This window comes from Gymnoscopelus braueri, assembly GCF_963280865.1.
Source record: "Gymnoscopelus braueri genome assembly, chromosome: 8".
Lineage (NCBI taxonomy): Eukaryota > Metazoa > Chordata > Actinopteri > Myctophiformes > Myctophidae > Gymnoscopelus > Gymnoscopelus braueri.
The window spans coordinates 32734371-32878549 of NC_137609.1; the positions used below are offsets into that span (position 1 = coordinate 32734371).

At 40.6% G+C, this 144179-nt stretch overlaps 4 protein-coding genes across 7 annotated transcripts in view; 2 read left to right on the forward strand and 2 right to left on the reverse strand.

The window, feature by feature from the left end:
- Window positions 1-1935: 1935 nt before the first annotated feature.
- Window positions 1936-17811, forward strand: gabrr3a (gamma-aminobutyric acid type A receptor subunit rho3a; the record flags this gene model as incomplete). The annotated part of the gene is made up of 9 exons (XM_080436043.1): window positions 1936-2078; window positions 3525-3637; window positions 8243-8310; window positions 8608-8831; window positions 9387-9469; window positions 11451-11588; window positions 12559-12711; window positions 14246-14439; window positions 17503-17811. 9 exons carry the CDS (start codon window positions 1936-1938, stop codon window positions 17809-17811), a joined length of 1425 nt encoding a protein of 474 aa, XP_080292169.1.
- Window positions 17812-20646: 2835 nt separating this feature from the next.
- Window positions 20647-48546, forward strand: LOC308089686 (uncharacterized protein). Of its 4 annotated transcripts, none has more exons than XM_080434544.1 (32): window positions 20647-20972; window positions 23328-23404; window positions 24587-26422; window positions 26967-27014; window positions 27671-27744; window positions 27859-28547; window positions 28867-28894; window positions 29074-29111; window positions 29216-29346; window positions 29649-29739; window positions 29833-29900; window positions 30225-30275; window positions 30386-30453; window positions 31415-31467; window positions 31905-31944; window positions 32241-32275; window positions 32430-32554; window positions 33098-33227; window positions 33407-34779; window positions 34993-35227; window positions 36270-36426; window positions 38229-38390; window positions 39290-39415; window positions 40166-40211; window positions 40303-40406; window positions 40721-40845; window positions 41029-41400; window positions 41696-41979; window positions 42684-42785; window positions 43074-43138; window positions 43228-43306; window positions 46562-48546. In XM_080434544.1, the coding sequence occupies exons 1-32, from the start codon at window positions 20743-20745 to the stop codon at window positions 46663-46665; spliced, it is 7146 nt and encodes a 2381-aa protein (XP_080290670.1). In that variant the 5' UTR covers window positions 20647-20742; the 3' UTR covers window positions 46666-48546. The 4 variants fall into 4 exon arrangements, with proteins under 4 accessions (XP_080290670.1, XP_080290673.1, XP_080290671.1 ...); XM_080434547.1 differs by having other exon boundaries at window positions 24592-26422; XM_080434545.1 differs by having other exon boundaries at window positions 26297-26422.
- On the reverse strand, window positions 47188-61889 carry sms (spermine synthase). Its single transcript, XM_080434548.1, has 11 exons — window positions 61619-61889; window positions 58227-58347; window positions 57234-57321; window positions 56144-56208; window positions 55853-56028; window positions 54213-54369; window positions 52819-52906; window positions 52313-52427; window positions 51740-51819; window positions 51108-51223; window positions 47188-49020 (listed from the first exon to the last, which is right to left on the reverse strand). The coding sequence occupies exons 1-11, from the start codon at window positions 61662-61664 to the stop codon at window positions 48990-48992; spliced, it is 1083 nt and encodes a 360-aa protein (XP_080290674.1). The 5' UTR covers window positions 61665-61889; the 3' UTR covers window positions 47188-48989.
- An 8434-nt stretch (window positions 61890-70323) lies between these two features.
- The window catches only part of LOC308090779 (ryanodine receptor 1-like), a 124911-nt gene continuing 51055 nt past the window's right edge, over window positions 70324-144179 (reverse strand). The window contains exons 39-108 of the mRNA XM_080436044.1: window positions 143791-143991; window positions 143453-143564; window positions 142872-143015; window positions 136238-136511; window positions 134528-134642; window positions 133630-133762; window positions 133403-133497; window positions 133087-133222; window positions 132572-132758; window positions 132007-132118; window positions 131502-131622; window positions 130710-130879; window positions 129948-130168; window positions 129365-129455; window positions 128867-129007; window positions 128406-128569; window positions 127837-127915; window positions 127281-127370; window positions 127042-127188; window positions 126573-126650; window positions 126359-126434; window positions 125086-125209; window positions 123233-123348; window positions 122735-122802; window positions 122403-122524; window positions 122204-122253; window positions 121997-122057; window positions 121757-121883; window positions 120350-120461; window positions 119890-119971; window positions 119291-119421; window positions 118775-119095; window positions 118033-118273; window positions 116952-117039; window positions 116297-116389; window positions 115145-115201; window positions 110767-110934; window positions 110180-110239; window positions 109545-109679; window positions 108964-109076; window positions 107905-108001; window positions 106014-106126; window positions 105573-105624; window positions 104175-104267; window positions 100235-100334; window positions 99179-99258; window positions 98932-99008; window positions 98692-98765; window positions 94255-94335; window positions 92778-92866; window positions 92481-92609; window positions 91665-91769; window positions 88505-88564; window positions 84945-85026; window positions 83370-84691; window positions 83028-83110; window positions 82720-82879; window positions 82536-82622; window positions 81318-81596; window positions 78808-78938; window positions 78511-78553; window positions 78082-78218; window positions 77554-77614; window positions 76801-76947; window positions 76270-76404; window positions 75515-75671; window positions 73980-74044; window positions 73284-73384; window positions 71880-71931; window positions 70324-71503 (exon numbers count right to left, since the gene is read on the reverse strand). Coding sequence (XP_080292170.1) covers window positions 71408-71503; window positions 71880-71931; window positions 73284-73384; window positions 73980-74044; window positions 75515-75671; window positions 76270-76404; window positions 76801-76947; window positions 77554-77614; window positions 78082-78218; window positions 78511-78553; window positions 78808-78938; window positions 81318-81596; window positions 82536-82622; window positions 82720-82879; window positions 83028-83110; window positions 83370-84691; window positions 84945-85026; window positions 88505-88564; window positions 91665-91769; window positions 92481-92609; window positions 92778-92866; window positions 94255-94335; window positions 98692-98765; window positions 98932-99008; window positions 99179-99258; window positions 100235-100334; window positions 104175-104267; window positions 105573-105624; window positions 106014-106126; window positions 107905-108001; window positions 108964-109076; window positions 109545-109679; window positions 110180-110239; window positions 110767-110934; window positions 115145-115201; window positions 116297-116389; window positions 116952-117039; window positions 118033-118273; window positions 118775-119095; window positions 119291-119421; window positions 119890-119971; window positions 120350-120461; window positions 121757-121883; window positions 121997-122057; window positions 122204-122253; window positions 122403-122524; window positions 122735-122802; window positions 123233-123348; window positions 125086-125209; window positions 126359-126434; window positions 126573-126650; window positions 127042-127188; window positions 127281-127370; window positions 127837-127915; window positions 128406-128569; window positions 128867-129007; window positions 129365-129455; window positions 129948-130168; window positions 130710-130879; window positions 131502-131622; window positions 132007-132118; window positions 132572-132758; window positions 133087-133222; window positions 133403-133497; window positions 133630-133762; window positions 134528-134642; window positions 136238-136511; window positions 142872-143015; window positions 143453-143564; window positions 143791-143991 — 9444 coding nt within the window. The 3' untranslated portion in view covers window positions 70324-71407. The remainder of the gene's footprint in view (window positions 71504-71879; window positions 71932-73283; window positions 73385-73979; window positions 74045-75514; window positions 75672-76269; window positions 76405-76800; window positions 76948-77553; window positions 77615-78081; window positions 78219-78510; window positions 78554-78807; window positions 78939-81317; window positions 81597-82535; window positions 82623-82719; window positions 82880-83027; window positions 83111-83369; window positions 84692-84944; window positions 85027-88504; window positions 88565-91664; window positions 91770-92480; window positions 92610-92777; window positions 92867-94254; window positions 94336-98691; window positions 98766-98931; window positions 99009-99178; window positions 99259-100234; window positions 100335-104174; window positions 104268-105572; window positions 105625-106013; window positions 106127-107904; window positions 108002-108963; window positions 109077-109544; window positions 109680-110179; window positions 110240-110766; window positions 110935-115144; window positions 115202-116296; window positions 116390-116951; window positions 117040-118032; window positions 118274-118774; window positions 119096-119290; window positions 119422-119889; window positions 119972-120349; window positions 120462-121756; window positions 121884-121996; window positions 122058-122203; window positions 122254-122402; window positions 122525-122734; window positions 122803-123232; window positions 123349-125085; window positions 125210-126358; window positions 126435-126572; window positions 126651-127041; window positions 127189-127280; window positions 127371-127836; window positions 127916-128405; window positions 128570-128866; window positions 129008-129364; window positions 129456-129947; window positions 130169-130709; window positions 130880-131501; window positions 131623-132006; window positions 132119-132571; window positions 132759-133086; window positions 133223-133402; window positions 133498-133629; window positions 133763-134527; window positions 134643-136237; window positions 136512-142871; window positions 143016-143452; window positions 143565-143790; window positions 143992-144179) is intronic.

The window sequence follows — 144179 nt, forward strand, 5'->3', positions numbered from 1 at the left end:
TATCAGCATCTGTTTACAATGACTGGTAATAGTATTATTGCCATTTTGTACATGTGCAATAACAAGTTAGGCTATGGTGATTCTGTTTCAGAAGCATACCTACCAGAGCTTTTTCCTAATTATCTTTGCCAGGCCGAAGGCAGTGACCGAAATTGTTTCTATATGCCTTTGTGTTCGTGGCTAATCTGTAATTCTTCCTGCAGCATGTCACAGCATGTTATGTCTTGGCCTATAAATCTTGAACCGTCAGTCGTAGACTACAATTATTTTCTAGGGCACACCCATTTCCGCCTACCTAGGTATTCCACCATTTTTTAATTTTCTTCAAAACATGCCTCTTGTCCAAAACTGAAGAATTGTTACACATGATCTCTTGAAACATGTTATAAAAACATATTATACCTTTATCAAAGCTTGACCTTTTTATAAAAAAAAATACTGAGACTGCTTTTTGTAATTTTATACATTGTCAAAATGTGCTTCACCGTGCAATCTTGGTAGCACAGCCACCAAGGTGTGCTTCACCGTGCAATCTTGGTAGCACAGCCACCAAGGTATGGAATAGTCTAACCCCATCCCTCAAAAAATGCAGTTAGCTGGGTTCATTTAAAACAGCCCTAAAAACTCATCTTTCTGGAGGCCAAAAGAGGAGGGTGTTCCAGTTTCCCGGTAGACAGTCGATATTGATATTTGAACTGTTTGGTTGCTACTATATATGTCTATGAAATGAATACCAAGGACCCCAACGGAAACAAGTCCGCAAGGACTTTTTTGGACAGACCTTTTAGACAAAAGTATTATTAATGTAATTGTGATGTTTTACATTATTTTTGCCTAATAACATTTTCAATCAATCAATCAATCAATCAATCAATCTGATAAATAACAAATGAGTCTATGCCCTTTACTCAAGCATAACATAATAGTAGAGAAGTGCTAAGTTATTTAAATAGGCCAAAATTACAAGCCTGCCTAAAAAACACTTTACACTTTATTAAATACAGTATAACAAATTTTGGAAGGGGAACATTTCTTTATGACCCAGGGGGTGTGCCCCCCGACACCACTGAGAGTGAATAATGAAAGAAATATTGAAACAGCCTGTGTGACGTTGTTTAGGGCTACTACTTTATCGTGAATCCAAGAGCCCCTGTGAATCCTATTTAAACCATCATAAGCCACATCTCTGACCCCGGCAACATTCTCATTGAGAGCAACCAAAGCCTGTAATTCACAGCTACATCTCACTGTGACATAAACACCCCATCACTGTCTCTTCCAACCGGATCACGCTGACCTTTCACTGTCACAGTGCAATTTGAGGGATAAATGCTACCACATATACTTCCAAAAAGTAGGCTATGGGCCATTTTATTTTTTTATGCACGGAAATGCTAGTGATGAAACAAACCGTGGGCTGTGAGTTATCCTCCCATTCAGCCTCACCCTCTGCAGCCTCCAGTTTGTAGGTTACTGAAAGATTTCACCAACCGCAGATAAGAAGATTAGGGAGGAATTAACGGCATTCCTTTGTCATTATAGGAATAAAATTGATATTTGGCTCTAAAGCAAACAGAGGGAGGGGACAGCAGGGAGTAGATATGTTGTGTCACGGCGCAGAAAGAATAAAGCAGACATGACAGGCAGCGAGGATGGCACGATGACAAGCAAACATATCTGAGGGGTTGGGCATGTCCGTGGTGTTGGATCATTATCCACCATGTTATAGCACACGACACTGGTGGGATAACACAGGAATAATGGCTACGTGTCACGACTGAGTGCTGCTGCGACATGGACATGCCGGTAGACGGCTGGGACAGCTGTGGACATTCCCTGGACATCCTGGAGGTTTCCCCCCTGGGTGAGACCCGCTGAGCCAGCGGGAGGCCCTTCTTGGTAGCTCTCTTGGCTCCTTCGGAAGCAGGTTTGACCATGAATGTGGCCCTCCTGGCCCTGAGACTGATGTGCTGGGCCTGGCTGTGGCCGGTGACCCAGCTCAACAGCAGCTCCTTCCCAAACAAGAGGAAATACAAAGACATGTACGTCGGAGACAACGACAAGCAAAAACACGAAGGGTGAGTACAGCGTCCAATGTATTATAGCTGGATTCACACGCACACGATTTGAGAGAGAAATCTTTGGAAAAAACATCTGGTCAATTTTCACTCATTAAAATGTGAAGAGAATGACCCATCTGTAATTGCAGATTTAAACATTGCACATCGGCCCATTTGCTTGCAACGCTGCATAATATATTTATTTAAAATGTGCAATCTCTTTCTTTCTTTCTTTCTTTCTTTCTTTCTTTCTTTCTTTTTTACATTTCACAAATTGAAATAACACAGTTACTGTTAGATTTGCATTTTTTCTTCTCTGTTTAATAATAATGGATGCTGCTTTAGGCTGTCATTATGAGCCATGGTGGATGAAGGTGATGTCAGGTGACAGGATCATGTGGGATGAGTGAGACGTCATCAGGGGAACAGCTTTTGGAACAGCTTATAGATGTGTACGGTGACACGTACGGCTCAGTGCTGGGCTGGCCTATAGATTTAGCCCCTGTATACTGCACTGTACGTCCCACTGGAAAATAATTTGTTAATCGTTGCTCTCATACCTGTTTGATCTGCTTGTAACAGTTGTGTCCCAAACTGACTCACAAGGGAATTGTCAGCAATACCTTTGTATAGGATAGATGTCATGTCAGTGCATGAATGAGTCCTTTAGGAACTTCTTTTGTTGCCTAAAATTAGATAGAGGATTTAAATGAAATACTAGTATGAAACATTGATCTACATTAGACAGAAATTGAGCTGTGAGTGTAAAACCTTCAGAACTGAGTTAACACATTTTACTGGGTAATGTAATGATGGTATGATAGCATTGACGGCCTATCAATCATGCTTCCATTTGTGAGTCTGCTAAACACAGATAGGTTGTACAGTAAGTCAACGACTCACATTTGCTCGCCACTGACTTTATATTTTAATCAGAGGAAACATCACCCAACACTGTGGAACAGATGTCCACACACTACTTTGATTTCCCTTGCGTGTGTCTTAGTGAGTGGGTGTGTCTACGCCTGTGTCAATAATGTGTGTGCATGCATGTGTGTAATAATATGCATGTTGTATGTATGTACGTATGTATTCCTGACAGGCCGTACAGTATATAGTACTAACAAATAGCGACAATATCCGATCTACAAAATCACAATGTAGCCTATGTTGTGAGCTTGTAAACAGCTATTTCTTTGCTAAAATGAAAAATACTGAAATTGTTTTAAAATGTTCAATTGTGATATAATCTAAAAAAAAATCAAATATATGGCATAAAAAAAAGGAATTGCATGTATTTAAGAAGCAAGGATAAAACATATGGCCACTGGCGATAACAAATTATGAACAGGGGGGATATCAAAAGCAAATGTGTGGCTCCCCCCACCACCCCCTCACCCCCAGCAAATCGTACCCTGCGTACAACATCATCTCTGTGTCTATTTACTGTCATGTGCCTCTCAGTCAAGTGGACCTCCGGGTGAAGAAGCAGGACAGCACCAAATCCCTGCTAATCAAATCGGAGCAGCTGTTGCGCATTGATGACCATGACTTTGCTATGCGACCGGGTTTCGGAGGTAAGACTGCTCTAACCACTTGAACCCTATAGCCTATAGTTCGTTGACCAGGGTCACCCAGGGGTGTATTACTTTTTTCCGTCTGGAGAAAATCTCTTCGGCGAAATTAGCCGATCTACAGGCTTACAACACGTCACAACGTTTGGCTACTATGACATGCCCAGCATAAGTAGGCCCTACGATAGGGTTCATGTCACATGATGTGGCTAACCAAGCTCTGCATGGACGATGCAAAAGCATGTTGTGAACATTTTATTGCTTTGCACATACACACATGGAGTGTGAAAGGTCAAAAGCTTTATTATTATTAGGGGGGCAAGCACGTCAGTGCGAACGAAACCTTTTGTTTTTGTTAATTTTATTCTTCTTCCGCAGTTTTTTTGCTGCTCTGGCTTAACCGTGCAGTTGTTTTTTACGAAACTTGCCAATGTGGTAGAGGGCTATGCCAAACGGCGAAGACACGAACCTCACAACCATTGGCCAAAGGGTGGCGCTATAGCAATCAATTTAAAAATGCAAACTTTGAAGCTGGAAACCATATCTCTTGGTGGAATGTATAGCATCATTTCTGTTCATAATCCAGTCATGACTTATTTGTACACCCTCACTCTCAGTTAAATTAACACTCAGGATTTTGTTGTGTAGGGCTTAACCACATGAACCGTAGTGTCCCTATTCTGGGGTGAACATTGAGTGATAATATCAGATCTACAAGCTCACTACGCATCACAAAGATACTTAGTGTAGAGCAAAAACAGGAGACTCCAAAATCTTTAAATGACTTTTTAAATGACTGTCCATATTTGGTCATTTTATTTTGTTTGCACAAAACTACACAACCCTGATGACGACAGCAGAAAAGTATTACAGCAGTTATTTATTTATTTAATATCTGTTTCCCTTTTTCAGACAACGTGGATGGCAATCCAGATTACTGTATTAAAATCTGCTGCAGTCACTGTCTAACGTTATAGACAATCTGGGTCAGTGAGTTTTTTTGGATGGGATGAGACAAAATATGACACTGTAACCTACATTAAGCTTTTTGAGTTACCAAGCAACCACATTCAAAACATTTCAACTTCTTTCAACAAAAATATAATACTAGATGTAATAATAATAATAATTATTATTATTATTATTAATAAAATGCAATATGCAATATGCGCAAGCCATAGAAACATAATGAACTGAACTTGAGAGAAAGAAGACCATGCAATTAACACATTTGCATTAGAAACACATGAGCAGAGTTCTGAGGGATTTTTGATATTAAAATGCATGTCTTTATTATGTTGCTTATAATGGCAGATTTCAAACTCTTAAAATTCAGTTATCACGACAAAAGTTTGCCAATTTCTCTGCTTCATCGACACAACATAAACAAACTGTATTATTCTACTTAGGGTATAGCTTTTCATAACTATTCCTTGTCAGTCGATTTAGCCATGGCCTGGAGTCAAACCTGTGACCTTCTGTTTTGCAAGTGTCCTCTCTACCCATCCACCTACAAGAGCCCATTTAAATTAGCTGAAAAGCATAAAGTTTTGCGCCATGCCCCTGTTTCACTAGGTCTAGGACATACGTCACACAATTTAAATTAAATGCTGTCAAAAAGCTATTTCATGTCTTTAAAAAGAAGACATGCATTAATTAAGGAAGTCATGATTTCTGTGCAGCAATTAAAATTAAGCCTGGATAAGTCAGGGTTCAAACATGGGACCTTCTATTCTATTAATAGCACCCTCCTTTGGCCAATTGGAGTAAGATATGTTTCAGCACTTATTGGCATGACCCTCTACCATGCTGCAAAGTTTCGAAGAAAAAATATATGACACTGCGTTTATGTAATAGTTAGGGGCAGAAGAATAATTTTCATAAAACTGCAATATTCATTGGCTCATGGAGGATTAATTCTTTCTCATACAAACTTCTCTTCAAGAGCGATTTTAGATATTGGTCCAAAGTTTGTGCGTAAAAAGTTTCGTGCAAATTGCAAAAAACAGGAGGAGTTCAAATTGAACTGTTTGTCATATAATTCAAAATGGCAGAATATCTAAGGGTCAGAGGTCAAATTTGTTCCTCATGAGGAGACGCATAGGTGATTCACCACAGACATTATCCGATAATTGTTTCCCATAAATGTTATGTTTTGATATTGAAACAGATTATGTCACGTATCTCCCACCAGTGTTTAACTTACTGTAATTGGTTCAGAAACTGCTGATTAGAGATTTCAAACCAACATGGATTATTTGACATGGACTTTCCCTTCTGCTCTGATTAACAACACTTGAACACTGGAACATTGGGATTATCTCTTAGACGCTACCTTTACAGTTCCTTTGAGTTTGAAAACCCCCCCATCTGACAAAAGCTGAACGCCGCATTTTTAACATTTTTGAAAGTTTTCCTCATGACAAGTTGTACTGATATAAAATTGAGACCACATCAAATATAATAGAATAGGGCAGAAGAAGAATTTTCATAAAACTGCAATATTCATTGGCTCATGGAGGCTTAATTCTTTCTCATACAAACTTCTCTTCAAGAGCGATTTTAGATATTGGTCCAAAGTTTGTGTGTAAAAAGTTTCGTGCAGATTGCAAAAAACAGGAGGAGTTCAAATTGAACTGTTTGTCATATAATTCAAAATGGCAGAATATCTAAGGGTCAGCGGTCAAATTGGTTCCTCATGAGGACACGCATATGTCTAATGAAGTTTCATGGCTGCAGGTCAAATGGTTCATCATGAGCTATGCCTGACACTGCTGTCCAAACAATACTAAGACAGATACACGTATAAAAGGCACTGTATTAATAAGTGCCCACTAAATGGGTATAAACACCAACAACTAAGTTATTTGTCCGTTCCATTCATCCTGCAGTTGCTCAAGGTGCATTACCTCCATAATATCATGATTCATGTCCCATTTCTGTAGAAGGAGTAAACCAACTAACTGCCCATCTGGCTTTATCTGTCTGTCTAAAACGTTTCTTTTTACGGCGCGGCTCTGCAGGAGTCTAGCCGTCTAGAAGAGGGTCTGTCTGTCTGTTTGTATGTCTGTGTCCCCGAAGCTATAGTCTTGCAAACCACTGAGAGTGCCAAATGTATTGCGCACATTTCCAGTAGGCCACAAACAGAAGTACCTCCACACATTTTGTCCCGTTTTAACTTTTTTATTTTTATAATGTTACTATAATGGAACTCAATGAGGCTTGAAACTTTGCCCAAATTTGCAATCATACATACAGAGTGATGTCATAAAGATGGTTGACATCACTGGCTGGCCACATGAAATCCGAGATTCACATTGGAGCCATGCCCTCCCATTTGGATCCCGAGATCCCCATGATTCGATTTTTACACCAACAGTACTTTAATAATAATAATAATAATTTGGTCCACTTTGCTTTGTTTAGTTCAAGCTGAAGCTAATTGTTTTCCAGAGGAAAGGTGATTCACCACAGACATTATCCGATAATTGTTTCCCATAAATGTTATGTTTTGATATTGAAACAGATTATGTCACGTATCTCCCACCAGTGTTTAACTTACTGTAATTGGTTCAGAAACTGCTGATTAGAGATTTCAAACCAACATGGATTATTTGACATGGACTTTCCCTTCTGCTCTGATTAACAACACTTGAACACTGGAACATTGGGATTATCTCTTAGACGCTACCTTTACAGTTCCTTTGAGTTTGAAAACCCCCCCATCTGACAAAAGCTGAACGCCGCATTTTTAACATTTTTGAAAGTTTTCCGCATGACAAGTTGTACTGATATAAAATTGAGACCATATCAAATATAATAGAATAAGTTTTAAATGTTGGTCCACCTACAAACAGACAAGGCATCACTCCCCCCCTCCCTGTGATCTTTGGCGTCCCCCCCCCCCAAGGCGGGACTCCCAGATTATAGAGCCACTGAGTTCGACCCATCACACAGCGCCTGATGGCAGGTGGCAGCTCCAGTAAAAACGGAAAATGACACTGTAAAGTAAAGATATACTGAATCTGGTTGTCCTGGAGTGAGAGTAGACATATGGAGATGAGAGGAGAGGAGAGGAGGGATTACTGCCCTGGCTGATAAAGTGATGTCATGATCCCATGTCAATGGAAAACACAACCATCACAACGGAACAGTAAGCGGATGCCAGCTTCCGAGCAGCGACGACCACAGGGTCACGGCTTCCACTGACACAAAGCCCTTTTTGCAATCCGGCCCAGAGATATTTGCCTCGTCTTTGCTGTCCTTGGGTTTGGCGAATATGATCATCGGGAAACACTGACTGAGACAGATGATTGTGCCTTGGCCTGTCAGTTTATTATAGCTGTCACGTTGTATTATGGCAGTACATCATATGCTCATCCAGTGGTGGAAAAAGTACTCAAATGTTTTACTTAAGTAAAAGTATCAATACTGCAATGTAGAAGTACTCTGTTACAAGTAAAAATCCGGTATTCAAAATTTACTTGAGTAAAAGTACAAAAGTATTGGTATCAAAATGTACTTAAAGTACCGAAAGTAAAAGTACTAGAATGTTTGAAAATAGCCTAAATTGTCACAGTTTGACATGTGACAATTTACCTTCTGTAGGGCAAGCAATTCCTGTGGGCATAGATGTCCAGGTGGAGAGTATCGACAGCATATCTGAAGTAAACATGGTAAGTGCCCCTTGGGTCTTCTTGCAGTATGCCCACACACTCTCTTTTTGTCAACACTTTAGTTTACAAAGGGTCTTATCCCAGTGTATGAATACATTTTCTAATGTTGTTGCATAATGTACTTGCAATACTTTACCAGAAGTTAAAGCACATAAAAACATGATGCTTGATGTCTTACGAATCAAGTATAAATTCGCCTTTTGACTCCAAAGAAACACAAAATTTGACTTTACAATGAGCCATATACTGTATAATTCCATTGGAAGGAAGCCTTTGTTGTTTTTCTCTTACCATTAGGATTTCACCATGACTCTGTACCTGAGACATTACTGGCAGGATGACCGCCTGGCCTTCCCCTCCAGCAGTAACAAGAGTCGCACATTCGATGCTCGGCTTGTAAAGAAGATTTGGGTTCCCGATGTGTTCTTCGTCCACTCCAAGCGTTCCTTCATTCATGATACCACCGTAGAGAACATCATGCTGAGGGTCTTTCCAGATGGCAATATCCTCTACAGCGTCAGGTACCACCCATTATGTCTTCTGTGAAAACAGTGGCCATTGTTTAAGGCAGATTCTTTTTTATGCTTGTCGTAGGACAGTGTTGCACGGAAATAGCGGAAATAGCCAATCTGCTATTTACTTTTGCTATTTTGGAAAAACTTTCAGACCATTTTTGCCTATAATGACATACCCAAAATATCGATGCAGGTTGAAAGTGATACTTTGGAACATTTCCTCTATAATTTCATTCCCTTTCCCACCATTAGAGTCTACATTAAAGTGTCATGATAGCTGGTTGGCTGAAAGATTATTACGATAATATTTATTACCTTTTCTGTACCGTGTGTAACTGTACTGTGTATATGTAACTGACAGTATTTTCAATATACAGTATACTGTAGCTACCGGCTATCATTTTCATATATTTTGAGCATTACCAAGTTTTGTAAATCATTGTGTAGCAGTAATAATAATAGGGATATATGTATTGGTAAGGACAGCTACCATTTACCAGTGCTGGATAATTGATAAATACAAGTTTCTGTGGATTTATTTAATTTTGAGCTGTGTTGTAGGATCACTGTGACTGCGCTTTGCTCAATGGACTTCAGCAGTTTCCCTCTAGATACGCAGAACTGCTCTTTGGAGCTGGAGAGTTGTAAGTATATCATGGTTTAGCTGCATCCCTATTCTGGGCATGTCATTAATAGGTCAACATTTGGTGAAAACATGATTCATGTCAGTACCATGTCAGTATCATGTCAGTGTCATGGTCAATATCATGTCAGTATCATGGTCATTGCAGTATCATGTCTGTATCGTGGTCAGTATCGTGATCAGTATCATGGTCAGTATCATGGTCATTATCATGTCAGTATCATGTCAGTATCATGGTCAGTATCATGTCAGTATCATGTCAGTATCATGTCAGTATCATGGTCAGTATCATGGTCAGTATCATGTCAGTATCATGTCTGTATCATGTCTATATTATGTCAGCATCATGTCAGTATCATGTTAGTATCATGGTCAGTATCATGTCAGTATCAGTGAAAATAGCTGCTCACACCTGGTCACAACGGTGTAGAGGGGAAAAAGGAGGGAACCAAGTAGACCCCTGGGGGACCCCGGAGTCTACTTATATATAGGTATAGGATTTAAGTGGTAAAAGGGGTAAAAGATTTACCACTCTTATTTGTGTAGTGTTTTAATTATCTATCTATTTTTGACTATCGATAATTGATTGCATATTCACCGTTACAATACTCTCGAGCATATTGCATTTTATTCCATGTGAAATCATCAGACGGACACTTATTTCATGTTATGAATACATCTGTAAAATGATGCCACAATTTTCTTATCAACAGATAGTTTACAACTGTATGCAGTTGCCATGTTTGTACTGTAGTCTACCTGTTCCTGTAGCACTTACTTTTATCAGCACTCTATCACCCATTTACCCTGTTGTTTAATTTCCTCTTGAATAACCTGAATGCCTGTAGTATGCCCTCACCCACAGGGCTCTTGCTAACGCTAGTAGTCCCCAGGGTGCTATAGCCTGCCCGGATTTAACAGGTTTAGGAGGCATTTTTGTCAAAAAATCCTGCTGAGAACTAAAATCCTTTATTGACCCTTGAAGTATCAAAAGAAAAAGGTCACTCAGACCAAATATAAGTGCTTATTATGCAGATAATTTCACAATCATATTATTGGATCATAATGTGTCCATCACTTCAATATTGCAGTTGGTAAAGGTGGGACTGATTTTAATTACTTTAAGGGGATGATGATAATACACCATCATTTATCAGTTAATGTATATTAACTTTCTTATACAACTACAATAATTGCAATATTTTCCCCTGAGATTTAGTAGAATAGTACTGTAGTAGTAGTCTATAAAGTATCAAGTAAATTGAAACTAAGACAATAGAATTGCGTTCCCTTTTTTGAAGCTGGTAATACAAATGCTGTAGCAGTAAATAACATGGAAGCTGTTTCAGTAGCCTTAGTAAATAAATAAATATGACTACTCAGACTACGCTCTAAAGCCCACTTAGATATAGAGCGCAGTGATGAGTTAAAGATTTGTAGGTTTTAACAAAATGTCAGTGCTCCATACAGACAGTGCTCCAGCAGATGCAATGATTTAACAACATGGTAAAGATTTAGCTGAGACAAGCTTCTTTCTCACACCAAGAGAGAAACAGGCCTTCTTTCTAAACTAGTAAGCTTCTTTAGAAGTAAATCTATGGGTCCGTGCAGACATTTAGCGGACCCAAAACAGATCCTGAGTAGAGAAAGAACCTAGGAGGTCCATGTAATTTAGGAAAAAACAAGTTCAGCCTCGTTGATTAGAATGTACAAGCTGCAGTCTGGCTGGGAACAAGTTAGCTGTATAATAATGTAGAATATGTACTAATTTCGGTCTACTGTGGCCCACTGAATAAAGAATTGTCAGCAGATTCAATGCAGGCTGTGGGACAAATTTGAAGTGGGACCTATGCAATGTGTATTACTGTCTTGGAGAAGGCAGTAATTGTTTTCTGTGTATTACTGTGTAGGAGAATCACTGATAGAGAAACTCATTCCTGTTCCCTGTCCTTCCCACTGCCCTCTTCTCTCCTCTCCTGAAGATGCGTACAATGAGAACGACCTCATGCTCTACTGGAAGAACGGCAATGATTCATTAAGGACAGACGAGATCGTGCTGTCTCAGTTTTTTGTTGAAGAATTCCATCCTTCTTTTGGGCTTGCCTTCTACAGCAGCACTGGTATGTATGGCTCTCTGTGATAAAACAAGGGTCCTGTGACCTGTCCCCTAATGGCTGGGAAAGGTCTCAGAGCTCTCATTATTGATGCAAGAGCTGCTATAACTACAGTTATAATCATTTTCATTCTGTGACAATTGTACATCATCTAAGTCTTAAATTGGCAGTGTAGCAGAACAATATATATCATATAAATGGTTCCCCCTAAAATGACTACTAAAAGGCCATGAGGTTTAGAGGAAATAATAAAGACAAAGGCCATTCATATTGTATTACCTTATGCTCCTACATTGGTATTTAATGTAAATCATGATAAAAAAAGAAGAAGAATTGTCATCTAATATTTCACAGAACACAAAGGTAAAGTTTTACAGGAAAGTGTCAATATGCTTTGCTCCTTCCTTGTTTGCACATTATTCTGTATTAAAATAAAGAATCATTAGTGGTATGCCTCATACCAATGCCCTTTCACTGGAACTCTTGACATATCCAGTACCATACCATTATGTACTCTCTACAAGGCAAAAATAATTAACTTACGCAGTGTAGTTTCTGAAAATTCAAACAGAATTCAGCACAGAATTTGAAATTGATCACCACCGCGCCTCAGCCAATACAAGGCGGGTCCGGTGCGTCACATGGAACGGGACTGTGGAGCAGCTCGGACATTTAAGCCTTTTTTAGTAGTGAAGGTGACTCTGAGGAAGATGTAGTTCACATCGAAACGTCAGTCACCCTTGTTTCTAGCACCTTTATTAAGCCATTAAGATCTGAGGCCGATTCCGAGCCCGGTTTTAATGGGTTAATAAAAAGGCTTAAATGTCTGAGCTGCTCCAGCGTCTCAGCACTGATTTAGTTTTCTCCACTCACTTTGTCAATATATCCCTCCATCCATAACCGTGCGTGCAAGTGTGTTCATATGTCTGTGTGTGTATGTGCATGCATACATGCTGTATTTTCATCTCTCTTTCAGGATGGTATAATCGCCTCTACATAAACTTCATTCTCAGGCGGCATATCTTCTTCTTCATGCTGCAGACCTATTTTCCTACCATGCTGATGGTGATGCTGTCGTGGGTGTCCTTCTGGATTGACAGGAGGGCCGTGCCTGCCCGCGTCTCTTTGGGTACAGTGATCCATGTTAGTTTATGTGACATTTGAAAATAGCAAAAGAAAATGGCTGATCTACAAGCTCACAATGCCATGTGAGCTTGTAGATCAGTTATTTTCTGTGAAGAGATTTTTTGTGTAGAGGGAAAAAAGGTGCAGGCCAAATATAGATCCCTGGGGGCGACTACGGTGGTTACGGTTCACGTTTAAGCCCAGTACATGCTCGTTCTGACATACAAACTTTTCTTCTGAAAGAGAGGTGATATAACTACAAATTAACGTCATTCCTACTTCTGATGGGCGGTCTCAGAATTTTTTGTCAGAACTCGTGCACTTCCAGATGTCCGGACTCTCCGGACTATAGTTTGGAAAGCCTGTCCGAACGGAATATTTTCCAACGTTGGAAGTAGCATGTATTGGCCTTTACTTCACCAGGCACTTCCTGCTTCTGTGCTTCTGTGTCAGTCTGTTATGTCATGCATGCAGCGAGCTGAGCTGTGATTGGTCTACATTTGAGGGGACAGACACACAGTACGTACATACAGACAAATCCTGTAAAAAGAAACTCAACAGAATATTTGACAAAAAGGTGAAAAGAAATGAATGACCCGCAGCTAAATACACACAGGACTGAAGTGAGGGGGACAGTGATTGTGTGACAGGATACATTATTACAGTGGTTCTCAACCTGTGGTTGACTGGTGGGCCGTGAGGATATTGCAAGTGGGACCTCAAATAATTGGCAAAACACTAAGATTTGAACGACAATATATTTTTTTAAATTTGAGTTTTTTCTTTAAAAACCTGAGTAAAGTGACTTTTCATTGTGTTAGGAATAGGAACTTATGTATCCTTCGTTAGTTCCATTGATCCAAGCTGGAACACCATCGATTGATTGATCTGTGTAATTTTAGATTTTAGCTATATATCGTCTTTGTCGAGTGGAAACCTCATATGTCCAAAACTGTTACTTTTCAGGATTCAAATTCAAAAGTAGCAAAAGTAGCAGATCTACAAGCTCAATCTTCGCGCCGCGTTTCGAGCTTGTATATCTACTACTTTTGACTTAAGAGGTTTCTGACCGACAGCAATGATATATAGCAATATAGGTTTTTCAGAAAACTGTCAGGCTTAGAAGATATTTTTAGAATCGGCCTCAGGTCTTAACTCATTCAGTGCCATTGACGTCACCGACGTCACGTTTTTATAAGCCCAGGGTGCCAATGATGTCGCCGACGTCATGAAAAAAAAGAATAATAATAATGTATATATATTTTTTTTATTCTTTTTTTTTTTTTTTTCAGAACCCAAGATATCATGATTTGAAGATTTGCTGCTCCATTCACTTCTTGTTTAACATCTTACTGAAAAAGGCTGTATCTCGCTTCCTAAGCACTTTTTTTTTACAATGTATTTTTGGCCTTGGCACAGCGGTGATATAATATAAAAAATTTTTGGCACTGAATGTTTTTGAGATTTTCAAGGGGTGATCCAGGAAAGGTTGAGAACCACTACATTCATATTTTTGCACCATTCCTGTGTGTCTGCAGGCATTACCACGGTTCTGACCATGTCCACCATCATCACTGGCGTCTCAGCCTCTATGCCGCAGGTGTCTTACATCAAGGCCGTTGACATCTACCTGTGGGCCAGCTTCCTCTTCGTCTTCCTGTCTGTCATCGAATACGCTGCTGTCAACTACTTCACCACTGTGGAGGAGATGAGAAGGCTCAGGGCTGCAAAGGTCATTGTATTGCATGTATTTATGCGATTACTAATGTTATTATTATTTTAATTAGTGGTAGTATAAAAAAATGTATTTTTTTAAGGTATGTTTGCTTTTTTAATTAGACATAGGACAGTGTAGAGAGAGGTATGGCATGCAGTACAGGACACGAGGCAGAGGTTCAGAGCCTCACTCAAGAGTATTTTGGGGGTGTGCTGACCATTTATTGACCACATAATCACATCCATCCTCTTCTCTGCCCTCAAGTTCCTGTCCTCAATAAATAAATAAATAAAAAATATTAAAACATAATAAACATAATTTTAAATAAAATAATTCTAAGCACCACTGATGTGATAGGTGCTGTGATCCAGTTGTTGGCTAATACCAGGAATGCACCCTTGTCTTAGTGCAGAGGAGTCAGTCTGCAAGATACATTAGCATGCCAACCTACATGACAGGACAATTTATTTGCACAGCAGAGTGCAGAAGCACAGCCATTATTATTAAATGTGCATGAATTCACACACACACACACACACACACACACACACACACACACACACACACACACACACACACACACACACACACACACACACACACACACACACACACGTTGACAATTTCAACATAATCTGTATTATGGGTCCTCACTAATGCTCACTAATATGGGACAGTGCCATTTCTGTCTACACACTTTGTATCTCAGAGGTGGACTGTGGATCGTTCAAAAGTGTGCCTAATACCAATGACATCGTCACTTCAAACAACTCTTTTTTTGTTATTGATGCAAGAGCAATGGCTTCTACATCTACGCTTACTTTCCAGGAATAGATAGCCTGTAGTTTCCAGTAGTGGCTTAGAATTACCACTCACGTCATGGGTAGGCAGGTTCCTGAACTGTCCACAGCCTTCCTCTATAAGACACTTTTGCCATTTGGTGGACTTTCTGCGAACAGGACGGTCGCATAAGTTGTAAGCTCCCTTAGCCAACTTATTTCAACTCCGCTAAAAACTCGAAAGCAGTAAAAGAAGAACCACAAAACTATGGGAATTGAGCAGAAGAAAGATTAATAGACACCAGGACAGACGAAATAGAGAAACAAACCAGAAAAACGACGAAGAGGAAGGCACGCTAGCATTCGAAGCTAACGAGCACAACATGGCCTCGCTTCAATCTAGTTTGGATGGAATCAGCAGTCAACTCATACGAAAGGACACGAAGAAGGACCTGAAAACGTTCAATGAAGAAATTACAACTCAAATGGAAAACAAGACAGAATTCAGACATCAATCATAATTTATTATCCTTAAAAATCATTAATTCACCAAGATTAACAGAGATAAAAGAACAAAATACCAAAACGGATGACTCACTGACACGCACAGGAGAAGTGGAACTGTGGAGTACAGAGGTAAACCAAACGCTACAGGAATGTCACGATCCGTGACATGCTCTGTCTCCCTGTGGTGTTTTCATGTATTTGTTGTTCCCCAGTTTATAGTTAGTGTTTTACTTTTCAGTGGTGCTCCTGTTATTTTGAAGTATTGTTGCATTCCCTGTTTCCTTGTTAGGTTTTGCTTTACACTCCTGTACCTTATTTTGTAGTATTGTTCCATTGTTTCCTGTTCTCATTGTAGCTGTTGCCTGTCTTGTCTCACCTACCCTTTGATTAGTCATGTTTTCCTCCTGTGTCCTCTTAGTCCCCCAGCCTATCCCAGTGTTGATTGTCTTTTGAGTTCACCTGTGTCCTGTTATTTCCCTGTCTATTTAAGCCCTATTAAATCTATTTACCTTACACCAATACCAGTTCATGGTCTACTGTTACAGTAGGTGGCCGGTGGCTTTGACCAGTTTCACTTTCAAAACCTTTGCAGCATCCATGTCACACAAATAGAATGTGTCTCACAACACCAATGGTTTTGATAATGTGGATTGTGGAAGTTTAATGGTGGATTTGTGGATAGGACTCTATATGAAAAAACTTGTTATATCAACAAAACACATCATATTATGTTTCTGTACCTTTGCAAAGGTACAGGTTTTGAAAGTGAAACTGGTCAAAGTCACTGGCCACCTACTGTACGCGTGTCAGTCTTGAGTTCCGTTCTTATAGCTCGTATCCCTCCCTTTTTAGTTAATAAACACTTTGAACTGATCTGTTCAGCCTCTGTCTCTCCTGCATTTGGGTCCTCCATTCTGCCCTGACTCAAACCGTGACGAGGAATTGCTGGAAGAACGAAAAATGATGATGGACAAAATAGACGACCTAGAATCAAGATCCAGACGCAACAACATGCGAATATATGGAATGCCAGAAGATTCAAAGTCGGAGAGTGACTCAATGGCACAGTTTATTGATGAATGGCTACGACAGGAGTTGGCAGTTGACACAGAATGATCAATCCAGCGTGCCCACAGATCCTTGGCATCGGAGCGAAAACCAGACCAGCCACTGAGATCAATAGTTATCAACTTCCAGCAGTTCGACGTGAAGGACACGGTTTTGAAAACAGCGCGGGGAAAGAAAACTAGAAAATAGAATATATTTCGACCATGACTATTCTGACAAGGTGCTGAAACAAAGAAAATCTTACGCAAATATGGACGGCTGCAAGAATACCAACATTAAGTGCTTGTCAGATGCGTAATCCAAAGACGTGAGTTTAACTAACAAGAGAAAGGACTGAACTGCATTGTGTTCCTTATTGTGTGTGTGTGTGTGTGTGTGTGTGTGTGTGTGTGTGTGTGTGTGTGTGTGTGTGTATGTGTGTGTGTGTGTGTGTGTGTGTGTGTGTGTGTGTGTGTGTGTGTGTGTGTGTGTGTGTGTGTGTGTGTGTGTGTGTGTGTGTGTGTGTGTGTGTGTGTTTGTACTGTGATTTGGTGTAATCATGTCATTGTAAACCTTCAATAAACACAAAGTATAACATAAAAAAAAAAGAAATGTTGTCATTTTATAATCAGCATAATTGAGGACCAATTACAAAGGATAAAGGGTGATGTGTTCCTTTAATACAACATCAAATGTTTGACTTCTCTATACAATTTTAACATCCTCTCCTCTCTCGTCATTCCAGATCCCACCTTCCATTGCCACCCAGGCTATGGCATACGATGGCTGTTTCCATGACAATGACATTGACCTATCATCCTATCCGGAAGTTGCCAGCATCCCCAATACAGAAAGGACCGCTCAATCTCAGAACTCTGGCATTGTCTCCCCGGAATCTGAGGGCACCAGGTTACGTCGCAAACGCCCCTTGAAACGAAACCTCCAGTTCATAATGAGCAACAGCTATATGATAGACTCTTATTCCCGGATCATATTTCCCATGGCTTACCTCCTCTTCAACATCATATACTGGACTTTGTACATGCATGCATAGATAGCATAGCACGCACATGCTGTAGCAGTTTCTTGTTCACTTACAGCATTACTTTTTACTAATACTATTCTCTAAACATGGTACAGCTACAATCTGGGACTTATTACCACATTAACCCTATTTTGGGCAAATTATTCAAATTCAAAAGACGTCGCGATGCAACACATTGTGAACTTGTAGATAGGCTGTACTCCTTATTCGTCTTATGACAAAGTATATAGTGCTTAAGTGGTTAATGAATAAAATGCTATTGTAATCAATCTGTATAGTAGAGTATTTTAATACAATATAACTAGTACATCTACAGTGGTTCGAGATGGTCTCTCTACTCTTCCATTGAGAAATGTAGACCCTGGTGTTGGGTTGGACACCTACTACTGTTTGATAAATGTAAATAAAGGTATTTGAAGCAGACATCGCACCGGATTGGACACTGCCATCTTTATTGTAGGTTAATGCCATCTTTGCAATTACATCTCCATCGGTAAAGAGAGAATGAAAAAGCATGGATTGTAGCTTTAGGGCCCTATCTTGTGCACCGCCTTACCCCTTACGCCTAAACTTTTTGGGCATTTTTTACTATTTTAAGAAAAAGAAAAAAATAGTGAATTTAGCCGATCTACATCGATACCTTGTGAGCTTATAGATCGGCTATTTTAACCATTTTAAAATGTTTTTCTTGGTTCACACACCAAAATGCATCCATGCATGCACCGGTCAAAAAAGGTATTTTTCATGGCAGCCATATTGAATCAAGAATCAAGAGGGTTTATTTGTCTGTAGGTACAATGGAGTGAAATGGAAGTGTAGTGCAAATGTACACCAATGAAAGTCGCAGTCTACAGGGCAGTGTGTGTCCACACTGCTCTATGGGTCAGAACCCTGGACTGTCTATCGCCGATCGCAGATATCGAATACTGATCCTGCACCATCTCAGCCTCAGGCCTCAGCTGTGACAGGATATGTGGTTCCAGAATCGGGCTTAATTCTACAGTCGCATCGTCACCAGCAAAGATAACCACTGACAAATTCATTACATTTTTTATGTGGGTGCCACAAAGGTGACATCCCGACAATTTGTCTGGCCGATTTGGGTCACAATTTGATCACAAACGTGACATCCGGATGTGACATTACTTGATGCCAAGCTTCACGTGACATAGCGCTCTGGTCAGTGCTACTGGATTGGGTTTTCTTTGCGGCCTGAACATCTAGTAAGACAAAGACATAACAAATATAAACCCCATGAGGACTTTATATAAGGGGGGGGGGGTGCTTAGTGTCTGGAGTTATCGAATGTGCAGTAAGGCACAGTACAGGTATGCAGAATTACAGATATATTTGTATACATTGGTTTGAGCAATCTGTACAGGAATAATTACAGCCAACACTTCCCCCCTCCCCTCTCTTGTCTATATCCTTGTTTAAGGCTCTAACAGCTGCTGGGTAAAAGCTCTTCTTGACAGTGTTGCCTTGTCCGCTTATTATAAGCGACTTGTTTTTCTGTAACGTTGCTTGTAAATATTGTTTAATTGCGGGTTGCGTTTTTTTGGCCTTGTTTCTAAAGTGTTGCTTATTTGGGCTTCCTTCATAATGTTGTTAAACCTGTGGTTCTCAAACATTTTCATGTCAAGGACCCCCAAATTAATATGTAATGTCCGCGGACCCCCATCTGAAAATATGTTGGGTCAGGGTCCCCCATACAGGATTTGTGTATTTAAAATGTTTAAAAAATGTTACACTTTTTTTTCAAGATTCTTTTGAAAATAGCAGATCTAAAAGCTCACAGCGCATCGCATCGCGACGCGTTGTGAGCTTCTTTAGCTTCTCCTAGTCGCTTCTTTTGGGCTTGTTTTCATTGACCTGGTTGCTTCTTTCTCTTGCAAGATCTGGCAACAATGCTTCTTGAGCCTTGAGCCCCTGGCATAGAGACACCTCAAACATTTGCCCTGTTCACATCGTCACATACTGTCTGTACAGTCTTTTTCCGGGGTGTTGCCTGTCTTTCGTAATACTTTTTGCTATCCTCAAGCATCTGCTGTCATCAGACAAGGAAGTAACATTACACAACTATTTATGGCAATATGGCATGCCGTGCAAAAAGGTCTATTGCCATGGTGGGTGTCTAGTAGAGGCACATAATATGCAAGACACTTTCAAATCCTTTTAAAGTTAATTAGTCAGATATTCTGGTTTACCATCACAATAACATCCTTTGTGCTTTAATGGAAACACCGGTTTTGAATTACACCTGTCACTGAAAGCTCCCAGGTACACCTTAGGGCCCGCGCTAAACACCAGACCAAACATCCCCTCAACTCTAGGAGACATAACCCTCAGGGAACCTATTTGGGATATATATACACATACATATACACACGCTCGCGCACACACACACACACACACACACACACACACACACACACACACACACACACACGTGTATATATATATATATATATATATATATATATATATATATATATATATATATATATACACACACACACACGCACACGCACACGCACACGCACACGCACACACACACACACACAGTATATTCTGTTCTATTAGAGTATGAATTATCTGATATATCACAGATGGAATGGATTCATAATCCTTTGTAGAGCATTTGTAAAACAGAAGAGAACAAAATGTTTGAGCAAGATTCGTTTGAAGTTAACAGGAGAGGTATGAAGCTATTGTCTCTCTGGCCCTACCTGGCTGAGAATGAGCCTGTCATGACGTTTGAAGGGCGTGCCGTGTGTGTGTCAGAGAGAGATTGATGCTGGGAAAGTGCTCACACACAGTCAAGTAAGTGATCATACAGTAGGTTTCTGTCCTGCTGCGCAAGAAAGAAGAAGAAGAAAGACAGTCAGCCTTTTTGAGTAAGACTTGAGTGCGAGTTCAAAACTGATCATCACTAAGGGAATGTTCATTAACTCTCATTCAAGCAACAACCGTTTCTGGGATTCGGCTCTGGGATTAAAACTGGATTTTTGCTTTGCTGGTCTGGAATTAAAACAGGACTGTTGCCAAACTTGCCATGCTGATGGTAAGAAATGTGTCTTTCATGGAAACAACGACCAAGTCACTATGAAGGCTTCAGACATGCGTGGTGGTATCAGAGCTTCATTACCACGCAACTCCTGTGTCATCAGGTAATATAGCAGTATTATAGCCTATTATGCAACACCACACATGTGGTGCTGCAATATTTTCTTTTTGTGTTTTACAGTATGTTTGATACATTGAGCTTCTGTGTCATGTAATTGGCAGCACGTTTGACTGTGTTTTATAACGTACTTAAAAAACACCTAATGTAGTGCAAGTTTTTATTTATTTAACTTTTTTTTTTAATGTAGCAATGACAACCATCTGAATATTGAGCTTTAACTTTTTAACAGGGGTCTCCACAGAAAATGCATCTTCAGGTGGGTTGACAATTTCATCCAATCATGAGAGAGTACCCATTTATCAGCTTCAACTTTATAAAAGCCTATTTGTGAATGCCAAAAGCTGTGATAAAGATAACAGCATTGTTCCACAGCATGTATTGACACTTGATTTGTGACTAAAAGGTGTGTCTTTATCAGCACACATTAAGATGTTTACTTTAGGATTATGTATTTCCAACAGTCATTTACATGATTGATTTATTCCCATGACCAACTTGAGTGGAGACACAGATATACAGTATACAGATTTATGGTCCATAGCTGATGATGTTAGCTATAACTGTGGTCCAACAGAGACATCATTCGAACAAACAATTGACATTACCTGAAATACTGTACATTCCAACACATTCTTTAACACACGGTTAAAGAAAACAAATCAGCAAGGAAGTTGAGTCATCTACAATTCACTCATAAAGTTAGCTGCATTAAAGGTGCTAATACGTGAGGAGACCGTGTTTTTTCAATTACTTTTTTCATTTATTTTTAATATTGAATATATAAAAAATTAAATACAATTGATAAAATAAATGAAAAAATTAATCGAAAAAACACGCCCCTCTCACGTATTAGGAGGGCAGGATGAGTCACCAGAACCAAGGACGGGTGTTTTTGATTAATCTAACATGTTAAAAATTGAGTTTGAAGTTATAATGAGTTTGTATAGGAAGGGGGCGTGTCTGATAAAATGAATATCAAATATCTAAATACTGAATGAAGCAACTTAAAAACTGTCTGGGGTCCTCACAAAAGCCTGAGTTGATGATAAAATGACCCAAAAATGTTTTGAAAGTGAAATATCCCTATAAGTAAACAGAAAATACCGTACATACTCAGGTGAGTTTAACACTTAATCCAATCAAGAGAGAGAACATCACAAAGATTATTTATCAGCTTGTGTTCCAGTTTCTCTGCTCATTTATTTGTTTCATCACCTCCAGTTTCACTTCTTTATTCTGTATCTTATACAGTATGAGTTTTCTCTCCTGACCATATGAAATTGGTACCTCGACTGGAAAATGTGTTTTCTATTTAATTAAGAGCTGGATAAGACCGCTGTTAGTGAATAGCACTCTATAGCAGTGGTTCTCAACCTGTGGGTTGGGACCCCCAGGGGGGTCCCCACATGATTTTTGGGGGTTCCCCAGATGACGGTAAAGTGACAATTTAAAAACCTTTGAGGAAAAAAAAGCAGATCATTACTGCACCAAAAGTAATGAACAAACTATAAAAACTGGTCAAACATTGGCCAAATTGTCAAATAATATAGGAAAGAGGCAAATATTGTTCCCAGGGGTTCCCAGTTCAAATATGATTATTTTGGGGGGTTGTGGCCTGAAAAGGTTGAGAACCACTGCTCTATAGAAATGCTACATAGAGCTATTTCTGTATGGTTTCTGTAAGAGTTACAGTGTAATGGCTCTGGAAGTTACTGTAGATTCTTAGGTAATAGGTGGTGAGAGATGTCCTAAACTGGCCTGTCTGGTCAGATTGCTCTAATGTGCACTAATTGGACAGAACAATACTGTAGTTTCTTGTCATTTAACCCATTAAGACCTGAGGCTGATTCTAAAAATGTCTTCTAAATCCTTATCAGTTTTCTGAAAAACATATGTTGCAATATCAGTGGTGCTCAAACTTTTTAATGTCTAGGAATGATATGTATTTGGCCGCGGACCCCCATCTCAAAATATTTTTGTTCCAGTTGATCCCCAGAAGCAAAGATTTGAGTGAAAAATGATTTTCATGATTTTCCAAAAATAGCAGATCTACAAGCTCACATCTTGCTCGTATATCTGCTATTTTTATCGATATTTTTACTTTTTATGATTTTGTTTTCCGTAAATGGATGCCCTACTACTTCGTCATACTACAGTGTCACACAAAAGCAAAAATAATCGATGTACATTACAAGCTCAAAACGCGTCGCATCGAGACGCACTCTGAACAATAATTTTATATCTTTTTTATTTGAATCCTGAAAAGTAACCGTTTTGGACATCTGAAGTTTCCACCCGACAGAGACGATATATAAATACTTTGTTCATTTATTTACAGGGCCAGGAATGGTAAACCAAAACCATGTGCCAGAACTTCTTATTGGTTCCAGATCCTCCTACTTCTTTTAGTCACAGGTGAGCTCTGACATAATGACAATACGCCTTTCAAGGGAATTTCTAGGGTTTTCAAGGGAAGGAAACAATACATGGCATGCAGACGATGGTAGAGCATCACTCATCTCATCATCATTAGCCTGTCAGCTGACTGAGGCACTGTCTGACCTGTTCCACGTCAGTCAGTGTCATAATGATAATGATCACCATACAGTACACACACGCACACATGCTCACACACAGACATACTGTACCTGTGCATTCACACTGGCTCCTAAATTTAGATAACCTGCTTGTCTAGTTTTTGTATTGAAGCCTAGAAAGAAATGGAAAAGATGTGTGAAGAAGAAAGGATGCGGAAGTTGTATCGAGGATTATCTTAATATAGCTTACATTCACTCAACACTAAAGATAAGGATAAAATAACATGGGGTCAAAGAGAATGGAAAGTAGAAGTGCATTAGCCTAAGTATACAGTATGTGATGTTTGGTCTGGTGTTCAGCACGGGTCCTAAACAGTATATATCACACATACTTATTAAGTATGTGTGATATATACTGTTTATAAGATTGCATCTAAGGTTTGCAGGAGAGGCTCGTTTTGAACAAAATGCCTCAAATCATGAACGCAGTATCCGATTGCTCACACACGCCTGTTTTAGCGCCTCCAGGAGGCCGAAGCATTCCGAACATTGCTGGCCTGACCTGGCGGAGACCTGTGCTCCGGGGAGCACTTTTTCTAGTTTTTGATTGTGAAAGTGAGACAGGAAAGGTGGAGAGAGAGGGGGTCACATGCAGAAAAGAGCCTCTGGTCAGATTTTAACTTATGCGGTATGCCTGTGACACATTGTGAGATTATCAGCTATCTTCGTGACACTGACTGTGGTGTGCAACCAGGTATAAATCTGGCTTAAGAACCCTGCAGCTTCCAACGTGTGGGCACCAGAATCTTTCTACATTGCAGTCTGACAGTTTGCATGGAGAATGTGCTTATGCAAAGCATTCATTCATTCATTCAACTGTGCTGTCATGAAACTTCCATGTGAAGTCGTCAATGCACAATGATGTGTTTCAAGACACAGTTGGTACTTTATGATGAGTAATAGGAAGCTTCAAAGTTGGAATATTGTGTAGAGTTGTTGATAAGGGCAAATTGAGCATTTACCCCAGTGGTGGTGAAGAGTCTGTGTTCTCTTTCACCAGGGCAGGCATCCTGTCGCCATGAAAACAATCGACCACCTCGACCCCCACCTATCCCATTTACCCTAGCCCCATCTAAATCAACTACCCTTGCCCCATCTACCCTACCTCTCCTACCCCCAACTACCCCCTCTACCCAAGCCCCATCTAAATCAACTACCCTTGCCCCATCTACCCTACCTCTCCTACCCCCAACTACCACATCTACCCCACCTCTCCTACCCCCAACTACCCCTTCTACCCCACCTCTCCTACCCCCAACTACCCCCTCTAGCCAAGCCACATCTAAATCATCTACCCTTGCCCCATCTACCCCACCTCTCCTACCCCCAACTACCCCATCTACCCCACCTCTCCTACCCCCAACTACCCCCTCTACCCAAGCCCCATCTACCCCATCTACCTTAGCCCCATCTAATACATCTACCCTAATCCCATCTACCCCTTCTACCCTAACCAAATTAACTCCTTCCACCCAAGCCCCATCTAAATCATCTACCCTTGCCCCATCGAACCCACCTCTCCTACCCCCAACTACCCCCTCCACCCCACCTCTCCTACCCCTATCTACCCAAGCCCCATCTACTCTATCCCCATCTACCCCACCTCTCCTACTCCCAACTACCCCATCTACCCAATCTACCCAAGCCCCATCTACCCCATCTACCCAAGCCCCATCTACCCCATCTACCCAAGCCACATCTACCCAAGCCCCATCTAATACATCTACCCTAGCCCCACCCACCCCACCTCTCCTAACCCAATCTACCACTTCTACCCTAACCCCATCTAAACCATCTACTCTAGCCCCATCAAATGCTTCTACTCTAGCCCCATCAAATACTTCTACCCAAGCCCCATCAAATACTTCTACTCTAGCCCCATCAAATACTTCTACCCAAGCCCCATCAAATACTTCTACTCTAGCCCCATCTAATACTTCTACCCTAACCCCATCTAAACCATCTACCCTAGCCCTATCTAATACTTCTACCCTAGCCCCATCAAATACTTCTACTCTAGACCCTAATACTTCTACCCTAAACCCATCTAAACCATCTACCCTAGCCCCATCTACTTCTACCCAAGTCCCATCTAATACATCTACTCTAGTCCCATCTAGTACATCTACCCCGACTACCCTAGTCCCATCTAATACATCTACTCTTGCCCCATCTACCCTAGTCTCATCTAATACATCTACCCTAGCCCAATCTAATACATCTACCGTAGCCCCAACAAATACATCTACCCTAGCCCCAACTAATACATCTACCCTAGCCCTATCTAATACATCTACCGTAGCCCCAACTAATACATCTACCCTAGCCCCAACAAATACATCTACCCTAGCCCTATCTAATACATCTACCCTAGCCCCAACTAATACATCTACCCTAGCCCTATCTAATACATCTACCCTAGCCCCAACTAATACTTCTACCCTAGCCCCAACAAATACATCTACCCTAGCCCTATCTAATACATCTACCCTAGCCCCAACTAATACATCTACCCTAGTCCCAACTAATACATCTACCCTAGCCCCAACTAATACATCTACCCTAGCCCCGACTAATACATCTACCCTAGCCCTATCTAATACATCTACCCTAGCCCTATCTAATACATCTACCCTAGCCCTATCTAATACATCTACCCTAGCCCCAACTAATACATCTACCCTAGCCCTATCTACCCCAACTACCCTAGCCTCATCTACCCCAGCTCCTACAACAACAACAACCGCTAATAATTCAACAACCCCAGAGAGCACATCTAAAACAACTTCATCCCCAACTTATACCACTGTAACATCCATCACACCGCACATTACAGGTAAGATACTCACATGTGCTATGGCAAGCTTGGTCCATACCTGGGTTTCTACTTCACCCACTCTGTGTCATGACCATCAACTGCTTGTTAAATTTGCATTTCCGTATTCTTGCTTGTGAATGCTTAATCAACTGTAACAGCAGTTTGTCATATAGATACAGTGTTTTTATAAAGTACTTCTGAACTATATAAAAGATTCTGACTAACTAATCAACATTAAATATGTCATTTTGACTATGCTTGCACCTCATGGTTCACTAACACCTCAATGTCACTAAAAACTAAACTGCAGACCTCTCAAAACAAACTAATAAGACTACTTCTAAGCCCGAGCTCCCCCAGGATTCACCTTCTCCCAGCCCACTTTGTATTCTCAGAGTGCATCTCTCTATGGGCCTGGTCTTTAAAATACTCAGGGGACCAGTGCCCAGATACCTGTCAAACTACTCCATTTTAACATTGCGTCTGTGGCCAGAAATGTTACTTTGGTATTGTCTCAAGTATAATAAACACCTAACCTAACTCCTGTCTTTTGTGTCCTCAGAGACAACACATGGACACTGCAACTTTCCACAGCCCTGCACCAATGAATGTAAGTACAAACCAAACTAGCAGATATACAAGCTCACGGACGCAATCAATCAATCAATCAATCAATCAATCAATCAATCAATCTATCTATCTATCTTTATTCATAGAGCACATTTAAAAACAACCTTAGTCGACCAAAGTGCTGCATCACTTAAATGTGAAATCTTAGTCCCATTATCCAATTTGTAGATAGCTTCTGCTTTCTCTGCCAGGAGTACATCATGGTCAGTATCATGTTCAATATCATGGTCAGTATCATGTCAGTATCATGGTCAGTAACATGTCAGTATCATGGTCAGTAACATGTCAGTATCATGGTCAGTATCATGTCAGTATAATTGTCAGTATAATTGTCAGTATCATTGTCAATGTCATGGTCAGTATCATGTCAGTATCATGGTCACTATCATGTCAGTATCATGGTCAGTATCATTGTCAGTACCATGCGAGTATTATTTTAAGATAATGGTCAGTATCATGGTCAGTATCATTGTCAGTATCATGCTGTATTATGTCAGTATCATGCTGTATTATGTCAATAGCATGGTCAGTATGTCAGTATCATGTCAGTATCATGTCATGGATAAACTCGAGCAAAGATCAATACCCAGGTGATAATCTACTGTATATGTATTTATTGCGTATTCTTCCTTACAGCTGTGTACTACTGGATGGAAGTCACAGTGGACCTGTTTGGAGATGAAAAGAATGAGTCAGACATCAATGACTGGGTGGGTACAGTATGTAGGGCAGAAATCGAACTGAACATGGACTACATCTATGAATAAAATAAAGTGTAATTATGGCTTAACATAGTCAGCATAATGTTTCTGTTTGTTTTTCAGCTCTATCGCTTATTTGAGAATGACTTGGACAGCTGCTTGCCACGCAAATATAAAGAACCAAATACCACAGATTCACCTCTCCCAAGCACAACCTATGTCAGTCCTTCAGCAGAGCCAACATTGACGTCATTAGAAACCAACAGAACAACGTCCACAGCCCCATACAACTTCACAACGACTACTACTTACAACTCTGCAACTACAAGCCACACAAACAATGTTGCAACAACCAAGTTAGATTCTACAGCAACAACTACCAAGTTAAAAACTACAGCAACACCAACTATGACAACTACTTCCAACTACATGACAACCCCATACAACCTTACAACAACAAAGGCCACTACGTACAACTTGACAACTACAAAGGCCACTACGTTTCAAACTACAAAAAAAACGATCAATTTAAGACAAAGAGCAGCTATAGAGTTTCTAACTACAGCAACAACTACCAAGTTTACAACTACACCAACACCAACTATGACAACTATTTCCAACTACACGACAACCCCATACAACTTGACAACTACAAAGGCCACTAACTTTACAACTACAAAGGCCACTAGGTACAACTCTACAACTACAAAGGCCTCAATGGACAACTTGTCAACTACAATGACAACTACACTCAATGAAACTCTTGATGTTAACTACACAACAACACTGAGAGGGCCCTCCAGCACAACCAGGTATCTGATCTCACTCTGGTGATTCCACGCACACACACACACACACACACACACACACACACACACACACACACACACGCACACATGCACACACGCACACACACGCACACACGCGCGCGCACACACACACACACACACACACACACACACACACACACACACACACACACACACACACACACACACACACACACACACACACACACACACACACACACACACACACACACACACACAGTGTATTTTTCAATTCAGTCACAAATGAAGATGTGTGAGACATTTATGAACAAAGTAGACTTACTGTCACATTCTTTTGCAGTGAGATGACTGGTGCCCACCTATTTCAAGTAAGAAACATTTTTGTGCGTTAAAAACAAATTAATGAGAGACAGAGAGAGAGAGAGAGAGAGAGAGAGAGAGAGAGAGAGAGAGAGAAATAGAGAAAGAGAAAGAGGGAGAGGGAGAGGGAGAGGGAGAGAGAGAGAGAGAGTATGTTAATCAATGTGGATCTATTTTGTTCTAACAGGGCATTGATGTTGTATGTGTCAATAAAACCGGGTTCAGGTCAGTAAAAAACTAATTATATTTCAGCATTTTTAAATGATGTAGGCCTATAGGCGTCCTAGTCTACATACAAATAGTCTAACACTCTCTGTCTCTTCATGTAGAAAGACCAACTGCACAGTCCTACTGAAACTGAGGCAGCCCACACATCCCTGTTGTATCCTCCGCACACTGTGCCAGGGTGGGAACAGCTCTCTGCAGGCACATGTGGTGGGGACAAGAGTGAACAGAGTGGGTGAGTCTCACATTATGCTGAAATAGGGCTGGAAAATATATCAATATTATATTGATATTGTGACACTAGATATCATCTGGCATTTTGGATATCGTAAAATCGTGATATGGCATGAAGTTGTCTCTTACTGGTTTTAATCACTTTATTTCATAATACTTTAAAAAATTGTAAAAAATGTTCAGATATAGCATATATCTATAAGCTCACAACGTGTCGTGTTGTTGTGAGCTTGTAGATAGGCTATTTTTGCTATTTTTTAAACTTTCTGGGAAAAGGGTCTAAGGATCTGTGTCATTGCACAGGAAGAACTTCAAGAAATGACAAAATGAAGTGTAATGATTCCGTCCAGTATCCAGCAGCATGCATCTATTCAGGTTTGACCAATAGTTCATGGTAAGCAGCTCTGCATTCTGGAAAATAACATTTAATAAGGCAAGAAAGAGTTTGGTGTGTTCATTTTTATCATTATATATGGTTATCTTACAGCAGTCAAGAAGATGTGCAGCCTTATGTGCCTCCATGGACAAACTCAACTGGCTGTGGGGAACGAACAGGTAAAACTAGCTATGAAATAATTATAAATCACAGAATTAACTAGATTTAAACTAGAATATGTTGAAAATGTTTTTGAAGAATGACATGTATACATGGCTCTTTGAAAGACTTATATTACAAAGCAGGTTACATTACCGTATATCTTTTACAAAGTTAACGTATGCTATCAATCTCTTGTAAGCTTATATCACTCACGGAAATGGTGTATATAAAATTTTGGAATTTCGTAAACTATTCATGTAGAAATATTCTTATATTGTTTTCTTTGTTGCTGTTCTATTGGAAATTACTTTTAAATGATGCATGTTGTGGCTATATTTCAGGTGGTGGTCAGAAGATGTCTTGCAACTGCTCTGCTTATTGCAATGGAACTGGTTGGTGCATTGTCAGCTAATAAAACTAAGTCATATCTGATAGTCTTTTGAGCTATAGCAATTATAATATGACTCACAACCCCATTCCTATTTTGTTGTTACTGTTTCAGATGCATACTATTATTTGCAAATTTCAATTCAAGACCCCAGCATTACATTTTCAAACATCTCATCTCAGGTAAGTTCCAAATGTGTGTGCATGTGTATTACAATTTAGATTTTAAAATCACACTTTGTAGAAGTAATCATCCATGTATACTGTACAGTATATTGAGCAGATCCCTTGAATTCATGTTCCAGACAATTGATTATTGTGCATTATTCACTATAAACAAACCAGACTATTCAAAAGCGAGTTTTGCCTCTGTCAGGAGGGGGGGGATTTTGTCCTGGAACAAAGTGCACAATATGGTATGGTTAACTTGGTACACTAAGGAAACAATACCAGTCAGAGAATCCTTTATGCCAGAGAGTTGCATATTAAAGGAACTGAGTCGAGCACAGGCTACAGGTAATGTGGCAATTATATATGTAAATAGCAGGTGAGCTGGGCTCACAGATAAACAAATTGTCAACAGACAACACAGCTTGCTTATGTGTTATATCCTTCACGCACATGTCAGGGTGACAGATAGACAGTTCTTATTATTGTAGTTTGATGATTTTCAGAGGAAACAAATATGCTCCTTACCTCCTGCAGGGAAGAGCAGAGATCAAAGAGAGAGAGCTCCATCCATGACTTCACCTTATTAATACTTTGTAGGCTACCAACCTGACAGGCTTTCATTTCATACACGATCTATTTACAGTAATGCCACTTAATGCAAATGACAAATCCATATGAGAACTCAATAAATAGCTAGATTAATCAATACCAAAAATATATATATTTTTAAATTAATCAATAGATCAGAACTGCCCCCCCCCCCCCTATAATTTTTTTTTTTAACTTTTTTAACGTCAAAAAGGAAGCCTTTTCTAAACATCATCCTGTTTGCAAAGGTAACAAAATTGAGCAGTAGTTCTGACCTGATAAGTGTAATCAGTGGTAGACCTACTTTGACCATAGTTATACCTGGTTTGCAGGCAGCAATTGATGGGTTGCCTACCAATTAATTGATCTCTTGATGTCCCTACAGATTTCTAAGTTGAAGAACCCAGTCAACCCACCACCTTGTATCCTAGAGACTGGGTAGGTTATGTTATAATTGCACACACTTTCTCTTTCAGTTGCCTTGTAATTAATTGTATGAAACAGTTTCCTTCAGTAACATTGATCAGAACGGTAATATCAGCTGCAACATGGTTTTATATATCATGAGAGACTATTATTTAGACCATGCCATGCCATGTTATTTATTTATTTTCAGCCAACTGGGTTCTTTGAATGGTGGTTTATTTTTGTACATTAAGTCGTAATTAGTGTATCATACACTCTTACGTACGTATTCACTCATACGTATTATCTGTTAGGGAGCTTTGTGCTTAGTTCATTGTTGAGCACCTAGTAGCGTATAATCGCATGTTAGAAAGAAAACATAATGCCATCATCACAATTATATTATTGAAAATATGTGTTTATTGGCTTTTGATAACAAATGATAGAATCCTGATATTGTTTCTTTTCAGTATTGTGTGTCCATCGCCTGCTATTGCATCTGCATATCAGGTAAAGACCTCCCCAAATTACTTTCATATGCCTCCTGTTTAACATGCTGTTTTGAAATCAATAATTTAACAAAATATTAGCACTGTCAAAATTGATTGAAGGAAAAAGTCAGAAACTTCCAGAATAAGTCCAAATTTAAATACGAAAAATCCTAATCCAAATGCAGAACATGCTTGAACATACAGGATAAGTGAAAATTAAGATATTGTTATGCCATCGTCACAATTATATTCAATGCAAGGTTTATCTCAGTAGCTTGACTAAAAAGCATAATCATTTTTTCTTTCATTATGCAGGATGCACATCTAGACTGTAGCGGTAGAACAACAAAGTGAGTCTGTCATTAATTTAAAGTTATATATTTCCTTTGGTTATGTGTCAGTAGTTCAGCAAACATGTTGTAAAAAAGTAAGACTTCTAAAGTACTGCTGTCTGCTTTAATGCTGATTGAAATATACTTCATATAATTGCATTTCTGTTTGTAGTCTCCAGTTGTGTCATGTGATTCTGAGCTTTGCCCGAGAGGTCCCTGTGTGTGACGTTTCAGCTGCCGCAACGGCCGTGCTCTCTGCCAAAGACATTGATTATAATGGACAAGTAACCAGAGCCGGTGAGTGCTGCAGACTATATACACACAGGTAGTATCGCATAGGGCTGGGCAGTTAACTGAAAGTATATCGAAACCGATATTTAGAACAAATAACGACTTGATCTTGCTCAGGTAGGTTAATCGAATAAGCGAGAAGCAGGTATTTTGTTTTTAATATTTTCTTAAATTTCCTATAAAAACTAATTGACACAAAAAGATCAACTAAATCAATTAGTCTGATTAATCACTTAACCCTGTATTGTACTTTGTTGTACAAGGTGGTGTAGAAAAATATTTTCACCATTTAAAAAATATATATTGTAATTAATCATAATCGAGGCAAAATTTTGAAATAATCGGGATATCGATTTGAAGTCATATGGCCCAGCCCTAGTCTCGCATATCCATACGATTGGAAATCTCTGCCCAGATCTCTGATCGTCTGGCTATGCAAGACTCACACACCGGTAACATATTCAACAGTAGCTCATAAAATCAACAAAATAAATGTTTTGTGTGCCCAGTAGAGCTTGTCATTCATGTCTGAACTTATCAACCACACAGCAATTTGTTCGCATTCAAGAGCTGCTGGAAATCCACTCCAGTCAAACTTCACTTTTGTTTCCTTGGATTCACTACCGCCTTCTGATTTTTGTTTACCTGAAGTGGCTGAACTCACAGCCACTTACTCATGGTTTGTATAATCTCCCTTCATTAAATTGAATAATAACTTGACCAAACCTATTAGAAACTTGTCATGTAGGCCAGAGCTAAGTACTGTACTGTATCCTTTTACATAATGTATATGCAACATTATGTCACATTTCTATCTGAACAGCATATTCACTTTTGTATGTCTCGTTCTCTTTCTAGTCCAAAAGGACAAAGTGTGTGCATGCTCCTGGATGAACAGTGTAATTGGATCATTCCATCGGCTCCCACAACACCCAGCTCAAACACAACAACACCAGTACCTATAAACACCACTGTACTGCAAAACACCACGTCCATATCTGTGAACGCAACCTCATCCCCACTGAATACAACTAGCCCCGCCCCTGTGAACGCAACCTCATCCCCACTGAATACAACTAGCCCCGCCCCTGTGAACGCAACCTCATCCCCACTGAATACAACTAGCCCCGCCGCCGTGAACACAACCTCATCCCCACTGAATACAACTAGCCCCGCCCCTGTGAATTCAACCTCATCCCCACTTAATACAACTAGCTCCGCCCCTGTGAACGCAACCTCATCCCCACTGAATACAACTAGCCCCGCCCCTGTGAATTCAACCTCATCCCCACTTAATACAACTAGCTCCGCCCCTGTGAACACAACCTCATTCCCATTGAATGCAACTAGCCCCGCCCCTGTGCATTCAACCTCATCCCCACTGAATACAACTAGCTCCGCCCCTGTGAACGCAACCTCATTCCCATTGAATACAACTAGCCCCGCCCCTGTGAATTCAACCTCATCCCCACTTAATACAACTAGCTCCGCCCCTGTGAACACAACCTCATCCCCACTTAATACAACTAGCCCCGCCCCTGTGAATTCAACCTCATCCCCACTGAATACAACTAGCCCCGCCCCTGTGAATTCAACCTCATCCCCACTTAATACAACTAGCTCCGCCCCTGTGAACACAACCTCATCCCCACTTAATACAACTAGCCCCGCCCCTGTGAATTCAACCTCATCCCCACTTAATACAACTAGCTCCGCCCCTGTGAACACAACCTCATTCCCATTGAATGCAACTAGCCCCGCCCCTGTGCATTCAACCTCATCCCCACTGAATACAACTAGCTCCGCCCCTGTGAACACAACCTCATACCCATTGAATACAACTAGCTCCGCCCCTGTGAACGCAACCTCATTCCCTTTGAATATAACTAGCTCTGCCCCTGCTAACACAACCTCATACCCATTGAATACAACTAGCTCCACCCCTGCTAACTCAAGTGCAACCCCATTGAATAATACTAGCTCCGCCCCTGTGATAGCAACCCCATCCCCATTGAATACAACAACTAGCTCCGCCCCTGTGAACACAACAGCAACCGCATTGAATACAACGAGCACAACATCCTCCCCACACAATATTATAACTACAGCTGGCAAGACCACAGTGACCACAGTACAACCCAACAAACCTACAACTACAACCACAACTACCACTACCGGAGATCCTTTGAAGCCTTCTGGAAACTCGACAAATGCCCCCACCACCATCACAGGTATGATGTCCTCTTGGATGTGTGCAAGAATGTGTTGCCTTCAAAATCGGAAACAAACTAAACTTTTCATGGGTTTGCTCATCTAAAGTTAAACGAGCAAAGGTTCTTACTTTCTTCATACTTTCTGTTCTTAAACGGCTGTTCTTGGACTCTGCTGCATAGCCTCATAAAAGCTTGGAACATAAAATAATTGATATAGTGTATCGCCCTCAGAATCACCAACCACCAACCAAACAGGGGACAGCAATGAGCAAGCTGCTGACAGGTTGCTGGAGTTAACCAACGACGTTTCCAAACTCAACTCCAGTCAGGTGGAGCAGCTGGTGTCCGAGTTGGAGGCTCTCCTGAGTGGGCCCAACGTCAGCCTGGCCCTGGGGAACACCTCGATCAATATCGTCAGCAACCTACTGGATGCCCCTTCAGAGACGGTGGCCTCCTCTTCCAAAAGGTCAGCTGTGATGACGAGAACATTCAGGTTGACTGAATTATAACATCAGTTGTCACCGATTTGCACTGATGTTGAGCATGTCCAGTCCATCCCATATTAAAATAGGCTTAAAGGAGTCAAAATATTACTTATTTTCAATCAATTACACACCCCATGAAGCCTTGAATTAATGGAGATTTTTTAGTTTTTGTCGCATCCCTAAGCCAATAATTTGATGAGCGGCAGAGTCTCCTACTGAGTCTCCTACTGAGTCTCCTACTGACAGATGACCCAGTCATCAATGATTGGCTCAGGAATGCAACAAAAACTAAAGAAATCTCCATGAATTCAAGGCTTCATGGGGTGTGTAATTGATAGAAAATAAGATTTTTGTTTGGGTGAACTACTCTTTTAAGACAATTTTAATATAGGATGGGTTGAACTACTCCTTTAAGGGAGGACTGACCGGTGGGCGGGCAAGCGGACCACATCGTCACGCTCATGTCTCTATAACCAAAATAAGGAGTTCCCATGCAGGTACGCCCAAATATGGACTATGTTGTCTAACATCAATGTGTCGTCATGGCATCAGGCGCAAACAAATCAGTCAGCTCCATATATGGGCACAAAAGGGGGCATGATCATATATGGGCATATACTGATGACATCAGGGATCTGGGCATAAAAGGGACAAGGACTGACAGATTTAGACATCGGCATACCCAGTCCATATATGGGCATGCTCGATTTGCGCTGACATTGGAGCATCCCATCCTTATGGGCCGCCTGCCCCCCACAGACGCAGCCAAAACTTTTACTTTATAGTAGATACATTTTATTTTTTCACTTTCCTGATATTTCCCATTTTATATGTTGGCATTAAACTGGCATGTCTGTTTGATATATACCAGCAAGTCAAACGATACATTTTTACGTTAAATTAACAACCAGTGAAATTAACAATACAGATTTTACTGAGTGCTTGTAAAGACAACAATGCAGTATATTACTGTATTATTACTACTACTGCTGTTAATAATAAAGCTGTAATTGTTTGTATCAGGCTCATAGGAATTGTTGATACAGTGGGACTGAAGCTGGTCTTTCCAGGAGATACAGAGACCATTCTGTCCAAAGCTCTGGCACTCTCTGTGAAAACAGTGGACGGCGGCAACTTTCAGGAGACCACTTTTTCTATATCAGACCCCAAAACTGTACAGGTATGACACAGACATTAATAAGTTAGTAGGTTTTCTCAATGGGGGCGGTACAGCCCCCCAGGGGGTGTACAGAGAAGGTCAGGGGGAGCTGGAAGCAATATTTTAAAGGGAGGCGCTGAGGTGCTCTTGGGAGTGGGCAGCAGTTTAATATATTGAAGTGCACATTTTCTTCATTTCATCCTAGACTTTTTTCATTAACTCTGCAGTCAATTGAGGAGGTGGTTTCTGAATTGTGTGTAGTTGCACGTTTTTTATTGGGATGATGATGGAAGATTGGCTAGATTTTAATGAGGTTTGTACAGGTGGAAGCATGTCTGGAAAGGCTACTAAAGCCTAATTTATACTCTGTTGTACGACGCTGTTGCTTGCTGAAAAGAACACATCTACAAGCCAACAACTCGTCACAATGCGGCGTTGTTGGCATGTTGATGTGACCTACTGTTACCATGTTACAGTAAGTATGTAGGACTAGTAGCCTGCCAAAGTTTGTACTTTTCCCCCTTTAAATGTCCATTGACATTGACAATGCATTGGGCGCTTAAAGTTGAATATTTCAAAAACTACAAATCATTTCAAAGTAAAACATCTCAAGGATGCATGTCCACAGTAAGGTGGAATTTTTGAACTGTGAATGGAGTTTCTAGGTGAAAGTGTTTTTTTTAGGTCCCAAAATCTTCCATTGGTCTCCATTATACATTTCTGAGTATATTTCTAAAACTATGAAACATTTCAAAGATTCCTTTTCAGGCAAACATGTCCACAGTAAGATGAACATTTTGAAGTTTGAATGGGGTTTCTAGGTGTAATGTCAAATCTGATATTTGGAAATCGATTAGATGTTTTCTAAACTATATACATTACTGTATTATTATATAACTTCACCCATTCACTGAAGCTTCTACTGTGGCTTCGTCATTATCTGCAAAAATGAGGGTGTCTAGTCGCTTTTCAATGTACTACTCCCCTGGGAGATGGATTGCTGAGGTGGAGCGCAACACCTACCATAAGCTCCCAGTACTTACTTACCCATGCCGTGCTACTCATACGCTGAGCTGGCAGATCCCGGGATCAAAACCAGAACCTTGTGGTCCAAAGTCAAACTTTTCTGTACCGACTGAGCTACCCGGGCCCCAAACCATTAATCCTCCCATATTAGCACATGAGAATAACTAAATCTGTTTAACTACATGAAACCTAGCATCACTGGTGGTATATAAATGCACCATTTACCAAATAAAAAGTAACCCCTTGGAAATTGAAGCCAGATATCTCTATCTTTCAGAGTTTTCAGGGTGTCTTTCATTTTAAGCACTTAGCTGATGCCATTCTTATCCACTCACTGTGTACAACAACTGCAACCATGGCATAAGATTCAGCTCCAAGATCATCAATAGAAAGCAGGACAAGGCACTCAGACATGGTGCCAAAAACAATAGTCCTGTGGTGCTAGAAGAATGAATAGAAGAGCCAAGGCTAGAAATATGGAATGGCAGTAGCAGTGCCAGTGATGCATACTGTCCAGTGGTTGGAATCACTTTATTAACCCTTTAAGACCTGAGGTTTTTTGAAAGTTTTGAAATTTTGAAACATTTTGAAAAAAAAAATCTAAAACATTTTCTTTCAATATTTTTTTTCCAAGATTTTTTTCAAAAATAGCAGATCTACAAGCTCATAGCGCGGCACTCGGTGCCGCGCTATGAGCTTGTATATCTGCTATTTTTGAATAGCCAAAGACATCTAAAGTGACACAGATGCGTTCCAGGTATCAATGGGTTAACTGTCCTATTTGTCCTGTCCTGTAGGTCCGTGGCGATCGCAGAGCCAGGAGTGCGAGAGAAACGTCAACTGTGCCTCAAGCCTCAGTCAGGTTGCCGCCGTCTCTCACACAGCACCTCAGCTCTCAGGAGCAGCAGCAGGCCTCCAGAGTCCAGTTCAACTTCTACCAGAAGAACACACTGTTCCAGGTATGCTCTCACTAGTCAAGCCAAAGCAGGACCACATGATTCCATCAAAACCGAGTGAAACATGAGTGTTCATTTAAAGAGGTGGTGCCATGTTTTTGCACTTTTTCTGTTTTTCATGTGTTTTATGGTGTTTTATGTCTTCTCTGACTATTTGGAGTTTCTTCCTGGAGGCTGAAACCTTGAGGGTCAAACGTGCCAATAGAGAAACAGCGCTTTAGTGACATCACAAAGCCCACACCCTCCCCCTCATTATCATAACACAACAGGTGTGGGCATGAGGAGGAGGAGGGACTAGGACAGGTGGGTGGTGCTAAGGTGGTGGAGGAGGTGCTAAGGTGAGAACCAGGTATACTTAATGCACTGGTGGGTGTGTCTACATAAAAACAACATTTTAACACTTACTGTACACTTTTTTTTTGTTGAAAAAAATCCTTACATAATAATAATACCTTATGATCAGGTTTTAGGGTTGAAAAATATCATGGCACTCCATCTTTAACTTTTGCTGTTCGGGTGGCATACAAAACGTAGGTAGTGCCAGGTATGTGGGTTTTTTTCCAAATGATGTCAACACTGGTATCATTTAACCAGTTTAAAGCTGCAATCCGGAACTAATATGAATTAATAAAACGTTATTTTAACCATTCTGTATGGTAGCACATCTGCAGTGGTTGGACGTGGTCTCCCTACTATTCCACTGAGAAATTTAGACCCAGGTGTCAGGCGGTGGACCACTAGCACTGCCTGAAGCTCATAGTGCAATATCTCCACTGATCAAGTGGAGAGACCTTATTGGCAGAGTGGTAGGAATGTGGTCTCTCATGTGGAAGACAATGATTCAAATCAAGATTGCAGCTTCAAGATTAGAAATTTCAGTGGTTTCCAAATGTTATCTTTAGGACAAATCTTTGGGAACTCAGCGCAGGCTGATCAGTGGGATCGTGGGAGCCAGTGTGGCCAACCTGACCATCACAGGACTGAAGGAAGATGTCTATATTCACCTGAAGATCTCGGAACCTATTCCGGTGAGTTGTGCAACTGAATATATATATACATATAGGTATACAGTATATAAATACAAGTAAGACGCGCGAACGCGGGAAGCGAACGCAAAAATATATATATATATATGAAAAAAATAAGTTAAAAAAGAAGTAACCAATGAAAAAATAAAAATAAAATACAAAAAAAATCTGCGTTAAAAGGAGCATCTTATAAAAATACAAATTCACAAAAAAAAAACTTTGAATGTTTTTGAACAATTCAACAAAGTGTTTGAAGTGCCTGTTTCACCCACTTCCGGGGGGCGGAGCCAAAATCCGAGCCCGAAGTATTTGTTCGTAGACCCCCACTTAGGGGGGGTAGAAAAAGTTTCGGAGCGATTCGGGCACTTTTCATTTAACATGGGGTTTCAATGGGGAGTTTTTAGGAGCCTTCTCCGGGGCGTGGCTTCCGGGGGAAGGGGCGGGCTTAAACACAACCTTGACAGGTGTGTTCAGTTTTCAAAGACCTTTCATTTGATGTATGGTACGTCTAAATTGGACATTTACTTATGTCAGAGGAGCTGCACACAGGCAGTGCACACAGAGACACAGAGAGGCAGTGCACACAGAGACACAGAGAGAGACACAACCCGAGCACGGTTTCATAGTAAGCTCCACTTGCGCGGAGGCGCGCCTTCGGCGCGCCTCCTTCCGCTGCGTTCGCAATAAACATTATTGAATTGAATTATCTATCATAATCTGATATATTTTCTTTTATATTCTTTACCACAGGCTAACTTTGTGGCCACATGTGTGTTCTGGGACTTTTCCAGAAATGGTAAGTTGTCCACTGTCTGAATGAAATAGAGATATACTAAATATGAATTCCGATCACAGAAATGTTGATTTGCTATGATGTGGTGCTGCAGATGGAGCAGGCGGATGGAATCCATCTGGCTGCCATGTCCGCAACAGCACGGATAACGTGACCACCTGTGGTTGTGACCACCTAACCAGTTTTGCTATACTACTGGTATGTACATGGTAAAACTGTTACCTTCAGATTCATGTCATTCATCCAAATATAATAACTGGTGCATAAGGCTGTCGATTATTTTATTGATTACTGAGAAGTGTGCTTTTCATACATGTATTTTTATTTTTAAATACCTGTGATACACGTTGAAACCCACATTTAGCAGACAGTGTTTATTATTACATGAAAGGATACAATGTTACATTGTGCTGCATAGATGGCAGCTCAAGGAATGTGTTCAAAGTGCATTTGTTAATTTCCTCACTTCAGTCTTTACTATTTAGAAATTGTTGTTCAAATTATTCTCACAGGACATTGCCAGAGAGACCCTAGTCAGCCGCATAAACGCAACAATCCTTACCTACATCACATACATTGGCTGCGGGATCTCCGCTATCTTCCTGTGCATTACCCTGCTCACGTACATGTCCTTTGGGTGAGTCAGAAAGCCACATGCTGCACCTGATTGTAGCTACATCATGTTGTATATTTATTCCTTCTCTTCGATAACAAAGGTCTGAACATGAACTTCTAAGCTTAGAGACAAATCACAGTCAGACTGACACCACTAAACCCAGCGACGGTTGCGGTTCTTTCCTTTCTATTTGACCGCTTGCAGGAAGTTGCATAAGGACATCCGAGCTAAGATCCTGATGCAACAGTGTCTGGCGTTGCTGCTGCTCAACCTGACGTTCCTGGTGGACGCCTGGCTGGCTCTCTACCCGGAAGCCGTGGGCCTCTGCATCTCCACGGCCTGGTTCCTCCACTACTTCCTGCTGGCCTCCTTCGCCTGGATGGGGCTGCAGGGGGTGCACATGTACCTGAGCCTTGTCAAGGTGTTCAATACCTACATCTCGAACCACATGCTCAAGTTATCACTGGTTGGCTGGGGCGTCCCGCTCATTGTGGTCATCATCGTCATCGCGATTGACAAGGACAACTACGGCCTGGTCACCTATGCGAAGTACACCGATGGCACTTCGGACGACTTGTGAGTCTTAACAGTGATTTTTTAAAACAATAGCGAATAAACGGTTTCATTAAAAAATTACACGTCCACCATTTTGAAAGGTTGTTTTGTGAGTAATATTCAGATCTTGGTATCATGGTGTTTTGGGAATTTCTGGCAGCAGAATATTTCCAAAATGTTGGCTCTTACTTCGATCTTGTTCTTTGTGAGCCATTCTAGATAAAAGCGCTCTGCTAAACGCCTACATTGCTAACTGTAATCCCACTAAGATTTTGAAACCTGTCCATAGACGCTCTCCTTGTCCTCTCTCCCACAGTTGTTGGCTAAAAAACGACATCGCCTTCTACGTGGCAGTGGTGGCGTACTTCTGCGTCATTTTTGTGTTCAACTGCAGCATGTTTGTGGTGGTGATGGTGCAGCTGTGTCGCATCAAGAAGCAGAACCCCCACAACCAGCAGCAACGCAGCGCACTACAGGACGTACGCAGTGTGATGGGAATCACTATGCTGCTGGGCCTTACCTGGGGCTTTGCTTTCTTTGCATGGGGGCCTGTGAGTCTGGCCTTCATGTACCTGTTTGCCATCTTTAACTCCTTCCAGGGTGAGCTTCACTTGACTTTGACCTGTACAAAGCAGGAAGTACGTGCAGGAATTTGTGTAGTTTTATTAGGGTTCCAGTCTAATAATAATAATGAATTCTGTATTTTATATCATTTGTGTGTGGCCAATTAATATATAAAAAGAAATATAGGTATAAAAGTTACAATATATAAAATATCGACCAATTAGAAAATGGGGCATGGCAAGCCACACCAATGAACCTCCAACCATTTTATGATGCATAGTACGATGCGTGGTTAAAAAAAGTCTGAAAGAAATAGGAAAAAACACGCTCGGTGGCGCGGTGGTAAAGTCCCTGCCCACCACCACGGAGGTTGTGGGTTCAAATCCACCGCGATGCATCCGGCTTTGTCGAGCGTCTGCACAAACACAATTGGCTTGTGTTCCGGGGACGGAAGCCGGGCAGGGAGGGTGATAATGGTCACTGCACGTACTCCTATGGGCTGGGGCGGCACCTGTCAGCGGGGAGTGTTGGGCGGGAGGAGTAGGACGAAGGCCATGTCCTCCTGGTGGGGGTTCCTCACTGGTAGCTGAGTCAGTAGGATACGACAGCAGTGACAACACAGAAATGTGTGTGGGGAGGAATCAATTGGCATAACTACTAAATTGGGGAGATAAAAGGGTAAAGAAAAATTGTCTACTCTAAAAAAAATAAAAAATTAAAGGGCCATTTTTGTCTTGCAGGGTTCTTTATCTTTGTGTTCCACTGTGCGGTGAAGGAAAATGTGAGGAAACAGTGGAGGACCTACCTGTGCTGTGGCAACCTGAGACTGTTAGAGAACTCAGGTTAGTCTCAAACTTTGCAACGTGGATACAAGTGATACATAAGTTTACGGAATTATAATATGAACAATATGTTCTTGGCATCTGATACTGAGGCCATATAAGGTTGTAAACAAAATGTGAAAAATCACACATTGCCTCTTACAATAAAATAAATTTCAGACAATAGATTTGAATAGTTTTCTTGTCTCTTCGAAAAACAAAGTGAAAGACAAGTTGTAAACGTATTTGTGTAAACAGAGATTTTACAGGCATTTGACCTTTTTCCGTGTTAAATGTGTCTCTTCATAGAATGGAGTCGCACAGCAACACAGAAGACATGGAGTCACACACAGTCGAATACAAGGCATTCTTCGGTAACTATATATTATATTTGTTGTATATACAGTATAATACATGTCAATAGAATAGAATTTAACTAGGGGAACGTCTTCTCTCCTTCAAGGCTTCTCAGTCCAACAACTCCTCCAGCCCTTCCTCTTTGCTTGTCAATGACCCATCATCGGAACCATACAATGGCATCGGTGAGCAAGAAATATACTCATGGTTATGTTAACATTAATTTAACTCTTGAGAATGGTCCATTTTTGTATGCATGTATGCAATTAATAATCATTATATCAGGATTACAATAATATGCATGAGACCATGGCTTTCAGTCTCATTCATGACCAATTGATCCTCTTAATCCAGTGCTGGTTTGACCTTTCTCTTTTCAATAATTCAATGTGGAAGCCTGGGCCACCGGACTATTAGGCAGTGTTTGGTCATTGACATTATAGCCCTGTTAGAGATATGTATTACGCAATATCTGTATTGTGTGTATTCTTATTCGGTTTTAGGGTTAGAGTTAGGTTACGTTTATGTTATTTAATTCGTATTTTTGCCTGATTTTACTGATTTAATATCAAATTTTTTACTATTTTAACATTTATTTTTATTATTCTAAATTACTTGGGGATGAGTAGCCCTGATCTCCTCAAGGCAAAACACAGGCCGAGGCACAGCCAAGTAGGAGTAAAACTTTATTTTACCCACCACTGGCTGTTTCAAATAATGAGCAGAGGAATTGATCATCAACCATCTACGATTATCAATAGCTACTGTAAAGTATAACGAACAGAAGGTTTGCCACAGAGACTTGTGAGTTTTGTTCAGAACATGAAGTTTGCTTTATATTAACGTAGTAAACGTACTCATCACCAGGCAGCCGCACTTAGAGTTGGTTTGTTTCAGAGGATAGGCAGACACATATAACAAATATAAATGCACCTGAGAAACTTTGGTCAACTTCATTATGTACTTGCATAATACATGGTCTTTTGGTCGCAAAAAAATACCTAGTCTACTTTGGATCTGATGGATAGGGTTCTGTGCAGACTGCAGTCCATTTGGAAACACTTGGTTGGACCCTACCTGTTTGTAGTGCCACTGTTGCCTGGTCCACTCTAGGTCCATTCTCCTAACATTATCAGAATGGCAGCTGCTAAATCCTTTGATCTCTGATGACCGTAACATTCTCCATGTCCTCCTCTTCAATACCTTCGGTTTTGGTCAAACTACCCCCCAACTTGGAAGCACCAGGTTGTTTGTTTATAATTAATTATACACAACGAATCTTTGGATTTGATGATAAACTCCCGTGGTCGTTAGTTTGAGTCGGCGGGGGTCTATCACTTTCTGTTTCTTTTTCCTCGGTAGCTTTCATTGTTTTAAAATACTTGCTTAAATCTGCACACTTTGCACTGAGCCAGCACAGATAGCTCTTGTATCCTCTCATTATATTGTTGTTGAGCTCTTTCCCCAAATTCGACTTGAAAACAAGCCGGTGAAACCACATGTTGGATGTTGATGTGTGGCCGGGATAGAATACAAGAACGCTCGTCCCAAAACACACTCGCCCCGGCGGCCTCAGTCGGCGAAAAAAATAGGGGCGAGTGTGTTATGGGGCGAGTGTGTTTTCACTGTGCATTGAGGAGGAAGGCGGTGCTGCAGACCAAACCATTTTGGGATTTACACGGGGGGGGGGGCAAATAAATACTTTAAAATACATCGTGTTTATGAGTGCATGATTTCAAAAGTGGGTGGGGGGAGACGAAACCCCCCCCCCCCGTCCCCCCCGGGATTGACGCGCCTGCCGTGGACGGCACTGCAGATTTATAAATAGATGGATTCCATGTAATCTCTACATTGCATGCATGCATACCTGCCAACCTCAGACCGTCCGATAACAGGAGATTTTTTTTCCCAGGGGGGAGGGGCGGCTCTTGACCACGCTGGGGGTCCCCCCCCCCAGGACATTTTTAACAGAGTAGATGTAATTCCAGTATTCTGGTGGATTTTGGGAGTTTGACACTTTTATCAGGCTTTACTTACATAGGATCCATTAAAAAGTTAAAAGTAGCAATAAAAGAGCCATATTTAATTATAACATTTTGCTGGGGACCCCCTGGCACCCCCCCCCCCCCCCAGTACCAAAAGAGAAATTTGATGTCTCCCCGGTAGCCGGGACCCAAGCCTCAAGACTCTTGAGCTAAAAAGTTTGTGAACCACTGCCATTTAGAACAGTGGTTTTCAACCTTTTTCATGCCAAGGACCCCTAAATTGATATACATTTGGCCCTGGACCCCCATCTGAAAATGTTTTGTGCCAGGGACCCCCAGAAGCAAAGATTTGAATGAAAATGTTCGCTTTAAAAATTTATATATATTTCAAAGATATGCACACATTTTCAAGATTTTTCAAAAATAGCAGATCTACAAGCTCATAGCGCGGCACTCGGTGCTGCGCTTATTTAATAGGCCCCTGGGGAGTTATATATGTATCTTGTTTGAAATTACCACTGATGGTACCACCATGGCATGGTATGGCAAATTTTAGGCATTGCAGTAGGGGTGTCACGAAAATCGATCGAAGTAAAGAAAAATAATCTATCAATAAAAATGTGTGAGAATCGTGACATTATAATGTGACAAGAGCTTGAATGGCACCTGCTGTTTGATGTGAAGAGTGCACACTGCAGTTAAAATATGAGCCACAATATGGCAGGAGAGGACTTTACAACCAGAGCTTAAGTTTCCTCACCTGCAAAAAGTCACAAATTTGTTGACTTGCTTCATCAAATCAAAAAAAGACTTGGACTTGAATGCCAAAGACTCTGGATTTGACTTAGGCTTCAACCCCAATGACTTGACTTGAGCCATATCTTGACTTGAGACTTCAAGTCAAGTCACATGACATAGTATACTATCTTTTTTCCCCCAACATACTGTAGTAGGCATTTATGGTATGGCACATTTGCATAACATAATTATCGTATGACATGTTTTGTTAAAAAAGGGGTTTATATCAACATAATATAGTAAGACAAATGTTGGCCAGATTACTCCAGGCTCCTCTACGGTAGCTCCCCTTCCCTTGTAGGGGAGTGAAAGTGTAATTTAGAGAAATACATCGAGTCATGGTATTAAGTATTACTGGTATGAATCCAAATTATTTATTTTAACACAGTTCACTAGAAACAGTATAACAGAATTAAAAGGACGAAACAATTAATTTTAAATAATTTATTTGTGGGATTTTCATTCAGAGATGCAAATGTATAAAAAAAACAAGCTTTAGTAGTGGTCTTCAAAGAATAACCGCTGTTTTATTGAAATGTGCTGGTACCTTGCTGTTAAGAGCCAACATCAAAATATGTATTACTTTCTACTGGTGATTTCTTTTGTTGAAAGAACCGTACTGTAATAATGAATGTAAAACTCTGTGCCCCACTGCAGGTAATCCAATTGACGACAGAGCAATCACAGCCAATGAAGAGCCCCGTTCAGACGTCATCCTCAATGAGATCAACAGTCAGTACAGAAACCAGCCAACACCTTAACCACTCGAAACCTAGCGTCCCTATTCTATGGGGCGAACATTCTGCGAAAATAGGCGATCTACAAGCTCACAACGCATCGCAAAGCAACACGTTAGGAGCTTGTAGATCACCTATTTTTGGGAGAGAGATTGATGTAATCTGAGGTTGTTGTATTTTTACATAACATTATTTGCATGATTATTCAGAACTGTCTGAAGCAGGAGTCATGGAAATAGCTTGATTTATGTATATTCAGTACTATTCTGTGTCTTTGAGCTAAGCTAGGCAATTGTTTACATAAGATGTTTTGCATTTGTCTTCCAGTGATAATCTAATGTACATCTCTGTTCTATGAGGTGACATAATTAACAACCATTACCAGTCCCTCTCTTTGTAAATACCTCCTGAACGCATATTTCTGTTATGTTATGAAATAAAGTTTCCATGAGTTTCAAACTTACTAAACTGTATCAGTGATTCAAATTCTGATGCAAACATTCTGCATTGCATTGTTGTTTAAAACGTATATGACATACAATTAACTGTTGCAGACCGTGTTGAATTTATTCAAGACATTTGTTTCCAACCCTTTGTTTTAGTTTTTAGTTGCAGGTGGCCACTGCTTAACAAAAGTTATTTATTTTAAAGCGGGGCAAAATAAGCATTCGGTGAACTGTCAAATAAATAAATGTAACAAAAGCAACACAATGTTCATCAAAGGCATGAATGTGGTCTGTATCTATGCAAGCAACATTCACTTCTTTTTTTTCCATTCATGTCCTTTACAGTACATCCACCCAATAAAGTTTTAGAAAAGTCAAAACCCAATATGTAAAAACAAAATCCAGCAGGAGAAACTAAGAAGGTGCTATATAATAATAATTAAAAAATGTCACATAAAAGCGATACAAGCACCAAAGAAAGATCCTTTTCCCTTTTAGAACATTTTTGGACTTTTAGCATTTAAGCCTGATTTATACTTATTCTAGTTGTGCACGTGTATCAACGCACCAAAAATAGCTGATCAATATCACACCTCGTCGCACTGCGACATCTTGTGAGCTTGTAGATCGGCTATTTTCGGTGTGCGACACCCACGCACGACAAGTATAACACAGGCTTTAAAAGTCTCAGTGGTAGGGATGGGACGATACACAATATTGTTTATCGGAATCAATTCATTTTGCCTAGTTTCATATCCGGTCTAGAGAGAAATGGCAGATACGGAAACAGTCCGTCTGAATCCATATACGTGGAAATTGTAATTTTGTAGTAGGCGGGCTCTCAACAGGCTAGCACTATCTACATTTAGAATCCAGGCTTCCATACTTGTACTACACGAGGTTACCATGACTGAAGAAGCTTATCCTCTACAACTAAATTGGACGTGTTGAAATACTCTGGATTCAATACTAAACATATATGTAATGTGTTCCGTAACTTCAACACTGTGTCCGGTAATCAACATCAACGCATCTCCATTATAACCACCCAGCTCTGTTTGACAAACTGCAGGTACAGATCCAACATTACAGTAAGTTAAGTCTACTTAATGCAACAATGACTAATGTTGACGTTTAATGTTCCCTACATTATGATATTGTTAAACTGTATATGAATGTGATGAAACACATTTAGCTTCATGGCTAACATAGTAGCCATTAGCCATGCGGCAATAAAGGCTTTTTAAAATATAATCTGCTCCTCCCTGCTTTATTTTGATTATCACATTAATATTGTGAATCTCAATTATTTTGGCCGCAATAACCGTGACATGACGTTTTCATATGGTCCCATCCCTACTCAATGGGCAGGGTCAAACTGCCTTTTACACATCCCGCAAAGCACCGAGAATCAAACCACACGCAAGCCACAGTGACAGAAAATAAAACAAAACAAAACCCAAACAAGCAATCAACTTCAACTGTGCTCAGGTTATGCTGGTCTCTACCACGCAAAAAGGAGCGGTGTATCTCGAGATTCAAAAAGTAAGGTAAAACCAAGGTAACAAATGTGTAAAAGTTACCCTACATCTCAGTGTATCAAATCAGTGACTTGCCAATCAGTCTTGAGAGCACATGCAGAAGAAAAAACAATCCAAGCCACACATTGGACAAAACGACAAAAGAAAATGAAAAAAATAAAAAAGGAAAAAATTACAATCTCTGAGGTTTGAACGAACACATACGATGATAAAACAAGACATCTAAAACAGGGTAGGAAGAACGTTTTGACACAGAGGGATACTAAAATCAGGGTCATCTCTCCCCGCAGTGCTACAGCTTACAAGGGGAAGGGAATTTCACATTCAGCAGGCAGGCGGGGGGAGGGTGGAGGGGAGGGCTCTACTTCTTCCATACCGTGTAGAACACCCATCTGAGACATTGTATTAAGGAACAGATCATACTATAAAAAACAACTTTAATATAGCATTTGTGCACATCCACTGCAAATCTTGCTCCTACTCAGAGGAATTGTTTGTAAATCCAACATTGGCCCCTTCTTCAGATGATAAAGGGTGAAAAGCAGTTTGAAAGATTACAATTATGTGTTGCATTCAGTGCTTGGAAGTGGGATCCCACGGGTTATGCGGGATCTGATGCAAATCTTGCGGGCTCAGGCAGTTTTTAAATACCTCACAAAATCCTGCAACGTCCGCATTTAACCGGATATAGGGCACCTGAAGCATGTTTGGTCATGTGGGGAACGTTGTTCCCAACTGGTTATGTGCATAATGCATCTATTTAATAATCTACTGTAAGTCCAGCGGAGCCCACTGTGTCGCTGTCTGTGGTGCTGTAATGTCTGTTGCTGTATTAATTTTGTCTTTGAATTGCCAATGTTTGGGTTAAAACGAGTGAGCTCTCTCTCTCACACAGAGCAGCTCCATGTGTGTACATGGGCACTGCCCGCAGTCAGTCTCTCTCTCTCGTGCGTGCGCTTACGCGGCACTAGACGCTAATATTGCAGGTGTATGTGGGACTAAACAACCCTTACATTTTTGTTTTGCCGGTGGGAGCAGTGGTCAGAAATTTTAAACATTGCGGCGCAGGCGGTAATCGTCAGAAATCCAGCGGGAGCGGGATTAAGAAAACAGTCCCACAGCGGGCTCTACTTGAAACTTTATAAGAAGTATACAAATCAGGAACTCTGCATGTTATCAGCAACCCACTCTGTATTACATTTGCAGTAATTTATTTATTTTTACTTACATTTCTAAATATACTAAAAATTTTATATATTTTGACTAATTTATTTTAGATTTAGGTTGGCCACTAAATAAAAGGTCTTCCATATGGGCATGTCAAAATAGATTTGTATTTGACATAGCAAATATTTTATGAAATAGCAGTCAACAGGTATTAAGAGTACTGGGATATGGAAAATGAAGGGAATAAGGAGCGACTAGAATAAATGATGATAGTTCCGAGTACGCCTACACAGTAAAATCCTTATATTTAACTGAAATTATATTAACAACTTAAAGCCATATGGAAAGCCAAACATTTTAAGAAAAAATACATAGAATCAAACATTTTTCAAAAGAAAAAAATAATTCCATTGATTTAAAAAATACCTTTTAAGAAGTAGTGAAAATAGCAGATCAACAAGCTCACAACGTGTCGCATTGTGAGCGTGTAGATCTGCTATTTTCCCTAGTTTGGGTCACAGGGAGACATCAAATTTCTCTTTTGAGTCTCGAGCTAAAAGGTTTGGGAACCACTGCTATAGAGCCTCTGACAACTAAAAAATGTATTCAAGAAGTCCTTCATCCCAAGTCAAGTGCCATCAATATTCTTAACTCTACAAAGTGGCTGATGAGATTTAAGCCACAGACATTGACATGAACAGTTTTTCATGTGTAATAGGACTGTCCATGTGTTTACTAACTGCTTGTCTGCTTTTTATGCTGCCGTTTCTTGTTTTGATGAGCCAAACTAAAATTTCCACCCTGGTGGACAATTAAAGATGTATTCTATTCTATTCATACCTGGTGCTCATGGGAAAAAGTGCAGGTAACTCTTATCAGCTAAAAATATTTGTACTGTTACTGCCCACTTCAACTACTGCATCTATTCATAAATAACCTTCTCCGGCATGTTAACTTGATTTGCCGGTTTGGGAAACTCCCTGACATACCTTTATCTTCAGAGAAAGAAATTATAGCCTCTTACAATGTTGGAACATGCCAAACAGTCAATGTTAAAAAAAAAAAAATTAATTGGACAGGCATAATGTGTTTACTATAATGCTTGTACATACATATTACCATTACGCAAGTGATAGCAATGTGTACAAAAGGCTCAAACGTCTAAAATGAATAGCGCCCAACCGATGTATCGGCCAAACCATAGCCTTTTGTGCACATTTGTTATTCAAAATAATGTCAAGATTTTGCACTTCGGCATCAGACTCAGAAATGTTGGCACCCACCCATAGGGCTCTTTAAAAAAAAAGGATACAGCTCCATGTATGAGGGCACACACACCACCTCCTTGGAGAAGTCCACGGGACACGAGAGCCTTCCCAGCTGCTCCTCATAGAGACCAAGTGCCTCAGTTAGATTCGCACAGTTACCCTGTCGACACAAAACATAAGGGAAAGAACCTTAGGGTGCTGTTTCCACTGTTTTTCAAAAGATTTAAAAAAAAAGTTTACAACAAAAAAGTCACAACTTTTCATCAATTAAAAACTATTCCAATTTTTTTTCCCAACATCAGTATTTCATAAATAAAATAAAATCATTTCGAATAATTTAATTATTGAAAATATTAGATCCACAAGCTCGCAACGCGGCGCAAAACAACACGGTGAGAGCTTGTAGATTTGCTATTTTCAATAGTTTGGGTCCCGGGCAAACGTCTAATTAATTTCTATTTTGGGTCTTGAGCTAAAGAGTTTGGGAACCACTGCCTTCGGGGACATATCTGAGATCATAATCTGTAGGGCAAAGAAAAAAGGCTGGCAGGCTTCCAAGGACTCAAATGCAAATGAAGTCTATTTATTTTTCATTTTATCATTTCATTTCCCACAACATTCCTACAGAACGATAAGAGGCCCTTTATCAGAGCCAAATGTTAAAGAAAGGATTTACCTGTGTGAAATATTTCCCACTGTGACGTAGTACTTTGATTGACAGGTCTAAGATGAGACTCAGGAACTCCCATGTAGAATCTAAACAGGTTTCACACATGAATAGAATCCAGAAAACTCAACAGAAAGCAACACTGTGTTTGTAACAGGCAGCCCACTTCCATTACATTAACCTGTATGTCATGAGAATTTCAATTAGATTTGTATTATAGTGGTTATTCTGCCTATTTTTTCAATTACATTTTATCACAGTGCCTAATCACGACAAGTTATCTAATGACACTTTACATATAGAGCAAGTGTGTTCACACATACAATGACTTTGGCTTAGTAGGCTGATCTTTCCTTTCAATCAATATCACAAATAAATACAAATATAGAAAACTGTTCATTAAGGATAAGTAATCTGATGACAGTGAGCGATCAGGCAATTCAATTTATTTTGCTCATTGACGGTAGCATACCATAACAGATAATCTGTGTCATATTTCCATAGGCGAGTACCAAACCAGCTTCATTTGCTGAAACATTTATTAAAGCTTTGAAACATCACTTATGCGTATAGCACACATACCCTCCTCCGGTGAGGTGGATATGGGGACCGCAGTCAGGTCGTTGATGACGTAATCAAACGTCCTCCCTTCCTGAACGTACTTCTTCAGCACGGGAACACAATCCTCGACAAGGACCTGGCATTTATGACAAACACCATTTCACAGTTCACAACAAATATGTTCTTCCTTCAAAGTGTCACGAAACATCATCTAGCTAGCAAGCTTACAGCAGCTTTATCAGATAAATAACACAGCATAACTTGAATAACAAACTTTATCCCTTCTTTGCTTCCTGTCTCCCCCTACTGGTTAACGGAACGAACTGCAAGATGTTGTATCCAAATTCACTCCAAAATCGTTTCCCTCTTCATTTTACAGTAGCTCTAATTTCAGCCCCACTCCCGCTCCTCCAGACTATGAATGGAACAGTTGGTCTATCAATCCATCCCAATATTCTCCGGACCATCAGCATTCATTCATTTTTATATTTGGGCAGAGAACGTAATTAACTGAATTCCTGCCTCACCTGGTAACAGTCTCCATTCAGGTTGTCCAAGACATTCCCGCAAGTCTTCCTCATGTAGGTTCTGCATCCGTCGATCACCATTTGGTCAATGTGCACACTTTGTCAAGGCATTATAAACAAAAAACATGTCTGGTCTGGATACATGGCAGAACATAACAAACATGGTAAAAGAGAAGCATACATATTGTGATGTCTGAGGGTTGACCAAGTACAAGCAACTTGCAAAGTCTTGCACCTCTGCCAAGCTGTGACTTCAAACTTCCTGGAATGGCTTGCATCCACCAGACCTATAATAATACTGCGTTTCCACTTACCAGTCCCTGCACCGCACGCTTGTGCCGTCGTTTCCATATACAAAGACCCGGGCCAAAGTGGGCTCAGTGGGGCCGAAAAGGGTGCCAATTTTGGCCTCACTCCCAGAGCGGTCTGAGGCAGGCCAAACAGTCCCAAACCGGTGATGTGAAATGCTGCTTGCAACCGATTGGCTGTGGTCATGATGTTTCGGTAGACTAAAGTGAGGACTGCATTTGCTCTCCCCCAAGACTTCAGAACATGTATATAGTTTGCTGTGATTGATTTATTTATTTGTATATACATTTTAAACTGGTTTTGCTGTTGCGGTTTTGTATATATTTTTGTTAATAAATTGTTTTATTAACAAACATCCATTTGGTTCCATTTTTACACTCTGGGTTTACAGACCAGAAAGGATCCATTTGGTTCGTACCGATAGCTGGAACACTGCCTGCATAGGTGATTTGCATTTGGTGTACAGGACGATTGGACACTTATTTGCATTACATTGTTAGGCAAGAAGCAATGATCTCCACCTATGTACTTAGTTACATTAATGACCGTAGTCTACACATAGCTGTGGATTTGAGAGGGGGTACTATTGTGCTATGGACACGGGAGATATTTTGGGTGCTGGGCCGTAGGAGGCCATATGGTGCGGTGCTGCACTGCTGTGTCAAAACTCAGCATTAGACTTGGGAGGTAAGGTACATGCTTAATTGCTTATAAACGCTAATGCTCCAATTTCATATCACTTTTCCACAATGACAGCAGATCATAGGTTACAGTGGACCATACTATTTTTTTAATAATAACATCACAATTTTTTTCAATTACTAACTCACCTACAGTATCTAAAAGTCAATGTTAGCTAAACCTAATTGTGCCAGACCACTTGTGAAAGACACTTGTATATCTGCTATTTTTGAATAGCCACGGTATAAAATCTAAGAAGACACCAATGCTTTCCCGGTTTTAATGGGTTAAGTCACCACACCTTATTCCTGTTGAGCAGTTGTTCTGGACCCTGCTTTAAATACACATGTTGAGAGAAATCCTGTAACCCCAGCACATGTCGAAAGGAATTTCCCTGAAAGGATATCTCCACCATGGTGATCATCTTTGGCTTGAGCTTGACAACCTCGGCGAGGATCCCTCCATCACCACCTCCCAGTATCAGCACCTCCTTGCCGGCATAGTCCTCTTGTCCACCGCCCATGATGGCGTGGGTGTACGCTAAATCACTTTCTGCCATGTCTGGAACACAATGCGCAACAGTACATCACTGGCAAGTCTAGCACATCAAATATTACTTAACCCATTAACACATTAACCGCCAAGAACGTAGTCCTACGGTCCGTTAAATCCAACTGTTAAGCGCCGAGACCGTAGCCCTACGGTCCACGGTCTTTTCGCGCTATTCACTTCCGGGTTCACTTTCGGATTTTTTTTGATCCACTTCCGTTTCCGGTTTGATGACCGGAAATAGAATTATTTGGGATCCGGTTTTGACGATCACGTCCGCTCTCGTTCTACAGACGAAACTGAAACTCAATTCTCTTCCTGTAGTTTTTTCTCCTCGCATTTCACTGTTTAACGTAATCCGCTCTAACTACAACATGGATACCCCGTTTGACACGTGGTCTTCACTGGGAGATACAGTGGGATGTCGCGGATGTAAACAGACCTTGTACGGCTCAATCTTAAGGATTTTAACAAGATCTATGGCGACATGAAAAAAACTAAAAAACAACAAAAACACCTTGGCACTGGTGAGTACATTATGAGATTAACCTCTGGCGGTCGATGTGTTAAGACCGGGAACGCATCTGTGTGTCATTTTTAGATTTCTTTGGCTATTCAAAAATAGCAGACCTACAAGCTCATAGCGCGGCAATGAGCTTGTTGATCTGCCATTTGTTTTTAATCTTGAAAATGTGTGCAAATCTTTGAATACTGTGTATATATATTTTTTTAAGCGAACATTTCTAACTCAAATCTTATTGCTTCTGGGGATTCTACAAATGTCTTCTATATCAGTTTAAAACAGTTTTCTGAAACACTTATGTTGCTATAATATCAGTGGTTCTCAAACATTTTCATGTCAAGGACCCCCAAAATTATATGCATTTGGCTGCGGACCCCCATCTCAAAATATTTTGTTCCAGGGACCCCCAGAAGCAAAGATTTGAGTAAAAAACAATTACTTTAAAAATATATATTCAAAGATTTCAAGATAATAAAAAAAAATTGCTGATCTACAAGCTCATAGCGAGTGCCGCGCTATGAGCTTGTATATCTGCTATTTTTGAATAGCCCAAGTATAAGATAATGGTTTTGGTGGTTAAAATCTAAAATGACACGGATGCATCCCCCGGTCTTAAAGGGTTAACCACATGAACCCCAGCATCCCTATTCTGGCCATGGCATAATAATAGGCGAAGATTCTGCAAAAACTGTTCCAACGATAATAGGCAAACATCTCGTGAAAATAGTCACGCTCACAATGCATTGCGGCGTGTTATGAGCTTGTAGGTCAGTTATTTTAGCTATTTGTCATACTAAGTGGTTAATGATTGTTAGCAGTCAATTATCCCACAGTAACTGAGCTAAACTTGAACATAAATAATAAACTAAATATCTTTGGCACCTCCCTTGCTCTTTAAAATCTGCTTAAATTTCACATACATTTTTTTAAACCTGGCATTAGCCTTGCATTCAGTTATTACAGTATACTTACTAACGTCTCCGTTGAGGACTAGGATATTTCCAAACTGCTGAGAGTGCAAAATCTTTATGTTTTGGTATGCGGAATCTTTGTCATACACGACCCGGTCGATGTCATACTCCACCAGTCTGCCGTCAGCTGTGGGCCAGTACCGATCAACAGCTGAGCCCCGGGTGAGAGCTGGAAGCCTGGAATGGGATAGGAGAAGCCAAGCATACCACACCGTTAATCATTGCATCACGTAAGGCAGGCGTGAGGTTGTCCACTGTCCACAATGTGTGTCAACATATCCCCCATGCTTACCTCTTGATCCTCCTGATATTGCCATTTAGAAGAATCTTTAGTCTCTTTTCCAGTGCATTTAAAAGCTGCGGAGAGATGACACACATCTTGTTCGTAACACCACAAAGCTGTGTACAGATGTATTGTAGGAATGCCACTGGGGTGCAACGGTCAAACTAATAAATGTAATCAATTATTTAAAAGAATCACATTGTTTCATTGATATACTGCATATATATATATATATCGTCTCTGTCGGGCGGAAATCTCCAAAACTGTTACTTTTCAGGATTTAAATTCAAAAATAGCAGATCGACAAGCTCAAAACGTGTTGCTTTGCATCGCATCGCATTTTGAGCTTGTAGATCTGCTATTTTCGTGTGACGCTGTAGTAAGATCAAGTAGAGCGTTAACTCATTTCCTGCCAATGACGTCTTTTGACGGCTGTTTTTTGTAAAAGAGCGCCATCTAGCGTAATCACTAAAAATACCATGATGAATATCAACATTACGTCTTTGGCAGTGAAGCGTTGGATTTGAGATGACGTAATATTACGTCCTTGGCAGTCACTGTATTAAAATATGGAGATAAGGTTTCTGCCCGACAGCAACGATATAGTACATAGATACTCACACACACACATAAAAAGTAATCGCTAGAATAATCGCTAAGAAAATAATCAATATTTGCAGCCCTGAATCATGCCACTTGCTATTGGATTAAAGCTGAGCCTCTACGCCACAGAGTGAGTGTTGCTCTGTTTCCAATCAAGGGAGGTTACGAGGAATGCTCTGGTAAAAGAGTTGGTAGAGACACTGAAGCTTTGTGTTGCATACTGGCTGCAGTGTGCAGTTTTTTCTACTTATGTCAGACATGTCAGACAGATTCAGGATAAGTGCTCGAAACGGCTCCCCTACCGAAACGGCTCCCCTACCACTGTAAAGTGCACAGGAAATACTGACCACGATTGTCACACTTACTCGACTGATGGTGCTGTCTAAGCATGCTCTTTACTATAGACAGCAACTATATGGATGAAGCACAGTGCTTCGTCAAAGTTCTCTCGGGAACACAATGCATCAAGAATCATGTGTCCCTGAGCATCACCTACATTGTCTACTTGTGCAATGTTGTCCTCGTCGTAACACTGCAGATCAATGGTAACCAACCCATGGGAGTGCACACGCAGAATAACAAACCTGGGAAGGAGATAGGGAAGGCGGGACGATGGAAAGAGAGGGAGTGAGTGAGAGCGATAGGGGAGGGAGGGAGGGAGAGAGAGTAAGTATGCAACTGGGCCAATATATCTTAAGCCCAAGTTATACTTGGTTATGCATCGTCTCGCACACCGAAAACAGACAAACTACAAGCTCACAACATGCCACACTACAACGCTTTGTGAGCTTGTAGATCTGCTCAACTAACAAAAAATTAGTGGCATAGAGGGGCAATGCTTGAGATTGAAAAAGTTGCCAATACGAAGACCAGCTAGAGAGTATGTGGGCAGTTAATAGGATACAATGAGAAATGCCCTACCCTTTTCAAAACAGTTAGTCTCAAAGTGCCCTTGAGCAAGGCACTTGGTTAAGGCAGTGGCCAACAGTAGAAACCTATGGTGGTACTGGGAGTCTGGAACACAACATTTATCTTTTAACAGCTGTGTGGAGCTATATTCACACGAGGCTTAGAGAAGCACAAAGCCCCACCAACTGTATTTACCACTCAATACAACAACAGGAAGTGCCAAAGCCCTTAGATCAAATACACAAAGCCTCTGCTCATCTGAACAGAGTGAGCAATTGTGTGAAGAGATGATACATTTAAATGGGGAATCAATAGTTTTCCTGAAGGGTATCTGAATGCAGGTGGCATTTTCACGGGTGAGCCCGTTTTCCTAAATTCCTTTCATAATCGTTTTCAGTCCTTGCATTTCATCGAAAAACCTGACGTGTTGTCAAAAGGCTTTTAGCAGGCATACAAGTATGACACAAAGGCATTCTGATTGAGAATGAGGAACATGGTGTGCATTAATTCAAAAGTTCAAACTGCAGCTGTGGCAACCATGCGAACTATGTGAATGACGATGAATCAAATTCCTGCTTACCTGCCCTTTTTACCAAGGAAGGTAGCGAGGTATCCATGTCCCTCTGTGTCATGGACAGTTTCTGTCATTTCCTGCTCCTGGAATATGGATTGCAGACTACGGACTGTAGAGGGGCAGTCAGCTGAAAAATAGAGAAAAATAGAATATTTACTGAAATATCAGAATAGCAAAGCAACTTATAAAAGAAGCTGGTCAGCAAATGTTTTAATTTCTGTTAAATGAAGTGCATACTGTTAAAATTACTGTGATAGCAGTAGAAAATGTTGTGAATTCTTTTTTCCCTTTTATAATAACACAAATGTTATAATAATAATGAATTGGTGAGACTAAATGGCCACCTTAATGTCCCCAGTGTGTGATGATGACTGACATTGGTCTACCAGAGAAATTGGCCACCTGTCAAGGTGCAAAACATCAGGTGCAAGCATTGACATCGGTGCCATAGAGCACACCACACCTACAGTGTAAAAAAGGTATGGTGAAGGTGTTTGGACACCAGAAGACAATTTTCTCTTCTCTAGTATGAATACATGCAAGTCAGCAAAATATGAATGGCTTGCTTGCAGAATATGACAAAACCGAAGAAACAGACTAGTGTGCACATTCAGTCCATATCTGGTACAGATGTAGGACAAAACCAACAACACATAAATGGAAAAAACACAGAGTTTTAGCTCTCATAAACTTTATTATCACTTAATTACTTACATTGACAAGAAACTTTGTTACTGATTTACTACTTACACAGACAACCGTTGCATGATCCAGTGAGAGACCCACATGCCACTTAAACCAGCTAAAGTCACAGCTAAAATGTGCGTCTGTCACCGTCTGTTTCTAAAGGTGCCATTTGTGATGTGATGTACAGGCACAAGTGAAACTCTCAATAAAAAACCCTGCGATTGGTCAGAGGCAATCCATGCAGGGGGTTCAGGTTAGGCTCTGTTAGTATAATGGTTAAGTTTAGAGACACTGGTTTTGTAAGGTTGAAGAAGGTTAAGGTAAGGATCTGGGTTAGCATATAGTGTTTTATATTTGTTGATGATGTCGTATTTTGGTGTTATTTTTATGCTATGTTGATAAATTGAATACATAGGACCACAATGGAAACAAGACCCCAGGACTTTTTTGTGTTATCCTTTTAGCCCAAAATGACTGACTGTACCTTGCGCCGTTTACATTTCTGTTTAATAAAGTATTCAAATCAATCAAGCAAGCTAACCAGCTACTGACAGCAGTGGTTACTACAGGACAGGCCTATCATGCCGATAGGCACCAGGGTTAAACTTAAGTATGCCCGCATCATGCCAGGCTTGCAACAATACCATGCATATTTTCCATTAAAGATTGTTCTTCCTGCTCTTATACAACCAACAACAACCAAATGAAATCTCGCGTGAGACGCTGAGTCAGTGGTTTAAGTGGCATAGAATAGGCTGTAGGAGGTCAATGGTTTAAAAGTGACATAAATCAAGCTATATATATATATAGCAGTGGTATAGATCAGGCTATGGTCAGTCAGTGGTTTAAGTGGCATACAGAACCTATAGCTGATGATCAACCTATTGGTTTAAGTTGCATATAGATCAGCCTATAGCTAGTCCAGTGGTTTAAGTCAGTGGTTCTCAACCTTTTCAGGCCGTGAACCCCAGAATAATCATATTTGGTCTCAGGACCCCCTGACAAGCACTTCGAATAGTAGGAGTTGAGGCATTACATTTTCTTCAACTTGGTTCCACAGACATATATTGAGAAAATAGCAGATCTACAAGCTCACAATGTCTCACGTTGTGAGCTTGTAGATCGGTAGAACTTGTAGATCTTATATTATTTGACAATGTGGCCAATGTTTGACCAGTTTTTATAGTATAGTATAGTATTTTATAGTTTGTTGATTACTTTTGATGCAGTAATGGTCTTTTTCTTTCTCTCTATTTTTTGGGTATTAAAAAGGGCCTAAAAGTCCCTCCCTTAAATTGTCATGTGGGGGACCTCCCTGGGGGTCCTGACCCACAGGTTGAGAACCACTGTCTTATACAACCAACAACCAAATGAAATCTTGCGTGTGAAGCTGACTCAGTGGATTAAGTGGCATAGATTAGGCTATAGGAGGTCAATGGTTTAAATGTGACATAAATCAAGCTATATATATATATATATATAGCTGATCAGTGGTATAGATCAGGCTATCGGTCTATGGTCGGTGGTTTGAGTGGCACACAGAACCTATAGCTGATAGGTTCTGTGTGATCAACCTATTGGATTAAGTTGCATATAGATCAGCCTACATAGCTGGTCCAGTGGTTAACAAGTGGCACAGATCAGAGTTAGCTAACCGGATATAACCACAGGGCAGGCTAAAAGGTCATGCCTAGGTACCATGGGGGTTAAACTGCTAGTGTGTTGCCCGCATGCCATGTCTCATGCAACACAACACCACGCTTTGTCCCATTTGTTTACAAACGAAAGCGGAGGTCGTAACGACAAAATAACACCCCTCAGATCACCAAAAACAACAAAACCGGCACGGTTCATTGATCCTACTGATCTGATCTGATCTTCGAGCACAGGCAGCAGTGCTACTGGTCATTCAGAAGCAGACAAGCTAGCGCGTTAGCATCAGTGTTGCCATGTCCGCTTATTATAAGTGACTTTGGGCTTGTTTTTCTGTAAAGTCGCTTGTAAATATTGGTGGTTGTGGTTTTTGGGGCTTGTTTCTAAAGTGTAGTTGTTTATTTGGGCTTGATTCCTAAATGTTGTTCATAAACCGGTGGTTCTCAAAACATTTTCATGGCAAGGACCCCCAATATTCAATGTTCTATTCGATTTCCCCATTTTCATTTTCTGTGTGAAAATAGCAGCCATAGCTTGCTATGACATCAAATATGCCATAGCCTAGTCGCTTCTTTTGGGTTTGTTTTCATAGGGTAACAGCCAGGATAGGTGGGCACCTCAATGTAAAGTAAAGTATATATGATTGGAACATGCTTAAACATTGGATATTATAATACTTCTACAATTGCTACAAAACCTGTACTGTATATCCAGTCATTTTGGGGCATAGACAAGAAGTTGAAGGATAAAATTCAGTTTGATAATGATGCACCGTGCATGTTCACATCATGTATACTTTACATTACCTAAGACCATTTGTCAAATAATTAATCTTTTAACATTTTGGACAAAATAGCCAATTTTACATCGAGGTGCCCAGATGTCCCTATAAGTGCCCCCCTATCCTGTTACCGTTTTCATAGACCTGGTTGCTCATTTCTTTCGAAAAACCTGGCAACACTGGTTAGCATCCGCGTTAGCATTGCGCTGTTCACTCTGCTGCAGTGACCAGAGACCGTTCATTCAGTCACATTCTATTCTATAGTAGTGGAACTTACCTGGGCCAGAGAGGTTGAAGTCGAGGGTGTAATGTCGCAGTGCCATGATGTCTGGATACAGCCGACACTAGCCATGCCTGGTGACAGGCAGCCAGGGAGAGAATGGGGAGTTGTGTGTGTGTGTGTGTGTGTGTGTGTGTGTGTGTGTGTGTGTGTGTGTGTGTGTGTATGTGTGTGCAGAGAGAGAGAGTCAATGCGTTGAATGCGGGGTCCGCCGCTGTGAGAGTGTGCGGCTGATTGTATGTGTGTTGTACCGACTAGAGCTGCTGCTGGCTGGATGGCTGGAGCATAGGGCTGGAGGGCAGTGTTGCCAGGTTTTGAGAGAGAAACAAGCAACCAAGTCTATGAAAACAAGCCCAAAAGAAGCGAGCCCTTCACCGCGATGCGACGCGTTGTGAGCTTGTAGAATATATATATATATATATATATATATATATATATATATATATATATATATATATATATATATATATATATATATATATATATATATATTCTACAAGCTATATATATATATATATATATATATATATATATAAAAGAAAATGTGAAAGATATATTTTTATATATATATTTTTTTTTTAAAAAACATTTTAACAACACAAAACTTGTATGGGGATTGGGGGTCCCTGGCCTAACATATTTTCATATGGGAAGTTGGGAACGGATACGCAGACAAATACAAATTCATTTCGGGGACCTTCACATGAAAATGTTTGAGAACCGCTGGTTTAAACAACATTAGGAAACAAGCCCCAATAAGCAACTACACTTTAGTTTAGAAACAAAATAAATCGCAACCCGCAAGGCCGCAACTAACCAAAATGTACAAGCAGCTTTACAGAAAAACAAGCCCAAAGTCGCTTATACTAAGTGGACATGGCAACACTGGCTGGAGGGGGAGTGACGGCCAATCACAACACACAACAAATGCACCTCGTAGTACGACGGGGTCGCTTGCCGAAAATAAACGATCTACAAGCGCTCTGCTATTTTCACAATTAGTCATTATAGTATTTCGTATAGGGGTTAAACGTGTATTTTTTCTGCGACATGCTTTCAAGGCGTCGTTGTCCTTGAAAAGCATATATAGCCCTTATACATGACTGTCATGTATATCATATGACAGTCATGGATGATCTTCAAAATAGTGTTTGCACTTTCTCCCTTTACAGCCCGTAGATCTACACGCACGTTCAAATTTCAAATATAAAGTGCTTACCCCATGGCCACAGATCTTACAATTATGTACGGATCCTCAAAAGTACCCGTATCTTCCGTATTGTTCAATAAAAAGCATTTTAATCCGATTGGTTGCCATTTTCTCCGTATTTTCTCCATTATGCTTTCAATGACGTGACCCTATCGGTTGGGAGGTGTATTGCACTCTGATACATTATAACTCTATGAGAAAATAGACACCGATCGGATTAAAATGCTTTTTATTGAACAATACGGAACATACAGGTACTTCTGAGGGCCCGTACACAATTTTAACATCCGTGGCCATCTCAGGTAAGCACTTTATATTTGAAATTTGAACGTTTATGTACATCATGCAACATCATGAGAGTAGATCATTCAAGAAGTAGCCTTACTAGTTTGTTTTGGGATGTTTGGAGCCTTGTTTTTAAGGCCTTGGTGGTGTTGTGCAATGTTGAGCATGCAAAAAGACCCCTAGGCTACAACAACACCTGACTCAGGTGTTGTTGTAGCCTAGGGGTCTTTTTGCATGCTCAACATTGCACAACACCACCAAGGCCTTAAAAACAAGGCTCAGGTGTTGTTGTTGTTGTTGTTGTAGTCTTTTTTTTGTCAAGAACATTTGCACATACAGTACCTGCTGAAATTCAAACCCTGCATTTACCCATCGTGACTATTAGGATCAGCACACCAATGAACAATGGAATTCAAACGCTGACAAGTGACAACTTCTTCTCTCTATGGTAATCAGCTAAGGGCCCAGAAAAGGCCCACACATTCCATGGAAGCCCTTACCTGGTACTCCAGCAGGACATGTGAACGCTGGGTGGGGCCTTTGTGCCATAAAGCTGTCATATTTGTGGACATGTAGCTCGATCCACATTTTGCCCGCAGTTTCACCAACGTGGGCCCAAAGTCATAGTGTCATAGTGACCCCAAAGTGGCCTGCCAATGACCATCTGGAATACCATCAGGTAGATTAGATTGACAGACAGAGGGAAAGACACAGCCAAAAACATAATCCTTAAGGTAATGGCTGCATTCCAGGGTTCCGCCTCTGTTTTGTCTGTTGTAAAACCTTTTATGTTCTGTCCAGTTACTTGATGGGCTGATGAACAATAGGGGACAAAAACTCTCCCCATCAGTCAGGATAAAAGAACTTCACCAAACACAATGGAACCTTGTCAGGAAAAGGTTGATAAATGCTTTTACTCGAAGAATCAATCAGTCAACAATATACATTTTGACATGAGTACATTATAATCACATTTAATTTATACAAGGCATTATAATACAATAATAAACAGCACAATCATAGTACTCTATTGTGGCTTTCATGAAGGATTGCTTGCTTCATTGTAGTGCAGTAGAAACATTTAAAATACATTTTTGAGGAAAACCTATCATTTAAGAAAGGGATCTGATTCTGGTCATCATCACATTCTGCCCAAATCATATCATCCGACAAAATATCCAACTGAGCGTTCAATTTTTGTAAGGGGTTATAAGTGTCTTGCTCATGGACACCTCGACACATCGCCATGGGCGAGAATCGATCCCAAGACCTTTTGCTTCCCAGGTAGCCTTTCTACCCATTCAGCTATGGCCACCCCAATTGTGTTCATATACAGTAGACTATACGAACACAATTGGCCGTATTGAACAGGAGGAGCAGAACGCAGTCGCAGGTGCTAGGCCAGCCTGGTGGGGGTTCCTCATGGCAGGTGAGCCAGTAGAGTAAAATAGCAGTGGCAACACAGAAGTGTGGGGGGTTAATTGCATTCATGATTTGTGGCATTTTATGCAAAACATCAGACAGATACGTCTTGATCACATAACTACAGATAATGTGTACCGATTTGGGTGTGGTTTGGAGTTGGACAAAATCTGTAGTAGTAATACAAAAAATATCATGTCAAAAATCAGCCTCATGCTGGTGCTATAACAGGCAGATGTGAAACATTTTAGTTGGCCTACTAGGAGTGTAGGTGCAAAGTTTCACGCCGATCAGTCCACGGTGCCGGAGATAAGCTGCTCCTCACAGACGGACAGACACACGGACGGATGGACGGACAAACGGATGGATGGATGCCTGGCGAAAACTTTGGCCGGCGTGGCAGACACAAAAAGTATTCAATCATACTGAGATATTGTTCTGCAATAATTCTTATTTCAGACATACAAATATGAGCAAAACCTCTAAACATCTTTTTGAAAACATCCATTCTGTAGCTGTCATAGCACACTGTTAGAAAGAAAACCCACCACAATCAAAAACATCATAGTCCATGTCTGCCATTTCAAAGTCATAGTTGTGGAAGTGTGGCGAGGCGACCACATGGCTTTCTGAATGGTGCGCTCCGTCTGAACCGGAGAAATTGGCATCAGTTGGTAGGTCAGGAGCTCTGGCCTCCATGTTTGCGGGATAGCATGCCCCAAGATAACCCATTGCAGAGGAGGCAGCAGCCCCTCCCATCAGCAGATACACGGCCCTCACCGTTTCAGCATTGTTGGCAGTTCCATGGCGCAGACAACCCTCTGAAGACACCCTGTTGTGCTTTGAACGTGGAGATTTGCTGCCTGCAGTTGTGGGGTGGATTAAAATGTAATAAGGACAAATCAATGGGAGGCTAGATTCCCAGTGAGCTGTTTCAAGATTATTAAGCTAACACAACACAATACAAGTACAACACAACATATGTTTAGTAACATATGTTTGTGTGTTGATGTCAAATTTAAACCCTACGACTTGACCTTTGACATTTAATCACTTCTTAAACCGTGTTGACCTTTTCCCCTCCTATGTCGAATCTCTTTGTCTAAAATAGACTATTTTCACCAAATGTTCGCCTATTTTCACTGAACGTTTGCCTACTATGTCCAGACCAGAATAGGGACGCTAGGGTTCATGACATGTAGTTAAAACATGTTAAAGCATCTTAACTCACCTCTGGACCTCTGTGAGCCAACTCTACTTTGGGTTGGGCTTTGAGATGATGCCTCTGCATCGAACACAGGCAGAGGTTCGTCAGTGGTTTGTTTGGGGGCCATATCTGATACCTCATTTCCAGGGTTGAGACTAATACATGGGGCCGATACCCGATGTCGTTGACATGTGCGCGGAGGCACTGAGACACTCTGTAAGTGGAAAAGATAAAGGAAAAAAACATCTGTACATCCTACACTGAAGTTCTTTGTTGAGTCATTTTGTCAGAACTATGGCAACTCTTGTGTTTATGTCAAACAGTAGAATACATATTGAATATAGGGGGGCTCACCTCTTTTGTTTTTTTCAGCATGTTCACCCATTGACTAAACGGCAAGAAATAAAAAACACCTGTTATAATTTCTGTCAAAATCATACAAGCATACGTACATAGTATCTATGTTTATTAGTTCAAGCATGTTTTTCAACCCGTTATGTACAGTAGGTATGTAAAAATCAGAGAAGGCAAAAGCATAGGTTTCATTAATGGAGTAAAATATATTTTGTGTAGAGAGTAGTGTAGTGTAGAGAGACACGATACCAAGGACAGAGAGAATCAAGGGAGACATGCGAGACAAGACAGGAGTCAGATTTGAACTCAGGTCCTCATGTTCACAAGGAGCACGCACATGGTCTATGCTCTGACTAGCTGGCTGAGTCACCAGGCAGGCACACCAAGATACTCCTCTTAAGTGGAAATAGAAATTGGGGTCATTTAAAGCTGACATGGTAGGAGTCATTTTCTATTTGTTTCTTTCTTTTTTATGATCAACACTTTATTTGAGGTTTACCTTTAGCAGAACAAATAATAAAACAAATATACAAGTAAACATGAGGAGTCATTTTCTCGACACTGACCTGCAGTCTTGGGGCGTGGCAGCCAGCAGCAGCAGGTACTTATCCTCGGGTAGGAGCAGGGCAAAACAGCAGTCCCGCTGTCCACCGGTGGGTAACCTGGGCAGGTCCAAGATCTCCGAGCCTTCCACAATCGCTTCACAACCGCTGTGTAAGGCCACCAGTTGGTCAGGAGCGGATGACGCGGCATGGCACACGAGCAGGCTACCTTCAGCTGTCAGGAGGAGGAACCTCTTCTTCCACTGTTTGAATATGAACCCCCCTGGAGGACAGGAGGCAATTGGGGAGGAGCAGCGGATAGGCAATGATGGAGAAGACAATAAAGGGGAAGACAATAAAAGGTTGCAAAAAAATAGTTGTTTTGTTTTGATAACATTACAGTATTGTTTGTCCCGTGTGGTGGCAGAAGCCTAGCAAAACAGTGGATTTGTGGCCAGAAAGTTGCTGGTTCAATTCCCTTGGGAAAATGGGTTGTAAAGTGCCTCTGCCAGCCTCAGCCTCTGCCCCCAATCTGCCCTTGAGCAAAACATCTAAGCTCCAATTGATCCAGTTATGCTCTTTTGCCAACAACAGATGATAGTGGCTGTGTTGTATACATGTGCATCTTGCTATGAATATGACGCAGGGCTGTTAAAGAGCCACCATGACGCAACGGTCCATTTGCGTCCATTTTTATATTCTCAGAATTAACCACAAGAACCATAGTGTTCATATTCTGGGCATGTCTACAGTATAATATACTGTAGGCCAGAAAATAGCAGATCTAGCAGCCCACAACACCGCTCACCGTGATGCGTTACGGGCTTGTAGATCGGCTATTTTTGGTGAAGAGATTTGGTGTTGAGGAAAGAAATGAGTGGGCCAAGGATAGAGCCCTGGGGACCCTGGTCAACGAAGTATATAATGTTCAAGTGGTTAAATTAACACAGGATTTTACTGTGCTAGAAACATCCCTGGGCTAAATAAAGGTTAAAGGTCATAAGATAACCATGTCATTGCTGTGCATAAACAGTCAACACCCCCACGCATGTTGTCAGAATGAAGTGTCCTCATCACAGTGATTATTGGGAGCACATACAGTGCAGTGCCATTGGAAAGCATCTCTGGATTAAAGCATTGCGCATCCTGTCATTCTTACTTCCCCGGTGATTACAGAAAGTCAGATGATTGCAGAAGATCAAGAGTATCAGGGGCGACAGCGGCTCAGGAGGTAAAGCAGCTGTCTGGGAACCAGCTCCTCCTGGCTTAGTGTTGACGTGTCCTTGAACAAGACAACCGCTCCCCCATAAGCAGGTGGGTAGCTCGCATGGTTGCCTCTGCCCGTCTTCGGTGTGGGATAATACCGTAAAACACTTTGGACAAAGGAGCTATAGAAATGCAGACCATTTACCGTATCGTCTCTGTCGGGTGGAAAACTCACGTCCAAAACTGTTACTTTTCTGGATTCAAATTCGAAAAACAGAACTGCTACAAAAGTAGCAGATCTACAAGCTCCAAACGTTTCGAGCTTGTAGATCTGCTACTTTTATGTGATGCTGTAGGATGATCAAGTAGGGCATTCATTTACGAAAAAACACAAAAAGTTAAAATATGGACATAGGAGGTTTCTGCCCAACAGCAATGATATACTATCTACACACATATATACTGTACACAGACACCCGCGCGCACACACGCGCACACACACACACACACACACACACACACACCCCCACACACACACACACACACACGTACCCTACCCACTCAGCTCTGCGAAACAGGTACTATGCTGTTGATTCCATGACAACAGCTTACAGAATATCAACATCTGAATGCGAAGATCAACAAGCAGATGTACAGTAGGCTCAATTACTGTATGTTCAATTACTTTGCTTGTTGATATTCTGGTCTGACCCAATTGCTGCATCCAATCTGAGCTGTATTTACTGTCTGGCACCACTCCTATTGCTTGTTACTGTACTGTGGTACAACACAAGTTGGACACGGTCTGTCAGCTGGGAGTCGAACTGGTCTACTACTAACCCATTCAATCTGGGAACGCATCTGTGTGATTTTAGATGTCTTTGGCTATTCAAAAATAGCAGATATACAAGCTCATAGCGATGAGCTTTTAGATCTGTTTTTTTTTTTTTTATCGAGATTTTCTTTGCAAATCTTTGAATATAATTTTTTTTAAAGCGAACATTCGTGAAATATTTTGTTCCAGGGACCTCCAGAAGCAAAGATTTGAGTTAAAAATGTTGTTTAAAAAAATATATGTATTGTAGATTTGCACAAATGTTCAAGATTTTTCAAAAATAGCAGATCTACAAGCTCATAGCGCAGCACTCGGTGCCGCGATATGAGCTTGTATATCTGCTATTTTTGAATAGCCAAAGTATAAAATAATGGTTATAGCTCAAATCTACAATGTTCCCGGATTGAATGGGCTAATCTACATAGCCTATTCCTCAGCTGTTGTCACTGCAGCCTGTGAGGCATGCCAGCAATTGCTACAAATGATATACTGTATTATATCAATGAAATTATTTCAACATTGTTCATCCGTTTTGTTAAATGTATGTCAGTAAACTATACACATTTAATGGAAATAGATGATTGTTTTATGGATGTAGTGTAGCGTAGTAGGACAATGCCAAATACAATATTATTTGTGCATTGTCTACTCACATGCAATCAACTAAACAAAACTGATGCAAATAATGTTTAATTCATTTAATAATGTATACAGTATGATTTGAAGTCATTGCTAGAATCCCTGGCACAGGCTGAGTGACAACTACTAAGAATAAGGTAGATCAGTAGACAGCTGTCCAACTTCATTTGTACATGCATACTGTATTACTTCAGTACTCTACTGTTCTTTCCTCAAAGGTCTGATCATCAAACTCTGAAATTAAACAGAATTAAAATGTATAATATTTAAATAAATGAAAGAACATAAATGAACAGACAAGCCCATTCATTTACTAAAGATTAACCGAAGCTAAATTAAAAGTTAAGTCAAAACAGAAAATTAAGCACAAGACCAATGAAAACACTAAAACTATCATGACCTGGCTCGGGGATTTTAAAGTCCCTGTCTATACTCCCTGCCCCTGTTTAAAGTAATTGTCTAAATGTCATAATTGTACACGACTCACAGTTGTGATATCGAAATATTGTTATAGAAACTCATGTTTTTGTATTGTGATCATTTCAGGTGAATTGATTTATAGTAAAATTCAACTCAAGGACCCCATTTTGAAAACCATACCTAGCTAGGTCCCAAAAAACAATATACTGTAAAGGAACAATCATTTAGGTGCCTATTTTGTACAAATGGTGTAACTGGCTAGAGCGCAATGAAGCAACCGATAGCTCACCATACATCCGGAGAATCCCATTGTGTATCGCTGCGATGCTCATGCTAGCAGCCAGTCTCCAAATCTAACGGTGCGCTGAGTTGAAACACCAGATGGATGAAAAGTAGAGTATGAGGCTGAATGTGTGTTTTAATACTTTAGAATAATCCCTGTTCAGAGGGGATGTTCCACACATCTGCATTTCAGCAGCTTGACAGCCTACTGAATGAGAGTGGATTGAGAAAACATTTATCCATAACCACAACCATTGCATAACCAACAGGAATACAAAGTTCACCTCAATTTCATGTGTTATTATAAGGTTTATTCTTGCACAAAATATAACGCACATTCATGGTGCTCCCAGACTTAAACCAGCACTGATTAACAAGAACAAATAATTTAAAAGACAAAAGCACACTTTGAAGGAGAAACATCATAACAAAATATTATGGTAGATCCAGGTGATACCACAGTATTTAAAATGATTAATACAAATGCTCCAGTGTAAAGATGAATTAATTACAAAGGCAAAAGGACCTACTGTAATGTTTGTACATAACTACATCTACACTGAGTAACAGGCACTTCAGGTTTCCATAGTCTGTCTATGTTGTGCAATTAATTCATATGCACTTCATGGCATCACATAAAAAAAGAAAACAATGTTTTTATCTTTAATAGCATAGCTATGGAGGGAAAGTCATCACTCCGTCACTTTGCCATGTTTGTATTCTAAGTCCAATGAGAACGTCTTAATACAAAATAAATAAAATAAATACAGACACCACTGATTTAAATAAAAAATCCTTCAAATCCGGTACAGAAAATTATTCATTTTAAGGAAGGCTGTGGTCTTAAAATATTTTTCAAAAGTATCTGTATACTGGTGAAGTCCATGCAAGATCATGTCCTCCGTGCAGCTGGCAGGACTGTAGGCAAGTCTGAATTGTTTCTCAAATCTGATCTTTAGGACTGAATGTCCACACTGTTATTTGCAAGTGATCAAATCGAATTGGTGTATTCAGACATCGTCCACCTATCTGCATTGATTGCTGTGGTAGCAACATAATAAAGGCATGGGTAATGCTTAACTTTTCGTCTCTGTCAGGTGGAAACCTCATATGTCCAAAAGTTTTCAGGATTCAAATAAAAAAAAATAGCAAAAGTAGCAGATCTACAAGCTCGAAATGTGGCGCGAAGCAGATCTGCCACTTTTGATGCCTTGGTGTGACGCCTTTGTATGTTCGAGTAGGCCATTAATTTACCAAAAAACATAAAAAGTTAGAATATGGAGATAAGAGGTTTCTGCCCGACAGCAACGTTATGGTTTTGGACAGTCAATGTAAACATTCAGTAGCTTAGATGTCACGTTTCCTCCTCATGTCTCCGGTACGGCTAGGAGAGCTGATCCTCATATTGCTTCCTGAAACAGTCTCCAGCAGGGAAGAAATCCCAACATCTCTCCTGGTACATTTTCCACACATAGGATTCCTACAATATGATAGAGCAGGATGTAATGTATAAAATGAGCGAACCACTGGAAGAGCAAATTCTACCTTAAACTTCAAATTTTTGCAATGAAGCTCTTTAAAGGAACACTTCACATTTTTGTATCCATCAGTCCTCGCCAATGGTCACTAATAGGACAGCACCGATTTTGTCAGCCTGTCTATGAGACAGACTGAATGTCCACACTGTCTCTGCCTGTCTCTGAGACAGAGACAGTCTGTGGAGAGCTTGAAAATGTACATGCCGATGACATCTTCAAACTACTTGCTAAACAATAGTGAGGAGTGGACCCATATATAAGGCTGAAAAACCTTGACGTGTTCCTTTAAATGTAAATCATCTGAGCTACCAGACTGACCTGGCCGGTGTGTTCCGTTTCATCTTTGTTGATTAGGTACATTAAGAAGAACCTGGAAAAGATACACAGGTTTAATACCATGTAAAATATCATATGTAACCATTAGATAGATTAGATTGTACTTAATTCACTACACATACAAGTTATAGTACTGCCTACTAACACTGTCTTCATGGCAGAAAATAGAAATACACTGAGAGACTAAGGGTGGAAAATAGCTGAATGTTTCTCAGTCTTATCCTCTCAGCACAGGAATGTGGAGGAGAGCGAAGGCTCAGGGAGGTTTCAAGGTCCTTCCGCACCCATCTCTGATTATTACACGGCTTGGTTGAATGCGTGGTCTGTTATTTTTCAATAATGACCGCTGCTATCAATAACAGGCCGACGGAAACAACACCTGAATCAACCAATTAATTAAGCAATCTGCGGTGCTATCTATCATCTCTCTGTCAACTTTGACCCTGTGCTAGGCCTTAATCGTCAAGCGTCTACACAATCCATCACCATCTGTTCGCCCCCTCAGCTTCCATTTACTACACAGCTAGACAACAGTGTATATACTGTATGGATTTCTTGTTTACAAACATTACTGGATAGATGGGATTCAGGGAGAAAAACTGGTAGCTTAAGTTGTCACAACACTGCTGTCAATGTTGTGCACTTTCTGAGAACTCAGGTTTATCCTCTCTGACAGAGAGGCGGGATAAACACTGGTACCCGTCTTTATTTAAAGCCATTGCTGGAATTCTCCGTGCTTATATTTGTTCTATGCTGGAACAGAACAATAGCACTTATCAGACCCGCTCCAATAATTTTTTAATGCTCAAGGTTTCTAATGCTCAGACAGAGCTTTCTTTGTCAGCGGCCCCACGTCTTTAAAACTGAGCTCCTTATTATCATTTGGTCAGTTCAGAGCAATGGTCCTTAACACTTTTAACTGTGATTGCACCTGTTTTAATTGAGTTACTTTGTTTTGGTTGACTTGTTTTGTGTTGTGTGTCTATCTATTTATCTATTTTGTAAACTCGGTTACATTGGAAATGAGGGCTTGCCCCTCAACTGTACTCCCGAGTATAAATAAAGGTGAGGATGATGATGATGAAGAGGACAGGGTACACATTTATTTGTACCTTGACCATGACCTTTTAAACTCAACAGGTATGCATCTCTTTAGGGCATGAACATGTCCTAACAAATCCACCCATTCACTCAAGCTATTTTGTGCACACACACACACACACACACACACACACACACACACACACACACACACACACACACACACACACACACACACACACACACACACACACACACACACACACACACACACACACAGGACTGTCCTTGCCGTGCATCCATGCGGGCAGGGAAACGAGAGAGTGAGAGAGACGTTATACTGACATGTAATTGGCCAGGTTGTGCTCATCCAGCGTATGGGTCTCGAAGCCGTGTGGTGTGGTGTCAAAGTAGTCACTTCCAATCCCACATATGAAGCATTTCGTCTGCACACATGAACACATCGTTAAGATGATTAAACATCATGTTGTTCAACATAGCTTACTGTAGGTATTAACCCATTCAATCCAGGAACGCATCTCTTTAGATTTCTTTGGCTATTCAAAAATAGCAGATCTACAAGCTAATAGCACGGCACTCTGTGCGCTTGTATATCTGCTTGTATATCTTTTCAATAGCCAAAGAAATCTAAAATGACAAACCATTGGTTCTCAAAGTCCAAAAGGAACCAAATGGACCCACTCTCTGAGTTTAATAATCACTGCGGATTTTACAGTGTAGATTGGGGTCCCAGTACAGTTCAGTTCAGTGATTCTCAACTTTTTATTTTATTTTCGAGGACCCCCTGTTTGATATCCATTAGGCCACGGACCCCCCATTCCATACCATGTATTATCTCTGGGACCCCGATTTACACTGTAAAATGTCTCTGTGTTCATTTAACTCTGAGAGTGTACATTTTTACACACACTGAGCTACAGACCTGTAAGGGTCCATTTGGACCCCCTGGTGGTCCCCGGACCCGGTGTTTAGAACCAGTGTATTAAACTGTAAGACTGATAGAGAAATGTACTACTATACCTCCATGTCCTCCTTGACTTGCTCTTGTTGGTCTCTCAGTTCTCCAAAGGCGTCAATGATCAGGCCTTTAAAACCACAACATAATAACAGAGGTGTTTGAAGGATTCATTGCTTTCTGGTTTTTAAGAAAACAAGACATTTTTACTCTTGTAAATTCACAGCAAACCGAGCCAACGGTGCCAGAGATTAGCAGCTCGACGGACGGACGGACGGACGGACGGACGGACGGACGGACGGACGGACGGACGGACGGACGGACGGACGGACGGACGGACGGACAGGGGGTAAAACATACTCTCTCGCCATGCCTTCGGCCTGCCGGAGACAATTAAGGTCCTTACACACGAAAATGCGTCGGATTTATTTCACATCAAACTATTATTTTGGTGATGCCTCATTCACAGCAGGTTGATGCTTTTATTCGTGGTGAAAAAAATCAACCTTGTTTAAAAAAAACTCGCTTTATATTCATGTTCAGTATGGATGTACTCATAACACAAACAGCAGTTTAAATTAATGCAAATTGATCACACGAAATAAATGCTCCCAGTGTGTACGGACCTTGAGATAAGATTTTATTATGATTTATTAGACTTTATTAATCCTTAAGAGGGGGAACTTTGGTCAGTTCAGTTGGCTAGATTGGCTAATAGTGGATAGATGAATCAATCAACTGAAAATAAATAAATGAATAGCAAAAAACTCTGTCTTAGTTTAGTGTACAGTATGTGTCCACGGCACCGACACACCCACTGTGGAATCCAACGGTTGTGTTTTCCCTGCATATTTCTTAAACTACCGCTACAGTTGAGTCCACATGCAAGGACAGAGCAAAGAATGTCCCAGAGGGTAAGGCGTTAATTCCTAGAGGGCTGACAGAAACGTTTCTGCGGGTCACTACAACGCATAATACTACAATGATAAAAAATAAAAAAAGATTGCAGACAAGCACCCTGCCTACTGTACCAATGAAGCACATCTCTTCATCCTTATTACGGGGATTAACAGCTGGAATATGGCTGTGGCCAAAAAGATGCTGAAAACCTTCACCTAAAATAAACCTCAACCGTTATACACTATGTATCAGTGCAGTGGTTCTCAGACTTTTTTCATTTCAAGGATGCCCATAACTCTGAGAGTATACAAATGGAACCACCCCAAGGAACTCTGACTAATATATGAGGCAAGTACAACTTTTTTTGGTCTTAGCCTTAAATAGATATACTTTGCACCTGTTTCGTACCTCTGTTCCTGTATTTATGTATTATGCTCTGTTTTCCCTGTGTAATGAATGAATGTACTCTATTGTCTGCCTGTTTTTGCTTTTATGTGTTTTTTTGTGGGGACTACAGATGTAAATTAGCATCTTTGCTAAATCCGCTGTATTTACCTTACATTGATATGTATTGTTCATTAATATGCAGTGTACCGTCTAAATAAACAAATAAAGTAAAGTAAAGTAAAGTGACGGTCCCTGGACCCCCCACTTTGAGAACCACCCGTGTGTAGTAGCCCGTGTGTGCATCATGTCTTACCCTGAATGATGGCCAGAAGGATGACAATGACAAAAAAGAAGAAGGTTATATCAAAGGTCACCCGGTAGAGTTCATATTCATCGCCAGCAGGATCCCCAATCTCATCTCCAATGCCACCACCGGCTCGAACTCCAACATACATGTGGAACAGGTAGCACTAATAAAATGACATGAAACAAGAACACGTTTGCTGAGGATTCAGTCAGTGTATTCCTTTAACCCATTAAGACCCAACAATCTTCTAAATCCTAACAGTTTTCTGAAAAGTTGATGTTGCTATAACAGTGGTGCTCAAACTTTTTCATGTCAAGGACCCTCAATTTTTTTTGTATTTGGACCACCATCTCAAAATAAGTTGTTCCAGGGACCCCCAGAAGCACAGATTTGAGTAAAAAAAAATTGCTTTAAAAACATATATATTCAATATATAATATTTGCACAAACTTTCATGATTTTTCTAATATATCAGATCTACAAGTTCATAGCATGGCACGAATTGACACACTGTGAGCTTGTATATCTGCCATTTTTGAATAGCCATAATATAAAAATGGTTAAAGTGGTTAAAATCTAAAATGACACAGATGTTTTCTCGGTTTTAATGGGTTAATATTACATATTTGAAAACAAGACCAAGATCCTAAAAGCCTTGCAAGCAAATCATGACAGCGCAAACGGCAAATTCCATAGCAATCCAGCCAGTAACGTTTGAGATATTTTGGTTGGGACCAAAGTGTTTTCATGGTGTGACTCACAGTCATCATGTCATCACACTTCATGTCTGGCTCGTCTTCATCCTCCGCTTTGTTGTAAAACTTGCGGAAGAAGTTGAAGGCGATCACGGTGTACAGGTAGACCACCACGGCCAGCAGACCCACGGTCATCATCAACTGGCAGAAAAACAGAGGGGGGGAATGAGCTCGCTCAAACAGTACGTTAGCATTCATAATAGGAATGATTCAATACTTTCCCCGTCTCAAATTTCCAGAATTCTCATTTGATTTTGATTGACTGTATTTGACATCCAAGTACAAATAGCGACATGTAGATGCTTATTATGTAAATAAATAGTTTAAAAATCCAACTGTTAACATATATATACTATTATGTTGCCAAATAATTGCAAGAATAATAGCTAGGTACAATAGGCTCATACAAATCAATTAATACAAATCAATTAACCACTTAAGCATGCTTTATTATACTTCATTGTATGGCTAGAAATGAGAAAAACTTGTTAACTTTGTTAAAATTGTGGAACATTTCTGTGTTAACACATGTTAGACCTGTGTTCCATTGTGGGTGACTGAGGAAAGGATGGTGCGAAGAGTCTTAACGCCCATGGCAATGTCAAGCAGATGACAGGCGTAGAAGAAATTGTTGTAGTGCCCGAGGATAGACATGATCAAGTACCAGCACAGATACAGGAAAGTCTGTGAAGACAAGAAAAACCAGTACAGTAGGTGGCAAATGTAGAAACAGGGTATTTCATACTTTGGTATGTTATAATATATATATAAAGTCTAAGTGCTTCTGTTTGACAGCTCAAACAATAGGAGATCACAACCCTTGCCATTTCATATTGCATACATTGCATCTATAAATTGCTGTCATTGTTATTTTTGTTGTTGTGATTGCTGCTATTACTGTTGTTATCCATCTTCTCTCTCTTTCCCTCTCTCTGTTCCCCCTGACACAATATACATGATATAATATTTATATTATATTATACTTCAAATTAAATGTGTTATTATGATTTACAAAGCATTTAAGTGAACCACACTGTATGTTAAGAGTTTATTGATGATGATTAGATATACATAATTGTTGTTATTGATATCACTGTATACTTTTTATTGTATATATAGTCCTTCAGACTGCTTAATCGCTACAGAGACCAGCCAGCCACTCAATTATGTTATCCATTATTCCCACGTATACTGGAAGTAAAAAACTAAACAGGTTATCAATAAAAATCACAGCACTTGATTTGGATTTGAGTACACAACTCTGTGGAAAAAAAAAAGTTATTTTCTTACACCATCTGTGAATATAACACCAAATTTCCAGATCTGGTACTTGATGTCGATTGCCGTGATCCTGTAAAGATACAACAATGAATCCAAGTCATCAAATATTATTTTGTCCTTCATTTTAACCCATTTAGCCCTGAGACCGATTTCGGCCGAAACTTCAAATATTTATTACAAATTTTATACTGTACATACGTAGCATCAACAACCCCAAAAGGGGTTCCCGGATTGAAAGGCAAAGTAACGTATAGGGGTTCCAGTTCTAAATGGGTTAAAGGAGATATTATTTTTCAAAGGAGCCCCATAAGAAGCTACTTTGGCACAAAAAATATCGTTGCTGTCGAGCAGAAATCTAGTATCTCCATGTTTCAAGTTTATTTTGTAATTAATGCCCTACATCATCATACAAGAATGTTGCATAAAAGTAGTGAAGCTATTTTCACTATTTTAAAACATTTTTTAATTTTGATAATACGTTTAATTTGGACATACAAGGTTTCCACCCGACGACAGCAACGATATACTGTACTGTACCAGGTGAACATGGAGTTGTCTGGTTCCTGCTGCTTCTTCTCGTGTGACTGCTGGCTCACATCCAGGGAGGCCAGGTCCACTCCCAGGAGCTCTGCAATCCTCTCCCTACCGTAGATGTCGCCATACTTGTCCAGAACCTGACACACACACATTAGATTATGGCCATATCAATCTAGGTTGTGTGTGTGTGTGTGTGTGTGTGTGTGTGTGTGTGTGTGTGTGTGTGTGTGTGTGTGTAATTATTATAATAGAATATTTGATAAATACACATGTACTTAAACACACACATATATATCATATAATGCAGATAATATAGACCTAACTCATCTTCTATTTGTACAGCCCTACATGATAAAATGTCAGAACAAACAAAAACCCTGTGGTATGTGAACAGATAGAAAAGCCATTTCATTTTCAAAACTATCTTACCTTCCGCTTGACAAACTTGTCCCAGTAATTGTTTGGAAAAGAGCTGGAAAAACGAAAAAGCACATTTTAGCTCTATTGGTCTAAGATATCAGAGTGTTTGCTTTGTGTGTTGAATATATGGTGACTGTGCAAATATGTTTGGCAAAGATAAATGTTTGAATGTTTACTGTTTCAACTGAATGTTCTTAGTCTATCAGGGATATATAACCATGTAACGCCACAAAACAAAAATCCACAAAACCAAGTGCCTCGATAGGCCTCTCTTGATAAACTGTAAAGGATTTCATTGTCACTTACGGTGCATTCAGGATCAGTCTGTCCCACTGACCCTTGATGTCATCATCTTCAGGTTGCTCAGTAATGTACAGACCATCAAACTCCAGCTTTCTGGCAAGTTCCTTCTCCCTCTTAAAGATCACCAGTGGAATCTGAGGAAAAACAATTTACTCAAATGAGTGTTCTTAAGACTTTTGAAAGTCTCTGCATTATGTGCACTCTATGACCGCATTCTGATCATCATCTAAATGTGATTGCGAACGCGGGAGGAGGCGCGGCGAAGCCGCGCCTCCGACCAAGTGGAGCTTACTATGTAACCCTGCTTGGGTTGTGTCTCTGTGTCTCTGAGTCTCTGTGTCTCTGTGTCTCTGTGTGCACTGCCTGTGTGCAGCTCCTCTGAGATAAGTAAATGTCCAATTTAGACGTACCATACATCAAATGAAAGGTCTTTGAAAACTGAACACACCTGTCAAGGTTGCGTTTAAGCCCGCCCCTTCCCCCGGAAGCCACGCCCCGGAGAAGGCTCCTAAAAACTCCCCATTGAAACCCCATGTTAAATGAAAAGTGCCCGAATCGCTCCCAAACTTTTTCTACCCCCCCTAAGTGGGGGTCTACGAACAAATACATCGGGCTCCGATTTTGGCTCCGCCCCCCGGAAGTGGGTGAAACAGGCACTTCAAACACTTTGTTGAATTGTTCAAAAACATTCCAAGTTTTTTTTTGGTGAATTTGTATTTGTCTAAGATGCTCCTTTTAACGCAGATTTATTTCAAAAAAAAAATAAAAAAATTTATTGGTTACTTTTTTTTAAATATTTTTTTTCATTCTTTTTTTTCTTTTTTTGCGTTCGCTTACCGCGTTCGCGCGTCTTACTTGTATATCACAATGTTAAAGTGCACATTAGCTTCTATACTTATACTTACAACAATGCATTCCAAGTAAATACTTAACTGCAGTTGCAATGCATGTGCACTACAGTATAGCATAGCATGACATCTTCAGGAACCTTGGCGTCATTTTCGATCAGGCTATGCACCTCGACACGCACATCAAGTTGGTGACCTGTACATGCTTTCTCCATCTCAGGAACATTGCTATAAGCTCAGGTCTATTGTCTCACACACAGAGTTAGAAATTATTATTCATGCCTTTGTCTCCTCTCGCCTGGACTATTGCAACTCACTTTTCACCTGACGCAGTAAAGCATCCATAGACCGCCTCCAATTAATTCAAAATGCTGCTGCCAGACTGTTAACCAGGTCCAGGCAGCCGAAGGTGTCACATCACTTCAGTCCTGGCCTTGCACTGGCTTTCTGTTGTTTTCAGGGTTCGTTTCAAGGTCTTGGTCACATATAGAGCTCTGCATAGTCAAGCACCAGCATATCTAACTGACCTGCTACAACGGTGTGTGCTGACTCTGCCGAGAAGGACCCTAAGGTCAGCCGACCAGGGTCTATTTAGTCATCCCTCGTACCAGATTAATTACCAAAGGTGACAGAGCCTTTCAGTCTGTAGCTCCCAGACTCCAACGTCCTGAGAGCTGCAGCGTCTGTGGGCATGTTTAAGAACCACTTAAAACACTACTGTTTAAACAAGCATTTGCGGAATGTGTGTGTCTCCGTCTGTCCGTCTAATCTCCGGCACCGTTGGACCAATCGGCGTGAAACTGTGCACACACACTCACTGGTGGCCAGAGTAGAACCTCTGCCCCAAATATTTCACATTTGTCTGTTATAGCGCCACTAGCAACCCCGAGTTTTGCAATTTAAAAAAAATAATATTACTCCTATAGATTTTGTCCAAACATCACACAAATCGGTACATATTATCTCTATAGTCATTTGATCAAGACGGATCTGTCCAATTTTCCATATTCCATCCTGATTGGCTAAGATTGACTTCTACTACCTGGCCTGGCGGGGTACCTTCCTCGGAGCACATTTTTCTAGTTTTATCTTCTTTGTTTGTAATGTGTCTGCTGTTTCTGTTTCTGAGTTTAATTGTTTGTTTCTGTTGATTTTAATTATTTGAATTTCTGTGTTTTTATCCCTATTGTATGTAAAGCCCTTTGTGAATTCTCTCTGTGAGAAGTGCTATATAAATAAAATGTACTTACTTACTTTCTTGTGTGTCACAGGAGCATGATTTATACATCCTGCTTCACAATATGCTATATCTATACCTATTTATTCACGGAATCTCTGTATATCTGTCTGGGTGTCCAGGGCATAACTTGAATCCCGACCGAATGGCCTCAAACGTGATGTTTGTGTCCCATATGACCGCAGAGATGTGCAGTGCAGAGTGGCAATTCGATCGGACCAATGGTTTCTGAGCATCGAAAAAACACGATTATCTTTGTGAAGAGGTGTGGGCACCCGCTTCCCTGATTGTCCCTGGCACAACATATTTTCAGATGGGATGGGGGTCCTTGACACAAAAAGGTTGTACAACTGCTCTCTACAGTATGTTCTTTTTTTCTTTTACAGTTAGCCGTAAAACATAACTAAAGTAACCTTATGTTATTCTACCTTGAGGCAGTTGTACCCAATGATACAGATGAAGGAGATAACGGTGTGCAGGATTGAGATGAAGGACATGGTGGGCTGCATGTAGCCAGTGCTCTCTTCCAAGTAGAAGTAAACTGGGCTCTCTTCCACGTCATCGTCCCCTCCTTCATCCATCCCGCCAGATCCCTCAGCCTCCTCTCCCGAGCCTTCAAATAACCCGGAGCCTTCGAACATCCCGCTTCCCTCAAACATCCCGGAACCTTCCATCTCCTCCTCTCCGTCAGGCGGGCTGTCAGAAACCTGTCCAGAGCATATTGATGGGCAGATGAGACGGTGTACCAGGACAATAGCACCTACAGGTACTGTATAATTATGCTTGGATAAACAACTATTTACATAGCCTACCCTGTCTTAATAACCTAGGTCATTGGTTCTCAAAGTGGGGTCCGGGGACCTAAAAACCCCTTAAAAAAGGCGCTGATCAGAGTGACTTTTTATGGCTAAATGGAGCGCTATGAAAAGTTGTAAACAGAAAAAGAATTTCAGACACGGACCGCTCTTTATCAGCTGTCCAATCATGATTGTATACAAATGCAAAGCTGCTCATCAGAGCTGATGATCTCACTATGTCCCACTATCGGACACGAGGGAACCCCACTGGACTACCCAGCCTCCTCCTCTTCTGCCAAACAAAACAGTATATTAAACCTATTATTACCTAATATAAATAAAATTTATATTTTGCTATACATATATTGTGGAGTTATTTAAAGGCAGGCCTAATAATGTATTGCAATTAATGATGCGAAGCCTGCAGAGCTAGTTCAGGCAGACAACTCAGAGTGCCAATTCCTGATCAGCTGATCAGTCACATGCTCACTCCATCTGATTGGGGCGGGGCTATTTAAACCTCCCTGCTCACAGCTCATGGTTCTTGCTGCTGCTCTTTTAGGTGATAAATATGCCATATAGTTGCTCTATCCTGATTATTTCCAGATCTACACCTTCTAGTTTAAAACTTTGTTTTCAACATTCTTAAGTTCCATAGAGTTATATAGAAGTCTGTTTCAGTCACTCACGTGACTGCCCCTGCCCCCCTCTTCTTCTTTTTTTCTCTTTGTCATTTTCAGCAGAAAAATCCCTCTAGACAGCGTTTGTCTTCATAAAAGGCAGACAGTGTATACATAACCTTAGTCAGTACAATGTACTGTACAATAAACTAATTAAATAGTTCTTAACCTTGTAGAATAGCAGAACGAAGTTCAGGGCAAATGAGATGAACAGAGCCAGAAAACGGAGGTTGTAGAAGTTTCTTGAGAGGTAGTTCTAAAAAAACAAACAAAATGTATGTCCGTTAGTGAACATTGAGATTGTACTGATGTCACATCAGGAAGTGAGACCATAAGGAAGAGAGACCACCCACCATTAATTTATTCCTCTGGACATCCAGTTCAGTCCAAATTTGAAACCCTTCTTGCCTCTTTGGTTTCTTTTCTTTCTTGGGTGCCACTTTCTTTGGTGCTTCTTCTTGAACATAATCTTTGGTCAGAGATTCTTTCCCAGATTTCTCTGCAGTTTCAACACTAAAGAAAACAACTTTGTTAGGCTAATGGATCCAAACTAATTGACCATAATCACACAGTGGCGAACTTAGAATGAAGTAACAGCATACTCATTCAACTGCTGAATCGGATAGCAATCTCAAAACTATGGAAACACCCAGATTCTTACTCTGCCTTCTCTGGCTCTGGAGGTGGTTCCACTACGACAGGAGGTTCAGGAGGTTTCTGGCTATCATCAGCATCCTCTGGTTTCTGCAAACAAAGAACAGCATGCAGTTATTACTGAGTAGCTTGCATTCATACAGGACAATCAGGTAGAATGTACATGATGGTGAAAACCATTCAAGGACAGTGAAGAGAATCACTACTTCAGGTTTCTTTGACCACAGAAGCTACGGATAAAGATGATTTGGCAAATATTTAGATAGTTAGCTCAGGACAACATAAAGTTCTACCAATGTTCAACTGCATGCAAAGACGGTACATCCACTTCCTTTGTTTGTGCCTGTACCTTTTTCCTCTTCGTTATGGGCGTTCCTTCTGGAGTGGGAGGCTCAATAGTCGCCTCTATTCCCATGTCTCCAAGACCACCTCGAGCATCAAACCCTGCTACCCTGCCACCTTCCTTCTCTTGCGAGTCTTCCTCCTCCTCCTCTCCGTCCCCGCTCTCTCCAGTATCCGTCACCCCTCCCGCCTCCTGCTCCTCCCCCGTCCCCGGCTCCCCCGGCAAGTCGCCGTGCACATCGTCCTGCGTGGGGTCCGGCATGCTGGCCAGAATCTCCGTCATGGTGATGTTCTTGGCTCCCTCCACCAGGCCACCTCCAAACAGGGTCTGCCAGATGAGCATGAAGATACCTTTGCACACACTGTAGATGAAGTGGAGTATGCCCATCAGGATGGTCCAGAAGAATGTGGACAAAGCCACCACGATCTCCTTGATGGTCATCTTCCTCACCCTCCGGTACTGCCTGCGCAGGTTGCGGAAAGTGAAGATGCCGAGGAAGCTCAGCATGCTGTTGATGAAGTCTACGAAGGCCGAGCTTGATTCGGGCGGCAACTCCTCTCCGTTGCCTTCCTCATCTCCTCCCCCACCGCTGCCGCCTCCCCCGTCTCCCTCCCCTCCACTTTCTACCGGCTCATCGTCGTCCTCCTCTTTCCCCTCTTCTTCTACCTCAGAGATCTGCGAGGCTATGTTCATCTCGAAGATGGTGTCCTCGCAGAAGTTGACGAACATCTCCATCTTTTCTGATTCGCCCCCTTCGTTGACCACGTCGAAGATGAACTGCCGTTTGGACTCTCGGACTTGGGGCATCTCCCACTGTTTGCGGTTCACCTCAGAGATCTCAAAGTAGATGCGCTCAATCTTCCTGCTGGCGCCCATTATCTCGATTCTGCCCAGGAAAGGGCGGAAGTAGTTCATCACATTCTCCGCCTGCTCGACAAAGTTCTGCAGCCTAGTGTCGTGGGGCACGTGCTCAGACAGGTTGGTGAGTAGCACCGCGATGTTGAAGCCGATGTCCTTGGCGGGCTCCTGGAAGCGGTTGGCAAACTCATCGTAGTTGATCATGTCGTTTTCATCGGCCTCTGAGCACGATAACAGAAACTGGATCTCAGTGGTGGTGTATTGTTTCTGACTGTCCATAGCCTTCTGGAAGTCCTTCTTGGAGATTAGTCCCCGAGGGTCTGTGACGTAGTCACGGAACGCGTCAGACACCACAATGTCCTTCAGCTTAAGGAACATGTCAAAGAACTTTAGGATCATCTCCACGTTGCTGGAGGACTCCACCAACATGTCCACCATCTGACGGGCAATGGTGCCGTTCACCACATTTCCTGCGCAACACACAGAAAATTTAGCACAGTAGAGCGGTAGGTTATAGAAGTTCCCCTCCATGCATTCACACTTTTATATTTCAACACAAAGTTTGTCTCGATTATTGCCAAATCAATATAACACAAAGTCTTGATTTTTTCTAACAAGCTGTCCTGGGAATAAAGTAAAAGCGCAGACTAAAGCAGGCATGTGGTAAATAGTGGGACTTCAACAATTGCTACAGTACATCAGCATTATCAAATAATACTCTACCCTCCAACAGTGAAAGCAGCATGACAACCATATCTTTCTGAAGGTCAAGAAGCTCCTTCAGCAGACCAATTTGACTCGAGTCCTATGGCAGGTCAAAAAACACACACATCTTACAATGATAATAGCTGGTTTGACAGTCTTTTGGGGGAAAAGGGATGCACAGGGAACGTTTGATATTGTAAACAACAGCGTCAACACTCCATAGTTATCACACAGAGGGATTTTTGAAATCTGAGGAAATCCAATTTCTTATGAGCTGAAGGTTACATACAAAGGTTTTAAATCATTAAATCATGCTTGTGACTTATAGCCAACCTGAGAAGCTTGGTATTTCTGGTATTTATTTAAAGGACAACTTCACCCATTGTAAATCCATCTTCATATAATTGCTCCTCACTAATGCTTTATAAGATGGCAACATGTCAGTGCACTCGCTCTGTGTCTCAGAGTAGGGCTGTGGACAGTTCAGAAACCTGCCTATACCAGTGACGTCATTGCAAGATTTTCAACTTGTTTATTTATTTATTAAACTAGATGTCTGTGACGGGTCTTGGAGGCATGTGGAGTGATCCTGTGCTTGCGAATCCCGGACGAACTTTCAGAGCCTTTGCCAATTATATAGTAGTAAGATAAGATGTGTATTAATGCTAGAAGAATGGCTTCTATTTCAGCATACTATCTTTCCAGGAAGAGCAAGGCTGTGGTTTTTATTAGCTTGGAATCCTCATCTATGATGTCATTGGTAGGCAGGTTTCTCTACTGTCCAGTACACCAATGAGATTGATTGCTTGATTGAATACTTTATTAGACAGAAATGCAAACAGCACAGGGTACAGTCATACATTTGGGCTAAAAGGATAACACAAAAAAGACCTAGGGACTTGTTTCCATTGTGGTCCTATGTATTAAATTCATCAACGATGCATAGTAAGTAGACGGCATCTTATAACGAGCAATAGTTATAAACAATTATATGGAGATATGGTTGAAAATAGGTGAAGTGCTCCTTTAATAATTACAATATATTAACATGCTAGATTCCGACTTTTAACAACCATTCTTCACCGATAAGGTTATGTACATTGTGGTCCTCATAATGTACAGAATGGCATAGCAAGACTGGCATAGATGTTACAATACAGTTGGCATCAAATACTGTACACTGTATGAGTACACAAAATTAATATGACACTATTCAATAGCTGTTCTACTATATCAGTGCAATGTGCAATATAAAGGCACTTTAATCATAATCACCATACGATGTGAATGATCAGTATTATTTTTCTTGAATGCAGTTCAATGTTAAATGTAGTTTGGAGAAATCAAAAATACATCTTTGTCCCCGAGATCATACAAATCGTTGCTGTCGGGCAGAAACCTCCATCATTTATGTTTTATTTTCCCGTAAATTCATACCCTACTTCATTCAAGTGTCGCACAAAAGAAGTAAAAATACCAGATCTACAAGCTCACAACACCTCATGATGTGATACCACTATTTTAATATTTTATTAAAAAAATTATAATAAAAAAGGAAGAACTTTGGACATACAAGGTTTCCACCCGACAGCAACAAAATAATATAATATTATTCTACACCTTAGAAGTGTTGCAAGGTGCATTTCTATCCAACTGTAAGTTTAACCAAATTAGTCAGAATTAGTCTGAAATAACACACCACAAATGAAACATGTAAAAGCATCTTCCCTCAGGTTACGTATTAATGATATGAAAGAGGGAGAGTCAACATCATTCTTACAACTGTTAAATATGAGCACACTGAATGAGTGTAACATTAAAACATATATTCCAACACTGGAGGTTAAAGGTAAGGCAACAGATAAGGGACAACTTCTGATATTGACATACTAGTCCATATCTAAACAAGAATATCAGTTCCCTTTTCATATAATTATATGGAAATTATTCAAAATTAAAAGTTCTGAAAAGGTGAATGTACATGTACCAAAATGGAATTGCGCAGTGATGACATCACAAGTGGAGGATGTAGCTATATTGTCAGTACTTTGAGGTCAGTACTCTCTACTGTTAAAGGTTAAATTAAATGTTTATGGATGATATAAGTATCCTTCTATTTGTTTATAGGTAGTGTGAGTGAGTTTACCAGGGTTTCCACTTGTGACATCACAAAGTACTGTTTTTCAAATTTTTCAATTTGATTATCCAGAATTTTTCATTATCTGTTGTCGTGCCTTTAAAGGGCAGATCCTTTTCTCAGAAGATCTTGTAGTCACATGCATTTATGCATAAATAATTGGTTCGTAGTGATATGGTAACAGTGGTCAATGTAGGAATGTCCTGATATAACTTGCCATAATGTGAAAAATATTTTCTGTAATTTTATTCTCCTTGTAAACGTTGTTATTCACTGAACCCTATCCATACTGTATGTAAATATGTATACATTTGTGATTGTTCAAGCATTCTCATTACGACTTAAAAAGGCAAATGAGTAACAAACAAACTGAGAAAAGAATCCGAGGTTGAAGTACAGCCAGTAAACACCATATCACGTCACAATAAAAATAAAATGAATACCTACTTTACCCTTCATTGACCATGTGAAAGACAGTTTAAATAAATATGTAAATATATATCATAAGATTTTGTGAACAGATTAAAAATAAAACACTATTACATTTCAAAAAAATACTCTCGTTTTATCTTCTTTCTTCCAGTATTGCATTTGTTTTCTTACGGCATCTAATAATATTGTCATTTCATTTAAAATACATCACACCAGAATATGACATTTTGCTATTCAGAATAAAGACGTGCTTTGGAATACAGGGAGAATGTGGTAAGAGTGGTATTATTAAAATTATATTATAACTTGGGAGCAAAGTTCAGGGAGAAAGCAGGGACAACTGCTTCAACATGGTGATAATATCACCATGTTCAAGCAGTTGTCCTAATAATGTGGGACATAGTATGTGATGTCCCCCACTATCACTTTTAAAGGCAGAAGCGGTAAGTACTTAAATACAATTAGCCAACTTTTTCTGAGGATGTGTACTGTACTCAAATGTTTATTTGTGTCTATTTTCATCTCGATTACAATGGCATTCTAATCCAATGAAAAAAATCCCTTTGAAAAGAAAATAGTGTACGTTATTAATGCCGTCAGCAGATCCTGTCTAGAGCCCACCTAGTCCAAAATGTAATGTAATCTTATGAACCTGGGAAGTTTCTTCAAGTATTTCTTGGACTACTTTGTTTGGTGTCAATGTTTTATTTTAACTCGTAGCAACCAGTGAAACTAGGCTACTCAATTTGACATTTATGTGGGGGAACAATAACACTGCTGCACAAACCGGACACAGAAATCTTAGAGTAGGCGGGCTCTAGACTGGATCACACTGGTTAATTCATAATAGAAACCAGCCTTTCCACAGGTACTGCCAGAAAGCCTGCGGTGACGCGAGGTTACTGTCAGCATGTTCAGCCTGGTCAGTAATGTTACCAAGCTACCAAGGAAGATGACAGCAGCAGATGCAACAATCATCACCCATGGCCATATCTAAAATATACTGTACCGTATGGTCAGACTCATTGAAGGGAGGAGGATTTCTTATGGGCTGACATGTGCTCTTTGTCTGCCATGAGGGAATGACATTTTAAAATGTCTGTACTATATAGAATAAACTTCATTTGACAGCATTTACTTTTACTTTCGATAGGATTAATTAATTAATTTAATATAATTACTTTTGATACTTAGTACAGTATAGTAGTATAGTACAGGTAATATCAGATAATTTAAGACTCAAGTAGTATTCTAATGAGTGACTTTCAGTTTTCTACTGAGATATCTCTATTTTTACTCAAGTGTGGCTTTCAGGTACTTTTTCCACCAATGGTTAATAGGTATTTGGTGAATTTAGTCCTATATTATTTTAACCATACACACCAATAGTACTTGGAATCACAGATGATATTAGCTCCAAAGTCAGCCGAAAGGTTGAAATGATGGGCTCCCCTTTATAGCGTTTATAGAGAATACTAAACAGGGTATGTCAAATTGCGAAAAGAAAAGAGAAAAAGAGCCCTTTGTAGGCTCCACAGGGTGGTTGAGAGATTAAAGTACATACATTCAAATGAGATTCATGACAGCTTGGTCGCCACACAAAGTTTTACTAATCAGGAAATCACTTTTTCTTTTTTACATTGGTGCACATTGGTGCACAGATTGCGTTGGTGGCCATAAGACCAGTAGAGTACAGGAGAAGACTACCCCGACATACTGTGCTGCTGCTTTCCAGGCTGTGACAGTAAAGATGTCACCATAACATTTTCTGTAGACTTGCAAGTCAGTCTCTAAACTGGGTGGAAGCAATCCAAAGTCTTTAGGGCGGTCCTTCATCTTGGGGCAGTGATATGATTGGTTTCCAAAGCAGCAGCTGTGGGTAAGTTAGCAGCTGTACTCGCCACTGTTCTAGCAACTACCTTGCATTTAGAAGTTCCCAGACCATCGGTAGGCAGAGATTGCCGATCAGCAATGCAAGACTACATTTAGTTGCTGTCGGGCAACGAAAGCAGAGTCAGAAATGCTATATCTCCATGTTTCAACTTTTTATGTTTTTTCGTACATTAATTTACTACTTCGTCATCATACAGTGTCACACAAAATTAGCAGATCTACAAGCGCACAAGGCATCGCAACGCAGTATAAGCTTGTCGATGTGCTATTTTGTGCTTCTTTTTTTTAATATACATTTTATTTATAACGCACTTTACAGTTTCCACTTTCTGTGGGTTTTATAAATATTTAACCAATGAACAGCATTAACAAGAGCTTGTGACTAAATATAACTTTATTGGAACACAGATGATTTAGTTCCATTTCCTGACAAATAACTGTGTTGGACAAACAAGGCTTCCACTCGACAGCCACAATTTGCTCAGGCTGGCACTTTTGGAGCTATTTTGACATACCCTGTTTGGAATGCGTGTTAGCAGCATATCTGCAGGTACTGTACAGTTATATACCGTAAGACAATGGTCCTCAACCTTGTTTGATCGCTGGACCACTAGCATATATTTCAAACAATCGAGGACCACCCCACCTCCCCTGTTGAGAAACAGCGCTGTAAGTGACATAGGCCTAAAATCACCGAACTTGCCCTTTAACCACTCTCCACACATTCTAATACTCAATCATTATTTTTCATTGGTGTACCACAGTAGTTGAAGGGGTACACTTACAAACCAGATAATAATTGTATGCATGTGCGTGATGCCTGTGCACATGCAGAATATTGAGTGGGTAAATGATGATTTCCTCAGTCATTCCAGACTACAAACACACTAACATACTACTGTACATGGTCAAACTTGATTTGTTTGACACATGTCTCGCATATGAGTTAATATTACGTTTACACAACACAACTGTTGCACATATCATTTTTAATGCAAAATCAATATTCTCTAAAAGATGCACAACATATCCTCTAGAGTGGAGAAGTCACATGGTGGCCCTGGAAGCATTTTGTCCATTTTGTTTATACAGTAACCTACAGATTTTAATATTTACTGGGATTAACATGGTTCCACACATTTGATCCATGCTGCAATTTAAGTACATCAAAGGTTAAAAATATAACTACCGGTATTTGCATTTTTTGTTCTGTTTTATATACTTTTATTTTGCAGATACTGTTGCTATTTAATAATTTCTATTGATTTGTAAATCCAGGACCAACTGAATGTGTGAAACCACTTTGAAACCAGCCCATAATGAAATCTGTGAAAAATGAATTGTCAAAATACCTGTGAACACAGGAAGAAACCATGTGTCTTAGCTCTATACACAAACGTTTGCAACTGCAGGCTGGTGAGTATTTTTTGCACAGTGTGCGTGCATATTGGCAGCCACTTAGACAAAATGCTTGAGGATGTTCAATAGACTTATGGCTAGCAAAAATACACATGTAATTTCCTCATACATGTGTAATAAACCATATATAGTCTATTACTTACAGTATGGTGTGTACGCCGTATATTTATTTAATTGACCAGTTAAACCCTATACACTTCATTGACCGGAGTCCGCCGGCCTATACTAGGCCCCCTCCTTTCCATCAACACCAAATCTCTTTGGTGCTCACAATTTGTGGGCTTGTAGAGCTGCTAATTTTGGCGAATGCTCTCCCCGAAACAGGGATGCTAGGGTTCATATTAAGGAAACACCAACATTAACACGTTCCTGTGGGCTCGCTTTACTCATTCCACAGAAGCAAATGCAGAATCTCCCACAACAGTTCTGAAAAAGGCCTCACAAGTATGTTATGGCAAGGATTCTCATGTTCTAAATTAGGGGTTCCTGTCTCTTGCGAAATGGCTTGAACAAAAAAAAACGTGTTGTGAGCTGTTGATTCGCTATTTAAGAAATGTACGATTAATTTTAAGTTTTTGACAATAATGATAGAAATAAATAATGGTAGAATGTGAATGTAAATTAAAATTATACATTTAAATCAAATAAATTAAACATATATATAGTACATATACTGTACATATTGATTACTTATTATTAATAACTAATAATCGTTCAGTCAATAACTAATGCATGTCATTCCAATTCAGGATACCCCAAGTGATCGGAATCATTTGCTGTGTTGTGACATCATGTTTCCTTAATATTGTTCACAGCAGTCAGTTGATAGTGAAGGGTGTGGTTTAATGAGCTCGTACCTGGGCCAGCTTCATCATCATGTGAGCGAAGACGTGGAGGAAGCCCACCACAGCGTCCCACAGTCTGCTGTGGGCCAGAGACTGCTGGTTCCCTGTGCACGGGCCCTGACCACAAGGATTAGAGCAGTGATTCTCAGGACCCCCAGTTGGATATGCATTAGGCCAGTGGTTCTTCAAACTATTTTATTTCAAGATTTCAAGGACCTCCATTACAGGTCCATTTGGTTCCATTTGTACAGTCTCAGAGTTACAGACCTGTAAGGGTCCATTAGGACCCCCCTCAAGGAACCCTGAGGGTCCCTCGACCCCACTTTGAGATCCACTGCATTGCACTGCATGTTTTTTTTGTTTGTTTTTTATCTTTGGGACCACAATCTACTGTACAATGTAAAGTCTTCAGCTCTGAGTACACAAATGGAACCAAATTGACCCTTATATTACATATATGTACGGGTCCATTTGGTTCCCAACTGTCAGTCATTTAGCTGGGGACCCCCTGGAACCCCTCAAGGTCACCGGGCCATACGTTGAGAACTAGTGGATTAGATCACATCACATTAGTCATTACTGACGCATTGCTCGGGGCTATCAATACATAATGGACACAAAACAATAAGTGGTCAAACCATACGTATTGTACTTACTGTAATGCAGTGGTTCCCAATTTTTTGTGTATCAAAGGCATTTGTGGCTCACCCACATTGTTGTGAGCTTGTAGATAAGCAACTTATTTTTTTTTGCATTTTTTAAAACATTTCCAAAACCTTTTTTCTTTTTTTCTATGTTTTTCAGATTTCTTTTTCAAACTCAATTTACCTGAATGTACTCAGTCAGACTGTTGAAAATCTGTTTTGCCACCGTCATTGCTTTAGAGAAATTCTTCTTCCCTGGATCATCGATGATGTCTTTGCCCGAGTAGTACCAGTAGAAATCACTGATGGACTCCTGTTGCACACACACAACAAGGAGCAGTGTGAAAATGTCATGAGATTGTGGCATATTTTACACTGCTAAAAGATGCACATAACATTTAGCAAACCGGACTTGCATGCACATGTATACGCATTTACAGTGTGCCTACTGTAATAACCAGTGTGTCACAGTTTACAGCACCTGTAATCGAAGCAGGTAGTCTACTGTGCAGATGATGACGTTGATGGTAGTGGTACAGGCAGTCTGTGTGCGAAGGTAGTTCTGGAAATCTGCAATAGAATAGAGACCAATGTGAACAGTTGTGAACAGCGACATTTGATTACATTTGACTCTTGCACTTTTAGGTAGGTTGACTGTATTATTTATGTACTGCATGTCTATGTGTGGAAACTAGAAAAAGTCATCTTGATCACTTGACTATAGAGATAATGTGTACTGATTTGCATGATGTTTGGACAAAATTTGTATGAGTGATATAAAAAAGAAATCAGCCTCCTGGTGGCGCTATAATAGGGCAATGTTAAAAGGGTGGCGTTTGTTCTTCAACGTAGTGCGAATGTGCGTGCAAAGTTCCACCGCAATCGGACGCTGCGTTCATGATTTGCGGCAATTTGTTGAAAACGGGCCACTCCTGCAAACTTTAGATGTCAATGTTAGCCAATCAGGATGGAATATGAAAAATCAAACAGATCCATCTTGATCACATGACTATAGAGATCATGTGTACCGATTTGCGTGAAATTTGGATAAAATCTGAAGGCTTAATCTAAAAAAATTTGTTTTACATAAGTCGGCCTCCTGGTGGCGCTATAAAAGGCTAATGTGAAAAATGCAGGGCAGATGTTTTTCCTTGGCCTCTAGGGAGTATGCGTGCAAAGTTTCACGCAGATCAGTGCAGTTATAGTTAAAAACGCAAATCGGCCTTTTATAGCGCCACCATGAGGCTGATTTGAACATTTTCAAGTGGCATTTCTTCCTCTGCCTAGTAGGAATGTACGTGTGAAATTTCACGGAAATTGCATGCTGCATTCATGATTTGAGGCATTTAGTTCAAAACGGACCAATCCTGCAAACTTTGGAAGCCAACCTTAGCCAATCAGGATGGAATATGGAAAATCAGACAGATCCGTGTTGATCACATGACTATAGAGATACTGTGTACTGATTTGCGTGATGTTGGATAAAATCTGTAGGAGTAATATCCAAAAATGGGTTTTGCACCAATTGGCCTCCTGGTGGCGCTATAACAGGGCCATGTAAAAAATGGGGGCAGAGGTTCTGAATTGGCATCCAGGGAGTGTGTGTGCACAGTTTCGAAGCGACCAGGCCAACGGTGCCGGAGATTAGCTGTTCACAGACAGACGGACACACACACGGACGGACGGACACACACACGGACAGACGGACACACGGACGGACGGACAGGGGGTAAAACATACTCTCTCGCCATGCCTTTCGGCCTGGCGGAGACAATTATCCACAATTGTCTGTCAACCCTCAATTGTTGTGATGGTTTCTAGCAAATCAAATCAAAGTTTTCTACTGTGAACAGCGACATTTGATTACATATGATTCCTGCATGCTTTATTAAGTAAAAAGCAACATTTGACTCCTGTACGCGTTCTATCGTGAAAAGCGACATTTGACTGACACTCACCGTTATTGTGGCCCTCACAAAGCAGCTGCAGGAACCGGAAGAGGTCGCATGTGAACTCATCATCCGCCATGACCTTCTCACCTAAACGGAATGGAGAGGAAAACATCAAAGTACCTTGCCAAAATGACGGCACGGTCAAAATTAGAAGCATATACACTCTAAAATCCTGAGTGTTAATTTAACCCTGAGTGTCCAAATGTAACCAAAATGGTGATTTGGTTACATTTGTACACTCTCAGAGCTACAAATGGATAAATCAACACTGAATTTGACTGTGTTCGTCCGACGATGAACAGGCAAGTGCAAGTTTATGGCTCCAAATCAGAAAGAGTTGGCTTGCAGCAAGGCATAAAACACAATGCGTTCTCACAACAGGCCAAGCAGACTCAAAACAGAGAAGACCAACACAACACATTTAAGACACATTAAACACTGAAACAGGGCAGCTCATCTATGTGTAAACCTTAAACGTACACATTTGAAGCTGCAGGTTTATTTATTAATCATCAAGGCAAATACAGTGAACAATAGTAATGGTAAACAAACACCCATACTACATACTGTAGATATCATTACTGGTTTTGCTCTGAATAAATAAGAATTGTCTGCTGTTGCTATTCCACTGTACGATGGCGTGGCACACAGTGTACAGCAAAACTAACTAACATCATTGGATGTTCTGTTTTTAACAGTAAAAGGAGGTGTTTGCATACATATTTTGTACAGTATGTTAAACCGAGAGATACTATACTAGGTTTGATGTTTACCTGGTATCCTAGTTTATTTGAAGCAATCTTTTTCCTTTTTTTGCACTCTACTTATATGTGACTATTTACCCTGTCGTCTGTTGACTGGTAGGCTTCATACCATTCACTCTTATTTCAAACTTGGAATTTACTCTGACTAAGAGCATAAAAATGCCTAGATTGTAATTTGTAAATGCAATACACAAAAAGTTGTTAATCAAGTATAGAAACAGTACTGCATAAAAACACGCATAATACATAGATATCAACATGTACAAATACAAGGGACAATAATACATGACAGGTGACAAAACAACAGTTATATAAACAGACACACAGACAAGCCATGCAGCACAGACCTCCACTCCTCTAATGAGACACAATGAAGAGGCAGACGGGTTGGGGCAATGTCCAAGGAAGCATTCATTGGAAGTTAAAGAATGAAATATGTGTGCTACACCCAAAGGAAATATGAAAATGAATCCCTGAAATTGATTCTTTAGTCCATGGGTTTTCAACTGATTGTGAACCAGGGACCACCGCCCTGACTAAGAATCAACCAGGGGACCACTGTTGTGTTGGGTGGGGATATGGGCTTAGATTCGTGTTTTTGGTAACACTAAAATACGCATATCCCTTTATAAGATCAACCAATTGTCCATGGACACATGTTATCAAATAATGACTGAAATATTATGCTAGTGAGCAGAGTTTTTTTTTTTACTTCATCCAGCCTTCTATATTAAACTCATATTAACTGATATACTGATTTGTAACTTATGTGTGAGTGAGCAGACATACCCTATTACATGGGCACATTTCCTACTAATGATAACTACGGCAATCCGTTCGCCTTCTGCTCCCTTTTCTGTGGAAGTACTTGACCTCCTACTTCCCAGTAACTGCTGTCAACTACATTAACGCGTCATCTTAGCTCACCAGGTCATTGAGTGAACTGTTTCTCATGGCAAGATTATGGGTGGTCCATGTCTGTCTCTTCTTGGCTATAGTGGAGTCTCATGTCATTTTCTGTCTCGAACCTTGCCCTGTACATATTGCTTTTACTGTAAGCTCTGGGAATTCTGCCTGACAACTCATCCAGAACTTCACAAGTGTGACTGCGAAGTTCTTCACTTTCCTACATTACTGAATGCATAATCAGGGACCACATGCAATACCTCCACGGACCACCAGTGGTCCACGGACCACCAGTTGAAAACCCCTGCTTTAGTCCTTCAGCTATAGTTGAGATGAGATTATTATGGTGATGATGAGCTGTGTGATTATGCACGTGTTGCCAACACTGATGATGAGAATGGATTCACTGTGAATGGGGGATGACTGGAAATACATTTAAAGTTATTTTGAAATAATGTTTGTCAGATGGATGAATACAGAAATGTATCACTTTTCATAATAGAGTCAAACGTTGTGTTGGCAGCTAATTTTTAAATATATATATTTTTTAACAGTGGAACTACTTGCAGGTGCGGTAGTTTGTGAGTGCAATATTTAAAATAATTAAACAGTGACACCTATTTTTTTTACAGTTTACAACATACATGGGGCTGCCATGACGGCATTTTGTATATTCCAATTTGTCTATAAAATAAACTATTTTTTAACATTAGCAATGGACAGTGGCAACCAATCCCCTCTTGGTGGAATCTCAGCATAAGAAAAAAGGAGATGAGATGACAGGGGGGACAGTGGAGAGAAAGAGCAAGAAAAAGAGGAGAAAATAGACAGATGGACAGAAATGTAATTTACCCCGATTTAGGTTCATGTCTGATGGCCATGAAAGGAAGGACAAGGGAAGAGGAAGAGAAGGAAGAGGAGGAGGAGGAGGCAGTGATCGTGGGGAGGGGAGAGAGGACGGTCAGTGTGTTGACAACACTAGAGGACTAGGAAATGGGAAGGGTGAAGATTATCGACACTCCACGGTGAACTCGTCCCCACAGCAAAAATACTGAGTGTTCATTTAACTCCGAACAGGGTAAATTTTTTACACTTTCGGAGTTCAATTAACGCTCCGGATTTCACCGTGCAGGTATACAAAAAACAAAAAAGGACTATGGGTAAAATGGCGATCTGGAAAAGACCAATTAGCAATTCAACGAACAACACACAAAGAATAAAACAAACATATACATATTCTCTGAAACGGCAATTCAAGGTGTTAGAGTGGTGCGGCAGACAGGGGACGTGGCCAAGAGTTAATTGGAAGAGGTAAGGACAGTGCCACTTAAGTTGCTAGGCTGGACAATTAACCAAAAATATATAATTTAGATCCAAAAAACAACTTGATCTTGCTCATAGTAATCAAATAATCGAGATTCGCGTTTTCTTTTTAAATTGTTTTCTTATATATCAACAAATCTACACAACATTTTTGTTGTACAATGGATGCCGTACAAAAATAGAGAACATAGCCGATCTACAAGCTCACAACTCGTCACATTGTCACGTGTTATGAGCTTATATTTGCATTTTTTGATCGTACTCGAGGCAAAAGTTTGCAATAATCGTGATATTTATTTGAAGTCATATTGCCCAGCCCAACCACTTGTCTCCTTCTATTATAGCCTGATTACTATGGGACCCCCACCCTCTGTCTGCCTGTAGTTCAAAAACCTTCAGGTTAGGACATGACTCATTCAATTCAAATCAACATCTATTAAAAGTCACAACTGAACAACACTTCGAGGGAGATGAATCACAATTTGATTAATCAATTAGCTCAGTTGTGTCAATGACAATGTGACAAAAATCCTCCAATTTGCATAAACATGGCCGGATTAGCATTCAGCATTACATATAGATCTGTGTTGATAGATGCGTTCATGGCCTAAAGGGTAATTCAGACTGCTGCATTTTTCCCTCCGCAACCTTCTAATGCTTACATGCCTGTAAGTGATACTTGTTTTGTTTTGATATTTTATGTTTTACTAAAGAGCTGGAGAGACAGGGAGACCCCAGTTACTGAACAAACAGTATATAACAAGTCAAATGTCTCTGTTCATAGCACTGGAGCCTCTTGCGTTTTCATTTACAAGGGTGCCATGTGATGACTAACGTTTTGATACCAAGTGCATCTTCATGGCTCTTTGGCATCAAAACGTTAATCACCTGTATACTCGTGTAAATAAAAAGGCATTTAAACATCTGAGATGCTCCAGTGCTTTATTCCTTTTGTCTGCTGATGTGTCCTGCTCCTGTGATGCACCGGACCTGCCTGGTAACTGTTTGATGTACAGTGGTACTCTCTTTCTACTCTATAACTATAATTAGAATTGTTATATAGAGCTTTGACCTTTTTAACAATAAAACAAAAAATATCACTTACAGCACATTTAAGTTTATGCTCCATTCATTGTATGGCGCACAGAAAACAGCCGATCAGTACAAGCTCACAATGTGTCGCATTCGCAACGTGTCGTGACTCGTGAGACTGCAGACCGACTATTTCTGGTGCACAGCATTAATTGGGCTTGATGAATTGGGCTTAAAACGGTTTAGCCTCATTTCGAATCTTTGGTCTGAACTAGGATTTAGAACAAACTTCGCCTGCATGTGGAAAATACTGGGTGAAATATAGAACCTTGAAAATACAGCTTTCAACATGGTGTTTGTGATCAGCGTACCACAGATCCTAATAGTGTTGAGATTGTGAAGCAGTCTGGTGACTTACTTGTGCCTTCCTCTGACACCATGCCCAGGCCTTCTGCCTTGTTCTGCCTCTCAAAGGCATTTAGATCCAGGACACTGCACGTCACAAATATACAAGAAGTCACACACGTTAGATGTATACATGTACTGTACATGACCAGTGGTTTTCAAAGTGGGGGCTCACAAGCTCACAACACGTAGTGAGCATGTACATCAGCAATTATCTGAAGTATAAATCAGCTTTTGGAGAATGGAAGCTGACCTGCATGTCTGCATCAAAGCCTGAACGCTCAGAAAGAATCCCACATCTTTCTTATCCTTCAGGTATTCCAGCATTTTCTGCAAAGAACATCATCCATAATTGAAACCAGTAATACCAATAAATCCAGAAATTCAACATTGCATGTGAAGACACTCTTGCACACTGTCTCTTACCGGCAAACTGATCATCATTAAACACGCTAAGGCTTAAACTCTTTGTCCATGTTGTACACTAGAGTCATACATACCCGTTGCACCTCACTGTTGCCACCATTCAGGATGGAAATACCTAACTTGAGGGTTGCTAACACCATGGGGCCAGTGTCACCTATACAACATAAAGTGACAGACAGGATTATGTATGATATGGCACTCAATACCACCTCAAGTCCACATTTTTGCTGACAGCTTGCAGAGGAAATGCAGCACTTACAAAACAAGCCGAACAACTTCCTGAGACACAAGAGTTTTGTGTGCATAGTAAATGTGTTGTTTCGGTTGTGTAATATTAAAGACATGTTTTCAGTACTAATCACAGATGGCTGCAGGTAGGCCTGACCTCTAGTAGTCGAATAGTCGACTAATTAGTCGAGGGGTGTCTGAGTCGACTGCCAATCTCTTAGTCGAATGATTAAAAAAAATTATATATATATATATATATATATATATATATATATATATTTTTTTTTTTTCCCGACTGAGAGATTGGCCTAGTTTTTTATATTAATTAACTAATAGTTTGCCAAAAATAGGATATACATATGATTTATTGGGAGAAACCAATAGTATATCAATCAGACACTAAGCCCAAATGGAATGTTCCTCTATTGCATAACATATTTTTTGCATGATTTGACTGAGAGATTGGCAGTCGAATCAGACTGATTCGACTGCCAATCTCAGTCGAATCATGCATTGGGTGTTACATTAGTCGACTGCCAGTCAACTATTGGCAATTAGTCGCCAATCAGATTCGACTATACAAATCCTTAGTCGGGGACAGGCCTAGCTGCAGGACAACTCTGGGTTTGCATAGTGAAAGAGGGAGTGAGTGTGTGTAGGGCTGGGCGATATATGGACAGAATCAAATATCACAATATTTTTTACCAAACATCTTGATATTGATATTGTGATAATATTGTATTGTGATGATAATGTTAATTTTCTTTCTTTTGAAACTATAAGTAAAAGTGATTGATACCAGAAAAATACATAATTTTGCATTTAAATCCCAGATGAAATCTAGTCTCATATCATGATATCGATGTAATATCGACATATTGCACAGCCCTAAGTGTGCCTACCTTTGCAGGCGCTGATCATTTGCAGGACCATCTCTGCAGCGCCACGGTTGTGAAGTCTGGATTGCTGGTACAGGAGTCTTTGCTTCTCCATTTCTTTTTCCTATGATAAGCATAGCCACTGTGTAAGTGTCCCTGCAGTTTGGATTTTAATCTTCACATGAATGGATAGAACAGAACCTCCAGCTATATCACCTTGGACTTGCCAAGTTTCCAGTTTTCAGTTTCCAGTTTTGACTAGTTCTTGTTTCAATCACTGATGTCATCAGACAGTTCTTAAATATTTGCAATTCACTTGAAAAAAGACACCATTATTTGATGTACAAAGTTAATTAGGTACTAATAACACATTTATTGATGTACTAATAATTAGGTAAGAGGTCATAACGGGCATTGTATCATCTTTTAAATTGTTATCATACATTAATGACTTTTAATGGTTTTTTGTAGGTATAATGTTCGAGATTAATGAAGCAAATTAAATAGTCCGCCAGTGTCAGGCATGAGCATTTCTGCGGGAAATGGACCATCTGATCCGACATGTGCCGATTTGAAAAGTGTTGCCTGTTCTATCCATTCATGTTCAGTAATTCCACAATCACACTTTGCTCACTCATGAATCTGACGGGGTACTGTCAAATCAAGTTACACTGTCAAATCCTGAGTGTTAATTTAACTCTCAGAGTGTACAAATGTAACCATATGGACCCATAAGGATCCATATGGTTACATTTGTGCACTCTCAAGAGTTAAATTAACACCCAGGATTGTACAGTGTACCAACATAATTTTACTTTGTGAGGAAATGGTTAATGACTTGTTTATTTATGACAAATATTCTGGTAGGGTGGTTTATGGTTAATTTATGGCTTAGTTCACTTTTTCCTCTCTGCTATCCAAAGGTGTCTTTCTACAGTTACAGTAAGTATTTGTTTGTTGCGCTATTATTATTATTGGTGCTATCTACCTGTCACTCACACACATTCTCTCATTCCAGTTTATTAGTCTTCAGAATCGTTAACAACTACTACTTCTTTACGTTTGCTGGTTGGGAGCAAACGTTATAGACTACAGCAAATAGCCCTGAATGGCCTTGCATGTTGCGGTAGAACAGTGGTTCTCAACCTATGGGTCGGGACCCCCAGGGGGGTCCCCAGATGACAGTGAAGTGATTTAAGGAGTTTTAAGGCCTTTTTAATACCTCAAACAAAAAAGAAAAAAAGAAAGAAAGAAAAGAAAAAAGACCATTACTGCATCACAAGTAATCAAAAAGCTATACTATAAAAACTGGTCAAACATTGGCCAAATTGTCAAATAATAAGAAAGAGGCAAAAGAGACAAGCTCTGCGAGCTTGTAGTTTGGCTATTTTCTCAATATTTATCTGTGGAACCGAGTCAAACAAAATGTAATGTGAACTTCTACAAGGTTCCTACAAGTTCAAATAAGATTATTTGGGGGGAGGGGGGGGGGTCACGGCCTGAAAAGGTTCAGAACCACTGCGGTAGAAGACCTTGCAAAGGACCATACAGCTTACCAAAGTGTCTTCGTGGACGCTACTTTGTCTTACACTGTGTCAAAGTCATTTCACCAGCGCTTCGGCTTTAAGAAATGCTTTGACGGATTCATGTGCTGGAGAGACAGCCAAATATTTCTTCAGCACTATCAAAACAACTTTCTTTTGAATTTGTACTTGTAAGTATAGTATTCAACCTACTGTAGGAGGAAGACAGTTGACCCACTGACAAAATAAAGGTTTGCATTTACGGATCAATTATTGTAGCTAGTCCATACATTGCAAAATCATGAGTGTTAATTAACAGTAACTATGACTGTAAAAATGGACTTGAGTAAAATTGACACTAAGGATTTTGCAACAGGGAATTCCACTGTCCAACCTCAATACAGACCCAACCATCACATCACAACCCTCCTAAGCACCAACACCCACCCACCCCACCCCACCAACCCCAACCACCAACCCCCCACCCTCCCACCCACGTATGCCTGGCCAAGGACTACCCGCTATGTGTTAATGCGGTTGGACCTCATTTGGAAATCATTACAGATGGCCCTTGCTCTGGCTCTGACTTATGACTCTGTCACTATGTGATTTTTGCAAATTGTCATTTTCTAAAGCATCCCTCTATGTGAATGAAGACTAAGACAACTTTCACTGTGGTGTATTCTACGCTGGCTTTCACTGTAGTCTGTCAGTACCCTATAGGTGAGTTAGGAAAGGGAACATTCATTAGTAGCATTCGGTTAATAAAAATGAATTTGTTATGAAACAGTGAGGGGAGGATGTAAACAGAAGGAGAGACAGAGAGACAGACAGAACAGACTAAACAGGGAGGAGTGTCGTGATTATTCAGTAGACGTGGCGTCAGTGTTAAATTACATTTTAAGAAACAGTGAGGGTTAATTTTGTTCAGAGATGGTTTGAATGGAGTTTGATGGCACCTGTAATGTCATTTTCTGACTCTGCAGAGTTCTGCCCCGTCGCATGTAAATATAATGACGTTTAGGTGAATTATTGTTTGCAAAATGTCCTTTGAAGATGCACATTCAGGGTGCCAAAACCATTCCTATTCACATAATTATTCTAGGAAGGCCATGGAAAGAACACATCAACATTGCTCGATGAAACAAACTTGCCTCACAATGTAATAAATAATAAAACACCACACTGTAACAATGTAGCCTCTGTCTAATCTGTATCTATTGATACCAAGTTACTACGTGTGCAGTTTGTGAACGATGCTACACAGATCACTTCTCATTTGGACACAATGTCTTACCAATAACATACACACTTCACAAGAACAATGTTGGTGTAGCTATCTTTTTGTGACATGCCTGGACTCTTAACTACTGTATGAAATAGGTTTAACAATCTTCATTAGTTTCACTTTTACTTCACCCAGCATTGATCTTGTATATTAATATGTAATATACAAGACCCTGTTTCGTAAATCTTATTTCGTCACAAGGACATAACTGGCAGCTCCATATGTATCGGAGGAGACACATGGTTGTCTACATCCTCCCCAGACCAAACAGTAGGGGATGGCAGTGACAGGGACTATACAGATGGGGGGATTTGGCAACGACTAAAAACTGTTATTAGAGCTAAATTAATTCTTTAGAATAATTTCCAAAACCTTATCCTAGATAGCCAAAGTTGACAGTGTCATTATTATTATTATTAATGAAGGCCCAATCCAGATTTAGAGTATGGTGCATATACTGTACAGTACACTACTGATCTATGATGACAAAAGTCAACAACTATTTGACTGAGCTATTGATACTAAAAAATTCTCAGCTGAAATAATATTATGATAAATAATATGAAAGAAATTTGGATTGGGCCTTTAGTTGCTGTATAAGTGAAGCTGACACTTTAGAGGTTAATGTAATGAAGGACAGGTCATCATGTTAGAGGAGTGGCAATAGAAGGGAGTATTATAACATTATTGCCCCTCACTGAGATTTTCCAAAATGACCGCTGTGTGATTATTGTCAATAGTATAATTTAAACACCCTATCATGACACAGAAATTAAGTTTTTCCTTAATTTTTCTTTTATCTTTAAGCCTGAGTTATACTTAATTGTGCGCATATTTTGCGCGTGTTTTCGGTGTGTGACACAAATATAAATCAGGCTTCACTCCTCCATCATGGTGGCGTTCCCTTCCTCACTGTGTTGGCGATATACCACAGCAGGCCTCTGTTCCAACACATCACATGCATGAGGCACAGAATGCAGGCACAGAGGACAGGACACACAGACAAACAGGACACGGACAGCAGCAACGAGGGAAAGAGATAAGAGATCATTATGGAAAGAGATATGGATGGTGGATAATGAGGTCACTCGATGCGTAGAGAGCTACCACTCCAGTGTGTGTTCCCGGTTCCCTGCCCCTCCACGCCCATTACCAGTTCTGACTGTCGCACCTCAAAGGACATCTCATCCTCAGCTTTATCCAACTCATCCTCCTCCCCTTCGTCCTCCTCACCCATATGGCAACTCTAAAATACACACACAAGACAGTAGCATTGTTATCCTCAGGAATTCGGATATGCCATAATATGTACAGTATATCTGGTTGACCTAAGCCTGTGAGAGTTTAAAGTTTTGTTCTATGACATGACACCGTTAATATCTCAACCATGAATTTTGAAGACGTTTTTCCTTTTACATTCATTGCGTGTGAGTGTGAGGTTGAAAAAGTGTAAGAAGAGTGTTGAGTTAGCTACAGAGGTTCTTTTCCTAAAAACATGAACCGTAGCGTCCCTTTTCTGTGAATGCCATAATAGGTGAACATTCGTCGAAAATAGCAGATTTATACAGCAAAGAGATTTGGTGTAGAAGGAAAAAAGGAGTGGGCCAAGTAAAGACCCATGTGGGACACTGGTCAATGAATATAGGGTTTAAGTGGTTAACAGAAACCCAAAGCAAGTGTAAATCAGTGGTGGTAACCCATGGGGAGGTAACTTCTAGCCTGGCAAACCCCTCCCTCCGGATATCTCATTTCCATTTGATATCAGGAGTGAGTCTGGGAGTCTGGGAGTCTGGGAGTTTCTGCGGAGTTCATAACATGAACTCTCCAATCAGTGTCCTCGCTCATTGTTCTGTGATTGACGGCGGAGGTAGGCCAATCAGGTGGAACCCAGGTGAACCCGAACGGAGCCGAGTGCAGCCGACAAAAATGGAACGGCCGCCATTGAAATTCTGTCCGCTGTTTTTGGTTTTAAAACTTGAAAACGCTCTCAAACTTATTTTTTGAGGCACAGAATTTACTTTAAAGATATCTTTCGGATAGAATTTAGTTGTTTAACTTCATATATGTGGTCAATTAATCATGATAGAGCCTATTTAAAGCCTATTAATAAAATAAAAATTAAGAGAACCGGCAGGGGCAGGCAGTGACACGCATGTATCCGAATAAAGCAAGCTATTTTCGGCATGGCCCTTTCAAAAGTCCCCTTGCGTCACGTTGGCTGGTGGTGGGGAAAACGAACTGCTGATTGGCTGAAGGGGAACGAAATGCTGATTGGCTGAAGGGGTTGTCAGTCAACGGTACTAATCCCGCCCAGCTACCGACCACAGCCAAATTGTCCATACAGGCCTGTAGGCCAGACCAATTCCTGAAATCAAATGCAAATGAGATTTCCGGAAGGGGGATGGTTTACCAGGCTAGGTAACTTCCAGGTGGCCGACAGACATCATCCCTGTAGCATTCTATAGTATAAATCAGTTCATATTTTCTTGCATAGGTAAAGATATGGAGAAGCATCTCAACTTCAAATTGAACTGATGTGATGAAGACTCACCTTTGCCATAATATCTGAGTATGCCATATAAAGGTGATCCGTATCAAGTTTACTGTAACAAGGGGGAAAACAAAAATTAAACAAAAGGGATATTTAGCAGTGCATGTGGGTATTTAACTCTGTAAAAACTACATAATAAAACCCTTTCTAAAACAACAATATGCCAACTCTTAAAGGGACACGATCACACTTTGTATGTGCATTACAGTAATAGTTCATGATCATGATATTCTACAGAAAAACACTATTTAGGGTGCTGTCACACCGAACGTTAGTTTTGTATTATTCATTTTAATTTCTATTTAGTTGTGATCTTTTCTTTCAATTAACAAAACAATGAAATTTGTTCCCCTTTTAGTTTGTTTTGTTTTGTTTTGTTTTACTATAATGCCCTGCCTCACAGCTATGCTACAACATTTTGAGAGTCTGAACTAGTTGAACCTCTTTTCCGTTAAAGCGGTACGGCTGAAATGCAAAATGAGTTGGTGAAGGGGATCCGGTTTGGTTTCCGTCTTTTCACACTCTTCCTCTCCTTCCTCTTGGTCCATGGCTTTCTGAGATATAAGGATAAAGAGAACAACAGCACATACACTGTAAAATCCGGAGTGTTTATTTAACTCTGAGAGGGTACATATCTAACCAAATGGACTCGCACAGTTTTACTCTCTCATAGTTACAAATCTGAGGATTTTACTTTGAGGGTTAACCTGGGCAGGACAGTGAATGAGACACATCTACATCCACATTACTGTCCAGTTGCACTTGAGCAGCGCACTTATAACATTTAATGGGTCAAGTGGAGTTGGCCAGGAAGGAACCAACAGACAGACTTTATTTTCACTGGGAAGATCCCATATTTGAATTTGGTTAAAGATGCAATCCGTAAGATTCATGTCCTTACAGGTGTAACAGCCCGAAATGTACCCTAGGCCAAACTATACCGGGGGCTTAAGTGGGCTAGCCTGGTTTATACCCTAGTCCAGTTTATACCCCAGTTTATAAAATAGGCTAGTCCAGAATATACCCCTTGTGTTTTTCATTAATTGTGTACTTTACATCATTTAAGTAATGCATTATTAAGTAACATCTCTCTAGTCCAGATTATACCCCCTTGTGTTCTTTCATAAACAAATCTGTATTTCAATGTCCAGAGTTATTTCCCCCCCACATCACAATTTATATATTTTGGGTTCTAAGACCAGATATTTCTCCTGTCCAGTACATCCTATATAATCCTCTACTGTATATAAGGGTATAATCTGGACTAAAGAGATGTTACTTAATAATGCATTACTAAAACTAGAAAAAGTGCTCCTAGGAGCACAGGTCTCCGCCAGGTCATGTACTTATTGTGGCCTCCTGGTGGCGCTATAATAGGCCAATGTGAAAAGGGTGGCATTTCTTCTTAGGCCTTTCACCAATCGGACACTGCATTCATGGTTTGAGGCATTTTGTTCCAAAAATGTGTTTTGCTAAATTAGACCTCCTGGTGGCGCTATAACAGGCCAATACGAAAAGGGTGGTATTTCTTCCTCTGCCTAGTGTGAATGCGTGTGTGAAATTTCACGGAAATCACAAGCTGCGTTCTTGATTTGAGGCTTTTTGTTCAAAACGGACCAATCTTACAAACTTTGGAAGCCAACCTTAGCCAGTCAGGATAGAATCTGGGAAATCGGACAGATCCGGGTTGATCACATGACTATAGAGATACTGTGTACCGATTTGCATGACGTTGGGATAAAATCTGTAGGAGTAATATAAAAAAAAAGGTTTTGCACAAATCGGCCTCCTGGTGGCGCTATAACAGGGCCATGTGAAAAATTTGGGGCAGAGGTTCTGAATTGGCATCCAGGGAGTGTGTGTGCACAGTTTCGCAGCGGCCGGGCCAACGGTGCCGGAGATTAGCTGCTCACAGACAGATGGACGGACGGACGGACACACGGACGGACGGACGGACAGGGGGTAAAACATACTCTCTCGCCATGCCTTTCGGCCTGGCGGAGACAATAATGATGATGTGAAAAAAGAAAAGAAAGAAAAACACAATGGGTATTTTGGGCTGTTACACCTGGATTCAAACCCCGGTCTCCTGAAATTGCACTAGCACCGCAGTTGTGTTATGTTCTAATATATTAGCATAGTCTACCATACAGATTTGTTCATATAAAAATGTATTCACAATAATTTTATGGATTACAGTTTTAAAAGCACTAGACTAGAGATTAACTTTAAAGGACCGTACCAGCAGCTTTATAACTTCCATCAATGTAAAGCGGAGCATTGCTGGGGTTTTTAAGCTAAAGATTCATGGAAAATGGCACAACAAACTCACAGATAAGTCATCTATCATCCTGTCTTCAAAGGAGTATCCCTCTGTGTGGATCCAGTTACGTTTGTATCCCTCCAGGAACATGTTGGAAGCTCTGTGCCTGTGATGGAAGCAAACACACACACAAAATGTATGAGCATAATGTACATAGAATTATCTTTGAGTCTTTCATGCATTTTAAATGTATAATGCTTTGACCTTCAGTGCTTCTGTGAGAGAGAAACAATACAGCCAGTTGTTTATTAGATATTGAGTTGCAGTGCATTGATTTATATTCCTAAAAAAAGCCAATGTGTCCATACAGTAGTCTACATGCAGTATAATGTATATTCAGCACACATTTTATATGCGGCAAAGCAATGTGAAACCAATTTATTCGTAAAACCCTGCATGTGTTCTCTGACAAGTAATACAATAAAGTTCTTCTGCAGAGGATATAGCATTAGATATATATTCCATGACCTAGTGTCTACACTAGATCAGTCCACTGTTTATAAAAAATAATGCCAAAATTTTGTCTATTGATTTCAGTACTCACTTTTTATATAAGGCTATTATACACATTGATTTATAAAAACATAACCAAAAAAAATTGTTGGAAACATCTGTGCTGTGTATTTAGAGACATTTTAGACCATTTTGGCAAATATTTACACTCGGTCACACGGCACTTTAATTCTACCTATGAGGGTGGATTCTGCCAAAGCTTTTCAATGGGAATGGCGTGGTCAGAATTATGAGGGTGGACTGGAATTTTACCTATGACTCATAGGTAAAATCATTTTACCCATTCAGTGGGTAAAATTCCAGTTCGGTGTGACCGCGTTGTAGATCGGCTATTTTCAAAAGATTTTTGATACATTTTGAACTTGTGAAATGGGACATTCTGCACAATGAGTCCTTTTACTTTTGGTACTTTAAGTATATTTTGATGCTGATACTTTTCTACTTTTACTCAAGAATATTTTGAAAACTACGTGTAACAGAGTATATCTACATTGGAGTATTGATACTTTTACTTAAGTAAAACATGTGAGTACGGTACTTCTTCTATCACCGTACCTTGGTATGTTGTAGAGTGGTGTCATCCTGAAGCAGGCCACCACTGCCCTGCGTCTCTGCTTGGACAGCAGTTTGTGCCACACCATCATCTTCGACTTAAAGGGGCGCTCCGTCTAGACCAGCAGAGTTTTATACGATTATGTTTTTTTAGAGAAAAGAGGCACGCACTGGTGGCAATTTTTTTTTTGAGACAGACTACCCGAATAAATCTGCCCTTACTTTTGATACCAACCCCGGTCATTCATTTTTTTGGCCAGTGGGGATATGTTTTATCCCTGCTTCTGTTCATACTGAACATGTCTGACATTGATATATATGTTTGATAATAATATCACAATTTAAAAATGTAATTAATAAATGTATGTTAACCACAGCTTTAAAAAAAAACGTTTTAATCTATTTATTTTCAAAAATAGTGAAAATAGCAGATCTAATAGCTCACAAGAGCTTGTACATATGTTCCTATTTGTTGTATGACAAGGTATACCTTAAGTGGTTAAGAAAATGTCCATCCCTCTGTTTTTCCACAAATCGAACCCTGTTGGGTGCTTCAGTGTTGGGTGACTATGTTGGCTACTCACCACTTCAATATGATAAAGGACAGCAGACACCTCCTGTACTCTCTTCACAACCTTCTGCGGGTTGTCAGCATCCTCAGCCTTCCCTGCCATCTCCTTGTACAGAGCCATTTGCCAGCGCATAGATGGGTTGTCAACCTATACACAACAATCAGGAACACTGACCAGTGCTGCCTAAAAAGCGTGGCACAATTAAAGGCTCAACCAATGGAATTGTCAAATTCCAGGGTCTGTACACACTATACTGTGAGTAGACTACTGCCAAAAAGACAGAAGCTCAGAAATGTGATACAAACTATGTCAAAAGCAGAAGTAATGAATTCAACGTATTACCTGGTTCTTACTTGAATTTGCAATTTGTGTTTGCACATAAACCACATCAAGAAAACTTAACATAATTCACAATTTAACACTTAATCTTTTTAAAGATGAACCGCAATGAAAAATATGTCCCCATCGCTGTGATTGGCTGAGACAAACACACAGCTAGAAAATATGTCATCTTTAAACATAATACTTTGCATCTGTAATTATTGAAGAGTCTGTTTTATTTTGGCAGTTGTACTAACAAAGTAAAGTTTAATATAAAGGCCAAATGACAACTTAAAAAGCTCTAACTTACAGAACCACCCCATTACCTTGCCCTGAAGATGAAGGTTGTTCTGCAAGAACTCGCGCACTTCTTCATCAGTGTCTCTCTGTGAGCAAAACAACCTTTCGGTGAACGTTATCATCACAACTTAAACTCTTAAAGGTCCTTACACACCGGGGCGATTTTTTTCATGCGAATAATACGTTTTTTTTTAAAACCTTATAAAGTCAATGCAAGCTTCCACACCAGTTTCGCGGAGCGAAAAAAGCGTCTTTTAATTATTCGGAACGAGTCCGAATTTTGCGTATATTCGCATATTCGCCGGTGTGTAACCGCCTTAAGACTTGGTATCTGAGCGTGCAGGCTACTATATGAATACATTTTTAAGTTCATAATTTTAAGAACTCATTCTTCCAGCTTTGAATTCACTGACAATTGCTTGTTCACAGCATCCAAATAATACAGTACACATGCAGTACACTGAAGAAGTCCCACTTTTTTGACAAACACTGAAGATCAGCATCATACTAATGAACATTTATGTCAAGTCATTAGTGTGACGCTTACATGCCATTCTCTTGAGAAACAACTACTGTACTTGGTGGGGTTTATTCAAAGGCAGAAAAAGGCTACCAAAGAGTATCGGAGCTTGGCCAAGTTGATCAGCTCCTGGTCAGCAGGCGAGCACATGTTGAGGCCGATGGGGAGCATCTTTTTCAAGGCGGCCACAATTAGCGACGTCTGCACAGAGTAACGATCTCCCCGTTTCTTCTTCTTGGTACGTTCTGCGTCTGAGCCGCCCTGGGAGAGAGAGAATAAAGGACCAAGAGGCATTCACGCTTTCTTATGAAGCGCCAGGGCACAAACCACCGTGTGCGAGGTGAACATACCAAAAGCAAACACTGCTTTGCATTGAACACACGACAGTCTCGATTCAATGCCAGGTAAGGCCATTTTCACAGACAAAAGCCCTTGTCAATAAAACCAACCAACTACTGTACTAGCTACTGTACCATAATGCTCGGCATTGCTATGACACTTCCATAGCACAAAGTGCAACTCATTCTATTTTCCACATCACACAAAATAATGCAGTCGACAAAATACCTCTCCACTCGAATTCTGTGTAAAAAATGGAAAACAACAAACATTAACTTGGTAAAAAAATATCTTTTGACATGTTCATCAATATATCTCAAATAAGGCTACTTTACTATTCAGGACAAAAATTATACTCAGCGATGTTCTGCGCCAAGCACTTGTGACTGCTGTGTCCTATTAAACATCGTCCTACCTTTTGGTAAAGGAAGGATAAACACACACACACGCACACACAAAGTCATAAACTCTTCATAACACCGGTAGACTTGTGCATGAAGAAATATCCAGCTGCAACTCACTATGAGACACGCATGAACAAAATGCTAAACGAGTGAAAGTGAAGCAGATCTGCTTGATGCACATTATTCTGTCTCCGGCCCCACATCTGCTCCAGTTGGCTGTACAGTAGGATCATCTCCCACCACAGCCTTCTATCACATACCTCCCCTTAGATCGTCTTCATCTCGGCTTTCTGGAGGGGAGCATTCTGCTGCCCCACAAAACCAACCAGCAGTAACCAGCAGTAACAGCATGCAGAGTAGGGCTATAACTATCGACTATTTTTATGCACAATTAATAGTTCATTATATCGGTTGGGCCGATATCGGCCTTAAAAAACGTTAATCGGTAAAAAACAAATTGCCAAAATAATCCTGATATTTTTACCTGATATATAGTTTTATTATATTTACGTTTGAATGTGAGACTGAAACAGCTTGCTTTTAGAACAAACTACATAAACTACATTTAAGTAGTTTGAACTAAAATGTGCTTCAGTAGGCCTAATAAGTAATAAGAGTGCAGGGCACAGTTTTTTAGAAGTCTGCACCTGCAACCAGAGTTACTGTATAACAGTAACTGGAAACATGTTCTGTAATATTGGACTTCATGGTCCATTTATTCTGTATTCACTTATTTATGTTGTATTACTGTTACTGTTACTGCTGGTTGTCTGGTTGTAGGGCAGAGTGGACCGCAAACATCATAATCCCTCTGAGCTCTGGCTAGTAAGGAGTGGGTACAGCAGAAATGGGTAGAAATGGTGAGGGCGAAACTGGGAAATGTATGGCTTTGGTCAAGGGGAGGTTGGAAGGGATCATTCTTTTAGCTGCAGAAGAGGAACTCAGCGCAATTGCATTGATAAACATAAATTAAAAAAACATGCTGGTGCAATCCATTCAAGTAAGCATCCATGCACTCAGCATTCCACATAAAAAGCAAATCAGAAAAAAACAACCCTCTATGAATGCGCATACTGGCAAGCGACAGAAACAGCACCTTGTGAGAAGTTAAACATGTCATGCATGCAGCATTGGGGAGTGACAGAGCTACATTGCAACGTTACATGTTTAGATTCACACCGATGGGAAGCGGTTACTGTAACAAAGAATGAGCATGATCACACGGCTAAACCCAGAGTGTGTGTGGGATACGTCCCTGTGCTCGCCTCCCGCACTCCTGACCTGTTCCTGTGAGGGTACATTACTGTTCTATTATGTGCACGGCTCAGGCCTGCTCCTTGTGCATGAGTCCATACGTCAGTGATTCTCAAACCTTTTCATTTCAAGGACCCCCAGTTTACTATGCTTAATAGGCCTATAACTCCATTTACACACTCCAATCATTTAGCACACACCGGTGTGCCTCAGCACCTCAGTTTGAGAACCACTGGTATAATGTACTTTAAAACCCACTTTGAGTGGTTCTCAAAGTGGGATCCGGGGACCCCCATTGGTCCTTGAGGGGGCCCAGACCCCACTTTGAGAACCAAAAAAGCAAAAATAGAAGAACTACAAGCTTGCAAGGTGTCGCGATGCGACGCGTTGTGAGCTTGTAGACCGGCTAGTTTCGCTATGACTAGAGGTGTGTCTTCAGATTTTGGCTTGTCCATTGGAGTGCCTTGGGCACACAAAGTTTGAAAACCACTGCCATTCACAATGCACTTGCAGACAGTTGACATTGTGAGGGTGTGTGCATAGTTCTCTGTATTATGATAATTAAGCGTTAAGATTTGGGTCAGAGAGTGGAGAACAAGATGACTGCACAGTAATGGCCGCCTCACAATAACAGGAGAGGATGCAAAGCAGCTCTACAAATAAGAGAAATCCTTTGGCAGATTGACAGTATGTGAGGTGGGGGAGGGGGGTTGATAATTTAAACTTTTAGCTTTGCATCTAAATATTTGTTTGTTTTCTTTTTTTGTAAACATGGCTGGTGTTGTGTGCATGTGCTGTGAATATGAGATATAAGCAGTGTCAGCGTCTCCAATTTAGTGCCAGTTCTGGTGTGTTATGAAAGGCTAGCTTAGAGGAAAGAGGGCACAAAAAGCATTTTCAAGGGAAGCTTTCTCTCTCTCCTCATGTAATTAATTCTCAAGTAATATCATTGAATACATGTAAAGGAACTGAGTAATGTCTGCATCAAAACCCGCTGACAGTTAAGTTTCAGCACCAGGTCATGTGTTAGCGCGGTGCAGGTGAGAGGGCAGGGGGCGCTGTAATGGAAACTGAACCATGGCATGGTTCCACGCAATTTCCAGGGGAGGTAGCCTACTGTATGAAGACATGAGCACAGAGAGGAAGACTAATGTTATCCCCTAGTAGAGGCAAAATAAAAACAAAACGTTGCAATACAGTAAAAGAAAAAAGAAAAAAGAAGCTACATACCAATCAACCTTCCACAAGAAAAACCCAAAACGAAACCAACATAGCAAAGACAAGACGACTCCAATCCAACTATTGATCAAACTAAAGAGCAAACTCCAGTGGCAGGATGATGGCACTGCGCTCTCACCACAGACCTGAGGCCCAGTGGAAGATCTCAGTGCCATCATGAGCCCGACTTTCTACAGCAGAGTACTTTCATCAAGCGCCCCATCCAGACTCCCCCCCTCACACACTGGCAGGACGTGAGGGGCGCCACCCACAGGCTAGGGGGGTCTGCCCTATCGTCCGGTGTTGATCTTGTACAGGAAAGGTGTCTCTCCCTTTTCTGTGTTACAGGTGTAGCCATTGCAGAAGTCCTTTTTTTTACTGTAAAGTTACAGAGCTCTTAACGCACCAGGAGGAGTTGTTTGGAAAAACCTATTTTAGTATTTCTATCACAAAAAAATATAATGTGAATTTTAATGCAGAATACATGCGCTATTAGATGTATGAATAGGGCTTCTACATGGCTACAGCTGTATCAATCCAGTTATATGTATCCTTTTGTAGAATGTTACTTTAAGCAAAATGTGTATATTGATATGATATGGGTATTTGCTTGCTTTTACAGTACATACACAACCTTGCTTTTACCCTGTTCTTATTTCAATATTATGATCGCGGTTGTGCTATGCTTTTTGTAATCTCGGCATCATCGAAAATGTGTTTCCGAGAAAATAAATAAAGGTTAAATAAAAGGTGAATGAATGTGTACTATAAATACACCATTGTGTTGTTGTTAACAAAGTCACCCACAATCCAAGATTGTGCATAACCGTCCATGTACGCAAGCATGGCCCTATGAATGTGTAATGAGTCACTGGTGCCAATGTAACTGGATACAAACTACATGTCGGTGGCTTCTGTGAAGTAAAATTCAGGCCAGGATTTTCATCTCCTATTCCTGGAAGTAAGTGTGTATTTATAGCGATGACAAACTCTGGACTGAGTTCTTTTTCCACTGGTGATGGATTGCAAGGTATTAGCTGATAAGCAGATACAGCTGCTTGTACAAAGAAAGTATTTGTCACCAGTGCTGGATTTGGTTTGCCGCGTCATGCTTTTCTGAGCGGAACGCGCTGATGCACTAGTGCGTGTGTCTTTTGTGCATGTGTGTGTGTGTGTGTGTGGGTGTGTGTGTGTGTGGATCTGATGTGCCAGTGTGCTGGAGGGGTTGATGAAAAGCTCCCCCCAGGGTGAGGTGCCATGCGGACAGCACAGCGGGCGTGCAGGGAACAAAGTCTAACCTCTGAGTCCCCGCCCTGGAAAACCCAGCATCAATGCAACAGAGGAGAGATAAGGGGGACAAGTCAAAATAAAGAATCAAGTTAAAACAGCTGCTATTGCTCTAACAAAATCAACAACAAAATATTATAATGGACACATTTACTTTACATTAATCTCATTCCGGTGTGTTACCGTAGCATTGTATAGCATTGTATAGCAATTACACACATTAATACTGTGTACCGGTATATACAAACAGTCGGTATGTGAATATAATGATAATGATAATACATTTCTAATAATGCACTGTGCATTGTGTTCTCTACGTAGTTTCCATAGTGCGATTTCCATCTAGTTTGTACACAATATCAAGACATACCTACAACACTTTTGTCATGTGTTGATACACCGGAATGAGACCATTGTAATATAAATTGTGACCTGGAATACAAATCTGATCAACTTACAGTATTGCTAAGTCAGTATTGTTCTCAACTGTGGTCCTGGAGACCCAGACTATTCAATGTTGTCTATTTCTAACAGTGTTCAATTGCATTCCCCTGGTGTTTGGCCCAAGTAAGTCCCTGGTCAGGCTGCTTAGAATACAAACCAGCAGTCCTGTGTGTCCACAGGGCCAGAGTTGAGAACCACAGGAATAAAGTAATAATGGCCTAAAATGTGTACAGATGCCAACGGTACCTGGTAAAGATGGAGCCTTTCTGTCTTGGCTTGCATAGTTGGATTAATACCACAAGACTATAAAGCTTGCGTTGCATACAGAAATGCTAGCATCATGACGTAAAATGTTACATTTGCAGAGTGCATTAATTAATACTACATATCACACCTAACATGGTTCAAATAATTAAGCAAAATATAACATTGTGGGGGGAAATAACAGAGAGAAATGATAAAATCCAGGACACAAAATAGCATAATATGATAATGTAATCTGGAGATGCACAAATATGTCATATATCTAAAGACGGCATAATATACGTGACAGCCACGCAGCAGAATCCTGAGTCTTAATGTAAAAGTGAAAGTAAAATTAACACTGAAAGTGCGAAATTAGACTCAATATTTTACTGTGTGTCAAAGCGTTTCCATCTTTCCTTTGATTCGCTCACCTTGCTCATCTTGCTCTTGCTGTCAGCGGTGAGGAATGACATGTTATTGATCTCATTCATCACCACAAAGTTCTGCTCCTCTCGCTTGAAATTCTGAGCAAACATGAGAAGTACAGAGAGAGAGAGCATGGGGTCAGCACGGCTGTGGGGCCAAAAGGACATTCAGTCTGACCAAAAGCGGGGAATAGGATAAAACATTATCCTCACTGATGATCAAATGAATAACCAGAGGTGGGGGGATATCAAAAGCAGAAGGATGAATCCGTGTTCCTTTTTAAAAAACGCTATATTATTCGAGTATATTTTTTAGCCGGTAATCTACTTTTTACTTTGCTACAACTTTGCCATTTACCTGGTTACAACTGGTCTGCTCTAAATGCAGGGATTGAGTGTTGGGTGAAGATAGACAGTGATGTTAACAGGTGTTAAATGTTAACACGACATAAGTACAGTGGTGTACAGTAAATAAGTACATTTACTTGAGTATTGTAGTACATTTTATGACAACATGGAAGTGGTTCTTGGTGCAAAAAAGGTTGGGGACCTTTTAGAAAGGAAATATTAGAAAGAAAAGTACTTTACCCACCCACCATCCCCCCAGAAAATGTAAGACTTAGTATACATGCCACCTTCTCAGCCAAATGAGTATACTCACATGGGACTTGGACCAGAATATGAATACTTCTCCCACCATTCGAAACAGCTCTTCAGCATCTGGGTCCGGGCACGTCAACCACCTTGCCCTGTCATGGGAAAAAAAAATCACACCAGGGACTCATTTCAAGTTCAAAATTAGAGACTGACAAATAACCAATTTCAGGGTCCGATGAGCACCCTTTTATTACCCAGAGCAAAAAAAACGCTGGGTGTGTATCATCATTGCGACCATACTTGCTGTGTTGATCAAATGCTAATTTCTCATCGTCTTTGTGACTAAATAGGGCTATTTAGTTTTTCTTTTATAAAAATGATTCATGGAATGAAAACCTTTACTTGTTTGTTCCTCCACAGCAGTGGTTCTCAAACCTTTTCGTGCCAAGGAAGGACCCCCAAATTGGTATGTGGTCGCGGACCCCCACCTGAAAATATGTTGTGCCAGGGACCCTCAGAAGCAAAGATTTGTGTTAAAAATATTCGCCTTTAAAGATTTGCACACATTTTCAAGATTTTTCACTCGTAGATCTGCACTCGGTAGCCGATCTACAAGCTATGAGCTTGTAGATCTGCTACCGAGTGCCGCGCTATGAGCTTGTATATCTGCTATCTTTGAATAGCCAAAGTATAAAATATGGATAAAGGGGTTAAAATGATTGTGATTGTTTTATTAACTAATTTTGCTGGGGACCTCCTGGTATCCCCCCCCCCCCCCCCAAGGACCCCTGGGGGTCCCCGGACCACACTTAGAATAGAATAGAATAGTCCCCACTCCTTTTGGGTGTTATTTTGTCACATTATGTGTATATATGTATATATATGCACATAGCGTGAAATTCGTCCTCTGCTTTTAACCCATCCTATAACAACTAGGAGCAGTGGGCAGCCTTCTCCCTCCATTGGCGCCCGGGGAGCAATTAGGGGTGAAGAGTCTTGCTCAAGGAAACACGCATCGACACATTGCTGTCATGGCCTGGAATCGTACCTGGGACAACCAGGGGACAACCAGGGGTCTGGCTCCCCAGGCGGGCTCACTAACCACTCAGCTATGGCAGCTATTGAGAACCAATGCTCCACACTACCTGTTGTTGTCCACATAGCGGATGAGCAGAGGGTACAGGGCGTACAGGTCTCTGCACAGCACGGCAAACTCGTCCCGTATGGTGCCGTCCTCCTCGTCGCACTCCGACTTGCCCTCCATGCGCAGGTGGTCCTCCTCAGCCACCACCTTCCCTGTGCGCTTCTTCAGCTTCTCCATGGTCGGGATGAAGTGGGACTTGAGCATCTCGGGCTTTGCCCTGCTCACGATGGGCTGGGAGAAGACTGGGAAGAAAGAAAGGGACGTCGTTGGGACTGGAGGACCAAACACTCAACGCACACGTGCAGGTGTATGCTACACAGTGGTGGAAGAAGGATTTATTACACTTTAAAAGTAGAAATACTGTTACATGTTATCAACATCTTTCAAAAAATAGCTGCTCTACAAGCTCAAAACACGTCACATTGCGACACGTTGTGAGCTTGTAGATCGGCTATTTTTTAATAAACTTGGGCTTAATTGAATGTATGTTTTTTAATAATCTAACTCTACAAAGTAAATTGTAACTAAAGTGTTCAAATAATTGTAGTAGAGTAAGAAGTACAATATTTGCCTCTGAGAGTGTAGTAGCAGTATAAGGTAATAAAACATGGACTTACTCAAGTAAATTAAAAGTACCTCCCAATATAAAAAAAAGAAAGTACAGGACTTGAGAGTAAAAAACGTAAGTTACTTTCCTCCACTGATGCTAGCACACACAAACGGCATTAAAGGTGGTCCCTCACCAGCCAACCTCTTCATCCAGGAGGCTTCGTCAATACCCAGGTTATTGACGACGATCTTCATGATGCTACCCAGCAACTGGTTGAGGTGTTCCGAGGTGACATCGGTGCATATGCGGCCCTCCAGCTCGGGCAAGCACTCGAGTCCCCTCTCCCACCAGCGGGGCAGGTAGTTGCACAACATGGGCAGGGTGATTTCGATCACGTGGGGCATCTCAGTGTAGCGAGCCCCTGACTCCGCCAGCTCTCCGATCTCCTTCAGCAGGGTATCCAGCTCCGGGATGTCCGGACACAGCTCCTGGACCTCGCTGGGAAGGCCCAAGACTTTGGGGATCATAACGGAGAGAAAGAGCAGAAGAAAACCACATTCATGAGCAAGATAGAAAATGTGTGTAATTGTTTTCAATTGTTTTCTATGTATGTGCTATTGTACTCTGTTTTCCAGCACAACAGGATGTGTTGTCAGTGATCGTGTTCAGATGTCCTCGCTTGTGATTTAAGGATAAGATAAGCGCTCACTGGCTCTTTCCCTGGGTGTCTTGGTGGTGTACACAGAGAAGGCATTGAACTCATTCAGATGGGGCTCCAGGAAGGCGACAGGCATTGCGGCTGCAAGGTGAGCAAGACACTCTCCCACAGCCGGCCTCTGTCTAGAAAGTTAAGGAACAAGTTCAAAGGGAGGAAAATAAATACATAAATACATAAATACATAAATACATAAATACATAAATACGTAAATACATAAATAAACAAATAAATAAATAAACAAATAAACAAACACACAAACAAATACAAAATAATAATACTTCAGTGGTATTATGGTTATGGTTAAACTGGGCTCTACTCTAACCTATCAAAAAGTACTTTTATAACACAATGAAAGTCTCCCTGATGCATAAATCTGTTCACCATACAGTAAAGAAACAGCTGCAACCATACAGTAAAAAGTTTAAACTTACAAGTGGGTCAAAGAGGGGTTGGGGAGGCAAACTGTAGTATGTGTACAGCACCTAAGGGCCATACCTTCAAATTCCCAGCAACCCGGGTTACCATGGCAAGATAAAAAAGTGTCTTTAGTGTTGAGGCAACACACTTCTCCGGTGTAACTTCGGACTCACCTCTCGACACACGGATTCTTGACTGTTCCCAGGGAGTAGATGCTACACATGATGCGATAGCATGACATCTGCAGATCGTCCACTGTATGCAAGCAACAAAGACAGCTTTTGTTAGCCATACCACAAGAAAGAGTAAATGGTCAGTCACAGCATCAAGAACTTTAACCGCTTGAACCTCAATCTGGGAACCCATTCGGTAAAATCCGATTCTGGGGGAAACATTTGGCGAGAAATAGCTGATCTACAAGCATACAATGCGTCACAATGAAACTGGTTCGTCACGATGAAACATATTGTGAGCTCGTAGATCGACTATTTTAGAGCTGCCCCTAGTCAAGTAAGTATTCATCTCTCAAGACAGATTCAGTTTTAGCAAATAAAAAATAAAAAAGGGGTTCCCAGATTGAGTAAGTATTAGTTCACTGAGAGTTTAAATGGTAAACATAGTGACTGGACTCACGCATGACATCATCTCCAAACAGGTGCTGAGCAATGTGGTCAAAGAGGGAGGTGAGAACCGGGAGGAGGGCAATGGTGGTGTAGTTAATGTTCTGGGACACACCTTTCACTTGCTTTAAAAAGAAAAAGAAGATCATTCAAATTACTCTTATATTTGCCCTAGAGGAGAGAATTGATTACAAAGTTACAAAACAAAGTACACAATACAGAAAACAACATCTGCATTATTACATTAACTGAGAACATTAAAACAAGACTTAACAACTTGAACCCCAACTATTCTGGGTTGAACATTTGCCAGAAACAGTAGATCTACAAGCCCACAACGTGAGCTGATGTGTAAGGACTTTTAGGCAAGTAGCTATGGTTCTATGATTTCTGAATGCTTCAAGCACTGGATGATTCCATCATAGACACCGAGGTTGAGTTAATTATACCAACAAATTCACCTTTGAGCTGGAATGACAGGGCCTATGCCCCCCAGTGTAAAACCCCACATCATCCCCTAGTCTGTTACAAAATAATCTTCTCGTCAAGATTCAGAGGGACAGAGAACTCTGGCGGTCATCCAGAATTCATAGATCCTGCCTCTGTGCTAGTTGGGGTCCCAAGTGAAGACCATTCGCTCAGATCTGAAGGGGATGCCTGCTCCTGAGTTTGGGAAATGATTAACCAGTCGTCTATTAGTGCCGAAGGATTTTCATACCACTGGCTTGTAAAAGTGCCATCTTGTAAATATCTGAGTGGCTAGGGACCCAAATGGAAGAATGCTGAATTGGTACACGTTGCCCATAAACACTACTGAAATTATAGCTAAGGGCTATTCTGGCCCAACTAAACTCCACTAAACACACAATACACTAGAAAAGCGTAGAGCTACTGCTAGACTGCACTGGCCGTCATGAAGAATGAATTAGAACACAATTATCTGTCATGTAAAATGCAAAAATAAACATGTGCGCATTGGGTGGAGAGGGAGTAGTGAGCCAGTTACACAGGTAAAGATCACAGACCAAGGATATTTCAGGTACACTGATGAAATGTTAAGAATTTAAATAACAAGCAACTATAGGGCAAGTGGGGCCCCAAATCATATGGCTGGGGGCACTGATGGCCTAGTGGTTAAGGCGCATACCAGGGTCTAATGACAGCAAGCCTGGGCCCGATGACAGCGAGCCTGGGCCTGGTGACAGTGAGCCTGAGCCCGATGACAGCGAGCCTGAGCCCGATGACCTTTGCTGCGTGTCACTCCCTGTCTCTCTCTCTCCCCGTTTACTGTACTATCCAAAATAAAGGAAGAAAAGCCCCCAACGATACCTTTAAAGAAAAGCCATATGGCTTTCCAGCCATGGATAAGGAAGACAACAGTAGATTCCAACCGAGTCAGCTGTAAAATACTTAAAATTACCTGATTGCCTTTAGACACTTTGCCCAGTTTGAGGTTTTCCACCATTTTCTCAATGTCATCAGCAGCACTCTCAAAGAATGACCGCAACCCTGCCTTCACAATCTCTGGCCCAGATTTCATTACTGTCCTATAATCATAGATAAATAAATACAAATTCAAGTACATTTTACACACATTTCATGCATGTATCTTAAATCTGCATTATTTGTGCTATAGTCATCTATAGCAAAATGACTTTACCTGGCATCCAATGATCGTGCAAGAATGTGAAGACAATTAACAATTGCTGAAGCATCCGTTCCTGCAAAGATCACACCATAGACCATAAACAAGGGCAGATCAATGTAGTTTTGTAGAGGTGTGAGGGACCTTTTTATAATTCAATAGGCTATCATGGACAAGAGGACAAACAGTTGGAAACATTCTGTGTAAGAGCAGACGTCTTACCAAAGAGAGAAACTCTCTGTCTCACCAGAGCGGACATTTTAACGAAGATACTATAGAAGGAAAGGAAATGGAAAGGAAAGGAAAGGAAGGGAGAGGAAGTTTAAGGAAATCAAAGCTAACAAAAAAGGGCAAAGTAAAATGAGGAAAAGGTTTCAGTTCACAACTTGTGTGTGTTGTGTGTATGATGTTTTGTATATACCTAGCAATCATCTCCTTTTCCTTATTTGAGGAATGGCCTCCACTCCCAAGAACTTTAGCAGGCGTGGACAGGAAGTAGAGACAGTGGTTCTTAAAGTACTGGTTGATCAGAGGCAACAGGATCTGAAAGACAGAGAGTTAAGCCTGATTCATACTTGGTCATGTGGTATCGCATGCCGAGAATAGCCGACCTACAGTATGAGCTCACAACATGCCGTGGATGATTGGCGTGCGACACCATCGTGCGACGAAACATAATTTTGCCTTTATTGTGAGTCATGGAAATGAACTGGCTCGTCAACACACAGATACTGGGCGATGTTCAACTCTCACCTTGGCAAAGAATTTGATTTCCTGCTCATGGGGAGACTTCTCCACCCGTCCACTGCTTACAACAGCCTCTGAAAAAGACATGGGAAAGAATTAGAACATTATATCTTGTAAAATACACACGCACGCACGCACACACGCGCGCACACACACACTGTATTTGGTATTAGAAGTCTGGTTGCAAATTGTGGACCGTTTGCTCTTTTTATCACCTTTGTTCACATAGATTTGGATTTATAAACTGTTTTTTAACCACCGTATATGTATCGTCGGGCAGAAAGCTCTTTTCTCCATATTTAATTTTTTAATGTTTTTTCTGACTCCAAATTCAGACTAGGTTTTAGCTGGACACGAGCCTGACTTACACTATGAAAAACACACACACACACAGACAGCCTCCTGCAGCGCAATAATGTAACAACGTATAACATTGTAAATACACTTCAGTTGCATGTACACAAATATAAGTTGTTGATCTAATTCTCCCAGAGTCAAGAATACCCAGATGAGCGATGAACTCCTGAGCGATCTCCATCCACTTCAACAGCTTCTGCAGGAAACCATACGCAAACCTCTTTTCAATGGACGAGATGTCAGACTCCATATCTTTCATGCCCCTGAAATTAAATGGAGAATATGTTTTAACCACATTGAACCCCAGCATTCCTATTCTGAGCATGTCAATAGGCTGAACAAACAAAAAAATACTGCTTTTACAGTGCCGTAAATAATGTTAGGTAGAGCAGTGAGTTTTTCATATATAATAATAAAAGTGCACAATATTACAAAAGTGAGAGAACTACAAATACAAAGTAAACCAACCGCAATTGTGGCTACAGAAAAATCACTACGTCAGAGAGCTTTTTTCCAGCAATTAATAACAAACAAATCATTATGTTATCTGTCATCACTGTCTTTCGCAAACAAAGAATTAAAGAACTGGGGAATTATTATTATATTTTGAATTTTCAATTGATGGTTTGTGGAACAGAATGAACAACATGTCCCCTGATGTTTAGAAATGATGAGGTTGATGTATGGCTTTTTGTTACACATACTGTAGGAGACACGATGACATAACCACTTCCATTCAATCAGCCAGAGCTGCAATTTTGCAGTTGAATTGTTATTGTCTTACAAAATAATCAGCTTACATAATATGTAACTCACTCTAATCATATGTGGATTATGTAAAGGGAAGGAATAGTGTCGTTATCCGCGACTGCTAAATTGTAGTGTCTTGGTGAATATTAATTTTCTAAAATAATACATGCACTTCCTGTGGACACTAACCCTACAGTATGTGACAAGCCTGTTTTATTTTTAACACATTTTGATTTGATTCCCTATGAATTGATATGACATTCCCATCACTTTAATGACCTGAATCTTTTTAATCCATTGTCAAATTACTATCTTGAGAGGGTTGGGTGGGGGGCTTTGTGTTTGTCTTGTGCGTTTGCTTGTTTGTTTCACAGAAAATCCGAAGAGTTCTCTGTCATTGTTTATCCTCCTGTAAAACTGACATTATCTTCAATAAAAATTATGTGAAAATAAAAATAATGACCTGAATCTACCATATGAATCAATGGGGTGCGTTGATGATATAAGCACGTTCGTCCAATCCACCATGCACGCAAGAGCTGATTTGAATTACTTTCAACATTATCGGCTTAAATGTAACTCATTCTAATCACACTTTGATCGTTTGAACAGTAGGACTGCTACCATCTGCTGGATAAAATATTCAAAGAAATATGATGAACCTGCTCAGTGGTTGTGTACTTCTAGTGGTGTAAAGTAACTAAGTGCATTTAAAACAAGTATTGTATTTAAGTATATTTCTGAGGTACTTTTACTTTACTTGAGTACTGTAACATGTCCACTTATCAGTACTTTATACAGTACCTGTACTCCACTACACTACAGAGGCTAATAATGTACGTTTTACTCCACTACAATTATTAGGAAACATTAGTCACTAGTTAATATCTAGATTTAGATTCTTAATACAAAACCACTGAAGCCCTATTTTGTCTATTCCAAAATAGACATGGATTCATTGTTCATCTGAATCTAAAATAATTGGTGTTTGTCCAAAAACGTTTACTTTTCAGGAAATGGGGAAAAAGTATCTCTGTTCCAATGGATCCTATGTAATTATTAAGTTACAAGCTCTTGTCAATTATTTTCATTGGTAAAATATTTATAAAACACACAAACAGACTTAACCACTTTTCCCTTTCAAAATGTTTCAAAAATAGCAGATACAAGGTTTCTGCCCGACATCAAAGACATCCAGGTTGACACAAGCATGGCATCATCATCATCATCATCATCATCATCATCATCACCTGGTGACACCGTATCCATTCATCTGAAGGAATTTGAGCAGCTCCTGGGATTTCTCTCGATCTCGTGCCTTTTCCTTTGCAGTCAGGGTGTCGTAGGGCACCAGCAAGGGGTGAGTGCCTCCGCCTGCACATAGTGAACACAAAACACATTAATATTCACCGCCAAAGGTTTTTCATAATAAAATCACCCACTGCCAAGGTTTTTAATCATTTTTTTATAGAAAAATTGTGAATTAATTTAATTTATTTTTTTTAACATTGAAGTGAATGGATTTTTTTAAATTAATTTAATTTAATTTAATTAATTCGTTAGGGTTAGGGTTATAAATGTATACTAAAAAATTTGAGAAACATTTTAGGAATTCAAAAACAAAATAAAAAAAAAAAATTAAAAGGGGAGAATGCTCCCCTTTGGCGGTAAAGACCATTGACTGAAAAGGGGAGAATTCTCCCCTTTGGCGGTGAGTGAGTTAAGGCCTGAGGTTCCGATTCCACAAATGTCTTCTAAATCCTAACAGTTTTTTGAAAAAGCCTACTGTATGTTGGTGGTTCTCAAACTTTTTCATGTCAAGAACCCCCCAAATTATATGTATTTGGCCGCCGACCCCCATCTCAAAATATGTTGTTCCAGGGACCCTCAGAAGCAAAGATTTGAGTTAAAAAATGTTTGCTTTAAAAAAGATATAAGATTTGCACCAAAATTGCAGATCTACAAGCTCATAGCATGAATATCTGCTATTTTTGAATAGCCAAAGTATAAAATAATGGTTTAAGTGGTTACACAGATCATGCGTTCCCGGTTTTGATGGGTTAAAAACAACAATACTCCATAAAGGTATGGGATCATGGGTGCTGTAAACCAGTGGTTGTCCAACATTTTCATGTCAAGGACCCCCAGATTGATATGTATTTGGCTGTGGACCCCCTTCTGAAAAGATGTTGTGCCAGGGAGCCCCAGAAGAGAAGATTTGTCCTGTTAGAAATTAAATCATTATTCCGAACACATCGCGACGCAATGAGTTTGTGAAGTTTTAAGATAGGCTATTTTCGAATAGCCTTGTGTAAAGATTTAAAGTGGTTAAACTTTCTTCATTTTGCTGGGGACCCACCCAAGGGACTCAGTGGGGGTCCCCGGACCCCACTTTGAGAACTGCTGCAATAAATATCACATATTCAAGTACTTTCACTTCACTTTCACTTTATATTATCAATCCTTTTTCTCAAAGCTTCTTTGCACTATTATTGAAGTAAAATGCCATACTGTATCTCTCACCTTTTGATTGCAGCTCCATTTTCTTCTTCCTTCCCCAGGTGTTGTGATAATTCTCTGCCAGCTGCTCAGCCATAGACTGGGAACCCAGATAAAAATAGCACGTTCACGGCAAGTTCAATATATTAAGGGACCAATGACCAAACTAGAAACAATAAACATATCAAAAAACTGAAAATGATGTCTTTGAATCAGTTCAAAGACTTTGGTGTCACACCTGCAGGTCTCTTGAAAGAGCCATGTGGGAGATTTCAATGGGCTGGGGACTGTAGCCATGGCTTGGGTCATAAGTAGCCTGAAAACACAGGAAAATCAATACAGAACAGATGCCAATCTGATAGGGTTATTGGTTTGTACATTCTAACATCTACTGTACATATAGTGAAATCCGGACTGTTGATTTAACCACATGAACCCTAGCTGGGCAATCTAGACATGTCATAATAAGTGAACATTCAGCGAACATATGCGAACATTTGTCCAAAAATAACCAATCTACAAGCTCACGTCGCTTTGCAACCCGTTGTGAGCTCGTAGATCGGCTATTTTCGGCAAAGAGATTTTGTATAGAGTGACCAAGTATAGACCCCTGGAGGACCCCGGTCAACGAAGCATATAGGGTTTAAGTGAAAGTGTAAAAGGTTGATCAAGTTAAATCAACGCTCCAGATCTTGCGGTGCAAGTACCTGTGCAGTTTGTGAGATCTTTCGAGTAGAAGTTGGCTGCTTCTTCTTCTCTGTCTCATCGTCCTCCCTCGCTTTGTCAAGAGTCCACTCCCATGCGAGCATGGCTTTCATGGATTCTTTGATGGGCCAACGGTAGATCTCTTTGTCCTACCACAGGAAAAGACGCTAAGATCAGACACCAACACAGAATGGGGTGACAGGGCAGAAATCGCCAATGGACACCATTGCTGCAGCCTCACCTTCTCGGAGAAGGTTTTATACGGTCGAAGCATGGGGTGGGTTTTCGCATTTTCATCCAGCACCTCTCCATAGGACCAGTTATTCTGAATCTGAAATGATGTGACATGTTTGGCATTTTACACATGCATCAAAATCAGTTGCACAGCCAGTACTCTATACTGAGTTTCAAATAATAAAGCCAAGCAAAACAAATACATAAAATGAAATGTATGTGGAAAAAAATAAGCTACGACAACAACACGACAACTGTGTCGGTATCAGGAAGAATGTTTTGTGCTGTTAAAGGGGGTATTCAGCTGGAAAATATTGTAGAGGGGGTACATAAGTAAAGTTTGAGAATCACTGAGCAATACAATTACTAGATTCAATAATTTGATCAACTGTCTGTTAACAGACTGATTTCTATATGATCAAGACCATGAAAGAAGAACAGCTTAGACCAAGATATGTTGTACAGATGTACAGACCAAACTATATTTCCATTGTTAGAGGAGCCACTATTAATATGTTGTCAACGTATCAGTGCAAACAAGCAGGAAACATCCCATGACCAACCTTTTCAAAGGCCCACTTGTCATGTGTGTATTCAGCATATTTGTTGATAAAGGGGTCCAACCTCTCGGGGATGATGGTACTGCAATTTGGAAGCAGAATTACAATGCTTAGATCTTGTGTTGTAGTAAGTCAGATGCAGGGCCAGGCAATATATTGATGTATTGATATCGTAATATGAGACTAGACTGGGATTGGGGTTTGGGTTTAATATTGTGATATGACATACAGTAAGTGTTGTCTGGTTGATCAATTAAGCCCTATAATAATAATTTTAAAAAGTTCAAAAACAGAGAAAATAGCCAATTTAAAAGCTCTTGTAGATCTGCAATGTTCTCTATTTTTTAAGAAAAATAAAAATATATATATATATATATATATATATATATATATATATATATATATATATATATATATATATATATATATATATATATATATATATATATATATATATATATATATAATGTGCTATTTGATTTGGTCCGTGTTGCCCAGCCCTAGTCAAATGTATAAATGTACCGAATAAAAACATGTGTTCGTAGTTCTAAACTAAACCTTTATGATCTCACTTTGTGGTTTCTACTGGTTTAGGGTCAAAGTTCCCCTCTGCGTCAACCGAAGCCTTCTTCTCCGTCTTGGATGAGTAGGTGGCGTCAACGTAGTCAGGAGGTATCGCTCCAGCTATGGCGCAGATGCACGGCATGGCGATTTTGAATATCTCCGCATCGAATTTCTGAAATCACATCAGCCACGTTAGCCCTCATTTCTTTCATCACTTCCAATTGTTTGTTTATCCTGTATCTTGTATGAGTTCTCTATCCTGATTGGATAAAATTGGTATCCCAACCGGAAAATGTATTTTCTGTTTACAAAAGAGCCGGAGAGACAGGGAGACCCCTGTTACTATAGCAATTACTATCAGAATATAGAGCTATTTAACGGTCACTTTAACAAACAGATGGTATTACAATATGCTGAGCTACTGTATATGTTGAAAAAACAGGTTTGACATGGAAAAAGAGGTTCACACCTTGTGTGCCAGCGACTCAAAGATTCCCCAGAACAGCTTGCGAGTCAAGTGCAGCTCCTCCTCTGATGAGATGCCGAAGTTACCCCAGCCGTTGGGCAGGCAGTAATACTTCCAACAGCGCTCATAGTGATTGGTCAACAGCTGCATTGTACAGTATGAAGACACCATCAATCAAACCACCACTGTATTAGCCATTGTACATTTTCCACATTAACACTTCAACCCAGGCCTTCTAGTTTGCATTTTTTTTTTACCATTTTGTAGATGATCTATAACCATTTTCAGAATATTTTAGAATATTTTGTGGTTAAATTAAGTGGTTAAGTGGTTAATTACTTTATCCAGCATCTATCTTGCAGACAAATCAAACTGATATACGATATTGTAACAAAACCAAATTCTTTTTACATTTTTACCAATGGCTATAGGCTGCAACTGAAAAATAACAACCACAGAACAATACATTTGCATGTGAGGTAGCATACAAAGTCATCCTACCTTCAGTGGCATCTTTGCGTACTCGTTGAGAATTGGCACATCAAATACAAGCCGCCTCAGCAGGTGTTGGAGCATGGATGGACGCAGATGTCTTAAGAAAAAGATCATAATAACACTTCCTTCATTAAATCCATATCTTTTGGGAGAATGTCAAGACAAATGTTCTTTCCTTTAGCTGTAGACTGATAGAGCTTTTGAAGTAGAACGTCAAAAAAGTAACAAGATGACAAGACTCAAGGACTGACTTAAAAAAGCCCTAATGCAGAACCTTAAATCATAGGGGAAGAATCTTTGTGAGGATGTGAATATTTTTCACATTTTGATGATGCACCGTGCCGCTGTGCCTCCATATTTGGGCAAGACTGAGGTCATCAATAAGACATCATCAATATGAGGTAAGAGAGTTGTTCTTTAAGTGGGGTCGGGGGACCTAGAGGGGTACTTGAGGGGTTTAACCAATTTGTATCTATATACAGTATTATATATATTGGCTATTTTAATATAGCTGCTCTCCATCGGGAACGGACCCAAAGGTCAGGCATCGATCGGGGTCCAGTGAGGTTTGACACGAGCTCTAACTCACTTGCACAAAGCCATGAGGCACTCCTCAATGATGTCTCTCTGGGCCTTGGTGAACGCTCGTCCACGAGACAGCCGGTAGATGGTGTGTAACATGGAGTCTATCATGATGGCTCGGTGGTCGCTGCCAGCAAAGAGAGGGGCACACTTGGTGATGAGCGGTAACACAGCGGAGCAAAGGTACCGGTTCAGGGCCAGGGCCATCTCTGTCGTACAGAAGGCAACCTGTTACAAAGATGTTCTGTATTTAGTTTCTTGTCATTAGTTACTCATACTTGTTATAAATGATGTACCATACTGAACTCACTTTTATCCCAGAAACGTATTATGAATATAGTATTATGAATACAAATTAATATGTATTTGGCCACGCACCCCCATTTGAAAAGATTGCATATAAGGGAAGAATGTTTCAATTTAAAAAATGAAATCTACAAATCTACAAGCTCACGACAACACGCTGTGAGCTATTTTCAAATAAAATGTTTGAATAAAATAGGACTTCAATGTCTAAACTGTTCCTCATTTTGCTGGGACCCCCTGAAACCCTCTCAAGGACCCCTGGGATCGCCGTACCACACTTTGAGAACCAGTGAGCTAGCAAGCAAGTTACGGGTCCCTTTGCACACTCCCAGAGTTAAATAAACACAGAGTATTTTACAGTGTAGGGTCCAAGAGATGTCAATAAAAATGGGGTTCCATGGCCTCATCATGCATATCAAACTGGGGGGTCCTTGAAATGAAAAGGGTTGAGAATGAGGCTTACCGTGTCTAGAGAGGCAGCAGCCCTCATGTCCGGCAGGAAGCCCACTTCCAACACGTGCAGCAGGAAATCCTGGTTCTCGATCCCGTACACTCTGTCCAGGAACAGCACCATGGGAGCCTTGTGGTCCGGCACAAAACTGGCTGACATTTTTGGCTCTATGATGCTGTTGTCTACACATCACCACAACAGGGAAGACATAAAGAAATACTACTGAGCACAATAATACACATTGATTTTAGTAATACTGCCTGAAAATTAAAATCACACCCAGTGTGAAGAGAGTGGTGCCTGTGATGAGTTAATTAGTGTAACTGGTTGCATCTTTGAGTTGCAATCAGCTGCAGCTGTTGAGGCCGTGCTCAAACATACGGACGGACGGACTGACAGACACACACACACGGTCAAGTGTAGGAGTGGCTGGCACCACTCAAAAAGCAATATCTCCCCTGAGTAAACAGGCATGCTCTATGAGCTCAGTGGTAAAACTTTCAGCATTTGTGCGGGGGACCTGGCTACGAATCTTGGGCTAGGACATGAACGTTACAGAGTGCAGGTCTATACTAGGCCCCCTCCTGTTTTCCCTATACATTAAATATCTTTGCCAAAATTTGCCGATCTACAACAAAAAACGATTGTTGGTCTGCTATTTCTGCCAAATGTTAGCCCCAGAATAGGGACGCTAGGGTTCATTTGGTTAAGTATATTATACACAATGTTACAGGATTGTGAGGACAGTAAAAGTATTTCACTGCGGTTGTGATTCTAAATGGATTTGAGTGGTTCCCTGCTTACCTTTTCCAAAAGCAGGAATCTGAACAGGGAGGCTGATGACCCCTACCAGGTCCTCAATGGGAACCAGAGAGCGCAGGATGGCTCTGATCCTCAGAGCCTCACCCTTACCAGCCTGGATCAACTGCAAGACCAAAAACCAAAAGAGTTAATGGCAGACCTGAAGTAGCAGAAGAATTTTGGGAATTTCATTCCAAAATCAAATATCCACACTTTGCCTTCTAGAATGATCACTGGACTGAAATGAAAACCTTCGAATATAATTACATGCCCGACATAGGGATTTGAACGGGTTGAAAGTGCTAAAGTCTGTCTGTATGTTTTAGAAATATCTAACCGATGAAAATAAATAATAACTAAACTAAATAACAACTACGTTGGATCGATTGGAGCACAGGTTCTTTTGTCCATTTCCTGAAAAGTAACGGTTTTGGACATACAAGGTTTCCACCAGACAACCACAATATCGTATACGACAGTGAAACCTTTCATACAGGAAGTTACCCACATGCGTCTCCGGAGCACAGCGTCCCAGCAGGTCAATAAGGGCGGAGTAGAAGGACATGATGGCGTTACCCAGGTGAACCTTGTTCTCCTCATGCTGCTCGTCTCCTCCAAACCTACCAGGGAACACATACAGCAGTGTTTCCCAAACCTTTCTTTTCAAGGACCCTCAGTTTTATATGCATTAGGCCACGGACCCCCATTTGATAGAGAAAATTATAATCTCTGAGACCGTAATTTACACTGAGTAATTTACTCTGAGAAGATTCGAACCCGTGTCTCTGGCATGAGAGGCCAAACACCGCTCAGGAAAGAGGCAATCTCTGCTTGGCCTGTTGAGATACGGCGCAAATGAGCTTGAGGCAGTACTTGTCAATCAGTAGGTGTCCTACCTGACACCAGGGTCTACATTTCTCAATGGAAGAGTAGGAATTCCACCACTGCAAAAGTGCTACTCTAGTACTCTACTCTAAAGATTGGTTCAAATAATGTTTTATTCACCCTGCACTGTTATTGTAATAACCCCTGATGATCTGAGCAAACGGTCAAAGCAAAGCTGTGGTACTTACATGGGGAAGCGTCTGTCTTTCTTCACACTGGGTCCATCTCTGGCAGGATCCTCTGATATCTTGATGGCCTCTTCAATGGCAGCCAGCAGACCGTTTCCACCCTCTCCTCTCAGCGCAGGGCCAAAGCACTCAGGCCGTCGAATCAGCAGGCGTACCACTACGTTGGCATTCTCCTCTACGCTCTCTCCTACAGGGGGCAAAGAAACAAGCCTTTATCATAGTTTTAGATGGGAAAATCACTCACATCATTATGTCAGAAGAAGAAGAAGGAGAAGAAAGAAGAAGATATTAACCACTTGAACTCTAGCATCACTATTCTGGGGCAAACATTCGTCGAAATCAGACGATCTACAGGCTCACTGTGAGCTTGTAGATCGGCTATTTTCGGCTATTTCCAAAGAGATTTGGGGTTGAGAGGAAGAAAAGAGTGGACCAAGTAGAGAGCCGACCCTGGTCAAGTTTAGTTGGTTTAAGTGGTGAAATATTTTACAGCGGGACATAGAAAATCAACTGACCGTTGACAAATACAGCAAAGCGAAGGAAGTCCAGATACTTCTCTCCACCACAAGGGTTCCAACCAATGTCAGGATAGCCCTTAGACAGCAGCATTGGGCAGCTCTGAAGACCACACCCCGCTAGATATTTCACCACCTGGAGAAACAGTGAACAGATGATGATACACCTACTCTGTCACGATGAAACCTATAGAAAGCTATACTGTATGTGTGTATAGGGCAATGAAAAAAGATCCATTTAAACCACCTTTGTGTAACTTGACAATAATGTAACATTCATCTTAATTTGAATCAATACAGGTTCATTGTGCTTTACCATCTCTAGGTCCTGCTCTTGCAGAGCCAATGCAAGCTCGTTGTTGTCAATGCAAGATGCTGCAGCCACATCCAGTGGGGTAGAGCCACGCATTCCTGAAAACAGTGTGGTGGGTATAAATACACTTCACACACATTCACATATACTTTTAATAATTCATACATTTACAAGAGCAGAGCTTGTAGATTGGCTAAGTATAGGGCTTAAGTGGTTAAGAAAACGCTCACCAAGACCAATGCCACTGTTCTGCAGAAGGTAGCTGAGGTGGTCAAACATAGAGCGCTGGTTCTGGCGACTGATGCGACAGAAGTAGCACAGGAAACGACAGCAGTTGGTCACCATGCGAGGGAACCTGATCTCCTGCAGAAGTATACAAATGTATTACTGATCTTTTGGAGTTACTACCTGAAAAAGGTAATTACGTGCCACACATTATTATTATATATATTATTATTATTATATGTGCCTCTAACTCTGAGCGTGTACAAATGTAACCAAATGAACCTATTGTATAAGGGTTACAAATGGATAAACTAACACTGAGGATTTTACTGTGTGTGTGAGATCATTATAGGATCTTGTGAATATAAAGTAATTATTATGGCTTGCCACTTCTTAGTATTTTTTCAATAATGGTTGGTGATGAGTGAAGCTTACTCTATTATCAATACTTGTGATGCGCTGGTTTAGAGCAACATGAACAGTTAAAATGTCAATCAAATGACCTCCCTGTTACCTGATGGGTGCATACAATAAGTACTGTACAGTACAGTACAGTGTGTGCATGGAATAAGCACACTTGGAGTATAATGATTAAAGTTCCGTCCACACCAAAAATGATGACTATAAATATAACTATAATGATAATGATGTGAGCATTCACTAATGAATTGAATGATAACATTCTATACACATGTTATTTATGACACGAATATATTTTGGGGGCTTTTCTGCCTTTGATAGTACAGTAGAGGTTGACAGGAAACATCCAGCAATGGTCCGCTGGGGCTCAAGAATCGAACCCGGGACTCGCTAATCACTCGACCACGGGCGCCCGTACATTTGGATAGATTTAGATTCCGCCATTGCACTTGAGTCAGAAAGACGAGAAAGCAAGACGAGTACCTTGGAATCTCCTCCACCCAACACGTTGACCATCACCTCCATGACGGTCTCATGCATGCCCAGAGCTCGCATCAGGTTAGGGTGCTGGTAGAACACTTTGTTACTCATGATGTTCCTATAGTGAACACAAGAAGTTTGTTGCAACAATTTTTTTTTTGTATTTTCTGGTGACACCCCTGGTAGCTCCGTCGTCATCACAGCATCCGTCTATGGTCTGTTAGAACTGCAATTCTAAGAAGTCAGTTCGAAACTAAACCATGAAAACACCGCCCCAAAACAATGAAACATAGTTTAGAGTGGTGAATGTTAAAGGAACAAAAAATCTTCACAGTAACCATACAGTATGTATTAAAGTCCTACTGTGTCACTTTTTCACTCGCACCAAAATGCTCTTTTATTCTTTTTATTTTGTTATTTTTATTTCAGAAAGTGTTCAATAATATAAAATATTCGTGGCGCTGGGATCCTGGAGGATTCCTTTTTGAGCTGCACTTCCGTATAAACAAACACTGTAATGACAACGGAGCTACCACAGATGTCACTCAAAAAACTACTAAAATTAATGTTACACAGTATGATTTTAACTTTACAAATATTTCATAATAATAATAAATACATTTCCGGTACAAAAGCATGTCCTTCGGCTCCGGGTGCCTGCGTCATTTTGGGTATTCGACTAAAATACTGTTTAGAGAAGTTGTCAAAAAACATGCCTGGTTATTGTGAAAAATATACCAGCGAAAGGTCATATACATCTTTTTTCTTTGTTTGTTCTGTATTTTCAGCAATGCCCTGCACATAGACACACACATTAAAACCTGGGAGCTGACCAGTACAACCACAGTCTGTCACTGAACAGCTCCACTGGAGCAGTTGGAGGTTCAGTGCCTTGCTTTAGGGCACTTCAGCAGTAATGGGGGAGGGATTAGTGGTGACCATTCACTTCCCCACCCAGATTTGTCCTGCCAGTCCGGGAATCGAACCAAGAATCTTCCAGCAACAAGTGCGCTCCTCTAACCTTTAGGCCAACATTTATTTTGCTTAATTGAAAAAGTTACACTAGGGCTATATTCAGTTGCACCCATTTATACCATATGGATTTGAAGCCAACTAAAATGATAAATTGAGAGGCAGTGATGTAGTATGTGGGTTATGCCTCTATCCCTGGAGCAACGTATTGTGTTACATGCCTCATACAGTAACATACAGGGACATTAATACCCATATACTGTACCCTTCCTTGTCCTAGGATTAAATGCATAGTATAGCCTTTCCTGCTGTTCCCCTGCTGTGGTGTTTCAACTTTCCCATTAAAGAGCCACACTGCCATCAATACACAGTCATTGTCTATTCAAAGCTTTGGCCGTATATCATAAATGAACATAGATAATTTTCCCATTAACCACATGAACCCTAGTGTCCCCATAACTCACACGTCATAGGCGAACATTCGGCAAAACTAGCAGCTCTACAAGCTTACAACGTGACGCGTTGCAATGTGTTCTGAGCTTGTAGGCTTAAGTGATTAATTCATTATGTATTTTTGTTAAGATTGGGTCCCTGGGAGACACAATGGGTCTCGAGCTGATAAAGTTTAGGAACCCCAAATAGAGGATGGCTCGCGAGGCTAGGGGAACCCCTGAATTAGAAGATAAGTAGGTTATCAAACTATAGAAAACAATTGAGGCGGGAAAATGATTGAGTACCAACCCAATGCTTTGAATCATAAGCCTTTCCTCCTCTGGACCCATTTGGACAATGAGCAGAGAGCGGATTTGTGCTAGACACTCCAGCAGCTCCATGGTGTCCACGATGGAAACAGCATTGATGGTGTAGGCCTTGGGAAGGGCACGGATGAGCTCCCCCAGCCCGTCATACTGCCTGTGGAGCAAGCTGAACATCATACGGACCAGCTCTGGGTTCTGGATAAACGACTCCTGGGCCCAGTGTATCATAGTGTGGGAAATCAGCTCTTGTAACGTGCCTGGTAGACAAGAAGAGTGGATATTTGGGGAAAGGTGAGATTTTGCAATCACAAAGTAAATTTAACAGTAGTGTAAGTAGCCTGTTATTATACTGTAAACCGGCGGTTCTCAAAGTGGAGTCCGGGGACCCCCGGGGGTCCTTGGGGGGATACGGGGGGGTCCCCACCAAAATTAGTTAATACAGCATCACAATCATTTTAACGACTTTAACCCTTTTATACGTCGATAAAAAAAATAGAAGATATACAAAATTGCTTCTGCGGGTCCCTGGCACAACATATTTTCAGATGGGCGTCCGCGGCCAAATATTTATCAATTTGGGGGTCCTTGACGTGTTTATTAGTGGCTTCACTGGGTGTGAGCGTAACACTAAAGCCAAACATGTCAACCACTAGCCTGAAGGGGAATTCCCCCTTGGATGGGGGAGATATTCAGGCAGAGGCTCTAAGCCACTCTGCTACATGAGCACACTCATCATGTTTGTTTCCATTATTGTCTCCGCCAGGCCGAAAGGCATGGCGAGAGAGGATGTTTTGCCCCCTGTCCGTCCGTCAGTCCGTCCGTGTGTCTGTGTGTCCTGTCCGTCCGTTACCAACTAATCTCCAGCACCGTTGGCCTGGTCGCTGCGAAACTGTGCACGCACACTCCCTGGATGCCAATTCAAAACCTCTGCCCCACATTTTTCACATGGTCCTGTGATAGCGCCACCAGGAGGCCGATTTGTGCAAAACCCATTTTATTACTCCTACAGATTTTATCCAAACATCACACAAATCGGTACACAGTATCTCTATAGTCATGTGATCATGGGATCTGTCCGATTTTCCATATTCCATCCTGCTTGGCTAAGGTTGGCTCGCAAAGTTTGCAAGATTGGTCCATTTTGAACAAAATGCCTCAAATCACGAACGCAGCTTGCGATTTCAGTAAAATTGCACACGCACATTCCCACTAAGCTGAGGAAGAACTGCCACTTGAAAATGTTCAAATCAGCCTCATGGTGGCGCTAAAACAGGCCGATTTGCGTTTTTAACTATAACTGCACCGATCTGCGTGAAACTTTGCACGCACACTCCCTAGAGGCCAAGGAAAAACATCTGCCCTGCATTTTTCACATCTTTTTACAGCGCCACAAGGAGGCCGACTTATGTAAAACACATTTTTGGATATTATTCCTTGAGATTCTGTCCAAAAATCACACAAATCGGTACACAGTATCGCCATAGTCATGTGATTCTGATGGATCTGTCCGGATCTTTTCATATTCCATCCTAATTGGCTAACAGTGACTTCCAAAGTTTGCAGGATTGGTCAATTTTGAACAAAATGCCTCATAACATGAACGCAGCGTGCAATTTCCGTGAAATTTTGCACGCACATTCCCACTAGGCCGAGGAAGAAATGCCCCTCTTTTCACATTGGCCTGTTATAGCGCCACCAGCAGGTCTGATTTAGCAAAACAGATTTTTGGAACAAAATGCCTCAAATCATGAATGCAGTGTCCGATTGAAAGGCCTAAGAAGAAATGGCACCCTTATCACATTGGCCTATTAAAGCGCCACCAGGAGGCCACAATAACCTACCTGACCTGGTGGAGACTTGTGCTCAGAGGAGCACTTTTTCTAGTTTATATATTTACGTTTATTTATCAGGTTTTGTATAAATTGCAGTATTCTGTATTGCACACAGCAAGTTTCCAAAGGACACAAATGCAATGCATCCTAGCGTGGTGCAAACATTTTTGCATGGACTATGTGCAGCTCAGATCCTTTCACTAGACTGTACAAACATTAAAACTTGAAGACACACCATTGATCCGGCTCTCAAGAGTCTGAGTAAATATTGGTATTACCATAGCCTTGAGTCCAACTTGAAATAAATCTGTCCAGGAATGGGATCAGAGGAGAAGATAACCTTGCCATTATTATGCTTATTGCACTGTGGCCTTGTGAACCCTGAACATCAGACTCACTTTTCACACTGAAAAGTGCACTCATTTGTGAATGACACTCACAAATGAACACTTGCACTTTTGAAGTTTTTATTGTTTTGGATATAAATGCAGCCTATGAATGGAATGAGCTGAAGGCAGTGAAAGTTCAGGTTCATGGTGGTAGTCGAACATTCTTCAAACAAAGGACATTCTTGGATCTGTCTGTGTCTTTAGGGCTTATAGTGGTAAGATAATCAGAAACCTGTTCATCAGCTGTGTCTAACCAAAGCTTCGAGCAAGTTGTCTGTTTCCATGCATTTGTACTGTAATTGTAATTGTATAATACGCCTGGGAAAAATGTTTCTTACAAGCGCTGCATTTCAAACTGGAATTTTAGATGGTAGAGGCTTATTTTAATTCTTTTTGCATGGTTCTTGAAGGTGGGGAGTCGTATAGAAGAGAGAGTGTGTGTGTGTGTGTGTGTGTGTGTGTGTGTGTGTGTGTGTGTGTGTGTGTGTGTGTGTGTGTGTGTGTGTGTGTGTGTGTGTGTGTGTGTGTGTGTGTGTGTGTGTGTGCATGTGTGCGTGTGTGCGTGCGTGCGTGCTTGCTTGTCCAGGGCTAATCTTGCAAAGCACTGGAGCAATCGCCACCAATCACAGCAGAATTTCTAGACAGGCTCTCTAACCATTCAGCTATGACCAGCCCATTCTAAGTACCATGTAAATGTTATGAAGGTGTACCGGAACCTCACAGCAAAAAATATATTTAGTTAATTTGTAAGCATTAGTGAGTTAACACTGAAGCTGAATCTAACCTGCTTCATCAATGCAACATCTAGCTAACCATAATGTGAAGTGGACCTGAACAAATAGAGTCAAACTATTCAGTCGATACACTACAAAGGAACACACCCCTTGATGCTCCTGTTAGATTGTCCAGTCAATCTTTCACCGACAGACATACACACCCTTACTTCACTGTGATTTGGAAGTGCTTGAAACAAGCAATGGCGCTGTAAAGTAAACAGATTGTTTGTGCCACAGCGAGCATCTTGCAAACAATAAAACAGGTTGCATCCCCCCAAAACACGCACGCGCACGCACACACACGCACATTCACACACTCACACACACAAACACCTTCCCTCCATTGTTAGGAAGTGTTGCATTGGAATGAGGATGACAATTACAATACAACCATTCCCCGTTGTAATATTTGAACTCGAACGCCTTACTGATGGTGCAGCTTATTGCTCACCATGGTTGCGGGACAAAACAAAGCATGGGAATACTGGTGCTCACCTCAGCTCTTTAATCTGGGTGGGTGAGTCACTGTGGATGAGATGAAGCCATAATCATGTCTAGGGTACCGAGAATCACGTTCCACTGAGCCCGTTTGCGTCATTGTTACGCTAACACTCCTGTATGAGCTCATGTATTTCAAGTGTGAACATCTGCATTGTAGCATCACCGTTGAATGAAACAACTGTAGTTGAATACTCACCACCACTAGTTTTGAGTTTATACCCTTTCATTGAAAAAACTAAAAAATCAAATAATCAAAAGCCTTTTTCTGGGCAAATGTGCTATACAGTGGCGCTCGGGTGGCACACCACCACAGAGGTTGTGGGTTCGAATCCACCGTGGTGCACCCGGCTTTGTCGAGCGTCTACATGAACACAATTGGCCCGTGTTCGGGGGAGGGAAGCCAGGCGGGGATGGTGATATTGGTCATTGCACGTACTCCTACGGGCTGGGGTGGCACCTGTCAGCTGGGAATGTTGGGTGGGAGGAGTAGGACGAATTAAGGCTCTACGTCCTCCTGGTGGGGGCTCCTCACTGGCAGGTGAGTCAGTAGGATACGACAGCAGTGACAACACAGACATGTGTGTGGGGAGGAATCAATTGGATAACGACTAAATTGGGGAGAAAAAGGGGTAAAAAATAATTGTCTACTCTAAATAAAAACTTTTTTTTAAAAGTGCTATACAGTAATAATGTTGCGAATTTGCCTGCTTTTTAAGGAAAGTTTATTCAAAGAGTAAAGAGACAAATTACAAAAATAAAACAACTCTTTGGTTTTATATTTTCTCCCACAACCCCCTTCCACACCAACTATTTCACTTAGTGTGGCTTTTACAGACAATCTCAGTCAATCTCATTTTGGCACTGGCATTTGCACATTAATACGTTTAGTTGGAAAATAATTCTCCTTTTCTGATGTTGATATAAATGGTCCGACGGCAGTATCAAAGATCCATGGTATTTCATATCCTATTTCTCAAAATGGACCGTTTGTGATCTTCTGTGCTGAGCAGCAAATAACCTGTCAAAAGCAGGCCTATCCACTCCACCACGGATTGAGAACATTCCTGCAACACCACCTGTCAGTCAGTCAGTCAGTCAGTTTGAAGATAAGGCCCGCCTCTGGCTCACTAAAACTCCAATCCTCCTCTTATTTTCAAGGTCATGCATAGCCTGAAGACAGCAGTGTCGTGGGAAACCCTCTGAAATTATACAGCGTGCGAGCACATATTTCTGACAACTGTCATCTTATTTCTATTCTATGCATTCTCCGAATCCCTCAGTTGTTCTTGGAGAGGAAACAAGCATTACTAGACAGATTTCTTTGTATTATATACCTCAGGGGTGACAGTATGTATGTTTTGCTTGTACTTGAACGTGAGTCTACTGTATGTATCTACAGTATATAAGAGACACTTGTGTTATTATTCTAAAGAATGTATTTCTACCTGCATTGTACCATATTAATAACATATTATTAATATGGTATGTGTGATATTCCTATTCTGCTGTAGTCTTTTCCAGGTCTTGACAACACTTAATACTAATTGGTTCATGCCAATAAGGCTTTCTCTTCTCTGACCTCTGAACTGGACGTAGACAATTACAATCACGTGTTTGTATTCTATATTACAAAACAATATCAACATTGTGATTGTGACTTTTCTTTTTTTCCTAAATATCATCTGTTATATTGTATTGTTCTTACTCCCATATTGTATTTTTGTCTCCGCCAGGCCGAAAGGCATGGCGGGAGAGTATGTTTTGCACCCTGTCCGTCCGTCCTTCCGTGTGTGTGTGTGTCCGTGTGTGTCCGACTGTGAACAGCTAATCTCCGACACCGTTGGCTTGATCGCAGCGAAACTGTGCACACACACTCCCTGGATGCCAATTCAGAACCTTTGCCCCAAATTTTTCACATGGGCCTTTTATAGCGCCACCAGGAGGCCGCTTTTTCTAAACACATTTCTTGACAGTACTCCTACAGATTTTGTCCAAACATCACGCTTCCAAAGTTTGCAGGAGTGCTCCGTTTTGAACAAAATGCCTCAAATCATGATCACAGCATGTAATTTCCCTGAAATTCTGCACGCACATTCCCACTATGCAGAGTGGAAGAAATGCCATTTCAAATTTTTCAAATCAGCCTCATGGTGGCGCTATAGCAGGCCGATTCGTGTTTTTACCTATAACTGCACCGATCTGTATAAAACTTTGTATGTGCACTTTCTAGAGGCCAAGGAAAAACCTTTGCCCTGCATTTTTCACATCTGCCTTTTATAGCGCCACCAAGAGGCCGACTTCTGTAAAACCTTTTTTATATTACTCCTTCCCATTTCATCCAAATTTCACGCAAATCGGTACACATGATCTCTATAGTCATGTGATCAAGACGGATTTGTTTGATTTTTCATATTCCATCCTGATTGGCTAAGATTAACATCTAAAGTTTGCAGTAGTGCCTTGTTTGGAACAAAATGCCGCAAATCATGAATGCAGCGTCTGATTGCGGTGAAACTTTCCACACACATTCACACTATGTTGAAGAACAAATGCCACCCTTTTAACATTGGCCTGTTGTAGCACCACCAGCAGGTCAAATTTAGCAAAACACATTTTTAGAACAAAATGCCTCAAATCATGAATGCAGTGTCCGATTGCCGTGCACGGCCTAGGAAGAAATGGCACCCTTTTCACATTGGCCTAATATAGTGCCACCTGGAGGCCAAAATAACCTACCTGACCTGGCGGAGACCTGTGCTCCGAGGAGCACTTTTTCTAGTTTATGATACTTTCTTCTCAAAACGTTGGCAACTTTCAATTCTGATTAAAACTTTTTGAAATATATTATACTTTGTTAAATATTTTACTTTTAAAACTTGAACTTTGAAAGTCTACGGGGAGAATGTTGAAAACCATATTTTCTTTAAAAAGAAAACGCATTATTTTGTTATAATGAACTGCATTTATTAACTTTTGGTATATTTTCCCACTTTACTGTGTTAATGAAGTTGCATACTCGAAGGGAGGTAGCGAGCGACAGGGCATGTACTGTATGACAGTACAAATACTTTTAATGACATGAATAATGAGTCTGGGACACACAGGAAAGATGAACTCACTGGGTTTCTTCTCTTCCTCTGGCTCTGGCTCCACCTCTACCTTCTTCTGCCGGAATTTCTTCAACTTGGCCAGCATGCGGACCAGTCGTCCTCGAAGAGAGTTGTCCACCGCTTCCTCGACCTCCTCTTCCTCAATGTGTACACCTGAGAGAGGGAAAACTGATCAGATCCCACCTCAACTCCACCATTGGAGAGGTCACAGTTTTCACTGCATACAGTACTTGCTGAACCATTGCACTTTGGCTCAGTTTTGTTTTGCCCTCTTTGGGGCTGAAATTCACTTTAAGCAATAATTTAGTAGTTGGCAAAGACACACTTGAGTTTTGTCTTGCACTGTATTCACTTTTGTTCTGCTGCAGTGGTTCTTAAAGTGGGGTCTAGGGACACTCCCAAGTTCCAATTAACTCTGAGAGTTGTGGGGATCCTTGAAATTAAAAAGTTTGAGAACCACTCTTCTACTGTGTAATGTTCAAGAATTTCTGGTCAAGCTAGCCATGCAAGATAATACATTTACATGGATGCAGTATCACTGTAAAATGTATGATTGGGAATGCTGGTGTTAAAATCTAATCAAAACTAACCGCAGTGGGCCAGAAGGTCATTGTGAAACACGATCATAGCATCACGGACTTCATCAGGCACTGGACATTCCTCGTCCTCAGCACAGTTCTTGAAATTCATGAGCATGTTCACCTACACGTACATGCACACAAAATGGAAAAAGTAATTTTACAAGATAGACCACCACACAATACTAATGACAGCATAGTGTACAGCAAAATGACTGTAAGGTATCTGTAAGCAAAGCAAAATAAAGTAAGTTTTGTGTGTGTGTGTGTGTGTGTATATATCTTATATATATATATAAAAAAGGAAAAAAGGTTAGCTGTGTTGCACAAGGCAGGAGAGAGTACAGCACCTGTTCCTGTGGTGGGGAGCGGAACTCGCGGGTTTTGCGGGCAGTCTCTGCCGCTGACATGGTGAACGCCATCATGAGCTCATTGTAACGCAGCCTCTGGTCCGCCTGAATCTTACTGACAAACTTTTCTGAGAAGGCGATGATCGCTTCCACTCTGTGCCGTAGCTCGCAGTCGCAGAAATACTGAAGAAGTGTGCACATCTAATAACCAGAGGGAGTTAAGATATATATATATTATTATTAGGAAATTATTATCAAATTGGCACTTTATCCCAAAAATATTGTAGTGAGAGTTGACTCAAATGAATGGTTTGAATCTGTAGATGATCTTTGTAAACCATACCTCTGTACAATCTGCAAACTGTTAATAAAGTAAAGTATTCAATAAA

Coding starts and splice junctions, on each gene's coding strand:
- sms (XM_080434548.1), bottom strand. CDS start 61,664: ATGGCACTGCGACATTACACCCTCGACTTCAACCTCTCTGGCCCAG. Junction 56,029..56,143: donor AATATCAGGAGGATCAAGAG/GTAAGCATGGGG, acceptor ATCCCATTCCAG/GCTTCCAGCTCTCACCCGGG. Junction 52,907..54,212: donor ATGATCACCATGGTGGAGAT/ATCCTTTCAGGG, acceptor AAGTGTGCACAT/TGACCAAATGGTGATCGACG.
- LOC308089686 (XM_080434544.1), top strand. CDS start 20,743: ATGTTCATTAACTCTCATTCAAGCAACAACCGTTTCTGGGATTCGGCT. Junction 34,780..34,992: donor TGCCCCCACCACCATCACAG/GTATGATGTCCT, acceptor TATCGCCCTCAG/AATCACCAACCACCAACCAA. Junction 42,786..43,073: donor GAGACTGTTAGAGAACTCAG/GTTAGTCTCAAA, acceptor GTCTCTTCATAG/AATGGAGTCGCACAGCAACA.